Source organism: Phaenicophaeus curvirostris, chromosome 21, assembly GCF_032191515.1.
Source record: "Phaenicophaeus curvirostris isolate KB17595 chromosome 21, BPBGC_Pcur_1.0, whole genome shotgun sequence".
Lineage (NCBI taxonomy): Eukaryota > Metazoa > Chordata > Aves > Cuculiformes > Cuculidae > Phaenicophaeus > Phaenicophaeus curvirostris.
In genome coordinates, this window is record NC_091412.1 from 977,548 (window position 1) to 1,112,790 (window position 135,243).

At 56.5% G+C, this 135,243-nt stretch overlaps 7 protein-coding genes across 15 annotated transcripts in view; 4 read left to right on the top strand and 3 right to left on the bottom strand.

Moving 5' to 3' along the window:
* Positions 1-1,156: 1,156 nt before the first annotated feature.
* Positions 1,157-2,801, top strand: LOC138729626 (C-C motif chemokine 4 homolog). 2 transcript variants are annotated; one of them, XM_069874018.1, is made up of 3 exons: positions 1,157-1,334; positions 1,686-1,800; positions 2,419-2,801. In XM_069874018.1, the coding sequence occupies exons 1-3, from the start codon at positions 1,265-1,267 to the stop codon at positions 2,504-2,506; spliced, it is 273 nt and encodes a 90-aa protein (XP_069730119.1). In that variant the 5' UTR covers positions 1,157-1,264; the 3' UTR covers positions 2,507-2,801. The 2 variants fall into 2 exon arrangements, with proteins under 2 accessions (XP_069730119.1, XP_069730118.1); XM_069874017.1 differs by lacking the exon at positions 1,157-1,334 and having other exon boundaries at positions 1,356-1,800.
* Positions 2,802-9,260: 6,459 nt separating this feature from the next.
* Positions 9,261-16,211, bottom strand: LOC138729603 (E3 ubiquitin-protein ligase TRIM39-like). Of its 2 annotated transcripts, XM_069873978.1 has the most exons (7): positions 15,851-16,211; positions 15,491-15,751; positions 14,808-14,903; positions 12,079-12,309; positions 11,919-11,941; positions 11,315-11,427; positions 9,261-10,843 (listed from the first exon to the last, which is right to left on the bottom strand). In XM_069873978.1, the coding sequence occupies exons 1-7, from the start codon at positions 15,926-15,928 to the stop codon at positions 10,272-10,274; spliced, it is 1,374 nt and encodes a 457-aa protein (XP_069730079.1). In that variant the 5' UTR covers positions 15,929-16,211; the 3' UTR covers positions 9,261-10,271. The 2 variants fall into 2 exon arrangements, with proteins under 2 accessions (XP_069730079.1, XP_069730078.1); XM_069873977.1 differs by having other exon boundaries at positions 15,491-16,211.
* An 11,910-nt stretch (positions 16,212-28,121) lies between these two features.
* Positions 28,122-80,903, top strand: HIP1 (huntingtin interacting protein 1). Of its 7 annotated transcripts, XM_069873929.1 has the most exons (32): positions 52,815-52,852; positions 60,821-60,867; positions 61,773-61,836; positions 62,407-62,549; positions 63,285-63,341; positions 63,791-63,871; positions 66,953-67,029; positions 67,260-67,321; positions 68,413-68,553; positions 69,056-69,113; positions 70,802-70,877; positions 71,251-71,382; positions 72,000-72,097; positions 72,213-72,285; positions 73,132-73,315; positions 73,409-73,497; positions 73,589-73,705; positions 73,795-73,896; positions 75,124-75,318; positions 75,461-75,608; positions 75,713-75,799; positions 75,911-76,018; positions 76,280-76,416; positions 77,107-77,217; positions 77,324-77,382; positions 77,493-77,586; positions 78,099-78,199; positions 78,782-78,887; positions 79,057-79,180; positions 79,378-79,439; positions 79,941-80,052; positions 80,723-80,903. In XM_069873929.1, coding segments are annotated over exons 1-32 (3,057 nt in total). In that variant the 5' UTR covers positions 52,815-52,851; the 3' UTR covers positions 80,734-80,903. The 7 variants fall into 7 exon arrangements, with proteins under 7 accessions (XP_069730028.1, XP_069730029.1, XP_069730027.1 ...); XM_069873927.1 differs by lacking the exons at positions 52,815-52,852; positions 60,821-60,867 and adding an exon at positions 28,122-28,266; XM_069873926.1 differs by lacking the exons at positions 52,815-52,852; positions 60,821-60,867 and adding an exon at positions 38,337-38,393.
* Positions 80,904-85,642: 4,739 nt separating this feature from the next.
* On the top strand, positions 85,643-101,342 carry LOC138729585 (nuclear envelope pore membrane protein POM 121-like). The gene is made up of 13 exons (XM_069873925.1): positions 85,643-85,918; positions 86,851-87,033; positions 87,756-87,923; positions 90,865-90,945; positions 91,258-91,429; positions 92,632-92,723; positions 93,502-93,572; positions 94,302-94,426; positions 94,829-94,931; positions 95,493-95,660; positions 96,029-97,729; positions 98,805-98,933; positions 99,168-101,342. Exons 1-13 carry the CDS (start codon positions 85,671-85,673, stop codon positions 99,260-99,262), a joined length of 3,336 nt encoding a protein of 1,111 aa, XP_069730026.1. The 5' UTR covers positions 85,643-85,670; the 3' UTR covers positions 99,263-101,342.
* Positions 101,343-101,549: 207 nt separating this feature from the next.
* NSUN5 (NOP2/Sun RNA methyltransferase 5) lies at positions 101,550-108,060 on the bottom strand. The gene is made up of 10 exons (XM_069873973.1): positions 107,967-108,060; positions 106,777-106,899; positions 105,833-106,001; positions 104,863-104,971; positions 104,484-104,622; positions 103,716-103,831; positions 103,077-103,255; positions 102,793-102,997; positions 102,554-102,706; positions 101,550-101,970 (listed from the first exon to the last, which is right to left on the bottom strand). Exons 1-10 carry the CDS (start codon positions 108,057-108,059, stop codon positions 101,703-101,705), a joined length of 1,554 nt encoding a protein of 517 aa, XP_069730074.1. The 5' UTR covers position 108,060; the 3' UTR covers positions 101,550-101,702.
* Positions 108,061-109,264: 1,204 nt separating this feature from the next.
* On the bottom strand, positions 109,265-114,228 carry TRIM50 (tripartite motif containing 50). The gene is made up of 6 exons (XM_069873976.1): positions 113,774-114,228; positions 112,815-112,910; positions 111,129-111,359; positions 110,816-110,838; positions 110,415-110,539; positions 109,265-110,176 (listed from the first exon to the last, which is right to left on the bottom strand). The coding sequence occupies exons 1-6, from the start codon at positions 114,176-114,178 to the stop codon at positions 109,572-109,574; spliced, it is 1,485 nt and encodes a 494-aa protein (XP_069730077.1). The 5' UTR covers positions 114,179-114,228; the 3' UTR covers positions 109,265-109,571.
* A 4,447-nt stretch (positions 114,229-118,675) lies between these two features.
* Positions 118,676-135,243, top strand: part of FKBP6 (FKBP prolyl isomerase family member 6 (inactive)) — a 26,423-nt gene continuing 9,855 nt past the window's right edge. The window contains exons 1-7 of the mRNA XM_069874356.1: positions 118,676-118,808; positions 120,614-120,703; positions 121,255-121,457; positions 122,660-122,779; positions 125,246-125,440; positions 125,724-125,833; positions 131,525-131,615. Coding sequence (XP_069730457.1) covers positions 118,676-118,808; positions 120,614-120,703; positions 121,255-121,457; positions 122,660-122,779; positions 125,246-125,440; positions 125,724-125,833; positions 131,525-131,603 — 930 coding nt within the window. The 3' untranslated portion in view covers positions 131,604-131,615. The remainder of the gene's footprint in view (positions 118,809-120,613; positions 120,704-121,254; positions 121,458-122,659; positions 122,780-125,245; positions 125,441-125,723; positions 125,834-131,524; positions 131,616-135,243) is intronic.

Consider the following 135,243-nt stretch of genomic DNA (forward strand, 5'->3'; position numbering starts at 1 on the left):
CCCACCAAGGCTCCAGCTGGTTTCAGTATCCATGCCCTGGGCTGTTGTCTACCTTTGCCCCCACCATCAGTGGTTGGAGCCAGCAGGACAGGCTGATCGTCTGGCTGATGTTGCACTCATTTACATTGAGGGATAGGATAGAAGTCTTCTGCAAACCCCTAAAAAATCCCAGGAGAAAGTGCTAAGTAAAGCAAATGCCCAAAATAAATGTGGGGATGGCAGAAATAGGGAAATTCTTGGTCTTGAAAGGGAAGTCTCGAAAAAAAATGGTGAAGCTGGATGATGTAAGTTGCTATTTATAGTAGGGTTGGATGTTGAGGAGTTAGAACTAGCTCAGAAAAGGAATCATAGAGTCATGGAAGGGTTTGGGTCATAAAGGATGTCAAAGCCGATCCAGTTCCATCCCCTGCCATGGGCAGGGACACCTCCCACTGGATCAAGGGCTCCAAGCCCCATCCAACCTGGCCTTGAACCCCTCCAGGGATGAGGCAGCCACCACTGCTCTGGGCAACCTGAGCCAGCGAATCATTTCTCCCTAAGTTCTCATCATAATCTCCCCTCTTGCAGCTCAAACCCATTTCCCTTGTCCTATCCCTGCACTCCCTGATCAAGAGCTCCTCCCCAGCTTTCCTGGAGCCTCTTTCAGTCCTGGAAGGACATGTGTAGAGTCCCCTCAAACTCTCTGAAGCCTGTAGAGGATGCGGAGCCCACTGGTGATGGCTCCCGTCTCCTGCTACTGGGGCAGCATGGGCTGTGCAAGTGTGCGAGGGTGTGCGAGGGAACGAGATCTCAGCCCCTCTTTCCCCATTCAGCCTCATCTCATCCATGCTTTTCAGCCCACTTGCACAGCTCTTGGAAGGATGCAACTCTACCTCCAAGCTGCTTTGGCCAGTTGGGTAATAGTGGCCTGTTGACAAATGCAGGAACGTCCACAGGGGAACTTCTTACTGAGGGATGTGCATGAAAGAAACAGAAATAGCAATGGTGATTGTTTCATATCCTGTGTCTCTGGGGATGCTCTGAATTGAGCACAGAGCTTCTCCCTTCCGGGGCTGGGCTTGCTGCTCTGTTCCACCACGAGACTGTTCCACAAGCAGCCTCCCCTCTGGGGGAAATTCCACCATGCCTACGCAAGCCGCTGCACAGACCACCTTTCCCCATAAATTGGGGACTCGATGGCCATCTCAGCACCAGACAGAAAAGAGGCTTTCAAGCTCCACTTGCCTGCTTCAGCTTCAGCTTCAGCCATCACATCTCCGCTGCCATGAAGGTCTTTGTGGCCGCCCTCACCGTTCTCATTGCCGCCTTCTGCTACCAGACCTCTGCCGCTCCACGTAAGTCTGGGCTCTTCCCCTTCTCTCTAAATGGGGACAGGAGAGATGTGGCTGTGGGGACAGGTCCCTTCTGCCAACCCTTCCACCCCTGGGTCAGACCATCCTCAGGGAGGTGCTCCAGGTCCAGCGGGGCTCTCCTGCCACGGGAAATGCAGCGCTCGAAGCATGGCGAGGGCTGTGTCAGCACCAGCTCAGGGTGAACCTAAAAAGAACCAAAGGAAGAAGAAAGAAGTCTTTTCCTTTTCTATTCCACCTCCATGTCCTCCTCACTCCCCAGACCTGGGGGCCCCCATCTCCCCATCCTGGCTCCCCATCCCTTGGCACTGCTAATGATTGTCTTTCCCTTCACAGTTGGCTCCGACCCACCAACCTCCTGCTGCTTCACCTACACATCCCGGCAGCTGCCCCGCAGCTTCGTGGTGGAGTATTATGAGACCAACAGCCAGTGCTCCCAGCCGGCCGTCGTGTAAGTTCTCTTCTTCAGGGCAGTGTGGGCTCTGCCTTTGTGGGGAGAGAGGGGAAGACCCTTTTCCAAAAGACAGGGAATGGAAGCTGAAGACAGGGAATAGGGGACAGAAGGTTCAAGGTGGGCTAAGCATGCAGGGGGCTGGTGCTGGTCCTGTTCCATCCACACAGAGTCATAGAATGGTTTGGATTGGAAGGGACCATGAAGATCATCCAGTCCAACCCCGCTGCAGAAAGCAGGGACGTCTTCAACTAGATCATATTACTCAGAGCCCCATCCAACCTGACCTTGAATGTTTCATGGTGTTTCATGAGCGTTCACCTGATGGGCATGATGTGCTGAGCTTTGGGAGAAGCTGGGGCAGGGTCTCCTTCCTTGCGATGCTCTCCCACCTCTCTCCCACCACTCCCTCCACCTGGACACAGGGGATGGGAGGGATCGGATGGGAAGAGGTGTAAGCTGATGCTCCGTGGTGAGCACAGGATGCTCACTCCATCCACATGATGAGCATGATGTGCCACATGTCCAAATCCTGCGGATCCTCTGGAGAGGTTGGGGCTGGGTTCCTGGCTGGGTTCCTTCACACTCATCAAGATCTCACCTCTCTGCACCCCACAGGTTTGTCACGAGGAAGGGCCGTGAAGTCTGCGCCAACCCCGAGCAGGAGTGGGTCCAGAAGTACATGAGTGAGCTGGAGCTGAACTGAGCTCCCGGGACAGACCCTGCTGCCAGCATGGGCTCCATCGGGAATGCCTCAATGCCATTTCAAACTAATTATTTCAAACTAGTCTGAACTTTGTGTTTTGCTATTTAATTTTTATATAGGAGAGGGATCAGGTGCAATAACTCCACTCTAGATAAATAAGGATGTTATTTAATAGACGTATTTAATAGACTTTTTTAAATGAAGACTTACGCTCAGGTTCTATTTTCTGTACTTAATTGTATATTTTTACATCATATTTAATTCAAAATTTAAAAAATAAATATTTTTGTAAGAACTTTCTGTCTTTGCCTCTATTTGCGATGACAAAAGCTGAAATCACACTGGTGGTAAAGTGCTCTTTATTCTCTTTTTTGTGCCATCAAAACCCCCACAAGTTTTCCCTATCTGAACATGTTGCTTTGCACCTGGAGAGAGAAAAAACATGAAGGAGGAGGCGTGAGAAGGGCTGAGGTTGCATTCAGGTAGTTTGACTCACTCTTTTTACAAGGTATTTAATCACCACCTCTGATGACTTCTGGCAGCTGATTAAATTCCACCACTGGCCCCATTCGAGTCAATTAAAGTGTAACCTGTAGGGGCTGGAATTTCACATGGTGGTTGTTTCAGGGGCTGCTTTCTTCAAGCTGGAGCTAAAATGGATCAGCTGTTCCCGAGCTGAGGAAATGTTTCACTGCAAGATTGTCAGAACTATTTCATCAAACTCTCCTTCAGCTTCAGGGCCGTGAGGCTTGGCAGATGTGGCCTGATGGGAAAAGGCGCTTTTCCTCCTGCCCATCTCTGGAGATGCAGTGTCCAGGGATGCAGTGTCCAGTGATCTCCCCGCCTTGCAGCTCAAAACTGTTCCCCCTCATCCTCTCCCTGCCCTCCCTGATCCAGAGCCCCTCCCCAGCTTTCCTGGAGCCCCTTCCAGCACTGGAAGCTGCTCTAAGGTCTCCCCACAGCCTTCTCATCCCCAGGCTGAACAACCCCATCTCTCCCAGCCTCTCTCTACCTCACAGGGGAGGTGTTTGGGGGAGGAAGGAGAGTGTCAGTTATACCAGGAGACTCATTGCTTTAGGAACTGCAGCCCCCCAGCTCCTTCATTCCTGAGGCAGCGTGCACTCCATCAGTCATCCTGCCCCAGCGCTGACTGCACCCAGTTTAAAACAGCATCTGAAGAGGAGGGGCTGAATGGGAGGGCAGTGCCAGGGAGCAGGACCAGACTCTTCACCAAGGAGCTGCCCGGAGGGATCCCATGACTTGTGGTTCGGGTGGGCATCACCATGAAGGTGGCTGTGCCTTGGTGACAAGCAGCTGCTCCTGCATGCAAGGGCCTGGCTTGGGTCACAGTGTGGAGTCCCAATGCACTGCACACCCCAGGACCAGCGCCAGGAACAGGGGTCATCGCTGCCGCTCTGGAGGTGAGGACACCTTGTCTGCTGGGCACCAGCCAGCCTGACTGCCAGAGACCGGTAGCTTCACCATGAGGGCTGAGATTGGTGCAAAGCAGGGTGCTCAGTCCTGCCCTCACTTCAGGGAACAGCAGGAAGAGGGGACAAGAATCAAAGAATCACGGAACAGTTTGGGATGGAAGGGACCTCATAGCCCATCCAGTCCCAACCTCCTGCCATGGGCAGGGACACCTCCCACTGGATCAGATTGCTCATAGCCACATCCAAGCTGGCCTTGAACCCCACCAGGGGTGGGGCAGACACCATTTCCCTGGGCAACCTGGGCCAGGGCCTCCCCACCCTTACAGCAAATGATTTCTCCCTAAGATCTCATCTCAATCTCCCCTCTTGCAACTGAAAACCGTTCCTTTTCATCCTATCCCTGCACTCCCTGATCAAGAGCTTGACAGCGAATGGAGGAGACCTACAGTGGGGTCATCCCCAAACAGCTTGAACTTCTCCAGTCCCTCAAGGGTACAAGCCCCATCTTCCTATGGCACTGGAAGAAGTTTCACAACACTGGTGTTCCTTGTTGAAGGACACAGAGTGCAGAGTCACTCGGGGAGCACCATCCCACCCCCACACTGTTTGAGCTTGTCACAAACAACCCCATGAGCCAACGTCCTTAACAACCCGGGTCACATTCAAGCCACCCACAGCAGACACCCACCCTGGGCACCTCAGCTCACTCCTCACCACTATTCTGGGAGCCTGCAGGGAGTCCTGAATTGCTCATGTCTTTCTTGATATTACACCCACCTACGCGTGACAGCTCAGAGGAGCCCTCAAAGTGCTTGTGAAGAACACGGCGCACTCGTTACTCCACACCCACAGGCAAAGAGGTGTGAATGAAGCCTGCACGAGCAAGGCAAAGGCTTCCAGCAAGCTGCTGTGTACCTCCAAGGCCCTCAAGAAGTCGTGCGTGCATGGAGAAAGCATCCTTGGTGATCTTCAGAGCCACCACATTTTGCAAAGGACAAGGAGGAGGAGTGCAGGAAGGTGGCCTGGGGCAGGGACAGGCAGGCAGGGGCTGCAGAACCCATGTTGCCGTTAGCTCAAATCTGCGCCCGCAGCAGGAGGTAGATCTGCCATATGGGCTGATGCAGATGTTTGAGGCTGATCTAGCTGCGAGAGCTCAGTGGTGCAAGAAAAGCCTCACACTGTGCTGCCCTTGGAGGGGTCCCAGGATGTGCCAGTGCTTATGCATGGGTTTCAGGAGCCGATCACGATGCTCATCCCTTCCAGCAGGTTGAGGAAGGCAATTCTTCCCCTCTACTCTGGTCTCCTGAGATCTCACCTGGACTCCTGTGTCCAGTTCTGGAGTCCTCAGCATAGGAATGACATGGAGCTGTTGGAGCGAGGCCAGAGGAGGCCACAGAGATGATGTGAGGGCTGGAGAACCTCCTGTATGAGGACAGGCTGAGAGAGTTGGGATTGCTCAGCCTGGAGAAGAGAAGGTTGCAGGGAGACCTTAGAGCAGCTTCCAGTGCTGAAAGGGGCTCCAGGAAAGCTGGGGAGGGGCTCTGGATCAGGGAGGGCAGGGATAGGATGAGGAGAAATGGCTTTAAATTGGAAGGGGGAAGATTTAGATTGGACATGAGGAAGAAACAATTCACAGTGAGGGTGGGGAGGCCCTGGCCCAGGTTGCCCAGAGCAGTGGTGGCTGCCCCATCCCTGGAGGGGTTCAAGGCCAGGTTGGATGGGGCTTGGAGCCCCTGATCCAGTGGGAGGTGTCCCTGCCCACAGCCGGGTTTGGGGACTGGATGGCTTTGAGTTCCCTTTCCAACCCAAACCTTTCCATGATTCTAAGATGGGTTTGCAGGCGCCATACAAAAGCAATGTTTTCTGAAAGCAGCAACAATCCTAGACTTCCAGGGTTGTGGAAGGCACAGAAAGATTACGTTAGAGATGGTGCCTGGCTACCACTTTCCCCTAATGGCCAGCAGAAGGCAGAAGTGGCAATGAGGACCCAAAAGAACATTTCTGCTCAGTTCTTAGAAAGACACGGACCACTACTCACATCCCCTTAAGATGACAAAGCTTTTTCCACAGATCTAAAAGAGAAAGATGCTCATAGTTGTTCAGAAAACACATTTCTAAAATTGCAGGTCAAGAATTTTCGCTGTAGTGAATCTTAACAGGAAGCTCAGTCAGCGTCTCTGGGTGATCACACTGTCCCTGGAGTTAATGCCTAAGATTGTGACATTAATTTACTGACTGCTCAGAAAAACAGCTCTCTGATCACCGTGCCCCAACCCGTCTGTCAGACATGGCATCCTGAGGGATCACTGCCTTCAGTAAAACCACACACCTTGAGTAGATCAGCCCTGGGACCCACCACATCACACGAGTGCCTCAACCCAAAATGGCCCTGCAAGATACAGGTATATACAGATGGTAGAATCATGGAATGGTTTGGGTCAGTAGGGACCTCAAAGCCAGTTCCACTCCCTGCCGTGGGCAAGGACACGTCCCTCTGGATCAGGGGCTCCAAGCCCCATTGAACCCAACCTTCAACACCTCCAGGGATGGGGCAGCCACCACTTCTCCTGGGCTACAGCAGAGGGGCAGAATCCCCTCCCTCCCTGCTGGTCCCTCTGCTTTGGATGCAGCCCAGGACACAGTTGGTTTCTGGGCTGGGAGCTCACATTGTTGGCTCACGTTGAGCTTCTCCTTCCCCAGCACTCCAAGTCCTTCTCCTCAGGGCTGCTCCAAATCCATTCTCTGCCCGGCCTGTAGTTGTGCGCGGGACAGCCCAGACACAGCTGCAGGACCTTGCACGTGGCCTGGTTGAACTCCATGAGGTTTGCACATGTGCCCATCTTCCCTCAGCACGTGGAAATCAAATGGAAATGGTGTGACTGTGATTGACCTGGCACAAATGTCAGTCCTTTGGGTAATAAAGAACCTGATGATGCCATTTGGGGGTCACCATCTTCTTGGAGCTGGGGGGCAGGGAAGACCCTCATGCTCAGATCAGACCATACTATGCCGTGCAGACATCCCTCAAAACCGGGGCGAGTGCTCCGAACAGAATCAAAGAATCTTTGAATCACTAAGGTTGGAAATGACCTCTAAACTCATCCAGTCCAACTGTCAGACCAACCCCAGTGTGCCTGCAAATCCATGTCCTGAAGCACCACAGACACGTAATTTTTGAACCCCTTTAGGGATGGAGACCCCACCACTGCCCTGGGCAGCCTCTGCCGAGGCTTCTCCACTCTGTCAGTGAAGATATTTTCCCTGATATCCACTCTAAACCTCCCTGGTGCAACTTGAGGCCATTTCCTCTCATCCTGTCTCTTGTTACATGGGAGAAGAGACCAGGTCCTCGCTGGGCAGGATCTGTGTGGAGGTCAGAGCCAGGCAATAACTGCATTTCCACCAAGGACAGGAGCAAGCTCCACTTGTCGTGACTTGAACAAACAACCTGCTTGCCAATAGCTTTAGGAACAGCTTTAACTTTAACTCAGCACGGACTCTAAAAGCTGGGTCCCAGTACTCCCAGCTTTTCTTTAGCTGCCTATTCCAACTGGGCATCTCAGGGCAGGTGGTATCTGCCGCAAGCACTTCCTTAGTAGCAGTGATGCAAAGAGACCACCAGCTGGAAAATTTTACAGCATCTTTAGCGTTATCTCATGCCTTCAACCTTTGCTCTCCTTCTGGGGAAAGGCAGATTCATGGTTTCTAGAAATGCTTTGGATGCTGCACTGGGGTGAGTTCACATCCTTTTTGCTCGTTCATTTCTTCTGACTCTGCAATATCTCTGAACTGTTGCACTTCCTCCTGTCTCGTCTGTAAGCACCCTTTTTCCCTCCAGTGCCACAGCGTGAGCCGCTTCTCTGTCACCCTGCCATGGTCAGATTGTTCTGGCTTCCTGGGCAGGTTCCATCCCACCAGCTTTTCCCACTCCTGTGACATTCAGTGTGGTCTTTTCCCAGCTGGCACCCTGCTCAACAGGTTTCCCTGGCTGCCCTCACTGCTCCCCCACCACCACAACCACCTCTGCTGTCAGCCCTCAGGCAGCATCTCGATGTCCATGTCCTTTCTCATCTCCTCAGGCTCCATAAAATCCCTCTGCAAGATCTCCGTGGAGGTCGATGAGCTGAAGGGCCATTGCCAAGACCTGTTTCCCTTCTCCTTCCTGGGACATGGCCAAGCAGGGCTAGTGATTCACTAGCTGGTCTCTTCTCTCTGCTGTGCAGCCTCCAAAAGGAAGAGCCTGCAGCTGAAGGGAGCAGGTGGGACTCCCCAAAACACAACCAAACTCAGCTGAGAGGGACTGTTTTCTCGCGTCCAGCATCATTTCTCACCAGGAGGCTCCCAAAGCACCACTCAGAACATCTCTAGAGGAATCGTGCTGAGCATTTAAGAGTGTGGTTTATCAAATCTCATTTTATTTTAATTGAATTGGTCTTTAATTAAGCAACTTCATTATTTTTGTCCAAGGGCAGGCTCCGCAGCCTCTCCAGCTGGCAGTCCATGGCAGCTGGCCTCATCTCCATCCCATCTGTCCCCTCCTGCCTCCTGGCCCTGCAGACCCCAGGCACTTTGGTTTAGGTGACTGGGACTGGCTGATGTCACAGATGGGCTTAAGGACCTGAGAACTTTTCCTCCAGCAACACGGTGGCAGACTGCTTGATTAGTATAGGCTGGAGCAGAAGGAATGTTCCAGGGCGTGGAGAGGGCAAAGCTGGCCTTTAAAGACATCAACAGAGGCTGGGTTATTTTTCTTTCCCCAGGTTTTGCAGCCCATCCTGGTGTGTGTATCGCACAGCTTCCCATGCTTGAAGATTTCCTACCCACAGGGCTTGGGAGGGGCTGGACCGAGCAACCTGGAGGTGATCTGCCTGCCAGGGGACATGAGCAGCCCAGGAGCCAGCAGGCAGCACAGCACCCACATGCACACAGATGTCCCCTTGCCCTCACCCCAGATCCCAGCACCATGAGGATGAAGTGTGGCCAACTGCACAGGCAGCTGCCACTATCACATCCCTGCTTGGCAGGTGCCCAGCTTGCTGCCATGTCCCACTGATGCCACAGCAGCATCTCCTGAGGACTCTCTGAGACAGAGAGGAACAGGTCGTCTTTGCCCTCTGAGATGGCTTTGAGCACCCTGATCCAGTGGGAGGTGCCCCTGCCCATGGCCGGGGGCTGGAACTGGATGGGCTTTAAGGTCCCCTTCAACCCAAACCATTCCATGATTCTGTGATTCAATGAGACATTGTGGATTACATGGGGCTAATAAGCAAGGATGGATGCACCACAAAACCACACTGCCAACCACACAAGGCTCCCCCAAATCAACCCTTTATTGCCTTGTTGCAGTACAATCCACACCAATCTGCACCACGCAGCAGGCTGGGTGTGAACTCTTCTCCCATGAGACGAGCGGCAGGGCAGCAGCAGGCAGCAGGCTCCCCTGTCCCCACTGGCACCACAGCGGGTGGTGGCACATCCCCACCATGAAGCATCCTTCTCTGCACGGGGGAGGCACACGGTGGGTGTCACACTTGCCAGGTCACCTCCAGCAGCCAGGAGCAGGTAGGGAACCCACCACGATGCTCACCAAGGCAGAGATCTGGGGTGCTGGGTGACAACAAGCTGACCATGAGCCAGCAGCACCCGGGCAGCCAAGAGGGAAACCATGTCCCGGGTGCATCCAGCACGGCAGCGCCAGCCGGGACAGGGAGGGGATTGTCCCGCTCTGGGGCAGCCCCACCTTGAGCACTGGGGGCAGTTCTGGGCGACACGGGATAAAAAGGATCTAAAGCTGCTGGAGAGTGTCCTGAGGAGGGCATGGAGCTGGGGAAGGTTTGGAGGGGAAGAGTGTGAGGAGCAGCTGAAGTCCCTGGGTCTGTTCAGCCTGGAGGAGACTGAGGGGAGACCTCATTGCGCTCTGCAGCTTCCTCACACGGGGAGGAGGAGGAGCAGGCGCTGAGCTTTTCTCTCTGGGAACCAAGGACAGGAGCCGAGGGAATGGCAGGGAGCTGTGCCAGGGGAGGGTTAGGTTGGACATGAGGAGAAGGTTCTTCCCCCAGAGGGTGGTGGAGCCCTGGAACAGCTCCCAGGGAAGCAGTCACGGAGCCAAGGCTGACAATATTTCAGAAGCGTTTGGCCAAGGCCCTCAGCCCCACGGTGTGAATGTTGGGGTGTCCTGTGCAGGGACAGGAGCTGGACTCGATGACCCTTGTGGATCCCCTCCAACTCTGGACATTCTATGATTCCAATTCCCCCATGCTGCCCCACTCATACGAGGAGCGGGTCAAGGTCTCAGGTCTCTTCCAACTGGTGAGAAGCCAGGACAGCCACTGTCACAGGATGATGCACCCAGTCCCCTGTGTGTCCCTGACCCAGGAGATCACCAAAGGCTCTGCATTTCTGCCCCCTAAAAAGGCACCCAGGAAGAAGAGAGGCCGCAGATTCCCAAAAAACTTGTCAGTGAAGGTGTAAATGTGGGAGCGGTCGGTCACATTGTAAAAGGAGATTTCTCCCGCCTCGTAGTCCAGGAAGATCCCGATGCGCCGGGGTCTCACACTTAGGGTCAGAGGGGAGACAGGTGAGGTAAGGGCCTCGTAGTTGCCCCCATTTTGCAGCCGCAGCACCCAGTAGCCATTGTTTGGGGAGAAGAAGACGTTGCCTTTCCGGCTGGCAGACTCCCGGCACAGCCCCAAGCCCCACTCAGGTTTGTCTCCCACTTGCACCTCCCAGTAGCAGCGTCCCGAGAAGAAGACCTGGCTCCCCAGCACTGCTGGGGCGGTGCCGAACCTCTTGGGGTTTTCAAAGAGGGACAGGAGCAGCTTCTTGCTCCCGCGCCGCACGCTTTTGCGGTCCTCGGACAGGGAGAGCTCAGGGTGTGCTGTGTCAGGGTCCAGAGTCACATCCACTGGAGGGAGAGAAGGGTGGAAGGGCAAATGGGGCGTCAGGGTTCTGCAGACTGAGACATGAGCAGGTGCCTGTGACCTGGATGCTAGTTTCCTCCCTCCCACATCGTGCCGGCGGTTTTGCAGAGCTCCCAGCACTGCCCGACCGCGAGGAAGTGCAACACAGAGAATCGCGCTAACCAGAAACCACATCAAAACACACGGCACCTGGCGGCAGAGCAGGAACAGAATGAGGGCAGCTCCACCACCCCGGCACAGCTCAAGCTGACACTGAGCCAAGGAGTTCATGGGCAACATGGAGCCTGAAACTCCAGAGAAACCCCTTCAGGGTCACCTCACAACCCATCCAAGCCCAGAACAAGGAAGGTCTCTCCACCACAAAACCAGCCTGAACTCAACAGTCCACAAACTGGGAGCAGCTGGACAAAGCTTGGTAAAAAACCTCGCCTGGGGCACAAAAGCAGATCCCTCACCTTTGAACTTCTTCAGCATGTCCCTCAGGCCCAGACAGCGCTCAGGGATGCTGTAGTTTTCCTTCAAGGTCACAGACACAACCCTGGGGGACTGGAACTTGACTCCCTCACACCTGGAAGGAGAGCAATATCCATGGGCTGCATCAGAGCGCCCAGCACAGCCGGTCTCCTGCTGGGGCTCCAGTTTAATGCCTTCCTGTTGGCTGCACAGATGCATCTCCTCCCTCAAGTTCTTCAGCTGTGAAGAGCATTAGGGGTAACTGCTTGCTTATCAACAAGCTCGATGGGACCAGAGCGAAATGACGTGAGGAGCAGCAATGCCAGCCCCTGGGATGAAGGAGAAAGCCCATCCAGGGTGCATGGCCCTTAGTAGGGAGCACAGCCCACAGGACAGAAGGCCAGGCAAGACCTTAGCTCTGGGGGCCTGGAAGAAAAACACAGAGTCTCTTCTCCAGCCCCTGCTGGTCTCAGTCCCAGGGAGGACCAAACCAGATGCCGGGCAAGGAGGAGATGGGGTGGAGGGCATGGAGCAGACATGAACATCTCACAGAGCCTGGAGGCAGCCAGGACGGTGGGAGGAACAAGCCAGGTGGGAGGTACCTACCTGCTCAGGATGCTTTTCATGTCCTAGAAGGAGAAGAGAAAAACCATTCTGTGTGTGGGGCTCCCAGAGCCTTGCACTCAGCAGCCAACCTGTCCTGGCCACCCATCTAGATGGCAAAGGCACCAGGGATGAGTTAGTGGGGCCGGTGGCAGAGCCTGACCTTGAGCTGCCCGTCATCTGCCTGCTGAGTCTTCTCCTCTATCTCCAGGATGAGCTCTTCCAGCAAGGACTTCTGCTCCACCAGCCTGGCCAGATTTTCATTGATCAGCAGCAGAATCCGCTTCTCCTCCTCCTCCAGCTTTTGGAGCAGCAACTTCTCCTCGTCAGCCAGCAGCCGATGCAGCTTCCCGAACTCACTCACAATCCTCTCCCGTTTTTTCTTCACTGTCTCCTTGTGATAAGAAAACACACGTTAGCCCGACTGCCAAGATCAAGCTGGATTCTCCAGTGTCCGTGCCTGGCACCAGGCCCTGGGAAACCACAGCATTTTTTGATAAGCACATTTATTTCCAAAAACAGTCCGAGGCTGCTCACTGGGCTACCACCTCGCCTGAATTCCCGCTTGTCATCCTCTGGTTACCAGCAGCAGGATGCTGCCTGGGGCATTTCTGCCCAGCTGGACCTCAGATGTTTGATGATGCCTGAGTGCAGCACGGGGTGACTGTAGGGTAAGGAGGTGCCACCAGGTGTTGGGGTAGGTTTTAAGTGAATCGTAGAATCACAGAATGTCTTGAGTTGGAAGGGATCCAGAAGGATCATCAGGTCCCATTCCTGTCCCTGCACAGGACACCCCAACATTCACACTGTGGGGCTGAGGGCCTTGGCCAAAAGCTTCTGGAATATTGTCAGCCCTGATGCTGTGACTGCTTCCCTGGGAGCTGTTCCAGGGCTCCACCACCCTCTGGGGGAAGAACCTTTTCCTCATGTCCAACCTAACCCTCCCCTGGCACAGCTCCCTGCCATTCCCTCGGCTCCTCTCCTTGGTCCCCAGAGAGAAGAGCTCAGTGCCTGCTCCTCCTCCTCCCCATGTGAGGAACCTGCAGAGCACAATGAGGTCTCCTCTCAGTCTCCTCTTCTCCAGGCTGAACAGACCCAGTAACTTCAGCCACTCCTCACACTCTTCCCCTCCAAACCTTCCCCAGCTCCATGCCCTCCTCTGGACACTCTCCAGTGGCTTTAGATCCTTTTTATCCCGTGTCGCCCAGAACTGCCCCCAGTGCTCAAGGTGGGGCTGCCCCAGAGCAGGACAGAGCAGAGCTGCCCCAGAGCAGAGCTGCCCTCCCTGTCCTGGCTGGTGCTGCTGTGCTGGATGCACCCAGGACACAGTGTAGATGTAGTCCAACTCATACCCTGGCTGGGTTCAGGTTGACCCACAGCTCAGGCAGCGTGGAGGAAATGCTCCCTGCCTGGAAAAAACCCACAGCAATGGGAAAGAGGTGGAAGAAGCCCCACGGCTGGGGAGAGATGGGATGGGGGAGTCAAGAGGATTCCCTGGGTGTCTGAGACCTCTCCCTACAGCCAGGGTCTCTGAGTTGTTTTAGACTTTTTCACCTGAGCCCTAGAAATCAGCGCTTTGCTGGAAACCTGAAGCCCCAGGTAAAGACACTGCGGTCAGCTAAAACCATGAAACCTCAAAATGCCAATGATAAACAAAAGGAAAGTGAACTGCATTTATTTTTCCACCCAACCACATGATTTCTTGGTTCTAGGTGAAGAAAGCTGGATGAGCCAGGATGCTCGCAGCAACTTCCCCACCACCACACGCAAGGGACATTTGTTCCTGTTTAATAAAATGCACAACCAGCTGGGAGGAAGCCAGGGGCATCTGAGCCACAGCCCGAGAGGTCTGACTTGAGTGGGAAGAGTGACATGGGCTTTCACTGCCCCCAAACCACAAGGGGGACAGCAGGCACAGAGGGGCACCCCAAAACCCAGCCACCCGCGTGGTTGGGCTGCAGTGGGCAGGGGACTTGACAAATAACTGGGGGAATGCACAGAGACCTTCTTTCCCTTGCAAAGGTGATTAATCAACTCCAGATCTGGGAGGGACAACTTGGTTCAGTAGTTTCGTTTCTTTGCTGCAGTTACTTTTCCTTTCCAGCTTTGACCCCAGAGGGAAGTGAAATGCACTCATTCAGCTTTTCTTTTTCCTAATGAAAACACTTCTCATTCCCATTGCTGCAAAGCGGAGTTCACCGTATGCCTCATGAGGGGGTTGTAACTCAAGAACATGTTGTAAACCAAAAGGCAATTAAAAAATAGCCAGTGCCTATTTGTTTCACCAGCAATGAGTCCCCACGGTTTCGTGGAAGCTAGCGCACGGCTCTTTGCAAAGCATTTCTTTGCAAACCTGTTAAATTTTCTGCACAGCTGCACACTGAGCCTGGGATCCAGCTCTGGTCCTGCACGACAGCAGGGCATGGGGACGGGTCCCATTCGGAAAATCATGCCAAGTTCATCACCCTAGATGGGGAAACCTGAGAGCAACTTCCAGTCCTGAAAGGGGCTCCAGGAAAGCTCGGGAGGGGCTCTGGATCAAGGAGGGCAGGGATAGGATATGTGGGAATGGTTTGAGCTGCAAGAGCGGAGATTGAGGTGAGATCTTAGGGAGAAATGTTTTGCTGTGGGGGTGAGGAGGCCCTGGCCCAGGTTGCCCAGAGCAGGGGTGGCTGCCCCATCCCTGGAGGGGTTCAAGGCCAGGTTGGGTGGGGCTTGGAGCCCCTGATCCAGTGGGAGGGGTCCCTGCCCATGGCAGGGGTGGGACTGGATGGACTTCGAGGTCCCTGCCCACCCAAACCATTCCATGATTCTATGATTCAGGGTTGGGTTTTTTCTTTAATTGCTGATACCTCTGATGCTCATTCAGTAAGAACTAAGCCAGGCACCTGCCTTGCACTCCTGGGTTTTCAACCTTTCCGCTGACTCACGCTTCTTCACATCCTCCACTTCCTTCAAAAGATTCTCTAGGCATCTGTGGAGTTTGACCTGAAAAGAGAAGAAAGGGGCTCAGCACTCGGTTGTTTGGCTCCAGGACCCTCAGTGCCAGCTGGGGTGGTGACCCAGCACCAGGCACTGCCAGCCCTGGCACTTAACCCAGCAGCTGTGCCCTTCGCTCCACTCGCAGCGTTAACCCTCTCCGCATTCCTCAGCTTTTCCCCATATTTTCCTCACTATTGAAGTTTTTGGAGAGCAAAGCGACTGCTGCCTGCAACTCTGGGACACAAGACTGCTGCTGGCACACTGCTGGGGACACGGGGTTTGGGTGTCAGCAGCTCCACACCGCTCCACCAAGACGACAGATCCCCAGGGCAGCACCCACCACCCCAACTTCTCCAGGGGTGTCCAGGCTGCCTCCCTGGACCTGGACAGGCAGGGGTAAACCTGGGCACCTCCACAATCTGGGAGCCAGCAGGTTCAGTGGCAACAAGAGCGGCTGAGTGGGTGCCACTGCCTCTGCCACCCCATCCTCTGTTTCCCTGGCGGAGGCACCAGGGATGTTGGGAGGGGGGCAGTGGGGTCCTGGCGGGTTCCAGGGTGCATCAGGCAGGATGGAGACCCCCAGCCTCCCTTACCTTATACACCTGCACAGCCTCCTCGATGGGGTAGACGGTGTGCGGGCGGTGGTGCAGGGACTCCCGGCACACCACGCAGATGGGCTCCTCATCCTCCTCGCAGAAGAGCTTGAGGCGCTCCTCGTGCTGGGCACAGAGCAGGGTCCCTGGCCCCAGCTCCAGCCCCGGGTCGCCCCTCAGCCCCAGCTGCCGGATGCTCTCCACGATGCTGGCCAGCTGCCGGTTGGGTCGGAAGCCGCTGCGGTGGCACGAGGCCCGGCACTGCGGGCAGGAGAAGGGACCATCGGCACGGACACCCTTCTCCTGGCAGTGTTTGGCGATGCAGCCCCGGCAGAAGTTGTGCCCGCAGTCGATGCTGACTGGCTCGCTCATGTACTCCAGGCAGATGGGGCAGACGGCCTCCTCCTGTAGCCGCTCCAGGGCACCTGCCAGTGCCATGGTGGCCACCGCTGCCCGGTGGCCTCGTCACAAGCTGCCTTACCCCGTGTCAACCAGCCAAGGCAGGCTGGTGGCTGCGGTAGCACCACGAGAGCCCAGAGGAGATGGTGGCCTCGCCACCGTCCGGCACCGGCCACAGGATCCTCCAGCTGGGGGAGGAGCGTGGCACTGGCCGGGCCAGCCGCAGCCAGCATGAACAGCTGGGGCTCCTTCCACGCCCGGCAGCTTGAAGAGAAAGAAAAACCTTGGCGGGAGAGCAGGACAAAGTGCCAGAAATAATCAATGCCTGTAGATGAAGCTGTATGCGGAGCAGCTGGAATCACTTGGTCCGCACCACCTGGAGAAGAGGAGACTGAGGGGAGACCTCATCACGCTCTGTGTTTTCCTCGCAAGGGGAAGAGGAGAAGCAGGTGCTGAGCTTTTTTCTCTCTGGATCCAAGGGAATGGCAGGAAGATGTGCCAGAGCACATTTAGGTTGGATGTTATTTGACCAGCATCCTCAGCCCCACGGCGTGATTATTGGGGTTGTCCTGTGCAGGGACAGGAGCTGGACTTGAAGAGCCTTATAGGTCCCTTCCAGCTAAGGACATTCCATGGTTCTAAAGCAGAGGAGACAAGATGGTCTCAGTGTTCGCTGAGCTGAGCAGCCCCAGGTTGCAGCAGGAGCCCCAGCATTGCCCACCCTGCTCACAGGCTGCCTGAAGGCACCAGCCAAGCTTGGTGACTCCCACACCCACCACTCCACCCACTCATGCTGAAACCTCCCCTGCAACTTCCACCTGCTGCACAGAGTCTCAAGCCTGGGTCTCAGCCACAACGGGGCACAGGGAAGGAGGCACAGGAGGCTGCCCAGAGCCCTGCCAGGAGCGCACAGGATGCTCCATGGTGCTGGAGGCTGCGCAGCACCCAGGGGCTGGAGGACAGCCAGGAGCCACCCCACCATCCCACAGACACACCCAGGGTCAGCTTGGACCCCCTCCCAGCTCCTGCTGCCCACTACTGCCTCCATGTAGCATCCCAAGAGCCAGCAGAAGTCACTGCAGGTTTTGCTCCTTTTTATTATACAAAAATAAATTCAACACGACCAGTATAAATTACAACGAAAAGTTGCATGAAAAATGCCAAATACATTTTAAATGCCTTCGGATAAATTTAAATAAAAGAGCTCAATACTATTAAATAATCTGCCAAATTCACAGGCAGTAGGAAAATAGGGATGTGTCTTGGAGGTGCCCATGAGAGGTCCTTGCAGAGATGATGCTTGGAGGGAGCACGGTGTTGCTTATCCTCTGCTTGCCTTGATATCTGGGTTCTTCACAATGTCCTGGACCCACTTGTCCTCAGGTTTACCACAAACCATCTTGCCTGCGATGGTGGTGAATCTGGAAAAGAAATCCAGTTGGAGGGACCTCACCACCAGTGAACCCCACCAAACCAGACACTTCCATAGATGCCAAACAGCCCCAGGGAAATATGGAGTGGAAGCTTGACTTGATGTCGTTATAGGCATCCTGCTATGTCCTGCCTGGGTCCTGCTCTCTGGGGATGAGGGAGTGACAAGCAGAAGCTCTTTCGGTTCAAATCTAATTGGGATGTTTGGGATGTAGGATTGGCCTCTGGGGTGTTTCCAGGCTGTTCTCCTAACACAGGAGAGCCCAGCCTAGTGTTTTTGCCTGCCAGGATGGGGTGAGATGTGGGGTTTCCTGGTACTGCCTCCCTTCAGTGGAGCAGGGCCCCCCAGGATTTGGGCAGGAGATCTACTCACATCACAGCTGGCTGGAAGCAGTGGCTGCCCGTGTACTCATACATCACCACACGGCTCAGGGGAAACGGTTTGGTGCTGTATTGGACACAGCAGGGACCAGAAAAGTTCACAGAATCTGGAAAAGAAGTTAAGTTTTCTGATTAAACCAGAGCAGGAAAAGTGCCAGTGGGGAGAAGCATGGCTAGAAGACCAGAAGATGCCCATTAAAAGAGCTGCTGCTTCCACTGTGGGCTCCCATCCGTCTTGCCCTCAGGATTCCAAAGAGTAGCAGCAAGACACAATTCTCCTTTCTCACAGCAAATGTTCAGGAGAAAGAGCTGCCACGCATTACTACAGCACAAAGAAAGAGGAGAGAGCTCCTCAGAAAAGAGAGTTTGGACTCACTTGGAGAAGAGGAGACCTGGTAGCAGAGGACAGCCACAAAAAGGATAGGAAGGGCAGCTGTGGAGGTCTTCATGGTCCTGCTGGGTGGAGATAAATTGCAGGAGTGAGGCTGAGCTGCTGCAGTGGCCCACACCTTGCTGTGCTTGACACAAGATCCCGGAGTTCATCCTGCTTTATAGAGACAGTGAGTGAGGATGGAAACACACCGGAAACATTGCCACACAGCGCGGCATGATGGAAAAAGTGCAGTGCCAAGGGTGCCGTGCAGTTCCGTGGAGGGAAGTGGCCAGAGCCACGTGGAGAGTAGTGCCCTGACGTGACATATTATATAATGATATGGCATGAAATGACAGAGGACAGGATATGACTTCTCTTTTCCTTTCCCCTGAACAAAGGAAACCTAGAAGTAACAACTCAGATGATTACTAAAAGGATCTCTTGCCTAGAGTCACATAGAATCATAGAATGGCTTGAGTAGGAAGGGACGTCAAAGCCCATCCCATTCCACCTGCTGCCATGGGCAGGGACACCCAGCCCATCAAGGTCCTTCTTGGAGAGAGGAGCCCAAAGCTAAACCCAGGATTCAAGACGCCGCCTCACCAGCGCTGAGTGCAGGGGGACAATCCCTATCCTGCTCCTGCTGCCACGGCTGATCCAAGCCAGGTCAAGCAGGGTGACAGTGTCAGGGATGAGCAGAGGGACAATGCCGCATACTCCCATCCACAAGTTTTGGCAGTGAAACTGGATCAAAAAAAACAGGGAAATGTGAGGCTGCCTTGAAGAAAAGCTTAGGCCTCTTTGTCTGGAGAGGGTTTTTGACCCCAGCTGGGCTGTGCTGATCCCAGCACCCCTGGCACCCCCAGCTGATGCCATTTTAATGCGAGTTTCATTATGAGCTTCTCCTCCAGAGCTATTTCCCACCTGTCAGACCACAAGCAATTCCTTGGCAGAACCTGGCTCTGGTTTCTCGCTGATGATGGGATGTGAGGCCCTGATCCCTGTACCCACCTGGGCACCCAAAGGGCTCCTGTCCTGCTGCTCCCCATGCCGGGATTGGGACGCGGTGGAAGCAAGGAGCCTGCCCGGGGCAGCTAGTGCCCTGCACCCCTCCCCACAGCTGGGAACACAAACCCCGCTGCCTCCTCCTGTGCAGCCGCCCCAGGGCCACCGGAGAGGAGAGAGGAGAGGGGACCTTGGCATGAGGGAGCAGGGAGGGGACAGCAGTAAGGTGGGTTGGGAGCACTGGGAACACTGCACCACCAGCTCTGCTGGGAGCACTGGGAACGCAGCTGGGAGCACTGGGAACTCTGCATCACCAGCACTGCTGGGAGCACTGGGAATGCTGCATCACCGTGAGCGTTTCAAGTGCCTCTTGAGTGACACGAGGAAATCCCACCACCAGCAGCATCAAAAGGCTCCGGTCACTTAGAAAGGCAGAGCCAGGGAATACAGACCATGGACTCTCCTGGCCCAGAGCACTGGGACCTGCCTGAGCGCCTTTTCCTCCCTCCACAGCACCCAGGGGTCCCCAGGAACCCATGCGAGGTCTGTCACCCATGGCCTCATACGCCAACACAGCCCTGCCCTGCACCGTTACCGTGGGATTCCAGGAATCCCGCTGGCAAAGAGCGTTGCTGGCCCTCAGGATGGGTTGGACCTCACAGATGCAAGAGGGGACACTGAGATGAGATCTTATGGAGAAATGTTTTGCTGTGAGGGTGGGGAGGCCCTGGCCCAGGTTGCCCAGAGCAGTGGTGGCTGCCCCATCCCTGGAGGGGTTCAAGGCCAGGTTGGATGGGGCTTGGAGCCCCTGATCCAGTGAGAGGTGTTCCTGCCCATGGCAGGGATGGGACTGGATGGGCTTTGATGTCCCTTCCAACCCAAACCATTGTGTGATTCTATGGTTCCTCATTCTGACCGATGTTAACATTCCTATTACACATCACTCAGGGACTAGAATAAAACTGAGAGGAGGAAAACAGGCTGGGGAATGAGCTGGAGCCATCCTCGCTGATGCAGTTCACACCAACACAGTCCAGCCTGGAGCTGCTTTTGAGCTGAATGTTCTGGATGTTCTTGCAATATTTAAATATGGCTTTGAGAGAAATGTCAAGCCTTATTCTGAAAAATCAATGTTTTCTCTCAGGAATATAAGCATGCCTAGACATTTTCAGTGAATTCTCCCTCCTTTCAGACACACCAGGTTGTGTTTCCTGCTTCCATTCATTGCAAAAGGAATTCTTGGACGTTTTGATACCTCTGTTGCTCCCCCTATTCACTGTTTTTCTTAATTCCTTGAACAAAGATTTTGTATTTCAGTCTTGGCTGCTGTTTCCTGCCAAGACAAATAATGCAAATCTCTAAATATTTTGATTTCTAAAGCCTCCTCCATATCATCCATCCTAAACAGAAGCTATTTATGGCATCTGTAAAGCCTCTGCCTTATGGTGCATTTCAGCTTTTGATTGAAACCACACATCTTTGGATTCACCACCAGAACAAATTTGGGATGCAGGAGGAGGTCTTTTCTTAGCCCTGAAGGCAGCCTGCTCCACCACACACAATCTTAGGTTGGAGTCACATCTAGGGGACTGCATTATCACAGTGTCGCTGGGAGCTGCCACATCGCTAATATGGGAAACTCTGGTTTTAACTGGGAGAAAACGAGCTGGAAACAGAGAATGACTGGGAGAGTGACTGGGCTCAACATGAGCTGGCAACATGTGCTCACAGCCCAGAAACCAACCGTGTCCTGGGCTGCATCCAAAGCAGAGGGACCAGCAGGGAGGGAGGGGATTCTGCCCCTCTGCTCTGCTCTGTGAGACCCACCTGGAGCCCGGTGCCCAGTTCTGGAGTCCTCAGCACAGGGAGGACATGGAGCTGTTGGAGCGAGGCCAGAGAAGGGCCATGGAGATGATCTGAGGGCTGGAGAACCTCTTGTACGAGGCCAGGCTGAGAGAGTCAGAATTGTTCAGCCTGGAGAAGAGAAGGCTGTGGGAAGACCTTAGAGCAGCTTCCAGGGCTGAAAGGGGCTCCAGGAAAGCTGGGGAGGGGCTCTGGATCAAGGAGGGCAGGGAGAGGACAAGGAGACCAGTTTTGAGCTGCAAGAGAGGAGATTGAGATGAGATCTTAGGCAGAAATGTTTTTCTGTGAGGGTGGGGAGGCCCTGGCCCAGGTTGCCCAGAGCAGGGGTGGCTGCCCCATCCCTGGAGGGGTTCAAGGCCATGAGGTCAGTGATCACAGGGTAGTGCAGTTGCAAGACAAACAAGCAAGTTCTCAGATGTGAAGAGGTGTTTTCAGAGGGACAGAGATTTTCCAGCATGGGAACTGAAGTCTACAAAATTATGATTGGCCGACAAAGAGGGTCAAATAGTTATTATTTAATGTCTCTCGGAGAGCAAGAATCATGGACCATCAAATGCAAAGCTGCCAAGGGCCAGGTTCAAAATGAACAGAAGATGGGAACTTTTCACGTGATAGAGTAGGTTGGGTTGGAAGGGGTCTCAAAGCCCATTCAGTTCCACTCCCCTGCCATGGGCAGGGACACCTCCCACTGGATCAGGAGCTCCAAGCCCCATCCAACCTGGCCTTGAACCCCTCCAGGAATGGGGCAGCCACCACTGCTCTGGGCAACCCGGGCCAGGGCCTCCCCACCCTCACAGCAAAGCATTTCTCCATAAGATCTCATCTCAATCTCCCCATTTGTAGCTGAAAACCATACAAGGAGCTCCTTGCCAGGGGACACAGAGATCACAAGGAAGTGTCTGAGCCAGGGCTTGGATTCCTAAGAGATAAGTTCAAGGAGATTTGTAGACTGGGAATGGTTGGAGGCTGGGAATGCACTCGAGGGAGGCACCACAAATAGTTGTCTTTCTCTTCAAGGGGTTTGTTGAGGCCACATCATTGAGCGAGATGGACCCTTAGTCTACATCCTCTGAGACTGCTCAAATTTGATTCCCCAGAAAAGCTGGTCCTACAGGACGGCAAGATCTATACTGTAGCTTGTGAAACTGTATTGAAATCTCTGGACTGACATTTATATCCTAGGATGTGCCTCCACAAAAATATTTTTGGTAAATGCCAGCAGGAAGACACCAGCCGTTTCTACGCACGGCGAGGCAGAAGGACATTGCTGCAGCTGGTGCAATATTCCCAGACAAATTTGGGACCCCTAGACAAGCCCCACTTTTGGACCAAGAGCCCAAGGAGTGGGAGGTGGCCAAGTGTCGTGTCAGGATGGACTTCCCAGAAATTAGGTGGTCCTTCCAAGGACAGGCACAGGCTGCCTTTGCCAAATTGCAGCCACACACACTCTTGTTTCCCTGAAGATGCCCTCAGCACTGAGCACCAACCTGCCTGGAGCAGAGCAGGGTCTGCTCAGCAGCTTCAGCACGGTGTGACTGCTTCAGCTACAGCCACGAAGGTTCAGAGAAACTAAGAGCAAAACCATTTGAGTGGCAGCTTTGACACACCACGGATGTGGCATTTCCCAGCACTTGCACAACAGGGCACTTTGTACTTGCAAAGGCTGCCTCCTGTTGTCTTCAGACGGCAGTACCTCTGACATCTGTGAGTCATAGAACCACAAAATGGTTTGGGTCAGAAAGGACCTTAAAGGCCATTCAGTCCCACCCCACTGGATCAGGGGCTCCAAGCCCCATCCAACCTGGCCTTGAACCTCTCCAGGGATGGGGCAGCCACCCCTGCTCTGGGCAACCTGGGCCAGGGCCTCCCCACCCTCACAGCAAAACATTTCTCCATAAGATCTCATCTCAGTGTCCCCTCTTGCATCTTTCCCGGCAGGCAGGCGGAGCCTGGTCCTCTACTACATTTCCTGCCTGTGATCCTACATTAGGATCACCTGAGCCATTATCTTCCATACCTTTTGTCCAAGAAAACACTAGCCTGCCTTAAGTCATTTTGTCTTTAGCGTTGGTTCCCCTGAGATCACACACTGCAGATCCCCAAGTTTATTAGAAGTTTTGCTCTTGAAATTCCTTGAGTTTCTGTTCTTCCTCCTTCTCCTCTAAAGAACAATGAGCTCTACCACTCTCTGGTCACAGAAATTGCCTTCTACACTCCCACTGAAATGAGGCAAAAGCTTCCTCTTAAGTTGCTCATATGTCTCCAAAACTTGCTGGAGAACCCATACTCGTCACTCAGCACATGAACCAGTGAACAGATAAATCCCTTATTGCCATCAAGTCTTGCCCTGGAGAATCTTACCAGCTCCCAACAAAAAAACCTAATCCAAATCTTCTTGAGAGGGTGTAACTGGCAAATTATTTCTTCCTCCTGCAGACCTGCGAGTGCTCCTGGCACAGCAGCCAGGTGGTCACCCTAGGGCTCTGTGCTGGACTTCAGCTGGACCTGCAGCCCATGCAGTGGGGAAGCTCTCCAGCAGATGGCAAACACTTCGCAGCTCCAGGGAAAGAGAAACTGCTCTGGAGCAAGTTTCTCACCCCGGCAGCAATGCAGCCCACGGCTGGGCTCAGGTCCTGTCCTGTAGCTCCAGCTGGGAACTATGCTCAGCTTTGCTTTTGAATTTCTCGACAAGCGGAGACAGTTGCTGAGGCTTTGGTGCAGAGAACACACCAGGACAGAAGCAAGGGCCCCATGGAGCCCTCACACTCCTTAGCTAAGCCTTCCTCTCCAAAACCCTCTCCCTGGGCCCTTCCAATCAGCTGCTCTGCCTCTCGTGGTCTCCTTGGTTGGAACCGGCCCTCCTGCACCAGGACTGTCCCTTCCCTTGGCCACTGATCACTCCATGTAGCAGGCCAGGGGCTCTTTGGCAGCAGAGGCAGACAAGGACTCAGCATCAGCTGGTTTGATCAAAGCAGTCAATACACAAGACCAAAAGATGAAACACACACCCCCTACAAGCTTCTCTTGGTGCACTGTGTTCCCCAAAGCGTTCTTTGCTCTACCAAGGACCCTCCTGCCGTGGCTGGACCAGCACTCTGCACCCGAGAGCCTGTCCTCTCCCTGCACCAGGTGGGCACTTTAGAATCATAGAATGGTTCAGGTCGGAAGGGACCTCAAATCCCATCCAGTTCCACCCCCTGCCACGGGTAGGCACACCTGCCACTGAATCAGGGGCTCCAAGCCCCATCCAACCTGGCCTTGAACCCCTCCAGGGATGGGGCAGCCACCACTGCTCTGGGCAACCTGGGCCAGGGTCTCCCCACCCTCACAGCAAAACATTCCTCCCTAAAATCTCATCTCAATCTCCCCTCTTGCAGCTCAAAATCCTTCCCCCTCATCCTATCCCTGCACTCCCTGGTCAAGAGCCCCTCCCCAGCTTTCCTTTAAGTCCCCTTTAAGTATTTGCCCCCAGGGTGTGAGCAAACAGCCCTGACATCAGGACAGGGTTGAATTTGTGGTTGCAGGGTTGAATTTGTGGAAGGCTCATCACAGCCACCGCCCTGCTGCAGCATGGCTTTCCAGGAGCTGTGCCCTCGAGGCACGGATTGTCCTCTGCTGGGATCAGGAGATTGTGTCTTGGGGTGTCTAAAGGGGTGACTGAAAAGGATCCATTTTGGAGCTCACCCCCAGTGAGGAAAAAGAGAGCCCTGTGCCCGCCTGCGCTGGCACAGCCAGCAGGGTAACAGAGGAAGGACTGTGGTGCTCTCTGTGCTTCTATGTTCTTGCAGAAACAAGGGGCATCTGTGCTCTCCCTGAGCCTGGGTGAGGCCATGGGAGGGTGAGGAGCATTGCTGCAGCACCCTAGGACTCCCCAGCCCTGGCTGGGAAGAGGAGGTGGAAAGGGAGCTTTCAGCTCCCAGCCCCTGGGAGAAGAGCATCCCTCACCCCAGCCAGGGCCCACAGCCTCTGCAGTCCCTTCTGGCTCCTCTCCTGCCATTCCTCCTTCCCCTTTGCTTGCAGGTCCTTTGGGTTGAGATCAACCTGAGAAGCAATGTCCTGGCAGAGAGGGAGCAGCAGGAGCCTTGGAGCACAGGAGGAGCAAGGGGAGGCTGCCCTGTGGGACTCTGCAGTGGGGAGAAGGACCAGCTCCGGTCCCTACTGCCCCACCTGAGCCACCGCTTGATGGGTGTCACATGCTGCTGAGCACTAGGCTGCTGAAGGGAAGCACAGAGGGAACACGCCATCCTCTCCATGTCCTAGGAGACACCAGACCCATAGTCTCCATCCTGCAGAAGATATTTGGGTGCAGACAACCCAGCTACTGAAAGCAAGAAAGGTGACCATGCTGCACAGTCCAAGCCCAAGGTCTCTTGTCCAGAAATATGAAAGCAGCTCCACCAGGGTGGGTGGCATCGGGGAAGCCAGTTTCTGTCCCCACACAGGTCAGACATCCCTGTGCCAAGTTCTCCCCTCACTCTGCCTCCAGGCTACAGTTCAGCCTCTTGGACAGGAGCGAGAAGAGCACAGAGCAACCAAGCAGCTGAAACCCAGCCATGGCTTTCAGTAAGGATCTGCTGGGTAAGAGGAGTGCCCAACCCACCTTTCCTCTGTCCTTCTCCATCACCTCCCCATGGAACCTGAGGCAGGAGAACAGCTCACACACAGGAACAGCCCTGTGCCTTCCCCACTTCCAGAGCAGCTCTCAACCTGCCTAAAAGCCAGGCACCCTCTCCCACCAGAAAGCAGCCTCCCAAATCCCTGCAGAGCAGCCAAGCCTAGGCCAGAGCCCCAGAGCACAATCGAGCAGAGCCACTGGGTGGACTGGGCCAGCCCAGAGTGGTCTGAGCAGCTCCCCATGGACTGGCTCCTGGCTCCATCGTGGACAGCCCAGCTTGGAGGCGGCAGGAACAGCAGGTAGATGCCGTCTGTTCCATCTACCTGCTTCTGCTCCTGCCCTGGCTGCAGCCTCCCAGTTGGCCAGATCAGGTCCCAGAACGGGCACTCAGCCCTGGTCATGGAAGGATGTGACTCTGCTCTTCCGTAAGAAGGAGCCAATAACACATGCCTCGTGGTCCCTCGCTTGGGGTTGAAGACCAGCCCTCCCAGATCCAGGCCCTCACACTGGAGAGGTCACACAGGACCAGGAGGCTTTTAGCCAGGCAATGGGTGGGAGAGTTAGGTAGATCACAAGGACCTTGCTATCCTTTGTCAAATGCCTTCCTCTGTTCTTGGTTTCCTTCATCTCTATTCGGCAATGACTTCATTTCTTCAATTATTAATCACCTCACCACAACAGCAGCTGAATTAAACCCATTAAACCTCCTCTGGGACCAGCCCCAAGGAAGGAGGCAGCTTTCCAGAAAGCACATTAGAGAGAAGGCAGACAGGGAGGCGAGACAAGCCAGGGTGGGAGGAGATGGCCTTGCTGCACAGTGTAGACCATTTCCCATCAGCTGGGAATCCGATACCCAAGGTGCAGAGGTGACTGAGGTCCATCATGCAAAGAGCCTGGTCACACATCCTGCTGGGCAGCTACCGGAGGGTCCTTGTGTGGCAATCGTTGCAGCTGCAAACTAAGGCACACAAGTGAGTTATACAGGGAGGATTGCTTACACAAGAGCTCCTGACAACCCACATCCTAAAGAGATGTTTCCAGATTGCCCCATCACCCCTGGCAGCAGCAGGCGTGCGATGGTTTTTCATTGATATTCCCTACCTGAAGCAAAGACCCTGACTGCGTGTGAGCTGCTTTCAAGGATGGAGGAGTCCTGCTGGCACAGCCACAGCCCAGCCCCCTGGGCCATCGCTGGGGATTAAGCAGGGAGCAGGCAGAGCTCGCAGTCTCTGCTAAAATCCTGATTTGTCCACGTTTTGCAGCAATGTTCCAGTTCTGGCAAAGATCCCAGTGGGGAATTCACACCCAGAGGGTGATGGGATTCCAGGTCAAAACCACAGGAGCCAGACACAGCCCAGCAATTCACCAAGGTGAGAGAAGGCACAAATCAGGTTCAAATATCTGATGAGTGAAATATCTCTCTGACAAGAGACATGAGCCTGGATCCCGTTGTGCAGAACAGGATCTTGGCCATCAATCCCCTAGGTCCTCAGGGGAGCAAAAACCTGCATCCCCCTGCCCGCTCCTCCGTAGCCCCAAGGGGCATGGAGAAGCCCTGAATCCCCCTGCCTGCTCCTCCCTGGCCCCAAAAAGCACAGGGAAGTCCTGAATCCGGCTGCTTGCTGCTCCCTGGTCCCGGGCAGGACAGGGAGGCTCTGAATCCCCCTCCCTGCTCCTCCCTGACCCAAGCCAGACTGGGAAGACCTGAACACCCCTGGCCTCTTCCTGGCCCCGAAGAGCGTGGGGAAGCTCTGAATCCCCCCCACAGGCCTCTGCACGGCGGGATGCTGGGTGTGCAGCTCATCCCGGCCGCGGACGTGCTGGAGGGAGAGGATGTGTTGGGCCCCACAGGGTCCAGAGAGAGCTGGGGGTGTTTAGCCTGGAGAAGAGGAGGCTGAGGGGAGACCTCATTGCTCTCTCCAACTACCTGAAAGGAGGTTGTGGAGAGGAGGGAGCTGGGCTCTTCTCCTGAGTGACAGGATGAGAGGGAATGGCCTCAAGCTCCACCAGGGGAGGTTTAGGCTGGACATCAGGAAAAAAATTTTCACGGAAAGGGTCACTGGGTACTGGCAGAGGCTGCCCAGGGAGGGGGTTGAGTCACCTTCCCTGGAGGGGTTTGAGGGACGGGTGGATGTGGTGCTGAGGGACATGGGTTAGTGATTGATGGGAATGGTTGGACTTGATGATCCGATGGGTCTTTTCCAACCTAGAAACTCTGTGATTCTATGGTTCGGCCCGGGCCCCGGGCTCGCTCGGCCCCGCCAGGGGGCGCCAGGGGCGGGGCAGCCGGCGCGGAGCGGCGCGACCCGCGGCCAATCAGCGCCGAGCAGCGGCCCGGGGGCGGGGCTGCGCGTGCTGGGGGCGGGTCTAAGGGCGAGGGGCGTCCCCGCGGACCAATGAGAGCGCGGCTCGGGCGAATGGCGGCCAATGGGAGCGAGAGCGGGGCGGGGGCGGGGTCGCCGCGGAGGGGGCGGGGCCTGGTGGGGGCGGGGACGGGCCAATGGCGCGCGGCCCGGCCGGCGGCGCCGAGCGGAGCGCCGGCCGAGGGAGCGGCGGGGCCGGAGCGGCGACCGGAGCGGGGGCGGCAGGACCATGGACCGAGTGAGCAGCTCCATGAAGCAGGTGGCCAACCCGCTGCCCAAGGTGCTCGGGCGGCGGGCGGGCGGCGGCGGCCTCGAGGCGGAGCGGGAAGGCTTCGAGCGAGCCCAGGTAGCGCACGGCAGCGGAGGGGGGGGGGGGGCGGAGCTACGAGGTACATTGAGCTGTTCTCATTGGAGGAAGCCGCCGCCGGGGGCGGGGCTATTGCCGGGGGCGGGGCTTGTTCAGGTGGGCGGGGCCTCCGAGGAGGCGGAGCCCGATGGGTACTTGGAGCCGTTTTCATTGGGTGGAGTTGGCCTGGTGGGCGGGGCTATGGCACGTGGGCGGGGCCCAGCAGTACCTGGGGGCGTTTTTATTGGATGGAGCTGTTTCTGTGGGCGGGGCTGAGTTCGAGTGGGCGGGGCTGAGCCGAGCTGACCCTAAGTCGTGCTGGCACAAGTGGGCGGGGCTTTTGTGTGGGTGGGCGTGGCCTCATTTGCATGAGCAGGGCTGATTGGGCAGGGTGGCCCTGGGGGGCGGGGCCTCGCATCTTTGTGGTTGGTTGTGGGCGGGGCTTGGCGGGTGGGTGGGGCCGTCCCAGCCCCGCCCAGGAGTACAGAGGTCGAGGCGCCCCCCGGGCTCCCCCTCACTGCCCTCTGTGCCCCTAGCTGTGTCCGGGCCATTCCTCAGCCACTGGATCCCCATGGAGGGCAGGGGATGGGACATCTCCAGGCGCCTCAATGCTGCCCTGGGTCTTCCAGGCCCTGGCCGGCTCGTTCCTCCACCCAGGAGGGCATGAATACTAAGCTGGATGGCAGTGTGGATCTGCTGGAGGGTCGGGAAGCTCCAAAGGGATCTGAACAGGCTGGACCGCTGGGCTGAGACCAACGCCATGAGGTTTAACAAGGCCAAATGCCGGGTCCCACACTTGGGGCACAACAACCCTGAGCAGCTCCAGACTAGGAGAAGTCTGGCTGGAAACTGCCTGGAGGAGAGGGACCTGGGGGTGTTGGTTGACAGCGACTGACCATGAGCCAGCAGTGGCCCAGGGGGCCAAGAAGGCCAATGGCATCTTGGCTTGGATCAGAAACGGCGTGGCCAGCAGGTCCAGGGAGGTTCTTCTCCCTCTGGACTCGGCACTGGTGAGACCGCTCCTCAAATCCTGTGTTCAGTTCTGGCCCCTCACCACAAGAAGGATGTTGAGGCTCTGGAGCGAGTCCAGAGAAGAGCAATGAACCTGGTGAGGGGGCTGGAGAACAAGTCTTGTGAGGAACTGCTGAGAGAGCTGGGGGTGTTTAGCCTGGAGAAGAAGAGGCTGAGGGGAGACCTTATTGCTCTCTACAACTCCCTGAAAGGAGGTCGTGGAGAGGAGGGAGCTGGGCTCTTCTCCCAAGTGACGGGGGACAGGACAAGAGGGAATGGCCTCAAGATCCACCAGGGGAGGTTCAGACTGGACATTAGGAAAAACTTTTTCACGGAAAGGGTCATTGGGCACTGGCAGAGGCTGCCCAGGGAGGAGGTTGTGTCACCTTCCCTGGAGGGGTGTAAGGGACGGGTGGATGAGGTGGTGAGGGACGTGGTTTAGTGATTGATGGGAATGGTTGGGCTCAGTGACCCAGTGGGTCTTTTCCAGCCTAGTGATTCTATGATTCTATGGGGCCCATGGAGAGGAGGGGATTCCCCCCTCCAGTCTCCTCCTGCTGCCTTGGGTCTTCCAGGCTGTGGGTGAGCCATTCCCCAGCCCAGGAGCACAGTGGGTCCCCATGGAGGGGAGAGGTGGGACATCTACAGGCTCCCACTCGCTGCTCTCGGTCTCTCAGGATGCAGCTGAGCCATTCTCTTGCAATGTGAGGCTGAAGGAGCTGTGCCTGGGGCAGGGGCTCCCCTCTGGCCTTGGCCGTGGGGCTTCTCCGGGCTGGCTGTGGTTACTGGCAGGGTTTGTCCTCCAAGTGTGGCCAGAGCCAAGCGTCATGCCAAGACTAGTGCCCTCTCCACCCTTGCTCCACTTGCTCCAGGCATGCTTTGGGGTGAAAAGGTGACAATTTGCGGAAAGGGCATGTTTGGAAGCAGCTTGGACAACGCCTGGACAAGCCGTGGGGAGGGTGGCAGCAGGAGGAGCTGCAGAGAGCTTGATCCATCTCCATGCCCAGTGATGGAAAATCAAGGCAGAGCGGTGCCATCCTGCCCTCCTGTGGGAGAGGAAGGGAAACCGAGGCAGGAGAGGGGCAGAGGAGCTGGACAGTGGGATCGGCTTCTCCAGAAGGATGGCAGGGCAGAGCAGGACCTGTGTGAGACCGGATTGGGAATGGCACAAGGGTGATGGCTGTGTGATGCAATTAAGGATTGACTTTAAGGGTTGTTTGGGTTTTTTTCAGAAAGAGAAACCTGAGGATCCAAGGTTGGATGTGAGATTGGATGTGAGATTCTGCCCAGGGAGTCTTCTTACGTTCCTTGCTCAAATTACCTTAAAATCAATTATTTACTGCACTAGAGGTGGAACTGGGACTGGCTTATGCGTGCAATTGCCTGTCAGGTCCTGTGTGTCAGCAAAGGACTCCAGAGCATCTGCAAGGTCCCATGGCATCCCCAAAGGTCCCATGGCATCCCCAAAGGTCCCATGCTATCCCCAAAAGTCCCATGGGATCCCCAAAGATCCAAGGGATCCCAAAGGTCCCTCATGCTCCCCAAGAGCTGCTGCTCCCTTGGGAAGGGCAGACCCGGAGCGAGCGGCCAACTGGGCTACAGGAGCGGCACACGCGGCACCCAGCACCACACTGGCAGCATCATGAGCCCTCATACCACCTGCCACATTCCTGCTCCCTGGATTTAACCATTCTTGCCTGATGTGCAAACGACACCACATGTGTTCTTAGGAGTTCAGTCCCCACCTGTCTTCTTGTCCTTCTGTGGGTTCAACTCTGTGTAATTTCCTTTCTTACTCTTTTATTCCCCACCCCCCTTATTTTGCATCATTCTTTCTCTCTCTCTGTGATTTCGGGAACTTGCCAGCCACCCCTCAGATCTGCCACGCGTTGGTCATTCACAGTTTCTGTCAAACTTCTTCTTTCTGAGTTTTTTTTATAGAAATGTTGTGGGGTTTGGGGATTTTGGAGTTTTCTTTTTTTGAAAGTGACTCTTCTTAAGAAAAGTTGAATCTGTTAAATTGCCTTTAAAATGCAGGGATTCATAGAATCATGGAATGGTTTGGGTCAGAAGAGACCATAAGGCCCAGCCAGTTCCACCCCTGCCATGGGCAGGGACACCTCCCACTGGATCAGGGGCTCCAAGCCCCATCCAACCTGGCCTTGAACCCCTCCAGGGATGGGGCAGCCACCCCTGCTCTGGGCAACCAGGGTAGTGGGGTGTTCTGGTGGTTGGGTGCTTTTGTGGTGGTGGGCAGCTGGTGGTGGGATGCTTTCATAGTGGTCATCTCATTACACAATCTGTCCATCTGTTGATGTGGAAGCAAATGGGGATACATTTCCCTGTGGCCTCTTTTCTTCTCCCACGGTTGGCTGAGTGTCTCAGTTTTCCTGGTGATGCAAATGTGTGAAACCTGAGGAGATGCTGCAACATGGTGTCCCTGCCGCTGTGCTCCTGCACGTGTCCTTGCTGCCTGCTGGGCAAGAGCTGCTCAGGGAGAACCACAAGCATCGGGCCATCTGGTTTGGGCACACACCCACGGGCTTCCCTTTTCCTTTGCCATCAGTGCTGATAGTTTTCGTGGGAAGTTGAGCAAGAAGGACACTAAATCCTGCAGTTCTGCTGTCCTTACCGAGTGCATCATCACTGCCATGGAAGGGACGAGTGTTTCAACAACTCTCTCCCTTTCGCTGGTGTTTCACTTGATGTGATTCACAGCTACATGTTGCCTCAGTAGAATAAATCATTGGACAGAGCAAAGGGAGAAGGAAAACCACCAAAACTGAAAATTTTGTCATATATTGAGATAAATCTTTGTATCTCACGTGGTATCTGAGTTTGACATTTGCATCCCCTGCAAGTTCTCCTCGTTGTATTGAGGAGCATGTTCAGGTATCAGAGCTCCACAAGGAAGGTCTGAAGACCTTGCTCAGGTTGGTGCATTAGGATCTTCCATGCTTGGGTCTCCCTCCCCTTCTCCTCTCTGCAGTTGTCCTCAGTGGACATCATGTCATGGTGGTGCCAAGCCGTGAGCCTTGTTCTGCACCAACTCACTTGGCTGGTTTGGCAAAGACCAACAACAGCTGGATGAGCCAAGATCTTGAGGGTGAAAATGGAGTCAGCAGGATGGAGGACTTCTGCAGGGTACAGAGAATGCATGATGGCTTGTGATGAAGCATGGCCAGGGCATTGGAGCAGGGGGACATATAGGAGAGTCTTTGAAGCCTAGAAGACAACAGTCATACTGCTTTCCTTCCACCCAGCAGCCACAGGGGCAGGAACAAGGACTGGAGCTCACCACACATCCTGCTAGGACTCTGAGGACACTTCCCCTTCACCAGCACCCACCTCACCACAACCTCCTTTCCAGGAGCTGCAGAGAGTGATGAGGTCTCCTGCTCAGCCTCCTCTTCTCCAGACTGAACAACCCCAGTTCCCTCAGCCACTCTTCATAAGACTTGTTATCCAGACCTTTCCCAGCCTCGTTGCCCTTCTCTGGACACACTCCAGCAGCTCGATATTATTCAATATCTTTTTTTCCTTCCCCGAGCTGGTTAACAAAACCTTTTGATGTGGGAACCAACATTTTTCACAGCCAAGTGCAGGTCCAAAGCAGCTCTGTGCCCATCCTGGTCCCTGCCGTGGGCTGTGCCATCTGAAAGGAGGTTGTGCTGAGGTGGGTGTTGCTCTCTTCTCCCAAGTAACAAGGGATAGGACAAGAGGGAATGACCTCAAGTTGTGCCAGGGGAGGGTTAGACTGGATATCAGTAAAAATTTCTTTATCTAAAGAGGCACTGGCAAAGTCTCCATCCCTGGAGGGGTTAAAAAAACAGGTGGATGAGGTGCTCAGAGATGCTTTAGTAGTGGACAGGTACAGTTGGGCTCAAGGATCTCAAAGGACTTTTCCAACTAAACGTTTCTGTGATCTTTGGGCACCATTGCAGCCCGACTGCTGCTGCTCCTGCAGTTAACCCCTTCCCCTCTCACTTATATAACTGGAAATACAGCATTGGGTCTCCTATCTCCAGCAGCCCCGCTGGGTTCAGAGCAGCCCCGGCTCGCAGCCGTGAAGGAAATACCATTTGCCTACTGAAAAAAACAATTTTTGTGGTTCGGATGCTGCAGCCGCCGGCAGCTTTGCCAAGAACTTCAGTTCTTACACAGGAAATGAGTCTCCTTTCAAAGCACCCGAGTGGGGCTGTATATATATAGCCTCTCTGAAAAGATATTTAAAGAAACATATTGACACTAGCAAGAACAGGAAAAAATAGCTCCTGGCTGCAGGGAGCGAGGGCTGAAGGCAACTGAGCCCATCCTAGGGGAGTAGGTGGTACTGAGAATTGATTCTTGGCTCTTTCATCTCCAGGAAAATGAGCTCCTGTGCTTTGTGCTGCGTGAACCCCCATGCTTTCAGTCTCCTGTCTTTTAATCGGAATTAGAGGTGCTTGGGATTGAATACAGCTTCCACAACGATGAAATGAGTCATCTCGTCTTTTTTCAATGTGTCCCTCTCAGAAACTTATTTCCATCCCTGGGGAGAAGCAAATAGTTTCTCTTTTCCCAGATTAGGGGCTGCTTTTCTCATTGGTGCAATTTGAGCTGGAGGGGAGGATCTGGTTTAAGTATATACAGCAATAATGCCGTGTTTTAATGTGGTGATGGACTCCAGAAGTGGCTGAGCCTCAGGGGGGTGAATAGATTTGGGGCTGAAAGTGGGGAGCATCTGCCTCCAAGTCCAGGGGGCTGCTCTGGATTGGAATGTGGTGGCTTTGGACCACCAAGTGATGAGTGGGGGCTTTGTCCCAGGTCACACCAGAGGCTGAGTGGGACGGCAGGGATACTGGAGGATGTTGCTGCCCCAAATCCCTTCACCCTTGCTCAGCCCTTGCTGCCCTGGTGGCTTCAAGAAGCATTTTAAACACAGATCAGCATAAACTATGTGAGCTGAGGTGGTCGGAATTCAGTGGCTCTGCTGCCATGGGTGTCCTGTACTAAGGAGTATGGGGGCTCTTTCCCTCTGAAATCCATCCCATTTAACTCCATCCTTCTGCAAAGCTGGGGAAAAGCAGCCAGCCAGGTAAATTGATTTTACCACATTCCCGCTTGGAGGACTCCGGCCAGAGCGTGGTCCCTGTGCCAGCAGCAGGTCCAGAGCTCGGGGACAGTGGTGGGGAAGGTCATGAGGAGGGGGTGGTTCATCCCAGCATTGCTCTTCCAGGTGCAAAACCCATGGACAGACCAAAGTGAAGGGGCTGCAGCTGCAGGAGGGACAATTTTAGTTGAAGATTGAAAAACTGAAGATCATAGGAGCATTAAAGTTGGAAAAGCTCTCTAAGCTCATCCAGTCCAACCATAAGCCCAACACCCGTGCCTGCTAAACCATGTCCCCAGGTGCTACAGCCACACACTTTTTGAACCCCTTCAGGGATGGAGACTGCACTACTGCCCTGGGCAGCCTCTGCCAGGGCTTCACCATTCTTTCCATAAAGAAATTGTTCCTGATGTCCACTCTAAACCTCCCCTGGTGCAACTTGAGGCCACTTTCCTCTTGTCTGATCATTTTTTACTTGGGAGAAGAGCCCAGCACTCTCCTCACCACAACCTCCTTTCCAGGAGCTGCAGAGAGCGATGAGGTCTCCCCTCAGCCTCCTCTTCTCCAAGCTAAAGAGCCCCAGGTCCTTCAGCTGCCTCTCATAAGATTTGTTTTCCAGACCCTTCCCCAGCCTTATTGCCCTCCTCTGGACACACTGAGGTGAGAAAGCTGCAGGGAGACCTTAGAGCAGCTTCCAGTGCTGAAAGGGGCTCCAGAAGAGCTGGGGAGGGGCTCTGGATCAGGGAGGGCAGGGAGAGGAAAAGGGGAATGGTTTTGAGCTGCAAGAGGGGAGATTGAGATGAGATCTTAGGGAGAAATGTTTTTGTTTGGAGCGAGGGGAGGCCCTGGCCCAGGTTGCCCAGAGCAGTGGTGGCTGCCCCATCCCTGGAGGGGTTCAAGGCCAGGTTGGATGGGGCTTGGAGCCCCTGGTCCAGTGGGAGGTGTCCCTGCCCATGGGATGGGCTTTGAGATCCCTGGAACTGGATGGGCTTTGAGATCCCTTCCAACCCAAACCATTCCATGATTCTATGAATATTGATAATTATGTTTAAAAGACGTAATTGGCTCAGAGCGAGCAGGGCTGGGAAGGGCTGCCCCAGGGACCCCCGGTGCAAGCAGGAGAAGAGGCTCGTTGGGCAGTGCTGTTGCTCAGCCCCAGTGGACTGAGCGCTTCGACATAGTGTAGAGAATCCACTTAGAATGCCTTTCTCCTAAAAGAATCTGGTCCCTCCCTGCTTCCCCCCAGAGGTGACCCACACAGGGACAGCTGGGACACAGGGGCAGCCAGGGGGGTCACAGAGCAGCACAAGGGCTGGGGGAAGGGCTGGAGCCCGGCCCTAATCTCTGCCACCAGCTTGGCTGATTTATTTTGCACAGTCGCCGAACAAGAAAACTTCCTGGGGACAGGCTGTTCCCCGGGTGACAGCAGAACCCAGCCACGCAGCCAGGATTTTAGCCCGGATGTGCAAGTCCCAGCCCACGGCTCGGCTAATTATACATCATGTGCTGTTCTGGGCTAATCACTTTGGAAGGTAAATGATCCCTGGTCTACATGTGAAAGGTGAAGTTGCTTGCTCAAAGGCTTGTAGAGACATTTCATCTTTTATTGTGGATCCAAAGAGTGGTTTGGGTTGGAAGGGACCTCAAAGCCCATCCAGTTCCACGCCTCTGCCATGGACAGGGACACCTCCCACTGGATCAGGGGCTCCAAGCCCCATCCAGCCTGGCCTTGAACACCTCTGCTCCCAATCTTTCTGTGCTCTACGTGAATCCACTTCTGTCTTTGGGTTATTTTTTTCCTCTCCTGGAGGAAGAAGGGCTCGTGATGGTGACCTGTAATGCCTGAAGATAAGGCATGACTTGCTGTGACACCTTGGTTTGGAGCATGACCTGCTGAGAGTGCATGTTCTCTGCTAGTTGTACATGTCCATGTTGTGTCCCTTCCTGGTCATGTGGATTCAGTCATAAAATCATGGAATGGTTTGTGTCAGAAGGGACTTTAAAGACCATCCAATTCCACCCCTATGCTGTGGCCAGGGACACCTCCCACAGGATCAGGTTGCTCAAAGCTCCATCCAACCTGTCCTTGAACCCTCTCCAGGAATGGGGCAGCCCCCACTGCTCTGGGCAACCTGGGCCAGGGCCTCCCCACCCTCAGCATGAAACATTTCCTCCCTAAGTCCAATCTTACCTCATCCCTGTACAGTTTCAAACCATGTCTTAGCACATGGAGCTTCCTTTTGTAACCACAGAATTTTGGTTCCTTCTCTGGTAGGACGTTTTGGCAAGTCTGCCACATGGTGTAGGTTGGTTGTGGTGCTGATCGGTGTTGCACCACGAGGACAGGCTCAGCCGTGCCGCTGCAGCAGGCTGTGCTCCAACTCCATCTTCCATGCAGCACTGAGGTGCTTCCAGATGGTCCCAGTCCCCAGCACAGGCCTGTCCATTCGCTGTGTCTTAGACCCCGTGGGCTCCCGTGGGACTTGACACACTTATCCCCTCTGGCCCTGCCTTTAGCCGGTTGTCCCAGTTTGGTGCTCAGACAAGCGGACACGTGCAAATGGTGTCCTCACCAATGCAAAAAGCCTCAGCGCGGTCACTGCAAAAGCTGTGTCACCAAGAGTTCAGAGAGCTCTAGAGCTTGTTCAGCTTTCTTCAGGTCACAGCGAGGTTACTAGGCTTTCCTTATGGCTTGGTCATGAAATTCATGTTGCCTTGAGTTGTCCAGATCTGCCATCCTTTGAGTCTTGAGGTGGAGAAAGCTCTGTTTCTTGGCTGTTGAGCAAACACAACTCTGTTAAGTGTGCTTGCAGATGAGGTTGCTGAAGCTGTGGTCACCTTATTCCAGGTCTTTCATAGTTTCATGTGCTCTTTCTCCGCAGTCTGACTGTGGCCAGCTTGATGGGATTGCAATAAATCCCAATCTGACAGCATCAGCCTGGACCCTTCCTGGTGGGATTTTAGTCCAGGTGCCCCAGGCGCTGCAGCAAAGGCTGCTGGTGTCTGGGTTTCTCTTCCCTTGAGTCTCCTGAAGTCTGGTGGTCATTGTCCAACTTTCCACCACCCTCCCTGCTTTGCCAAGTGCCCCAATTCCTGCATGGATTCTGCTGCCAGAGGTGAGCGGCAGGTGAGGCGCTGCTGCTGAGGAGAGCACGTTAAATATTTACCATGGAGAAAAGAGATGAGTTGGAGCAAACCCAGGGACCCTTTGGGAGAGGAGGCTTCTCTCAGCAGGGCCAGGCTGCGACTTGCTCTTTATTGGAACCATTTGTCTCTTTTATTCCACACCAGCAGCTTGGTCCTCTCTAGAGAGTGCGTGGCATTGCTTTTTATTCCGATGAGCAGATCTGGCTGGGAAGCAGTGGTTTCCAGTCATTGTGTTCTCATGGAAGTGAACAAGAAAACAGGGTTTCGTAAGCACAAATGGTGATGCAAGGCACTTGTGCCAGAACAGCGGGGACACCCAGGAATTGTCCCTCCTCCTCAAGAGCCCAGAAAAAAGGTGATGGCATCAGTGCTGAGACCTCACCAGCAGACCTCACTGTCCTAGTGATGCACATCCTGAGATACAGCTCCCACCAGGCAGTGTTCATCCAGGATCAGCAGTCATAGAATCATAGAGTCATGGAATGGCTTGGGTTGGAAGGGACGTCAAAGCCCATCCAGTTCCAATCCCTTCCCACTGGATCCATTTGCTCCAAGCCCCATCCAGCCTGGTTTTGAATCCCTCCAGGGATGGGGCAGCCACCACTGCTCTGGGCAACCTGGGCCAGGGCCTCCCCACTCTCACAGCAAAACATTTATTCCTGAGATCTCATCTCAATCTCCCCTCTTGCAGCTCAAAACTGTTCCCTTTCTGCATTGAATGAAGCCATTGAAGAAGTCATCTCTTCTGGTGGAGCCATTCCCAGGCTGTGACCTGGTGGAGACCTTGTGTTTTCCCAGTCAGAAAGGTTTTGTGCACTTAACAAGTGAGAATGCAATGTTCCAGCACAGTCATCAAGGTTTGGCTGCTTCTGTGGAGGTAAATACTTGTCCGGAGAGGGCAAAGGTTCCTGGGTTTGCTGGTTTTGTGGTCTCATTCTGTTACCTGGAGCTTTCGTGGACCAGACTGTCCTGCTGGGATGCGTGGAGCGGGTTTCAGGTGAGGTTGTTAACCCCTTCAGCAGGAACCTGGGGAGCAGGGAGCTCAGCTTGGCTCATTCTTCCCTGTGATACCAGGGAACACCTCCTGTCCTGTCTCTGCTCCGTGTGGTACCTGTTGCAGATGTTGGTGGATGTACCTGTGCCTCTCCACAAGCCCAGAACATCTTGTTGCTGCGAGGACCCAGGCTTGTGTTGGGGTGAGAGTTGGAGAGGGTCACATGCAGGATGGTGTGAAGCTGAATCTTCACCTCTTCTTCTCAGGCAGCGGGGGTGAGAGGTGGTGGGATGACCTGGGACATGGCACAGCCAAAGTTTCAGTGAGTGGGATCCAGCCTAGAGTTTCTACTGTGCCCCACAGACCTCTTTCCTTGGCGACACCTCAGAAGGTGACGTTAGCTGAGGAGCTGAGTTGAGCAAGACCATCTCCTGGCTTCATTCATCTCCTGATGCTCCTGGCCTCAACAGGAGGACACGCTCCTCTCTTGTTTGTCTTCCCAGCCTTTGCAGTCCTGCTCCAAGTCTTTTTATAGCTCAGAAAGAAGTGCCTTGAGTTTCTGAGTCGTCTGGGAGGCCAAGCATGCAGGGAGGAGTCGCAGCTAGAAATAGGGCTGCTCTCTGCTCCTGCATTCCACTTTTATTGTTTTTATAGCCACGATGTCCAAGTTTGAACAGTCCCACTGCTGCAGGGGCTGAGCTGGGAACCAGCGCCTGCATTATTTTTCACTCACTTTGGGTCTTCTTTCTCCTTCGCCTCATTCCCAGTGCCCTCCCACCAGCTCTTCAGCTTCTGAGAGATGCTTTCCCAGGGAATGTGGTCTCAGTCCTGCTTGCATTTTCTGTACCCCCTGGCTTTCACACCCGGGCAGGGCTGTGTTGGCAGAAGAGCTCCCTGTGTGCTGGTGGCGTTGGCCAAAGCTACACAAAGTCATCACGTCTGGGAGATGAGTGATCAGGTGTTTGTTAAACCCACTGGGTGGGGAGCAAAGAGCTCAGACCAAAGGATCAAGATTTCTGCCCACTGGGAGGGAAGTGAAGCTTCATCTGCTGCATGGATGCAAATAAACCCAAAGAAAAAGGAGAAGACAATTTGTTTGACAAAACTTGTGGTTTTCAGCCCCTTAAATTAGCTGGGATTTGGGTTTCACTGCAAAGCCAGGGCAGGGGCACAGGCAGAGCTGCTCTGTTGCTCCCCGAGAGTTGGCACAGGCTCCGTGTCCATCAAAGAATCATGGAATCATAAAGATTGGAAGACTTGTGCCAGGGGAGGTTTAGATTTGATACTGGGAAAAAATTCTCTACTGACAGAGTGGTGAAGGCAGAGGCTGCCCAGGGCAGTGGTGCAGTCTCCATCCCGGGAGGGGTTCAAAAAACATGTGGCTGTGGCACTTCAGGACAGGGTTTAGCAGGCACTGCGTGGTTGGGCTGATGGTTGGACTGGATGAGCTGAGAGGGCTTTTCAAGCCCTAGTGATTCCATGATTCTATTGTATCCCTTGCAGGAAGATGCCCTGGGGGTGCTGAGGACCACGGTCCCTTGTGCTGGGCTGGCCTGGCAGCGTCTGACACTGCTGAATTGCTGAAAAAGAATGAAATTGGTTGTGCTTAGTAGGATGTTTGATTTTAAGTACTTTGAAAACTTCAGGGCTTTGCTGCCCAGAAGGACTCCTTGTTGCCATCTCTGGGAGAGTGGATTGAGTTGCTCCATGTGGCTCATTTGTTGTTGTGAGTGCTGGGTCACAGATGGGGGTGATGCTGGTTTGGGAAGAGGTGCCTGCTCGCACGTTAGTCCCAACTCAGCTGTCAGTACCAAGGCAGGCGCACACATTCTGTCTCTCGCAGCCGATACCTCATCCTTTTGGTGTCCTGCGTGCCCCGCTGCCAACAATGCACGCCCAGCACTGGGTGGGCAGGAGGTGGTTGGCAGCGATAGCAGCGTGCACACTCCGGATCCTGTGATTTGCTTTTAAGAGCAGATATTTTCCTCTCAGATTGTACCCTCTGGTTTCCTGACCATGTGGAGATGCTGGAGCTGCCCTTCCCTCTGCTCTGTTTAACTCAGCATCAGAGAATCATAGAATGTCCTGAGTTGGAAGGGACCCATAAGTATCCTCAAGTCCAGCTCCTGTCCCTGCACAGGACAAGCCCAACATTCACACCGTGGGGCTGAGGGCACTGACCAAACACTTCTGGAATACTGTCAGGGTAGGGCATCCTCAGGGTGCAGAGCCCTTGGAGAGCCCTGCCTCCTTCTCCAGCCCTGCGCTGGGGCTGTGCTGCTGCCTGCGGGCTGCATCCAGGGCTCCCCTGCTCCTCGTACCCATAGGGACAAGCCGTGCAGCCCCCCTAACTCCATCCTAGTGTGGAGCAGGCATCGTCCCGCTGGCGGGGCCAGAGGATGCAGGGAGTGGGGTGGTGGATGCAGCCCTCCAAGCGCAGCCTGTGTCCCTGTGGGATCACAAATGTGTGAGACCTGGGGCACCAGTGGCTTCCAGCACAGGGGCATCTCCTACTGACACCAGAGATGGTTTCCTCCCACTGTCTGTCCCAGTCCAAGTGCCTTGCATCCATTTTCTCCATCTTACCAGGAGGCACAGGCATGTTTGCCACACCCAGACCTGGATTTTATGCTCTCAGTTCCTCTCCAGCTGTGGTGCTGGGGCTGGCAGGAACAGGACAGTGCAACCCTTTTTTCTTGGGATGGCTAAGCTGAAGGGCATGCTGGCCCACACCCCAGCCAGCAGTGGTTGTTTTTGTACAAGGAAAATGAGTAAAAACTAATATTTAGATCTTGGGAAGGGATTTCGCAGCCTTTTGCGTGGAATCATGCTTGCGATTCCAGCAGCAATAACACATGAAACACGGTTTCCTTTATATGCTGGGGTTTTTTTCCACCTTGAGCTCCACCCTGTGTCCCAGCAGAGATCCCTGCTCCGGCTCCGCGTGCTCCCCAGGCACTTTCCACACCCAGTGAGCAGGCAGCACGCCAGATGCTGACAGCCCAGCAGAGTCACAGAGCTCCTAGCTGGGAGCATCACCTGCAGTGGGGAGCATCCGCAAGCACATTCAGAGGAGTTGAAGATGGGGACCTTGGCACAGTGCTCTTAAAAGAGCACAGCGAGAGCTGTACCAGGACAGAACTGTTGGAGCGAGTCCAGAGGAGGCCATGGAGATGAACTGTGGGCTGGAGAACCTCCCATATGAGGACAGGCTGACAGTGTTGGGGTTGCTCAGCCTGAAGAAGAGAAGGAGACCTTAGAGCAGCTTCCAGAGCTGAAAAGGGCTCCAGGAAAGCTGGGGAGGGGCTCTGGATCAGGGAAGGCAGGGAGAGGATGAGGGGAAATGGGTTTGAGCTGCAAGAGGGGAGATTGAGATGAGATCTTAGAAGAAATGTTTTGCTGTGAGGGTGGGGAGGCCCTGGCCCAGGTTGCCCAGAGCAGAGGTGGCTGCCCCATCCCTGGAGGGGTTCAAGGCCAGGTTGGATGGGGCTTGGAGCTCTTGATCCAGTGGGAGGTGTTCCTGCCAGTGGCAGGGGTGGAACTGGATGGGCTCTAAGGTCCCTTCCAACCCAAACCATCCCATGTTTTTATGAGGTATCTGTGCTGTGACATTTTTATTTGTCGTGTGGAAATGAGTTCTCTTCCTCCACTGTTTTAACCCTGAACCAAAATAGGTTCCTCGATTTCACTGGGTCTGGTGGGAGGGACAGGAGCTCGCAGCCCCTTTGCAAGACCGCAGGCTGCAAAGCCACAGCTCCCAGTGTGGTGGCACTTCTGGGAAGCAGCTTTCCACGAGATGGGGAAGCGCACAGAGATCTCAGGCGCCAGGCTGGGGGATGATAGAGCTGCAAAGTGAGCTGCGACTCTGCAGAGAGCAAAACCCTCTGGGAGCACTGGGAGGAGGAGGTGGCATTGCTGTGAGCTGGCATCACCCGCTTTGCTCCAACCTCTCCCTGCGAAGCGCTTAAATAGGAGCATCCTCCAAGCTGGAAACTTTCCCGGGGCTGTAAATACGTTGCCTATTTCCTATAAATACTGTGGTCGCTGCTGGTTAGGCAGAGGCCGGCTCGGCGTAAGCCTGGCGCTGTTGGCAGCCCGCAGGCAGCGCCCAGCTGGAGGATGGGGTCCTGCCACGGAGAGAACATTTGCGGTGGTGTTTCCCAACCCATTGCATCAGGTGGTTGCATTTCAGATGAGTTTGTTCTTCGTTTCTTATCCGGATGTGCTGAAGCTGTTCACATTTAGGGTTTGTTGTAGGTGCTAAAGGCTGCATTGCAAATCTGCTAGGGGCATCCGCTCAGCCCCTTTCTCATCCCTCTTTTGGGTTTGCATGGAAATAAAGCTCAGGAGAAGGTGTGAGAAGGTCCTAGGTGGTGGGTGGGCAAGTCCAATTTCTTTGCTAAAAGAGCAGTGAAGCATTGGAAGAGGTTGCACAGGGCAGTGAGGGAGACTCGATCCCTGGAGGGGTTCAGAAAACATGTAGATGTGGTGCTTTGAGACATGGTTTAGCAGGCACGGTGGGGTTTGGCTGACAGTTGGACTGGATGAGCTTAGAGGGCTTTTCTAATCATAATGATTTTAAGATTCTATGATTCTAAGTCCTGGCTGATTGTTGAGCTGAAGCGCCACACACGTGGCCTTGCCACTGGGTCTCAATTCAAGGAACAAACAAAAGTGGATTTTTAAAACTATTCCTCTTATGGGGCAATTTGAAGGTCACTTAAGGCAGAGGTTTGGAGACAACCGAGGTGAGCGGGCTCTGTGCACTTTAGGAGAGGGAGGAAGGGCAGATGGTGAAGGTATTTCGGAATGGCTTCATCTCCAACCCCATGGGCACCAGCCATGCTCCACGTGAAGCTTCCAGCTTCCCATAGATGAAGCCTCTAGAGAAGAACCTAGGGATTTCAAAAGGAGACTGGAGGAAACTGTGTTTTATTGACCACCCTCCGAGTCCTTGATGGCACTGATGCAGGGCTGCAAAGTGGAGCTGGGGGTCGTTGCGGGAGGTAAATTGCCCTGTTGATAGGAACAGAGGCTGGGGGCATTTATCCATGTAGGCACTGGGGACTTGCAAGGAGGTGGAGGACAGAGGAGCTCTGTAGCCCAGGGAGCAGCGAGGTGGCAAACATGGGAGTGGTGAACACAGTGCTGACAGCTCAGTAGCGCAGTGGTGGCCTTGGCAAACCCCGTTTCCTTCCTCTGGGCATTTTGCTTATCTCAGTGGTTCTGGACTTACGAGAAGGAAGCGAGTAACTACAGAGGCGCGTTGAGAGTGTGGAGAGGAAGACCGAGCCGCGGCTGGAGTCAAGAAGGGTTTCAAGATAATCTGCACATACAGATGGGGCTGCTGGGGACACAGAAGAGATCTGCAAGTCATGAGCAAGTGATCATGGACATACTAGCTGAGGTTAAGCGTGCAGGTTTCCATCCCACTGCCACAAATTACATACGTGTGGTTGTTATTGCGGCTGCTAAAGTCTGTCCTTTGGACTGAGGACTTCAGGTGGTGCCTTCCTCATGGGATCATGGACTTACAGAGTAGTTCGGGTGAGAAGGGACCTAAAAGTTCATCCAGTCCAAACCCCTGCCATGGGCAGGGACACTTCCCACTGGACCAGGGGCTCCAAGCGCCATCCAACCTGGCCTTGAACCCCTCCAGGGATGGGGCAGCCACCACTGCTCTGGGCAACCTGGGCCAGGGCCTCCCTACCCTTACAGTGAAACATTTCCTCCCTGTGTCCATCCTAACCCCACCCTCATTCAGTTTAAAGCCATTGCCTGTGTCCTGTCCCTGCAGACCATGGTCACAAGCCTCTCTCCCTCTTCCCTGTCACCCCTCTTTAAGCACTAAGCGGCTGCAGTGAGGTGTCCTCACAGCCTCCTCTTCTCGAGGCTGCACAACCCCAACTCTCGCAGCCGTTCTCCCCAGCAGAGGGGTTCCAGCCCCTGGACCATTTTGGTGGCCTCCTCTGGAGCTGCTCTGCCAGGTCTGTGTCTCGTTCTGAGGACCCCTGAGCTGGCACCAGACTGGGGGTGTGAGGAGAGTGGGGCGGAGGGGGAGCATCCCCTCCCTCGAGCTGCTGGCCACGCTGCTGGGGCTGCTGACTGAGAGACGCTTGGCTTTCTGGGATGGAAGCACCCATTGCAGGCTGATGTCCCATTTGTCACCCGCCAGTATCCCCCATGTCCTTCTCTGCAGGGCTGTTATCCATCCATCCATCCATCCACCCATCACCCCAACCCTTGCCCTTGGCATGATTAAACTTCATGAGGTACACATGGGCCACTCCTCCAGGCTGTCCAGGTCCCTCTGGATGCCTCCCCTTCCCTCCAGCCATGTTGACTGCACCACCTAGCTCGGTGTCATCCTTTCTGTGGCTTCCTAGATCTCCACACCACATGGGGAATGAGAGTTTCTTCTGCTCTTGGTTGGAATGGGAGGATCTACCTTGCCCCTTGCAGCATCAGCAGGAGGGTGAAGCAGCAAGCAGGAAGGATGATGTTCATCCTGTGTCTCTCTTTCCCTCTTGCATTTTTAATCCCGGAGGCTTTGCAGAGCCACTAACCTTGGACCAGCCCCGGCCACAGGCGCTGTCTGAGCGATGTTCCACCAGACTCGTGCATTTGCTGTAACACCGACAGCAATAGATTGAACAAGGAGCTAAAAATAACGAACGATCAATAACGGCAGCCTGAACCCTGCCTTTTTTTTAAGAAAATCTGTATATTGATAATACAACAAAGCACCTTCCTGTAAAGGCAGGACGGATAATGGAGCTGGACTCCCTGCCTGTGCCCTGGCTGGGGTCTGGCAGCCGTGCCTGGCTGACCCCTGGGATTGTACAGTTCTGCACCCCGGGAATGCTTCATTTGTCATAGAATCATGGAATGCTTTGGGTTGGAAGTGTGCTCAAAGCCCATCCAGTCCCACCCCCTGCCATGGGCAGGAACACCTCCCGCTGGATCAGGGGCTCCAAGCCCCATCCAACCTGGCCTTGAACCCCTCCAGGGATGGGGCAGCCACCACTGCTCTGGGCAACCTGGGCCAGGGCCTCCCCACCCTCACAGCAAAGCATTTCTCCCTAAGATCTCATCTCAATCTCCCCTCTTTCAGTTCAAAACCATTCCCCTTCATCCTCTCCCTGCTCTCCCTGATCCAGAGCCCCTCCCCAGCTCTTCTGGAGCCCCTTTCAGCACTGGAAGCTGCTCTAAGGTCTCCCCGCAATCTTCTCTTCTCCAGGCTGAACAACCCCAACTCTTTCAGCCTGGCCTCAGATGGGAGATGTTCTGTTTATCTTTTGCCTGGAGTGATGTGGAAGAGTTCCTCTCCTTCCCAACTCAAAACTGCTCCAGCCTCTGTAAAGGAGCTGGGGAGGCTCAGTACTCACAGAAATGGACCCCTCCTCCTCCTCCAAGTGCTGCTCGAGATTTTTGCTTTCTTGGGAGTCATAGCTCACTTCCCAGCTCTCTCCCCACCACCACCCCACCCCTCAGTCTGTCCCCCAGGAACTTGGTCCACTTCCCTATCTCCTGGAAAGCCACTTCCCAGAAGGTGATCTTCCAGATGTCACCTCAGAGGAATTGTTTTAATTTATTGACAGCTTATGTTTGTCCCTTGAATTGAGACCCAGCACCAAGGGCACGTGTGTGATAATTCAGCTCCATGCCCAGCCAGGACTTGCCCACCGACCACCCAGCACCTCCTCACACCTTCTCCCAAACTTTATTTCCGCGCTAACCCAAAAGAAGGGTGAGAAGGGGGCTGGGTGGATGCCCCTGCTCCTGCCTGAGCTGCCTGCCCTGCGCCAACGCGAGTCCTCAGGGCGGCCGCCAGCCCTGGACCCGTGCCCGCTTCAGCCTGATCTGCTTTTTCCTCTCGCTTTCACATGCCGAGGAAACTCTGGCATTACAAGGATTTGAAACTGGCCTTGAGCTTTTTAAGCACTGCTCCAGAGCGGATAATTTTCCTAAATCAAGATTTGCAAAGGTATTTGGGCATTAATCGGCATGGGGGGGATTTCCAGAAGTATTGGAGCTCCCAAACACCCTCTAACTCTGCCTCCTGTGTGAGAGCAGATTCTGTGCTGGTTCAACAGGACCAGGACTATTCGGGGGATGTTTTTTACATCACCAGTGTTAGCATCAGGGATTTCTGAAGGTTGTTCATTCCTGGATCCCTTCTGAACGTCGTGGTGGTGTGGGATCACACACCTGGCTTGGATCAGCCATGGGGTGGCCAGCAGGAGTAAAGCAGGGATTGTGCCCCTGTATTGGCGCTGATGAGGCCACACCTCGAGTCCTGGGTTCAGTTTGGGGACTCTCACTACAAGAAGGACATTGAGGGGCTGGAGTGTGTCTGGAGAAAGGAATGGAGCTGGGGAAGGGTCTGGAGCCCATGGGTTCTGGGAGCAGCTGAGGAACCTGGGGCTGTTTAGGCTGGAGAAGAGGAGGCTGAGGAGAGACCTTATTGCTCTCTGCAGCTTCTGGAAAAGGAGGTTGTGGTAAGGTGGGTGCTGGGCTCTTCTCCCAAGTAACAAGGGACAGGATGAGAGGAAATGGCCTCAAGCTGCACTGGGAGAGGTTTAGATTGGATATTAGAGAAAACTTCTTCACTGCCAGAGTGGTGAATCCCTGTCAGAGGCTGCCCAGGGCAGTGGGGGAGTCTCCATCCCTGGCGGGGTTCAAAAACCGTGTAGACGTGGCACTTCAGGACACGGTTTAGCAGGCACGGTGGGGTTGGGCTGACAGTTGGACTGGATGAGCTTAGAGGGATTTTCCAGCCTTAATGATTCCATGATTCTATGATCATCTCAGAGGGGTTTGGCTGTATCGCACTCTCTGAGTCCAGAGAAACTCATTACACCCTCATCTTCTGCTGATACAGCTGAGTCCCAGATAAGCTGTGGTGTGATGCTGGCTGTGGGGAGAATGCCCAGGGCAGGTCTTGGCTCTGATTCTGTAGGACATGGAGCAGCACGGAGGGTCAGTGAAGAAAGCTGTTCTGTGTTGCAGTGCTGTAACCTCCCAGCTCAGGGGAAAAGATGTTGCCACAAATGGCAAGGTGGGTTTTCCCTCTAAATCACATTGTTACAAATACGCCTCAGTGTCCAGCAATGGCTCCCTCCTCCTAAAAAGCAAACCTTCTTGGACAGGCAGCGATGCTCATACAGCTCCATGAACCAGAAACTAAACTGAACCTTACGAGACCTTGAAGACACAAGCCCTAAGCCAGTGCTCCAGATCTGGAGAGATGCTGAAGAGCTGAACCCTGCAAAATAGAAAATCACAGAATCATAGAATTGGGTGGTTGGAAAAGTCCTTTGAGATCATCAAGTCCAGCTGGACCTGTCCACTACTAAACCAGATCCCTGAGCACCTCATCCACCCCATGGCTGATCCAAGCCAGGATGCTGTTGGTCTTCTTGGCCACTGCTGGCTCATGTTTACCCACTGTTGACCAGCACCCCCAGGTCCTTTTCAGCTGGGCAGCTTTCCAGCCATTCATCCCCAAATAAACGGTTTTCTGAGCACTCATTGATTTTCCCAAGGAACCTGCTTTTCTGCTTTATACCTACAGCTCTGAAAACCCCAGGATCCTGGAGATCTTGTGCTGGAAAGATGCTCCAGCAGCATCTTGCACAGCTGAGCCACAGGTCAGGACTGATTTATCACAAGCTAAGAGAACTGCTCTAAGGACGTGGGCTTAAACTGCTCCTACGCTGCAGCAGCTGGGGAAAAAAAAAAAGGCATTCCCTGAGGAAAACAAATTCAAGAGACTGTGAATCCGAAGGGTGGGTTGAAAGCATGACTCCCATTTGGTTCCTTCCCGCAGGGAAGACCTGGGAAATACAGAGAGCTCAAGAGGGAGCAACAGCTATTCTTAGTCATCAAGGAGGGAGGCGGCTGCAGGGGAAGAGGGTTGAAAAGGCTTCGGAGTATTTTTAGACCCAGTAAAATGAACAGTGGTGGGGGGAAAGAGGCAGGAGACTTTTGAGAGAGACGTGAAGCCCAGGCTTTTCTGCTCCATCCTGCCTCAAGCGTCAGCCCAGGCGGAGATTTGCTCAAATAGAAGTGAGGAATGTGAAGCCAATAAAAGCAAATGCCTTCTAGATCTTTACCTCATCAAGCTGGCTGTGATGACAAAAGGCCACATTTGCGGAGAGTTTTAGCCCTAATTCCCTTCATTTTAGCAGGAGTTGGTTGCCAAAATAGAGTTTTAAAGATGCTCACAGAGCCTCTGGTGGGCTCAAGGAAGATGCTGAACGTCTCTCCTCCTTCTTTGTCCATCATAGTCCACACTACACGTCCCATTCTGGCAGCTCACAGGAGAATAACGGAGCTGCAGGGGCATGGAGGGTGCTTCAGGGTGGTGTGAAGGGTCTCAGAGGGAAGCACCAGAAGAGATTAAAGCTCGGGGGGAAGAGGGGACTGTCTGCCTCTCTAGATCAGCTGGGAGGATGGTCATTGAATCACAGAATCGGAGAATTGTTAAAGTTGGAAGACACCTCTAAGATCAAGACCAACCATCAACACAACCCCACCGTACCTACTAAGCCGTGTCCCAGAGCACCACATCTACACATTTTTTCAACGCCTCTGGGGATGGAGGCTCCACTGCTTGATGAAGGCACTTGAGGACAGAGTAAAGCGAGGGGTGGCCTCCCCGCTGGTTCTCCAGAGAAGCAGCCCTTGCTTTCCCTTTGGTATTCCCTGCTGGGAAAGGCCCCTTCCTACCCTCCAAGCTTGGTAGAGGCAGCGCCTTTGATGCCCTGCAGTTTTTCAGCAGCACGTTCAGCGTATCCCAAGCATCCACCACCCCCACAGCCTTCATTCACTGGGTAATTCCGCCATCCCAACTGGAGCACATCTGTTCCAGAGAAGCTTGCTAGGGCCAGTCCTCCACAAGCTCATCACAAATTGCTGGGATGGGACACAGCCCTGGAGAAGGTTGCTGGAGCCTGGGATGAAGCATACCTGGCTGGGTTGCTCTATATCCACCCAGCTCCTGCTGCAGGGGCAGAAGAGGATTGCAGGAGGCTCACTTTTTGCACAATCTTTGGTGGATTTTGTGGGTGGGTTAAGAACAGTCCTGTGCTCTGGTGGGACCTTACCTGGAGCCCTGCGTCCAGTTCTGGAGTCCTCAGCACAGGGAGGACATGGAGCTGTTGGAGCGAGGCCAGAGGAGGCCACAGAGATGATCCAATGGCTGGAGAACCTCCTGTACGAGGCCAGGCTGAGAGAGTTGGGGTTGTTCAGCCTGGAGAAGAGAAGGCTGTGGGGAGACCCAGAGCAGCTTCTGGTGCTGAAAGGGGCTCCAGGAAAGCTGGGGAGGGGCTCTGGATCAGGGAGGACAGGGACAGGATGAGGGGGAAATGGGTTTTGAGCTGCAAGAGGGGAGATTGAGATGAGATCTTAGGCGGAGATGTTTTTCTGTGAGGGTGGGGAGGCCCTGGCCCAGGTTGCCCAGAGCAGGGGTGGCTGCCCCATCCCTAGAGGGGTCCAAGGCCAGGTTGGATGGGGCTTGGAGCCCCTGATCCAGTGGGAGGTGTCCCTGCCCATGGCACAGGGGTGGAACTGGATGGGCACGGAGATCCCTTCCAACCCAAACTATTCCATGACTCCATGGTATCTGTATATCTTTGGCAGTTGAAGGAAGTGAAGCAGAGCTGATTCTCCTGCACCTGCAAAGACTAGCAGGTCAGCACCTCAGCAGCTTTACAGGAGCCCCTGGGAGCACTCTGTGAGGTAGCAGTGGCACTCATGTGCTGGCACCAGTGTTTCAAAGAATAGAATCACAGCATCATGGAATGGTTTGGGTTGGAAGGGATCTCCGTGCCCATCCAGTTCCACCTCCTCATCTTCATTGCCTCCCCTGGAGCTGCTCCAACAGCTCCATGTCCTTCCTGTGCTGAAGAGGCTTTAACAGCCACCCAAGAGAAAAACAACCAGGGTCTTGGCCCCAAACGCTGCCCCTCAGGCTGGGATTAGGCGGGTGGGTGTGGAGGCGGCTCCAGCCCTGCATGTTCCCGCAGGGATGTAGGATCTCATTAACTTATTAAGAGCGGCCAAGTCACCATCGCGGAGTCGGTGGCTGAGCTGCGACTAGACTGTAGTAATCCCAGGGGATTAGCGCATGCGGCCAGGGCCTGAACCTCAGGAGTGTTTGGTTCTTAAGACTGAGCTTCTCCACCTTCAGCCCAGGGGCAGCTGCAAGGCTTTTCCTCCTCCCTGCTTCGGGGCTGGTTTTATGGGACCCACCTGGCAGTAGGAGAAGGGTTTCGGTGTTTTTTTTGATTCCTGTTGGATGCTAAAGTGCTCCTTGAGAACTGGTGGGAGCTGGGATGCTCCCACCCAGGATGCTCCAGCATCCCAGGATGCTCCTGGCGGGGTGTTTGCCTGTCCTGCAGCGGGGGTGGCAACTCCCTGGTGCTGCGGCTGCCCGAGGAGGGGGCACTGAGGTCAGGAGACTCCGTTAACCACGCCAGTTTAATTGCTTTTGGTGTTGGAACCCAGGCTGCAACAGCCAAGGGGAACCCTGCGCAGCCACTGGCATCATGCAGCTTCCCCCCAGCACAGGGATGGGGCAGGGGGGCAGGAGATGAGGGACTGTGCAGGGGGTTGGGCAGTGGGGCAGGGATGGGGTGGGAGGTGTGGCAGGAGGGCAGGCAGGGGGACAGGAGATGAGGCAGGGGATGAATCTGGGAGTTAGGCAGTGGGGCTTAGACTGGGATGGAGCAGGGGGGCAGGCAGCGGGACAGATGATGGGGTGGGTGGTCAGGCAGTGGGGCAGGGGGTCAGGCAGGGGATGAAACAGAGGGTCAGGCAGCGGGGCAGGGGATGGAGCAAGTGGCCTGGCAGTGGGGCAGGGGATGGGGCAGGAGGCCTGGCAGTGGGGCAGGGGATGGGGCAGGAGGCCTGGCAGTGGGGCAGGGAGAGGGTAGGAGATCAGGTACAGTGCAGTGGGGCAGGAGATGAGGCAGGGGGTGAACCTGGGAGTCTGGCAGTGGGGCTTACAATGGGATGGAGCAGGGGGGCAGACACTGGGGCAGGGGATGGGGCAGGGGGGCAGACACTGGGGCAGGGGATGGAGCAGAAGGTCAGGCAGCGGGGCAGGGGATGGAGCAGGAGGTCAGGCAGTGGGTCAGGGGATGGGGCAGGAGGTCAGGCAGCGGGGCAGGGGATGGAGCAGGAGGTCAGGCAGTGGGTCAGGGGATGGAGCAGGAGGTCAGGCAGCGGGGCAGGGGGGCAGCTCGGGCATGGGGCAGGGGGGCAGGAGGTTGGGGCCGGGGCTGAGCCGGGGGGGCAGGCGGCGGGGCGGGGTGTTGGTGAGGGGATGGAGCCGGGGGGGTCACGCAGCGGGCTGGGGGGGGGGGGGGGCAAAGCCTCGGTGTCCCCGGTTCGGGGCGGGATTCAGCGGGCGGTTGGCGCCGCCCCCCGGGCCCCTTTGTTTCCGCGCCCCCCGCCCAGCCCGGCGGGGCCGCCCCTCGCGGGGCCGCGCATCCCCCCGCGCCGCCGCCGCCGCCCGGCAGAAGCTTCCAGCGCCGCCGCCGCCGCCCCCGGGGCCGCCATGGGCCACGGCTGAGCCCGCACCGAGCCCCGCACCGGAGCCGAGCCCCCTACCCGAGCCCGCACCGGCGCTGAGCTCCGCACCGGAGCCCCTACGGGAGCTGGTTCCCCCGCTGAGCCCTCCCCGAGCCCGTACCGGCGCTGAGCTCTGCACCGAGCCCCCCACCGGGCCCCCCATCCTCTGCCATGGAGCTGGGCAAGGTGGTAAGTGGGGCGGCGGGACCCCCGGCTCGGTCCCGGGCTCGTCCCCGGGGACGCTCCTTCCCGGGACGCTTCGTGGATGGAGGGGGGGGGGGGCGAGTCCCCGGCTACCGGCGGCTCCGGGTTGGGGGGGTGGCGGATCGGACCCCCCACCCCCCCGCCCCGGTCTCTGCCCCCCGGGTCCCGCTCGCCCCCCCCCGTCGCAGCCCCTCGCGCGGGCGTCAGCGGTGGAAACAGGTTTGGGTTAAAAATAGGGTGTTTAGGGTCTGTTCCTCCAGGGAGGTTCGTGCCCGGCGCTCCTTACCTGGCAGGAGCGATTCTGCTCGCCGTGGGGGGCTGAGCGGGGAGGGGGAAGGTCCCCCGGGCGCTTTCCCGGCTGGATAACGGGTGAGGAGCCCCCCCCCCCCCCCCCCCCCGCTGGAGCTGCCGCTGGGAACGAGCAGGGACGGTCACCGAAGCGGCCCTGGCACGAAGAGGCTCCCCAGCCCGGCGCCCCGAACTTTGGGAACGTCCCACTCAGGTGGTTACGGGTGTTCCCGACGAGCTTCCGAAGCAAGGTCGGGTCTGGTCATGAAGTAAGTGTTGTAGAATCATGGAATGGGTTGGGTTGGAAGGGACCTCAAAGCCCAGCCAGTTCCAATCTCCTGCCATGGATCAGGGGCTCCAAGCCCCATCCAACCTGGCCTTGAACCCCTCCAGGGATGGGGCAGCCACCACTGCTCTGGGCAGCCTGGGCCAGGGCCTCCCCACCCTCACAACAAAACATTTCTGCCTAAGATCTCACCTCAATCTCCCCTCTTGCAGCTCAAAATCCTTCCCCTTTGCTCTCTCCCTGCCCTCCCTGATCCAGAGCCCCTCCCCAGCTTTCCTGGAGCCCCTTTCAGCACTGGAAGCTGCTCTAAGGTCTCCTCGCAGCCTTCTCCAGGCTAGACAACCTCAGCTCTCTCGGCCTGTCTTTGTACAGGAGGTTCTCCAGCCCTCGCATCATCTCCGTGTCTAGAGGCAAGCTCCCGCATCAGCTCCCCACATCTTCCAGCCTTTCTCCTTTATTTCCTCCCATCCCCAAAAATGCCCCAATATTTGCATTTGCCGGGAGCAGAAGACTCCGGGTGGGACCATTCGGAACATATCAGGAGTATCTGAAGGTGGTGGAACACCTTTCCAAGCCACCAACAGCAGGAAAGACGGCCATCCTCCCTCCACAGATGGAAATCCCTACTGCTGGAAGAGATTATCCCTGCAAAAAATCCCTGCTTAATTAAAAGCCTGGCTAATGGGGCAGTTCCTGGGAAGGGTTCCGGCCGTGCTGAGCCAGCTGATCAACCAGGGGCACAAGTGGTGGAGGGTCTGTATTGGTAGCGAAGCAAGAAGTAATGTGGTTTTGGGGGTGCAGGGGTCATAGAATCATAGAATAGTTTGGGTTGGAAGAGACCTCAAAGATCATCCAGTTCCACCCCCTGCCATGGGCAGGGACATCCCACTAGGTCAGGTTACCCAAGGCCCCATCCAGCCTGGCCTTGAACACCTCCAGGGATGGGGCAGCCACAACTTCCCTGGACAACCTGTTCCAGTGTCTCACCACTCTTACGGTAAAGAAATTCTTCCTAATGTCTATCCTAAATCTGCCCTTCTCCAGTTCAAGTCCGTATTCCTTAAAATTGGATTTTAAAAACACATTTCCAAGTGATTAATATGCAGGAATTGTTCTTGGCAATGGAGAAACCCAGTGGCCTAACTCTTTGGGTGCTGGTCTGCTGGTGGTGGGCAGTGATATGTTGAACATAGCAAGCTCTCATCTTTTGGCACTGGTGGAACCAAGCCGTTCCAGCCACTGGTGACCACCCCAGCTCTCTCCTCCTGGAACTGGATGTCTCACTCGTGTCCTGGGGACCCACCACAAATCTGCTGGATGATTGTCTTCCTTCTTTCCCTTTGCTTGCCTTCAAGGTGGAGGAGTGATTGGCTCGTGTTGTCTCATCCTGCCCCAGCTCTTGTGATATTGTTGAACTCGTTGTTTTTGCTGGAGACTCCGGAAGGCCAGGAGGAGCAGTGGGTTAAGTCTTGGCACATGCAGCTTATGAGCACATCACCCTGTGGATCCAGTCTCTGCACCCTGGTGCCCTCAGGACAAGCTGGGAGCTGGTGGGGTGGTCTGGTCAGACACACTCGGAATGTGGATCCTTCAACTTCTTGTAATTTTTCTACAATGATATTGGTACCAAAGCTCACGAGGCAAAGGCTCAAACAGCAGCTGCCGTGCTCCTGTGTCTCCTCGTGAAGCAGAGGCCTCTGAAGATTGCAGCACCGTGGACTTTTCTCCCCTGCAAGCAGCACGTATGCTGGAGGAGCTTCTCCATAATGTTCATCATGCCCTGGAGAGCGCTGACGGTGGGTAGACCAAACATGACGTTGATCTGAAGTCATCATCCTCCCAGCCTCAGGAGAGCACACCCAGAGACAGCGATGCTACAGGGTGCAGCAGCCAGGGCAGCTCTCTACCAAGGAGAATCTCGTGGCGATGCTGTTGGCTTCCAGTGTGGCTCACAGAGATCATGGATGTCTCCCTGTTGCCTGGGTGTCACAGGGCAGTGGGGCAAGGTGTCCTAAAACAACCCTGCAAGGCCCCCATCCTGTTGTCCCTCAGGATTCAGGACTGTCTCTGGGACACCTCGCTCCTCTCCTACTGGCCCCCAAGCCGGTGTCATAGAGCCATAGAATAACCAGGTTGGAAGAGACCCACCGGGTCATTGAGTCCAACCATTCCTGTCAAACACTAAACCATGTCCCTCAGCACCTCATCCACCCGTCCCTTACACCCCTCCAGGGAAGGTGACTCAACCCCCTCCCTGGGCAGCCTGTTCCAGTGTCCAATGACCCTTTCTGTGAAAATTTTTTTCCTAATGTCATTGGCATCTCCTCCTAGAGGGACATCTCAAGCCACCACCGCTGGGAGTGTACCCCAGAAGATGCAGCGAGGTTTTGGGGTCTCTGACACCACAGGCCAACGTTCCTTTGGGGAAAATGTGGTTGCTTTTATGGCCCAAGAGAAGAGCAGTCTGGGACTTTGGCCGTTGTGGAGCTGATTTCCCTTCTGGTAAGAGCAGGAGGCGAGAAGAGCGGCAGCACCTTCAGGGAGATGTTCGCACAGCCCTGGTGCAGGTTCTTCATCCCTGGAGTGACTCTGGAGCGGCAGCACCTTCAGGAAGATGCTCACGTGGCCCTAGTGGAGGTTCTTCATCCCTGGAGTGACTCTGGAGTGTAGCCAGGCAGGAGAGAAGTGCTTTTTTCCTAAACTCATGAATCCAGAAGCCAAATAGCCCAGATCAAATGATGGGAAGGTATTTTCCAAGTCTCCTCTCACTCCCTGTTCAGGTGGAACATTCAGGACTGCATGGGAAGGCTACAGGTTACCCCGTTTGTGCTGAGCATCTTCTTATCGTGGACACAGGGATTTATCCGTGCATGTCCAAGGCACCTGGCCCTGCGGGCGCTGCCTTTCCAGCTTCCTTTCCCACAGGCTGCTGGCGGGCACAAAGCCAGGCTTGTTCCCTGCCCCTGCTGCTGGCAGAGGGGACCACAGCCTCCAGGAGCTCTTGCTGGTCCTCAGTGGGCGTTGAGCCCTCCTGGCGTTCTCCAGCCTGCTTTGCTTTGGGATTTTGCTGGAGGAAAACACTTCCCTGAATCCCGGTGAGGCTGGAATTTGCTTTTAGTGATGCTTAAAGAGAGATGTTGGACTCGATGATCTGGTGGGTCTTTTCCAACCTGGTGTTTCTATGATTCTATGGTGTTTCTATGTGAGCCCTCTGAAAAGCTTTGCCTGCACCCCAACATCCCACACGCCTCCTGGGCCCGACAGGACCTTCGCAGTGCTGGGATTTGACATCAATCAAGCTCATGGATTTTTCTTTCCAAGCTTTTTGTCAGGTATCCCTGCTCCCTTGCTACCCCTGCGTCAAGAGGGCTTGGTTGCAAGCAGTTTTCCGGAGGTACGGTCCATCCTGGCGCTCCATTTATAGAAAGGAATTAAGGAGAAATGAGGAAGCATCGCTAAGAGGATTTGTACTGCGACTTACTCAGTTTCTCCAAATAATTTGCAGTAGCTCAGGATTCTTTAATCACCACTCATTTCCTCTTGGAAATGAAAGGAGAGGCGGGAAGGTGGAGCCCTCTGTTCACTTCTGGATTCCTCAGCACAGGAAGGACACGGAGCTGTTGAAGCAAGGCCAGAGGAGGCCACGGAGATGATCTGAGGGCTGGAGCACCTCCTGTATGAGGACAGGCTGAGAGAGTTGGGGTTGTTCAGCCTGGAGAAGAGAAGGCTGCAGGGAGACCTTAGAGCAGCTTCCAGGGCTGAAAGGGGCTCCAGGAAAGCTGGGGAGGGGCTCTGGATCAGAGAGTGCAGGGAGAGGATGAGAGGAATGGTTTTGAGCTGCAAGAGGGAAGACTGAGATGAGATCTTGGGTGGAAATGTTTTGCTGTGAGGGTGGGGAGGCCCTGGCCCAGGTTGCCCAGAGCAGTGGTGGCTGCCCCATCCCTGGAGGGGTTCAAGGCCAGGTTGGATGGGGCTTGGAGCCCCTGATCCAGTGGGAGGTGTCCCTGCCCATGGCAGGGGTTGGAACTGGATGGGCTTTGAGATCCCTTCCAACCCAAACCGTGCCATGATCCTGTGAAGGTGCTGGAGCAGAGCTCGGCGTTTTGCCAATTTCCAATTCAGAAGAGACCAGGAGGAATTTGGGGAGATCTGGCAGGGGGATGAGGGGTGGGGGTGTGCATGCGTGTGGAAGAGAGAAGTGTTTCTAGGTGAATAGAAAGCTTCTGTCGCTCTGTCCCATGCCGTTTTGGGCTCCTCTGTCCCTGTGGCCAAACACCTGGAGATGTGAGCCACGGTCAGGAAGGTCACCCTGGTGTGGAGCTGCCTGGTGTGGCTCTGGTGTGACATCTCGTGTGAGCAGCAGGGCTGAGCCAGGGGCTGTGGGGGTCCCACAGGATGGGGTCCAACCCATCCTGAGGGCCAGCAGCGCTCTTTGCCAGCGGGATTCCTGGACTCCCACGGTAACGGTGCAGGGCAGGGCTGTGTTGGCGTATGAGGCCACGGGTGACAGACCTCGCATGGGTTCCTGGGGACCCCTGGGTGCTGTGGAGGGAGGAAAAGGCGCTCAGGCAGGTCCCAGTGCTCTGGGCCAGGAGAGTCCATGGTCTGTATTCCCTGGCTCTGCCTTTCTAAGTGACCGGAGCCTTTTGATGCTGCTGGTGGTGGGATTTCCTCGTGCCACTCAAGAGGCACTTGAAACGCTCCTGGTGATGCAGCATTCCCAGTGCTCCCAGCAGCGCTGGTGATGCAGCATTCCCAGTGCTCCCAGCAGCGCTGGTGATGCAGCATTCCCAGTGCTCCCAGCTGCGTTCCCAGTGCTCCCAGCAGAGCTGGTGGTGCAGTGTTCCCAGTGCTCCCAGCCCACCTTGCTGCTGTCCCCTCCCTGCTCCCTCATGCCAAGGTCCCCTCTCCTCTCTCCTCTCCGGTGGCCCTGGGGCGGCTGCACAGGAGGAGGCAGCGGGGTTTGTGTTCCCAGCTGTGGGGAGGGGTGCAGGGCACTAGCTGCCCCGGGCAGGCTCCTTGCTTCCACCGCGTCCCAATCCCGGCATGGGGAGCAGCAGGACAGGAGCCCTTTGGGTGCCCAGGTGGGTACAGGGATCAGGGCCTCACATCCCATCATCAGCGAGAAACCAGAGCCAGGTTCTGCCAAGGAATTGCTTGTGGTCTGACAGGTGGGAAATAGCTCTGGAGGAGAAGCTCATAATGAAACTCGCATTAAAATGGCATCAGCTGGGGGTGCCAGGGGTGCTGGGATCAGCACAGCCCAGCTGGGGTCAAAAACCCTCTCCAGACAAAGAGGCCTAAGCTTTTCTTCAAGGCAGCCTCACATTTCCTTGGTTTTTTGATCCAGTTTCACTGCCAAAACTTGTGGATGGGAGTATGCGGCATTGTCCCTCTGCTCATCCCTGACACTGTCACCCTGCTTGACCTGGCTTGGATCAGCCGTGGCAGCAGGAGCAGGATAGGGATCGTCCCCCTGCACTCAGCGCTGGTGAGGCGGCATCTTGAATCCTGGGTTTAGCTTTGGGCTCCTCTCTCCAAGAAGGACCTTGATGGGCTGGAGCACGTCTAGAGAAGGGAACGGAGCTGGGGAAGGGTCTGGGACCAGGGATTCTGGGAGCGGCTGAGAGACCTGGGGCTGTTTAGGCTGGAGAAGAGGAAGCTGAGGGGGAGACCTCATCGCTCCCTGTAGCTCCTGGAAAGAAGATTTTGGTGAGGTGGGTGCTGGGCACTTCTCCCAAGTAACAAGGGACAGGATGAGAGGAGATGGCCTCAAGTTGTGCCCGGGGAGGTTTAGATTAGATATTAGGAAAAATGTCTTTGCTGCCAGAGTGGTGAAGCCCTGGCAGAGGTTGCCAAGGGCGGTGGTGGAGTCTCCATCCCTGAAAGGGTTCAAAAACCATGTGGCCATGGCACTTGAAGACATGGTTTAGCAGGCACGGTGGGGTTGGTCTGACAGTTGGACTACATGAGCTTAGAGGGGTTTTCCAACTTTAATGATTCCATGATTCTATGACCCTGCTCATCCCTTAGAGGTGATGCTTGCTGCCCTGTGCCCCTCAGAAAAGCTTTCCACTGCCCGTCACGTCTGCAGAGCTCAGGATGGAGGCCGTCACCCGGACGTGAGGGCTGCCAGACCCGGGTGTCTCTGGGCGGTCACAGGGGTCTCTTCAGCTGGAAAACTTGTCCTTGCCTTATCAGGAATTGAATGGTTTGGGTTGGAAAGGGCCTTAAAGATCATCCAGTTCCCAAAGAGGATATAGGAAAGGGAAAACCAGCCGGAAGCAGCAGTTAAACTGGGAGCTATTTCCAGCTTTCCCAGTGAAGAAGCAGCCATGGGCACTGCTTCTCCAGCCCCATCTGGTCTTTCAAGAATGGAGGAGCGGGCACAGTGCTGCAGGGAAGCTGCTGGCTTCAGGAGGGCAGTGCCCCCATCCTGCTCTGGCTACGTGCTTCCACTTGCCATCTCCAGCATTGTACTTGGCTTGTTACTCATGGTCCAGGACACCCATTTCTAGGTGGGACGTGTGTTTAAATGCTGTCTGGTGCTTCTCGCTGTGCCTGGTGGTTGTTATGACCATCCTGCCTGCCTGCACCTCTGTGGCTGTGGAGTAGATGAGCTTCTTCAGGAGCTGGGTCCATGGTGCATGTCACCAGTGGCTACTGGGATGTGGGCATCGCACTCCAGGCAGCTGGCACTGGCAGAGGCGTCTCCTGAGGATTTTGTTGGGATTGACAGGCTGGAGTGGTTGGGCTGTGCAAACCTCATGGAGGTCAACAAGACCAAGTGCAAGGTTGTGCACCTGGGTTGGGGCAATCCCAAGCACAACTACTGGCTGGGTGAAGAATGAATTGGGAGCAGCCCTGAGGACAAGGACTTGGGGTGCTGGGGGAGGAGAAGCTCAGCATGAGCCGGTAACATGAGCTCACAGCCCAGAAACCAACCATGTCCTGGGCTGCATCCAGAGCAGAGGGACCAGCAGGGAGGGAGGGGATTCTGCCCCTCTGCTCCACTCTGTGAGACCCACCTGGAGCCCTGCGTCCAGTTCTGGAGTCCTCAGCACAGGGAGGACATGGAGCTGTTGGAGCGAGGCCAGAGGAGGTCACGGAGATGATCCAAGGGCTGGAGAACCTCCTGTACAAAGACAGGCTGAGAGAGCTGGAGTTGTTGAGCCTGGAGAAGAGAAGGCTGTGGGGAGACCTTAGAGCAGCTTCCAGGGCTGAAAGGGGCTCCAGGAAAGCTGGGGAGGGGCTCTTGATCAGGGAGGGCAGGGAGAGGGCAAAGGGGAAGGATTTTGAGCTGCAAGAGGGGAGATTGAGGTGAGATCTTAGGCAGAAATGTTTTTCTGTGAGGGTGGGGAGGCCCTGGCCCAGGTTGCCCAGAGCAGTGGTGGCTGCCCCATCCCTGGAGGGGTTCAAGGCCAGGTTGGATGGGGCTGGGAGCCCCTGATCCAGCGGGAGGTGTCCCTGCCCATGGCAGGTGGTGGGACTGGATGGGCTTTCTGATCCAAACCAGGCTATGATTTTGATTCCAATGCAGACGTCAGGGACCTCCTGAAGCCCCTACTGAGGAGCCTGGGCAGGGCCAGTGCAAAGCCCGTGTTCCATTTAGACTCCAGAGAGGCATCAGCCACTCCTGGAAGCATTTGCCTGGCAGGATTTTTAACCTTACCCCATTCCTGCCCCTCTGGGAGCTGATCCCACGCAGGGGCAGGAGCGCAGTGATGCCGGTGCAGGGCCAACCTCTCCCCAGGCTCCTGTATGGCTGAGCACCTGGCACCTGCTCCAGGAGGGTCCCAGAAACGTCTGGCTCAGGGCTGCCAAAACTACCAGTTACTGATATAAACTAGTTAAAGCTGTGGGATTAATCCCAGCGCCTTCCTTACTGCAATCCTGCTTCAGTCCGCACTCGTTCGCCCTCTCGGCTCTGCTACGGGTTCATCATGGTCAGTGCCAGGGACAACTGTCAACAGCTGCCTGAAAGGAGGTTGTGGTGAGGTGGGTGCTGGGCTCTCCTTCCAAGTGGCAGGGATGAGAGGAAATGGCCTCAAATTGCATCAGGACAGGTTCAGATTGGACATTAGGAAATATTTCTTCACCAAAAGTGTTCTCAGGCACTGGCAGAGGCTGCCCAGGGAGGTGGTGGCGTCGCCATCCCTGGAGGGGTGTAAGAGACAGGTGGATGAGGTGCTCAGGGATGGGTTAGTAGTGGACGGGTGCGGTTGGGGTTGATGATCTCACTAGGTTTCCATTCTGTGATTCTATGTATGGGTCAATGGGGGGGAGGTGGGTGCCTGCCAGGGGCAGCAGGGCCGTATCCTGCCCCTCTGGTCCCACAGCTGCAGGTGAGTGGGCTGGGGCAGGACATCAGCCAGCGCGGAGCCGCTCTTCTTCAGTGCCTGTTAAGCTGGGATCTGGCCTTTGTTGCCAGACAGCGCTGGCAGCCCAGGTCCTGCTCCGCTCTGCAGTGTGTGGTGGTCTCACCACCCCACTGCCCCCCAAAATGCCCTTTCTGCTCAGCTCCCCCTCCAAAAAGCAGAGCTGGAGCTGCTGGCTGCTCCCATGATCCAGGGGCAGGAGCGAGATTTGCCTCCCCTGTGCCTGTCCCACCACCCCAAGGGCAGCAGAGGGTCCTTTGTGGTCACGGCTTTAATTGCATCGTTATTGTGCAGAGTAAATGAATCCTGGCAGCAGCTGAACCTGGCGGATGCCAACCACATCCCAGAAAGGCATCCGGCACCGGGCAGCATCCAGCTGGCACCAGTGGGGGCCGGGGGCCTGGATGGGTCCCAGGCAGCGCCAGGTGCCGGCAGAGCCAGGGGTTCCAGCGGGAAGGGCGGGGGGACCGGAGGGGGAGCCCGAGCCCTTCTCATCTCCCCCCCTCCACCTCTTCTCTTTTGCAGACCGTCAGCATCAATAAGGCCATTAATGCGCAGGAAGTGGCTGTCAAGGAGAAACACGCCAGAAATATCCTTCCCAAAGTTGGCCACGGAACAAGCAAGCGTGGGAGCGGGGCTGGGGCTGCCCGGAACAGGGGCAGAAGCGAGGCAGTGCGCGGGGAGCAGGGCTGGCACACAAGTTGGGTGCTGAGGGGGGCAGGATGGGACCCTGGGGGGCGCTGGATGAGGGTTGGGGCTTCCCTGGCGTGGCACGGGGTCCCTACTCCCACTGCTGACACCTTTGCTTGTCGGTGGATGGCCAGCCTAGTGCGCCCGGCACTGCCATCCCATGGGACGGGGACGGACGCCCACAGCAGGTTGTCTACGCTGGGGCGAGGATCCTTCAGCCTCAGAGGCACTTGTCACTAAAAGTTGGTGCCCTGCATCCCAGCAGGGCAGCCAGGGAGGCTCAGTGAATGCGCAGTCCCCGCCCCAGGCGTGATATGGTGCTCCCACAGTGGTGGTGTGGGGCTGGAGGAGAGGGGATGGAGTGTGTCCAAGCTTGGAGCTCCCTGCGGTGGCCTGGATGTCTTGGCTCTGCAGGTACCAGCTGATCTCCATCACCTCCGAAGGGGAGTGTTCCTTGACCAGCCACCACCATGCATCCTGGGCACGCACCATGAGAAGGGGGCGCAGACCTTCTGGTCGGTGGTGAACCGGCTGCCGCTGTCAGGCAACGCCGTGCTCTGCTGGAAGTTCTGCCATGTCTTCCACAAACTCCTCCGGGACGGACACTCCAACGTGAGTGCCACCAGCTCGAGGCCACATCCTTTCCCTTGCGGGGCTCCTAGGTGGGGATCGGCACAAGGAGCTTTGCCGGAGCTCCTACAGTGCTGCTCTGCTCACATTCCCCCTCCACTACAACCCCCGGTGCTGGTGATGGTGCAGGAGCCATCAGCACAGACCCCCAGGGTCTGGGGAAACTGAGGCACGCTGGGGCTGCGTGTAATGAGGAGCGGCTGAGAGAACTGGGGGTGTTTAGCCTGGAGAAGAGGACGCTGAGGGGAGACCTCATTGCTCTCTACAACTCCCTGAAAGGAGGTTGTGGAGAGGAGGGAGCTGGGCTCTTCTCCCAAGTGACAGGGGACAGGACGAGAGGGAAAGGCCTCAAGCTCCTCCAGGGGAGGTTCAGGCTGGACATTAGGAAAAAAATTTTCACGGAAAGGGTCATTGGGCACTGGCAGAGGCTGCCCAGGAAGATGGTTGAGTCACCTTCCCTGGAGGGGTTTAAGGGACAGGTGGACGAGGTGCTGAGGGACATGGTTTAGTGATTGATGGGAATGGTTGGACTCGATGATCCTGTGGTTCTTTTCCAACCTGTTGATTCTGTGATTCTGTTTCTAATGAGGCAGCCAGTGGGCTGCAGGGCTGGGAGCACATCCCAACCTCCCACTCCTCATCCCAGTTGCCAGCTGTGATTGTGGCAACACTTTGCCCTGGTGCTCTGCGTGCTCATTATTGTCATTGTTCCTCCAGGTCCTGAAAGACTCCGTGAGATACAAGAACGAGCTGAGCGACATGAGCAGGATGTGGGTGAGCAGCTGACCCTGCTGGCCACTGCGATGGGAACACTCTGGGGGTCCCTGGGCAGCACCTGGTGCCATGCTGGAGGTTGCAGGTGGACTCAGGCTTTGAGGAGTGACCTCAGCCGTGGCTGCCCTGACCTCCCCGAGTGGGCTTGCTGCTCACATTGAGTATCCCTTTCCGCCAAAATCAAATGCCTGCTTCCTATTTTCTGGTCAAACCCAGTAAAATTTGGCTCTGGTCGTCAATACCAGCACTGAAATCCATGGAGAAGGTGATAAGAAGGTCCTGTTCAGTCCCTGCTGCATGTTTGCTGCAAACCAGCCTGCAGCCAGGGTGGGCGAGGGAGGCTTTGCCTGTGGTTTTGAGGGAGGAAAGGGAGGAGTCATTCCTGCTGCAAGGGGAGGAGGGTTTTTCACAGCCTGGCCCAGGTCTCAACAGCTTTTTGATGTCCCCAGGGCCACCTGAGCGAGGGCTATGGGCAGCTCTGCAGCATCTACCTCAAACTGCTGAGAACCAAGATGGAATTCCACACCAAGGTGAGCGTCCCCATTTCTGTGGCCACAGCGAGTGGTGAGTGATGGGGCGCTGGCATGAAAGCGGTGGCAACGTTCTGCGGGACAGGACAAGGGTGGCAGAGCCATCTCGATGCTCTCTACCCTTGTGGGTCCTCTCCTCTGTCGTGGCCATCCCGCTCCGTGAAACGTGTCCCACGCTGCCAGGATCCACCATCCTTAGTTGGGATAAAAAGTGGCCCAAGGACCATCGCCTCAGAGGTGGATGGGTTTGTGGTGGATCAGGGCTCCTTGAAGGCTCCTGTGCTGGGAGTTAGGCAGGGCTACACGAAGCAGTGAGAGCCCCAGCGTTGGGTTGCACGTCCCCTCCCAACTACCATAGGTGGGCAGAGGTGGGAGAGGCCATGGGGTGTTGGAGTGGAGAGGGCTCGTGGGGGCCAAGCCACACTGCAGGAGGAGCTCCTGCCCCAGCACTGCCCTGGCAGGATCTGCAAGAGCTTTTAAAGCAAACCCAGGCAGGGCAGGGGCCAGCACCGAGGCGTAAATCCCCTGGGAAACCCTGCAGTGGAGCCTGGCTTTACTGCATCACCGCAGATGTGGGAAGTGGATGCCAGGGGTTTGAGCTGGTGGGATGTCCCTGTTGGTGAGTGAGGGATTCTGTCTGGTGCCACAGAGTTCAGGCGAGGTGTCACCCATCCAGGTGTTCCCACTGCTGGCCTGATAACCAGCTCCCTGTCCTCATCCTCGCCCGACATGTGGAAGGGTTTAGCCATCGCACCATCAAGTGTGATGCTCTTGGGTGCAGGCGTGTGCAGAGCAGCAGCCTCCAGCAGCGGGGATTGCTGAGCAAAATCCCTGCAAGAGCGAGGTCAAGCAGGGCAGCTCTGCCCGCTGTAAAATCAAAAAGACGCGGAAAGGACGTAGCACGTCTGGAGAAGGGAATGGAGCTGGGGAAGGGTCTGGAACCAGGGGTTCTGGGAGCGGCTGAGGAACCTGGGGCTGTTTAGGCTGGAGAAGAGGAGGCTGAGGGGAGACCTTATTGCTCTCTACAGCTTCTGGAGAGGAGGTTGTAGTGAGGTGGGTGCTGGGTTCTGCTCCCAAGTGACAAGGGATGGGATGAGAGGAAATGGCCTCAAGTTGCATTGGGGGAGGTTTAGATTGGATATTAGAGAAAACTTCTTTATTGCCAGTGTGGTGAAGCCCTGGCAGAGGCTGCCCAGGGCAGTGCGGGGAGTCTCCACCTCTGGAGGCGTTCAAAAGCTGTGTGACTGTGGTACTTGAGGACATGGTTTAGCAGGCACGGTGGGGTTGGGCTGGCAGTTGGACTGGGTGAGCTTGGAGCACTTTTCCAATCTTAACGATTCTCTGATTCTAGGGTGAGCAGCAGTGCCTTCTCCAGACAGCATGCAAGCACAGGTCAGCAAAGGAGAAATGAAACAGATAGAAATGATGAAATGAATGGAAACCAGCCTTTGGATGGGACTGAAATTTGGGTTAAGACACTAGTTCTTTCTAAAATAAGAGTTTTTTATAGACAGGAAAAGTGGAGTGGAAGCCTGGAAATGTAAGAATGATGGGGAGTAGTGATTAAATGAATCTAAGCACTGCCCAGCACACACAGCCTGAGGTCTTTTTAGCAGAATTTTAACAGTCACAGCTTTGAGGTTTCTTTATGAACACCCAGCTCGTTGCAGACCATAAATACCACCTTGGGTTCCTCAGGAAAAATGGGATGAGGTAGCACAGAAGAAACCCCTCTGCCTCCAGCTGCCTCGGTGCTCCAAGGGCTTCTGCTCTCACCCTGATGGAAAGCAGCTCATGGGACGCTGCAGGATCGGTCCTGGGCAGAGTTAGCGTGGTCCCATCCTGCCCTACGCAGTGCTGTCCCCAGCTTGAAATAACCAGTGCTGGTCACCAAAAGCTGTATTTTCTCTCTCGCCTTTCGGCTCTTAGATCATGGGTGCTCCTGGGCATGGGAGCATCCCAGAGGATTGTGTAGATGGGGTTGTTCTCCATCATCAGGAGCTTGTTTCCAGCCTCCAGTGCAGCGCTGCTGGGCAGGTGCTTTCTTTGGGCTGGGTTTCTGAGAGGATGCACTGGCTCCACGCTGTGCCAGCAGCCGGGGGTGATGGGGAGCGTGGTTGGAGAAAGGCAGGAGTGCCCTCTGGTGCCTCAGGAAGCTGCACTCGCGTTGATGGAGCTTATCCCGTAGGAACAGGAATAGAGTATGGTTGTGGCATTAAGGTGACAGCAGCAGGGAGACCTTAAAGCAGCTTCCAGTGCTTGAAAGGGGCTCCAGGAAGGCTGGGGAGGGGCTCTTGATCAGGGAGGGCAGGGATAGGACGAGAGGGAACGATTTTAAAGTAAGGGAGGGGTGATTTAGACTGGATATAGGAAGAATTTATTTACAATGAGAGTGGGGAGGCCCTGGCCCAGGTTGTCCAGAGAGATGGTGGAGCCCTCATCCCTGGAAACGTTCAAGGCCAGGTTGGATGGGGCTTTGAGCAACCCGATGTTGTTAAAGATGTCCCTGCTCCTACAGGGGGGTTGGGCTGGATGACCTGTAAAGGTCTCTCCCAACCCAAAGCATTCTGTGATTCTGTGCTGCTACGAGGACAACGGGAAGTCCTGGAGGGCTTGGAAGCCGTGCATGGCTTTGAGCTCCCTCATCCTTACAGGAACAGGCAGGTGTGGTACCCGTGGTGTTCCTTTCCTTTCCAAGCTCTGCTGGAGAGAGATGTTCTCTGAATCCAGGCTGTACCCATCACCCTGATATAGTTTGGAGCTGTGATGTGACCTTCCCCAAAATTTCTGGGCAGGAAGAGGCTTTGCCCTCTGGAGCAGGTATCGGCTCCTTCCCCTCCAGTTGTCAGGGATGCCGCGCACAGGCTGTAGCCCCAGCTCCTCCATGCTTGGCAGGGATCTAAACTCAGGGACAACTGGCTTTTCTTGCTGGGAAGAATACGGCCCCATGGAATAGATCGCAGCCCCCGTGGATCAGGGACGCTGTGGACCCCATGGATCGGCAGCCCTGGTGTTGCCAGAGCTGTGACCAGAGCGGGACATCCTCCAAACCCCTTTCCCACCTCCTGTTTCCCCACACAGAATCCTCGCTTCCCTGGCAACCTCCAGATGTCCGACCGGCAGCTTGATGAGGCAGGGGAGAACGATGTCAATAATTTGTGAGTACAGGGCAGGGGCAGGAGGTGAGGGAGGGAGGCAGATGCAGGCAGGGTGGTGCCCAGCGTTACCAGCAGCCACGGGGGATCCTCACACCTTTCCCCAGCCCATGCAGAGCACCAGTCAAAGCTGCTGCATCCAGGCTGGAGCTCCCCATCACCCCTCTAGGGTGGTTCTTGGCCCATGGGTGGCCGTGGGAAGCTCCCGAACTGTCCTCATTGCTTCTTCCTAGCTTTCAGCTGACTGTGGAGATGTTTGACTACCTGGAGTGTGAGCTGAACCTCTTCCAGACAGGTAACCCCCACACTACACTGCCTGAGGTTGGGATGGAGGGTCAGTCAGAGGGGCTGAGCTGCCATGGGGGAAGGCTCTGGGAAGGACAATGTCTGCATCACAGCTCATCTCTTCTCTGGGCACTTCAAATCATAGAATGTCCCAAGTGGGAAGGGACCCACAAGGATCAACTCCTGTCCCTGCACAGGACACCCCCAACATTCACACCGTGGGGCTGAGGGACTTAACCTGGAATATTGTCAGCCTTGGCTCCGTGACTGCTTGCCTGGGAGCTGTTCCAGGGCTCCACCACCCTCTGGGGGAAGAACCTTTTCCTCAGGTCCACCCTAACCCTCCCCTGGCACAGCTTCCTGCCATTCCCTTGGCTCCTCTCCTTGGTCCCCAGAGAGAAAAGCTCAGCGCCTGCTCCTCCTCCTCCCCATGTGAGGAACCTGCAGAGCGGGATGAGGTCTCCCCTCAGTTTCCTCTGCTCCAGCCTGAGCAGACCCAGGGATTCCAGCCGCTCCTCATGCACTTCTCCTCCAAACCCTTCCCCAGACCTCCTCTGGACACTTTCCAGCAGCTTCAGATCCTTTTTATCCCGTGTCGCCCAGAACTGCCCCCAGTGCTCAAGGTGGGGCTGCCCCAGAGCGGGACAATCCCCTCCCTGTCCCGGCTGGCGCTGCCGTGCTGGATGCAGCCGGGACACGGTTTCCCTCTTGGCTTCCCCGGGCGCTGCTGGCTCAGGGTCAGCTTGTTGTCACCCCAGGTCCCTTTGTGCAGGGCTGCTCTCCAGCCTCGCGCTGCCCAGTCTGTGTGGACACCTCACCTGAATAGTTGCTGTCCCTGCTGCCTTGTGGCTGCGCTCCAGCAGCACTGGGGCTTGGGACCAAGCACCTCCAGCCCACGGTGCCAGCCTGAAGCATTCCCAGGTCTGTCTGGGAAACCTGACCAGGAATTTCCCCTCCCACTGATCTTGCATGCTGCTGCAGGGCAGTGGGGATCTTGCTCGGGGGAAGGTCTCTCCTCTGGGTGGTGTTTCTGGATGTGGCCGGCACGGCATGGCATGTGCTGATGCTGCCAGAGCCTGAGCTCGTGCTCCTTCCCTGCAGTGTTCAGCTCCCTGGACATGTCCCGCTCGGTGTCGGTGACGGCCGCGGGGCAGTGCCGCCTGGCCCCGCTTATCCAGGTGATCCTGGACTGCAGCCACCTCTACGACTACACTGTCAAGCTGCTCTTCAAGCTCCACTCCTGTGAGTGTCACCAGTGCCACAGAGGGGGGCACCGGGGCTCATCCCCCTGCTCCAGCTGGGCTGTTTACCCCCCATTTCCTTCCCAGCCTTTTTGTTGGGGTGAAGGGAGTCACCAGGACAATGGACGAGGAGGTGGAAGCACTGGCAGACCGAGGTGTCCCAGGAGCTGCCCCACTGAACACCCCTTGGTCACAGGGACAGCGCCATCAGGAGCTCCCCTGGCTTTGGGCAGCAAAACCTACATCCCCAAGATCTCAAATTGTGGTGGCAGCTGCCTCAACACCAGCTTGCAGCCTTTCCCTGCCCCAGGGCTATCTGGGGAAGCGTGGGTTTCCCCCTAGCAGCAGGATCCTGACCAGGAGCATTCAGAACCTGGGAGGAGGGTGGCCATTTCTGGGAAAGACCCATCCCCACATGGCTCTGCTGATAGCTTGTCCCCTGATCCGTGTTCCTTCCTGGCGTGGAGACACCCAGTGATGTTTGTACTCACTTCTCCTCCTAGGTCTGCCAGCAGATACCCTGCAGGGCCACCGGGATCGCTTCCTGGAGCAGTTCAGAAAGTAAGTGCCCAGCCGTGAGGCACTGGCTCACCCCGCTGCCATGGGGTGCTGCTGGCGTGGAGGGAGCACGGGGGACACTGGAGCACCTGCGTGGGCTCAGCAGCCGAGTGACGGAGATGGAGGAAGTGCGGGAATCAGTCTTGCCTGGGGCTCTGAAATCCAACCTTGACCTCTTAGCTTTCCCTGGAGCTTCCTCCAGGACAGTTGCTCCGCCTGGCTAATCCACAGCTATTGAATTACCAGATAATGGCATTGTTATTATTTGAGGGACACGGAGCTGTTGGAGCAAGGCCAGAGGAGGCCACGGAGATGATCCAAGGGCTGGAGCACCTCCTGTACGAGGCCAGACTGGGAGAGTTGGGGTTGTTCAGCCTGGAGAAGAGAAGGCTGTGGGGAGACCTTAGAGCAGCTTCTAGTGCTGAAAGGGGCTCTAGGAAAGCTGGGGAGGGGCTCTGGATCAGGGAGGGCAGGGATACAACAGGGATTTCAGCTGCGAGAGGGGAGACTGAGGTGAGATCATAGGCAGAAGTGTTTTTCTGTGAGGGCAGTGAGGCCCTGGCCCAGGTTGCCCAGAGCAGTGGTGGCTGCCCCATCCCTGGAGGGGTTCAAGGCCAGGTTGGATGGGGCTTGGAGCCCCTGATCCAGTGGGAGGTGTCCCTGCCCATGACAGGGTTGGAACTGGAGGGGCTTTGTGGTCTATTCCAACCCAAAGCAGTCTGAGTCCTTGGTCCTATGAGATGTGAGGACAGGGCTGCCCTGGTCGGTAACTGCCCAAGCTGAGAGCAAGGGTGAGATTTTGTACAAGCAGGTGTTGAGGTGATCAGCAGCATCGGTGCTGGAACTGGTCCTCTCACCATATTTCAGATGAGATTGAAACAGCAAGCCATGAAGTGCCCTGGCCTCGGGTATGGGATTATTTAGGGTATTCAAAACAAAAACTGGCTGCTGAGAGCAGGGGCGGATCTCATGGCACAGGGGGACGGCTCGATTCAAGGTCACAAGCTGCAGACCAGTGCATGTGGCAAAAATGCCAGGTGTGGATGTCAGCAGAGTGGGGTTGTCCATGGGCTCTGATCGCCCAGGGCACCAACATACCCACTGGGAGTGGCTGGAAGGGGAGAGACAAGTGGTGTGGTCAGGCACCGCTGCTCCTCCCCAAAGCTGGAAATCCTGAAGGGAGGGAGCCCTGCTCCTGAGGGAGGTGCTCCAGCAGCGAGCTGAAGGTGATGGTGGCCTCCAGTGCGCGGATGGCTGGGGCTGTAGCAGCGCTGATGGTTCTCAGCTGTTCCTTCAAGCTTTGGCCATGGGGAGGACAGCAGAGAGGTGGCAGCCACTCTGCTGCGTTTTGTGGTTTCGTAAGCTCACAGAGTGGTTTGGGTTGGAAAGAACCTTTGAAGACCATCTAGTCCAACTCCTCTGCCATGGGCAGGGACGTCTCCCTCTTCAGGTCCTTGTCTCTGCTCATCAGGTTTATGGGAGAAAGACTCCAACAGGCAGGTTTTGCCAGAGGTGGGGGGCCGGCGATGGGGTCTTCCCAGGCCCCACGGTGGGTTCAGTGGCGGTGGGCACAGCACGGGGGCATGGTGACACCCTCCTGGAGCCAAGCATGGGGCTGGAGCTCCTCACATTTGGGATGGGGTGTCTGTGTTGGGCAGGAGCCTGCTCTGATGGTTCCCTTCCCTTCGCAGACTGAAAGATCTCTTTTACCGCTCCAGCAACCTGCAGTACTTCAAGCGCCTGATCCAGATCCCGCAGCTGCCAGAGGTGAGACCCCACGGTCCCCGTTCCCCACGCTCGCTGTCCCCAGTGCCAGGAGCAGTGACAGGGCTGGTGGCACTGGGAGGCCATGGGGGGCTGAAGCTCATCCTTGCAGCCCTCCCTGTGTGGGATCCTGCAGGATGGAGCTGCCCCTCCAGGTGGGATCCCTTCTTGCACCGACCCTCAGCCCTTGCCAGGATGCATCCCTGTGGGTCCTGGCTCTGTCCCTGTAGGTCCTGGCTCCATCCCTATGGATACTGGCTCTGTTCCCACCAGGCCGGGCATGGCCAGCTCAGCACCAGGGCAGGATTTGGATGGCACATGAAGCCCTGTAGCAGTGCCAGTCCTCCCACCCAGCCACGCTCCCTTCCTTCCCCAGAACCCTCCCAATTTCCTGCGTGCCTCGGCACTCTCAGAACACATCAGCCCCGTGGTGGTCATCCCCGCCGAGGCGTCTTCACCTGACAGTGAGCCCATCACCGACCTGGTGGAGATGGACACGGCCTCGCAGGTGAGCTCCGCAGCACGGCCCGTGCCCCTTGGGCTGCCAAGAGGACAGCGGTTGCCCTTCGGCTCCGAGACCGTAGCTGTTGCTCCAAAACCGTGTCGTGGCGGGGGCTGAGATGGTGGAGATGTGCTTGGGTGCTGGGGAGCATCACCACAGGGTCCGCGTGGATGCTGGGGGTCACATGTGGGTGCTGCTAGGTCTGAGCCAGGCTGACTTCATCTCATGGGGCTTCTTTTAGTGGTTTGGTGCCCTCCAGTGTTGACTGGCTGGAGGTGTTTGGCTTCCCAGCATCCCTTCTCAGCTCTCTGTGCTTCCATGAGATCTTCACACCCTTCTCCACCAAGGGTTGTCCCCAGGCGCTGAGCGTTTTGAGAGGGGAAGGGGTGTGCAGTGACATGGCTTCGGAGATCTCCCTGGTCCCAGGAATTGGGTGGGAATGGACCAGAGATGCTCCATGTTCAACGCTTTCGATGCCCAGGGTGTAGTGAGGGGCATCCAACCCTGGAGACCAGGCAGCAGAAGCACAGCACGTGGGCTGGCTCTGTGGTGCCGCGAGGGTCTTAGAAGGGCCAAGGGCTCCCGTGGTGGGCTCACCCAGGTCCTCGTTGCTTTCCCTGCAGAGCCTGTTTGACAATAAGTTCGATGACATCTTTGGCAGCTCCTTCAGCAGCGACCCCTTCAACTTCAACAGCCAGAACGGGATGAACAAAGATGACAAGTGAGCAGTCCCGGTGATGCCACTGAGGCAGCCGGGAGCAGAACGGGAGCTCCATCCCACACACCGGCCGCCGCGGCTGGTGGCACTGAGGATGTCCCTGATGTCTCCTTCCCAGGGACCGGTTAATTGAGCAGCTTTACGGAGAGATTGCAGCCCTGAAGGAGGAGCTGGGGAACTTCAAGGCTGAGGTGGGTGACAACCACCTGGTGGTGTCACATGGTGAGGAATCAGACCCACAGGATCATCGAGTCCAACCATTCTCATCAATCACTAAACCATGTCCCTCAGCACCTCGTCCACCCATCCCTTAAACCCCTCCAGGGAAGGGGACTCAACCCCCTCCCTGGGCAGCCTCTGCCAGGGACCGATGACCCTTTCCGCGAATAATTTTTTCCTGATGTCAAGCCTGAACCTCCCCTGGCGAAGCTTGAGGCCATTCCCTCTCGTCCTGTCCCCTGTCACTTGGGAGAAGAGCCCAGCTCCCTCCTCTCCACAACCTCCTTTCAGGGAGTTGTAGAGAGCAATGAGGTCTCCCCTCAGCCTCCTCTTCTCCAGGCTAAACACCCCCAGCTCTCTCAGCTGCTCCTCGTAAGGCCCCTCACCAGCCTCGTTTCTCTTCTTTGGACTCGCTCCAGAGCTTCAACAGAGGGAGAATAACCTCCCTGGACCTGCTGGTCATGCTGTTTCTGATCCAAGCCAAGATGCCATTTGCCTTCTTGGCCACCTGGGAAGAGACCTAGCAGCTCGTGCTGGCAGTGGGGCTGGTGTGTCAGGGGCCGTGTCCCTGCGAGGGCAAGGCAGTGCCCCTGTCTGTCTGTCCTGCCCTGTCCCCAATGGCTTCCGCATCCCTGGCCATATGGACAGTCCCCAGTTGTGCCGGGGTGGGGACCAGGCTCAGCCGCATGGCCCAGCATCCTCAATGCTCAGCCCTGCTGGGTTCGGGGCGCTGTGGGTACTGGATGGTACCGGCAGGCATCAGGCGGTGCTGGCACCAGCGACCGGTGCCGGGAGCCACTCTCCCGCTGTCCCCGCAGAGCGCTCGGGGTGCGGTGCAGCTGCGTGGCCGCGCCAGCGAGCTGGAGGCCGAGCTGGCCGAGCAGCGGCACCTGAAGCAGCAGGCGCAGGATGAGAGCGAGTTCCTGCGGGCCGAGCTGGAGGAGCTGAAGAAGCAGCGGGAGGACACCGAGAAGGCCCAGAGGAGCCTGACAGAGATCGAAAGTGAGCGGGGAGAGCTGACATCTGGCTCGGGATGGGGGTGAGCCCCAGAGTTGGGGTCCTGGGTGCTCAGCTCGGTGTCCCTGCGTGTCCCAGGGCGAGCGCAGGCCAACGAGCAGCGCTACAGCAAGCTGAAGGAGAAATACAGCGAGCTGGTGCAGAACCACGCGGACCTACTGCGCAAGGTGGGCTCCAGAACCCTCCCCTCTTCACCCCAGTTCTCATCCCTGCCCGGCAAGGCCAGCGGCTGCTGAGCTCCTTCTCTGCCGCTCCCAGAACGCAGAGGTGACCAAGCAGGTGACGGTGGCCAGGCAGGCGCAGGGGGACGTGGAGCGGGAGAAGAAGGAGCTGGAGGACTCCTTCCAGCGGGTGAGCGAGCAGGCTCAGAGGAAGGTGAGTGGGGACGGGAGGGAACGTGGGAGGGTTGGTGGGGGACAGCCCCAGAGGGCACTGATGCCAGCGACCTCTCTTCTTGCCTGCAGTCACAGGAGCAGGCAGAGGTGCTGGAGACGCTGAAGCGGGAGCTGGCAGCCAGTAGGCAGGAGCTGCAGGTCCTGCAGGGCACACTGGAGTCCAGCACGCAGGTAAGAGCCCAGGGGTGTCCCCATCACCGCCGGAGGACAAGCACCCTGGGCAAAGCAGGAGGTTTATCTGGTGCCACAGAGTTCCGGCGAGGTGTCACCCATCCAGGTGTTCCCACTGCTGGCCTGATAACCAGCTCCCTGTCCTCATCCTCGCCCGACATGTGGAAGGGTTTAGCCATCGCACCGTGAGGTGTGATGCCCTTGGGTGCAGGCGTGTGCAGAGCAGCAGCCTCCAGCAGCGGGGATTGCTGAGCAAAATCCCTGCAAGAGCAAGGTCAAGCAGGGCAGCTCTGCCCGCTGTAAAATCAAAAAGACGCGGAAAGGACGTAGCACGTCTGGAGAAGGGAATGGAGCTGGGGAAGGGTCTGGAACCAGGGGTTCTGGGAGCGGCTGAGGAACCTGGGGCTGTTTAGGCTGGAGAAGAGGAGGCTGAGGGGAGACCTTATTGCTCTCTACAGCTTTTGGAAAAGGAGGTTGTAGTGAGGTGGGTGCTGGGTTCTGCTCCCAAGTGACAAGGGATGGGATGAGAGGAAATGGCCTCAAGTTACGCTGGAGGAGGTTTAGATTGGATATTAGAGAAAACTTCTTCACTGCCAGAGCGGTGAAGCCCTGGCAGAGGCTGCCTGGGGCAGGGGGGGAATCTCCATCTTTGGAGGGGTTAAAAAACTGTGGCCATGGCACTTCAGGACATGGTTTAGCAGGCACAGTGGGGTTGGGCTGGCGGTTGGACTGGATGAGCTTGGAGGGCTTTTCCAGTCCTAATGATTCAATGAAAACGCAGCAGGTAGCACTCCAGCACATCACTTTGCACGGGCTTGCTGCCATGCCAGAGGGCATTTTGTGCTTGTAGAGCTGCGGAGAACAGCAGGGCTTTCCAGGTTGTTAGAGAAGGCAAAAGCTGGCAGGGAAATGGAGCTACTCATCCCCGTGCAGACACGCAGCAGGACAGGGATGGGGCAGAGCTGCCTCCAAGGCATCTGCTGCTCCATCAGGATGCTGACAGTTGTAAAAGTAAATTTTCACTTCCAAATGACAAAAGGGCTCCCTATGAGGCCGTCGGTGCAAGGACGCTCCCAGGCAGCGGGTGATGCAGAGCTGCAACCTATGCAGACTGTGAGGCAGAGAGCAGGGACAGCTGGAGTGGCCTGAGCCTGGACCGTGAACAGGTCTCCAGACTGGAGAGTTTGCTCTCAGCACAACCCCAACCACTGTTTTGTGTCCCCGCAGGCAGGAGTGGAGCAGAGCACCCGGATCGCTGGCCTGGAGCAGGAGCGGGACAGCCTGAGCCGGGCAGCGGAGCGGCATGGGGAGGAGATGGCTGCTCTGCGGGCTGAGCTGCAGCAGCTGCGGGACACGCTCAAACGCGAGCAGGAGAGCAGCAAGGTGGAACTGGAGACCTTGCAGACCCAGCTGAGAGACAAGGTACCCCAGGGGCCCTGCGGGATGTCCCAGCATCCCCCTCCCTGCCAGGTTGCGAGGGTTTGGGAGAGCTGGAGGCAGCAAAGGGGCGCGGAGGGGTCCAGCTGGCACGGATGGGGCTGTGACAACCACGCCGGCTCGGCAGGAGAGCGGGGAGCAGGCGCTGCAGCAACGCCTGGCTGAGGAGCAGTTTGCCCTGCTGCGGGGCACGGCGCAGGAAGCAGAACGGATGGTGCAGGATGCCCTCAGTCGCCTGGAGGATCCCGCTCACATCAGCTGCACCGGCTCGGCAGGTGAGTTCTGAGCCACCAGCATCCCAACCCCCATCCAGCTGCCCTGCGCTGGTGGCAGAGAGCGGCTGTGCCGTGTTTGAGTCCTGCCTGCTGTCTGCCTGCAGATTGCCTCCTCTCCAGGACGCTGGCAGCCTCCGAGTGCGTAGAGCGGCTGCAGGATGCGCACAGCAAATACCTTTCCAGTCGCACAGGTGGGAGCAGGCAGGGGCTGGGCTGGGGGACGGGGGGCATCTCTGACCCTCCCAAGCCAGGTGAGAAGCACCTGCTGGCGCTGAGACAACTGCTCCCCTCTCCCACCACAGCCGTGGGCTCCCTCCTGCCCTGCCTCGCCCTCTTCGCCCACCTCGTGAGCGACACCCTCGTGCAGGGCAGCGCTACCTCCCACGTGGCCCCCATGGAGCCTGCCGACCGTGAGTGCCGCCCCGCGGGCGGGCAGGGCAGCCGGGGGGATGCTGAGAGCGGGCAGGATGGTGAGGAGGGTGCTGGGTGGGCGGGATGCGGAGGTGAGGACGATGCTGGAGTGGGCAGGAGAGCGGGTGAGCAAGATGCTGGGGCGAGGAGGGTCCTGGGGCAAGGAGGGTGCTGGAGCGAGGATGGTGCTGGAGCAGGCGGAGGCTGGGCGTCTCTGTCCCCATGTGCTGCATCCCCAGCGTCTCCTGCTGCCCGCGCAGGTCTGCTGGAGATGTGCAAGCAGTGTGGCAGCGAGGCAGTGAGCTACCTCGGCGCCCTGCAAGACCCAGGGACGGTGGAAAGCGCCGACTGCAGCCTGGTGACAACCTGCCTGGGCCGGATCAGTGCGATTGGGGAGGTGAGTGCCCCAGGATGGGGTTGGGCTGTGCCACCCCAGGACAGTCCCCTTCATCACCATTGCAGTGGCCCAGGTGGCCAAGAAGGCCAATGGCATCTTGGCTTGGATCAGAAACGCCATGGCCAGCAGGTCCAGGGAGGTTCTTCTCCCTCTGGACTTGGCACTGGTGAGACCGTTCCTCAAATCCTGTGTTCAGTTCTGGGCCCCTCACCACAAGAAGGATGTTGAGGCTCTGGAGCAAGTCCAGAGAAGAGCAACAAAGCCAGTGAGGGGGCTGGAGAACAAGTCATATGAGGAACGTCTGAGAGAGCTGGGGTTGTTTAGCCTGGAGAAGAGAAGGCTGAGGGGCGACCTCATTGCTCTCTCCAACTCCCTGAAAGGAGATTGTGGAGAGGAGGGAGCTGGGCTCTTCTCCCAAGTGACAGGAGACAGGATGAGAGGGAATGGCCTCAAGCTCCGCCAGGGAGGTTCAGGCTGGACATCAGGAAAAAGTTTTTCACGGAAAGGGTCCTTGGGCACTGGCAGAGGCTGCCCAGGGAGGGGGTTGAGTCACCTTCCCTGGAAGGGTTTAAGGGACAGGTGGATGAGGTGGTGAGGGACATGGTTTAGTGATTGATGGGAATGGTTGGATTCGATGATCCGGTGGGTCTTTTCCAATCTGGTGATTCTATGATTTCCTCCCATCCGCAGGAGCTGCGGCCCAGAGGACTAGACATCAAACAGGAGGAGCTGGGTGACCTGGTGGACAAGGAGATGGCGGCAACGGCAGCGGCCATTGAAACGGCAGCCACGCGGATCGAGGTGAGGGTCACCACAAGGCACCTGTGGGCAACGTGCCTGCCCACAATGCCAGCCTGAGGCCCGGGCTGCGCACAGGACTCAGCACAGCCTCTCCTCCCTCTTCCAGGAGATGCTGAGCAAGGCACGGGCTGGTGACACTGGGGTCAAACTGGAAGTGAACGAGAGGTGAGCAGTGCCTGGTGTGCTGGGCAGAGTGGAGCCAGGCAGAGCGGCTGCCCCGCAGCGCTGGGGTTGCCCTGCCCCTCACACGGGGCTCAGTGAGGTTTCTCTCACAGGATCCTGGGCTCCTGCACGGGCCTCATGCAGGCCATCCACATCCTGGTCCTGGCCTCCAAGGACCTCCAGAGGGAGATCGTGGAGAGCGGACGGGTGAGGGGAAGGCAGGGGTGCGGGCAGGGCATGGGCAGCGGGGGCCTGGCCAGTTGGGGGTCACTGCTTGTTTGCTGGGAGTGTGTTCTGAGCCTTGACCCCGTGGGGCATCAGTGCTGGCTGCCAAAGCTCCTGCCCCAGTCCCAGGGTCTCACCTGGTTCTGGTACTGGGGTGTCACAGGGGTCCCTGCTGCCCCATCCCATGTAGGGGACCCTGTGACCCCTGAGGGTTCGGTGTCTCCCCAGCTCCCACACTTATCCTAAATCATAGAATCATGGAATGGTTTGAGTTGGAAGGGACCTTAAAGATCATATAGTTCCAACACCCCTGCCATGGGCAGGGACATCCCCCCCTGGATCAGGCTCCCCAGGGCCCATCCAAACTGGCCTTGAACATCCCCAGGGATGGGGCATCAATGCCTCGCGCTATTGCCCCATGAGCCGGGGTTTGGGGTCCCAGGCCCTGCCGCCCGGCTGTCCCCAGTGCATGTCTTTGCCTTTCCTGCTGGCAGGGTGCCGCGTCCCCCAAGGAGTTTTACGCCAAGAATTCCCGCTGGACTGAGGGTCTCATCTCTGCCTCCAAGGCCGTGGGCTGGGGAGCCACCGTCATGGTGTAAGTGTCACTGTCGTCGGAGGAGCAGGGCAAGGATGGCAGAGTCCTCCCTGGGGAGGAGAGGGTGAAAGGATCACAGAGTCATGGAATGGTTTGCATCAGAAGAGACCATAAAGCCCACCCACTCCCACCCCCTGCCATGGGCAGGGACACCCCGCACTGGATCAGGGGCTCCAAGCCCCATCCAACCTGGCCTTGAACCCCTCCAGGGATGGGGCAGCCACCACTGCTCTGGGCAACCTGGGCCAGGGCCTCCCCACCCTCACAGCAAAACATTTCTCCCCAAGATCTCATCTCGATCTCCCCTCTTGCAGCTCAAAACCGTTCCCCTTGTCCTGCACATGCCCTCCCTGATCAAGAGCCCCTCCCCAGCTTTCCTGGAGCCCCTTTCAGCACTGGAAGCTGCTCTAAGGTCTCCCTGCAGCCTCCTCTTCTTCAAGCTGAACAACCCCAACACTCCGAGCCTGTCCTCATGTGGGAGGTGTTCCAGTCCTTGAATCATTTTCATGGCAGGACCCTGCTGTCCCCGTGGGGAGGGGATGGGGGTAGGATGCTCCATCCCCTCTCTCTGCCCTCCCGCAGTGACGCTGCCGACCTGGTGGTGCAAGGCAAGGGGACGTTTGAGGAGCTGATGGTTTGTTCCCGGGAGATCGCGGCCAGCACTGCCCAGCTAGTGGCGGCCTCTAAGGTAGGAGCCCGGCGCCCAACTTGGGAGCTGCTGCAGCCCCGAGCAGACAGCAGCAAGGCTGCTCCGCCGGCCGGGGTTTGGCATGACCCTGGGGCACCATGTGGTCACCCCAGACCAAGGGGTTGGTCGTCTACTTGTGGAAGCGCGCCCACCCTCACTGTCCTGGCAGGTGAAGGCAGACAAAGACAGCGCCAACCTTTGTAAGCTCCAGCAAGCCTCTCGGGGTGTCACCCAGGCCACAGCCGGCGTAGTGGCCTCCACCAAGGCTGGGAGGTCACAGGTGGAGGAGAAAGGTAAGAACAGGGCTGCAAAAGCAGGGATGTGCCCTGACACCTCTGCTCTCGGTGCTCACTGTCTCCAGTTGGCCTTGCCCTGGAGGTCTCTGCCTGCGTCTCCGGTGGTGACAGCCCCTGCCTGCAGCGTGGGAGCTGCTGAGGTGTCTGAGCTGAGGAGCGGAGCTCGAGGGGGCTGGTGGTGTCTTTCTTCACAGACAGCATGGACTTCTCCAGCATGACGCTCACCCAGATCAAGCGCCAGGAGATGGACTCCCAGGTAGGAGGTTCCCCTCTGCTTTGGGAAACGCACCCACTGGTGCCTCGTTTGAGCTAATGAGAGGCTGAGGGAGAGCTAGCAGGGGGCATTGTGCCCTCCTGCCAGGCAGCAGCAGCCCGCAGGGAAAGCCCAGGGTGTGAAGGCAACAGAAGTATTTGCCCAGAAGCTGCATGCAGTTGTTCTCCGAGCCTTCCCCGACGTTGTCGGTGTTGTGGTGCTGCCACCCCTACTCCTGTGTGCCCACTGCGCGTCCCCACGGCACCCGCGGAAGCATCACCAGGGAATTCCCTTTCCCTGGGTTCCTCTGTGAGTCTCTCTGCCTTCACCTGCGCCCACCAGAGCTCAGTCACCTCCCCGGGGCCACTGCCCCTCGCAGCACCCCTGGGATAAACCTCGACGGTCTCCGGGCTTCATACTGGGGAGACAAGGGGTGGGGGAGGGGGAGCACCTTGGTGCTGTGCCAGGGTGCAGGATGACCAGGGTGTGCGTGACGTCCTGCAGGTGCGGGTGCTTGAGCTGGAAAACCAGCTGCAGAAGGAGCGGCAGAAGCTGGGGGAGCTGCGCAAGAAGCACTACGAGCTGGCAGGAGTGGCTGAGGGCTGGGAGGAGGATGGTGAGTGGATCCCAGTGCTGCTCTGGGAAGGAACTGGGCAGGGTGGGAAGTCCTTGGGGAGTCAGGGCTGGCAGGAGCAGAGCCTGAGGGGGTTGGGATGTGCGGACAAAGCTTCAGGGATTTGTGCCAGAACCTGTAGGACCTCAATAAGGCACGGGTGGACGAGGTACTAAGGGGCATGGTGTAGTGTTTGATAGGAATGGTTGGACTCAGTGATCCAGTGGGTTTCTTCCAACCTGGTTATTCTATGATTCTATGATTCGATGGTCTTAAGCTCCGCCAGGGGAGGTTCAGGCTGGACATTAGGAAAAAATATTTCACGGAAAGGGTCACTGGGCACTGGCAGAGGCTGCCCAGGGAGGGGGTTGAGTCACCTTCCCTGGAGGGGTTTAAGGGACGGGTGGATGAGGTGCTGAGGAACATGGTTTAGTGATTGATGGGAATGGTTGGACTCGATGATCCGGCGGGTCCTTTCCGACCTGGCGATTCTGTGACTCTAGGACCCACAGCACCTCTGGGCAGTGTGCTGGGGCGCTGCCACTCTGCAGAGCCCTGGTGTCCTAATGGAATAGCGGGGAGGGAGCCTAGGGGACATTGCATCACCTCAAGGTGACATCACATCACATCACGGGGACGTTCTGCACCCCCTGACAATCTCTCCTCCCTCCAGCTGCAGATTAGCACCCGTGGTGGGAGCAGCCCGCGGAGTCACCCCCGCGGTGGGCTGGGACACAGCTCGGTGCAGCCTGTTGGGAAGATCCACGATAAGCTGGTGTGAGAGCTACCCCGAAGCACACATCCTCCGCGTCCCCCTGCCAAGAGCCGCCTCCGGAGCACCGAGAGCCCAGGGCTGGGAGCGAGGGCTCGCTGGGCTAACACCGGCCACAAACCGCACGTGTATTTATTAGAGCTGCTTGGGTTTGGGGGAGTCTCGGGGGGGCGGGGGGGGGGTGTCTTTAACCCTTTATTTTTGGTTTTGCACAGATTTTTGGAACTTTTTGAGCCGGCTCCGGCTGAGCGAGAGCAGTTGGGTTTCTTTCACCTCTCGCTGCTTCTTCAGCCTTAACCCAGTCCCTGGCTTGGTGCAAACATCTCCCCCCGCTGTAGAGAAGCCTCTGCGGCGCCCAGGGGTGCTGCTGGGGTGGGAGCCAGCTTTTGGGGTGCTGCTAGGCTTGGTGCTAGGTGTGCCCCCTCCTCCCGTGGGGGCACCGAGTGCCTTTGGCCGCTGCAGGGTGCATTCCCCTGGGAAATCCCAGCTGGTGAGACTGGGAGCAGCCAGTGCTGAGGAGGGAGCAGGGCAGGCGGCAGGAGTCCTGCTGCTGTGACCTCCTCTCCCCACTCTGCGCCGCCCCAGGAGCTGGGCTGCCCTGCCCCAACAGATCACTGTGTTCATGCCAGCAATAAACCCTCCGCAAGGTGCTGGGTGTGGGTTTGGGCAACCACGGTGCCACCGCACAAGCCACCAGCTCCTGGGAGCAGGGGGGGCGCTCCAGGGCAGCAGCGCCAAGGGTTCAGGGACAGCCAGGGTGCCCCAAAACCACAGCACCCCAAAGCCAGAGCGCCGCAGGGCTGGTACCAGCCAGGGAACTTTTGTGCCTTGGAGCAGAGGGTCATAGGGCAGGGGGCTGTGTGCCAGCTCCAGCTCCTCTCGCTGCAGCAGAGACAGTGGCATCATCCCGTGCAGCACTGTCCCTGTCCCCCATGGACCTGCCGGTGCCCTTGGCAGGGCCAGGGTGTCCTTCTCAGCCTGGCAGCATCGCTGCCTGCACCCCCCTGCCAGGCAGCGACCCCCACCAGCCACCTCAGGGCTCAGAGGTGCAGGATTTGGCCTTTTGCTCTTTAGGAAGTGGTGGCATCACCCAGAAGGGATGGGCTGTCACCATGTGCTCTCCCAGTAACATCCTTCAGCCTGGCAGTGGGACCCGCCTGCGTGTCCCCCTGACTGGCAATCACCACGGCCTCAGGGCTGCCCCCTCCTAGGCGGTGTCCCCATGTCCCCTGCCCATCCCTGGTGCCAGCACGGCCGCTCTGCGGCTTCTCAGACCCCGCTGCAGCCATACCCGAACCGTGCCGGCTCCCCTCCGGCTGCAATACCAGCCATCCTGTTCCCGCAGGACCCGGGGAGCCTCAAAACCCTCCCTGCTCTTTTTCGGGGTGAGGGGGGGATCTTGCCTGCACGTGGAACCCCCAACTACCTCAGGCCTCCAGGCCAGGTTGGGACTGGGGATGAGGGGGTCGCAGTGGTGCCAGGGGCTCAACAACAGCAGCACCACTCGTGGCTGCAACTTTTCCTCCTTTTTATATCTCAGCCAGGTGCTGGCAGGGGGGCAGCGTCCCCCCAGGGTCCCTGGTAACAGGGATGTCAGTGGTGACCCTCCAACTGCAGGTTGGGGTTGATTTTTTTTTTTTTTGTTCATTGTATAATAATAACAATTCCTGTGTTGTGTGGTTTCAATTTTTCAATAAAGCCTTCAGCCCAGCCCTAAGGCTTCAGGGGACCTGTGTTATGAGGGATCTGTGTCACCAAGCGGGGGCCCAAGGCTCAGCCCCCAAATAAATAACCTGGAGGATAATAAAAATATCCTGGAAGATAAATCCAAAGGCTGAGCACCTCCCTTCCAGGAGCTGCAGAGAGCAATGAGGTCTCCCATCAGCCCCCTCCAGGCTGAACAGCCCCAGGTCCCTCTTGATCAGGGAGGGCAGGGATAGGACAAGGAGAACGGTTTTGAGCTGCAAGAGAGGAGATTGAGTTGAGATTTTAGGGAGAAATGTTTTGCTGTGAGGGTGATAAGGCCCTGGCCCAGGCTGCCCAGAGCAGTGGTGGCTGCCCCATCCCTGGAGGGGTTCAAGGCCAGGTTGGATGGGGCTTGGAGCCCCTGATCCAGTGGGAGGTGTCCTTGCCCATGGCAGGGGTGGGACTGGATGGGATTTGAGGTCCCTTCTGACCCAAACCATAGAATGATAGAATCATAGAATAACCAGGTTGGAAGAGACCCACTGGATCATCGAGTCCAACCATTCCCATCAATCACTAAACCATGTCCCTCAGCACCTCATCCACCCGTCCCTTAAACCCCTCCAGGGAAGGGGACTCAACCCCCTCCCTGGGCAGCCTCTGCCAGTGCCCAATGACCCTTTCTGTGAAAAAGTTTTTCCTTATGTCCAGCCTGAACCTCCCCTGGCGGAGCTTGAGGCCATTCCCTCTCGTCCTGTCCCCGGTCCCTTGGGAGAAGAGCCCAGCTCCCTCCTCTCCACAACCTCCTTTCAGGGAGTTGGAGAGAGCAATGAGGTCGCCCCTCAGCCTTCTCTTCTCCAGGCTAAACACCCCCAGCTCTCTCAGCCGTTCCTCATAAGGCCTGTTCTCCAGCCCCCTCACCAGCTTTGTTGCTCTTCTCTGGACTCTCTCCAGAGCCTCAACATCCTTCTTGTGGTGAGGGGCCCAGAACTGAACACAGGATTCGAGGAGCGGTCTCCCCCAGTGCCGAGTCCAGAGGGAGAAGAACCTCCCTGGACCTGCTGGCCATGGCGTTTCTGATCCAAGCCAAGATGCCATTGGCCTTCTTGGCCCCCTGGGCCACTGCTGGCTCATGGTCAGTCGCTGTCGACCAACACCCCCAGGTCCCTCTCCTCCAGGCAGTTTCCAGCCAGACTTCTAGTCTGGAGCTGCTCAGGGTTGTTGTGCCCCAAGTGCAGGACCCGGCATTTGGCCTTGTTAAACCTCATCCCATTGGTCTCAGCCCAGCGGTCCAGCCTGTTCAGATCCCTTTGGAGCCTCCCGACCCTCCAGCAGATCGACACTTCCACCCAGCTTAGTGTCGTCCGCAAACTTGCTAAGGGTGCACTCAATGCCTTCATCCAGGTCATTGATAAAGACATTGAACAGGTCTGGGCCCAGCACTGAGCCCTGGGGAACCCCACTTGTCACTGGCCTCCAGCTGGATTTAACTCCATTTCCCACCACCCTCTGGCCCCTCCATCCAACCAGTTTTCCACCCAGGAGAGTGTGCGCCTGTCCAGGCCAGAGGCTGACAGTTTCTCAAGCAGAACGCTGTGAGAAACTGTGTCAAAGGCTTTACTGAAGTCCAGGAAGATACATCCACAGCCTTTCCCTCATCCAGCAGCCGAGTCACTTTGTCATAGAAGGCGATCAGGTTAGTCTGGCAAGACCTGCCTTTTGTGAACCCGTGTTGACTGGGCCTGATCACCCAGTTCTCTCGCATGTGCCTCATGATCGCACTCAAGATCACCTGCTCCATGACTTTCCCTGGCACTGAGGTCAGACTGACAGGCCTGTAGTTCCCTGGGTCCTCCCTGCGACCCTTCACTCCCATGATTTATGATTCTGTGCTGAGGGAGCACCCACTGGAGTCAGGGCAGGTGAACACAAGGAGCAGAAGGCACTAAACCAGAGGTAGCAGGTGAAGAGAACGGGAAAGCTGGGACACAAGAGGAGGGTGGTTTGCAGGCCATTGCCTCTGGATTCAGACAAAGACAAGAGCAATGATGTCAAGGGTTTCCGAATTTGTAGACGACTTAAAGGAAGACTCATCCTGAAAACAGTGTGGCGAAACACTAGATTCTGATTCTGTGCTGCTGAGGGGAGCTGAGTGATGTCCTGGCAATAGTGTCCCCCTCTGTCCTCCCAGCTCTGGCCCAGGGCCACCTTCACATCATTTCTATTCCTTCGCAGGGGACCAGGACACGGTCCCTGCTCAGCCCTAAGGAGCAGGGGTGGCTTGGTCTCCCTACTGCCCTGATTCCTCCGAGGCCCTGCAGACCACCCTGTCCTCCCGCCGGTGTTGCTGGCTCCCCGCGGCAGGGCTGTGCAGTGTGAAACTGCAGCAGGACATCACCCTCCCACAGCGGAGCACCCGTACTCCGCTCTGGGAGCCCTACAGGGGCCCGCTCTGCCCCCTCAGCCCTTCTCTGCCCCCCCCCGGCCCCGCTCTGTCCCGGGCTCTGCAGGACACGAAGCGCCGCAGAAGCTGGAGGCCGCGCTGCCCCGCACACCCGTGTCCCCTTCCCCAAGCGGTGTCCCCAGCCCCATGCCGGGGGCGCTGCTGCCGGTGGGACCTTCACCCGGGGCGGGGGACAGGGGGCGGCAGGGCCGGGGGTGGGGGTGGAGGCCGGGATGGGGGGTGACGGGGGCGTCATGGAGGGGAGGGACAGAGGGGAGCGGGATGAGGACGGCAAGGAGGGCACCGGGCACGGGGGAACAGGAACACGGGGATCAAGGGGAGGGACAGGGGGGAACTAGGGGCCGCGAGAAGGACCCCGCCATGGCCCGGCGCCGCGGTGCATGCCGGGATAGCTCCCCCCGCAGTGCCCCCCTCCCCCCTCCCCCCGCAGTGCATGCCGGGACAGCCCCCCCCGCAGTGCGCGCGCCCCCCCCCCCCCGCAGTGCATGCCGGGACAGCCCCCCGCCGTGCCCCCCGGGATAGGCCCCGCCCCGGCCCCGCCTCCTTCGTTGGCCGCCCTGCCGCGGTGTACACTGGGCCTCTCCCCCCGCAGTGCATGCCGGGCCGGCGGAGGCCCCGTGGCCCCGCAGTGCAGTGTGGGACTCGCTCCTCCTGCCGCGGTGCATGCCGGGCCGGCGGCGGGCCGGGCGCGGGGAGGCGATGGCGGGGCCCGGGCGCGGCCGGGCCGCAGCGGCGGCGGCGGCGGTGGCGGCGGCCGCCGTGGCTCTGGCGGTGTCGCTGCCGTGGCTGGTGCTGCGGGGCGCGCTGCTGGGCGCGGCGGCGCTGGGCGCGGCGCGGCTCTGGGGCGCTATGCGGACCGCCCCCCCCGCGCCGCTCCGTAAGGCCGCGGCCAATGGAGGCCCCGCCGGCCTCGCGCGGGCCCAGCGCGGGGAGCCGCGGGCCGCGGGGTGAGAAACGGGGGGACCCGCGGGGAGCCGGGGAGTGGGAGCGAGGGGGACAATGGAGAGAGATGGGGGGGGGGGGGGGGGGGGGTCAGCGGGGAAGACCGCGTTGAGGAATGGGGGGTGGCTGCGACCGGGGGGGAGCAGTGGGGACTGCGGAGAGGAGGTGCAAGGGGGATAGCGGGGAGACCCGTGAGGGGAGGCAGTGGGGGTGCCGTGGGGTAAACCAGGGGGTCCGGAGGGACTAGTGGGGGAACAGGGGCATAGTGGAGGGACGCGGAGGGGCGCCGGAGGGAGCTGGGGGGGCTGCGGATAAATGGGGGGAACTAGGGGGCAGTGGGTAAGCCAGGAGTGGGAGCCAGGGGGGAGTCACAGGAGCAGTGGGTAAGTGGAGGGGGGTGAGCCAAGAGGCAGCAGGGAGTCCCTGGAGGCACCCAAGGGGCTGGGGGTAAACTGGAGGGGAAGTGGGGGAGCAGAGTGGCTGTGGGTAAGTCACGGGGGGAGCAGGGGATGGTGGGGGGAACTAGGGGAGCAGCAAAGGGAGCTGGGGAGCTGTGGGTAAGCAGGGGGGAGCTGGGACTGCAATGGGGAGACTAAGGGTTGGAGGTAAGAGGGGTAGGGGGTGGATAAGGGGGAGGCCAGAGCAGCTGTTGGGGGGAACTAGGGAGCTGTATGTAAGAAGGGGAGTTAGAAAAGTGGGGAGGGGAGAGGGGGCAGAGATGAGGGAAGGTGGGGGTGTCAATGAGATAAGCAGGCGAGTGTGGATAAATGGGGAGGAAGGCAACAAGAGGGGATTGGGGATTGTGGGTGAAGGGTAGCCTGGGGGGAGCTGGCAGCTGCATGGCACCAGAGCCGGGAGCCGGCGCAGGGAGCCTGGAGAGGTGCAGCAGGATGAGTCAGGGGAGCCCCATGGCACTGAGCGCTCTGTCTCCTCGCAGGGTCCTACGCCGCCGCTACCCGCTGCCAACAGCCCGAAGCCCCGTGGCACTCAGCCTCCCAGCCACTTGCTGGTCTGTCCGCTCCCCCAGCAGCACACCCTGGGCTCGCCGGGCCGCCCCCCTCCGCAGCCCCGTCACCGTCAGGATCGCCCGGCCAAACGCCAGCCTGACCCGCTCCCCAGCGTAAGTGTGGGAATGGGGATTGGGAGGAACCCAAGAAGGACAACCGTGTCCTGGGTGTATCCGGCACGGCATTGCCAGCTGGGCCAGGGAGGGGATTGTCCCGCTCTGCTCCGCACTGCGGCAGCCCCACCTTGAGCACTGGGGGTAGTTCTGGGCAACACAGGATAAAAAGAGTCTGGGGAATGTCCAGAGGAGGACACAGAGCTGGGGAAGGGTTTAGAGGCAAAGAGTGTGAGGAGCAGCTGGAATCCCTGGGTCTGCTCAGCCTGGAGCAGAGGAAACTGAGGGGAGACCTCATCGCGCTCTGCAGCTTCCTCACACGGGGAGGAGGAGGAGCAGGCGCTGAGCTTTTCTCTCTGGGGACCAAGGAGAGGAGCCGAGGGAATGGCAGGGAGCTGTGCCAGGGGAGGGTTAGGTTGGACATGAGGAGAAGGTTCTTCCCCCAGAGGGTGGTGGAGCCCTGGAACAGCTCCCAGGGAAGCAGTCACGGCACCAAGGCTGACAATATTCCAGAAGCGTTTGGCCGAGGCCTCAGCCTCACGGTGTGAATGTTGGGGTGTCCTGTGCAGGGACAGGAGCTGGACTCAATGAACCTTTTGGGTCCCTTCTGACTCAGGAGATTCTATGATGATTCTCTGCCCGCTTCCCTGTGGCAGCCAGGTGGGGGATCCCGTTCTGCAGGTCCCAGCTTGTCTAATGCCTCGCTTCGCTTTGTCTCGCAGCCTGGAGCATCTCACCTCACCCCTGGCCTTCCCGGCCACCAGCAGCCCAGATCCATGTGCAAAAGAGACTGTGCTGAACGCCATCAAGGAGAGCAGGAAGAGGGCTGTGGAGCAGGAGGAGGAGGAGGACGACCAGGCTTTTGGGAGCGAGCAGGACAGCAAGAGGAGGTAATTAACCAGCAATCCAGATTACTGTCAGAGTGTTGGGAAGATTGTAAACGGAGTTAAGTGCTTCAGTGGTGATAAATGAGAGGTGACCAGGAGTCTGGATTGGAGAAGCGCTGCTGTGGGAATTGAACCACAGAGAGGAAACACAGCCCATCACCCAGCCCTCTGGGCTGTTTGAAAGTTCTCCAGGAGTTCTTTTACCCCTGAGATCAAAGTGGTGTGGTTTAGGTTTTGTCTGGGCAAGCTTGTGGGTCAGGCATGTTCCCCTGCATTGCTGGGGTTGTGAGAGACTGGGAGATGGATCAGGGAAGCAGCTGCTGTTGTCGCAGTGATTTGCAGATGAGGGAGACATGTGAAACACTGGTTTCTACCATAAGCTCATCGCCCCTATCAGCCAGCCCCAGACTTCCAGGGGAGATGGGATCCCCATGTCTCAAAGCCCTGGATGGAAGCATCATGATTTAGAAGATCTGTGCGCTTCCTTTGTGCACTGTAGCAAGGTAAAGGAGATAAAAACACAAATGTGAATAAGAGAGACTTATCTTCTGGTTTTGTTCGTCAAGGTCAGGAATTTCCAGTTCCAAGAAACGAGTGTGGTGTATTTACCAGCACTCTGGGAAGGACAAGGTGTGAATCCTGAGTGCTAAGGCCTTCCAGAGCCTTTCCACCTGCTAGGCACAGCACTACTTTGCTGTTTTTCTGTCTCCTTCTCTTGTGTGTCGGGGGGTTGTTCGCATCTTGCCCCTCTGCCCATCCTGTGCCAGGGCTGCCTGCCCAGCACAGGGTATAAATCCTGGGTGCCACGGCCTTCCAGAGCCTTTCTAACTGCCCAGGCACAGCACAGCCTCACCGTCCTTAATTCTCTTCCTCTTTTTCATCCTTCCATTTGTGTACGTGGGTGCCTCTCCGTTCATTGTGTGCTGGGACTGCCTGCCCATTGGGTGCCAGGGAGCTGAGAGACCATGGAAGAGGCTTGGCCAGTGCCAGGCGCGTTGTCCTGCCGCTGTGCTGGGGCTGCTGCTGGAGGTGCCGCCGAGAGGAGAAGTCTGGCTGGAAAGCTGCCTGGAGGAGAGGGACCTGGGGGTGTTGGTTGACAGCGACTGACCATGAGCCAGCAGTGGCCCAGGGGGCCAAGAAGGCCAATGGCATCTTGGCATGGATCAGAAATGGCGTGACCAGCAGGTCCAGGGAGGTTCTTCTCCCTCTGGACTCGGCACTGGTGAGACCGCTCCTCGAATCCTGTGTTCAGTTCTGGGCCCCTCACCACAAGAAGGATGTTGAGGCTCTGGAGCGAGTACAGAGAAGAGCAACAAAGCTGGGGAAGGGGCTGGAGAACAAGAGGAGCGGCTGAGAGAGCTGGGGGTGTTTAGCCTGGAGAAGAGGAGGCTGAGGGGAGACCTCATTGCTCTCTCCAACTCCCTGAAAGGAGGTTGTGGAGAGGAGGGAGCTGGGCTCTTCTCCCGAGTGACAGGGGACAGGACGAGAGGGAATTGCCTCAAGCCCCATCGAGGCAGGTTCAGGCTGAACATTAGGAAAAACTTTTTCACGGAAAGGGTGATTGGTCACTGGCAGAGGCTGCCCAGGGAGGGGGTTGAGTCCCCTTCCCTGGAGGGGTTTAAGGGACAGGTGGACGAGGTGCTGAGGGACATGGTTTAGTGATTGATGGGAATAGTTGGACTCAATGATCTGGTGGGTCTTTTCCAACCTGGTGATTCTATGAGAGCCTGGTGGATGAGTGGCCCTTCTCGGGGAGCGACTGCTGCCTTCCTGCCGCAGCAGGGCATGCCATCCGTCGCTGAATTTCCCTCTGCCTTTGAACCCTTGCCTCAGCTTGGTGAGTACGAGCCCCGCGGGAGATGAGCGGGGTGACAACAGGATGGGTGCACAGCAGGGCTGCCTTTTTTGTGTCACTTTGTTCTATTTGCTCTGTATTGCTCTCTGCAGCTCCCTGAGAGGAGGTTGCGGTGAGGTGGGTCTGTTCTCCCAAGAAACAAGGAACAGGACTAGAGAGAATGATCTCAGGTTTCACCAGGAGAGGTTTAGATTGGATATTAGGGACAGTTTCTTTATTGACAGAGTGGTGAAGCCCTGGCAGAGGCTGCCCAGGGCAGTGGGGGAGTCTCCATCCTTGGAGGGGTTCAAAAAGTGTGTGGCTGTGGGACTTGGTGACATGGTTTAGCAGGCAGAGTGGTGATGGTTTGAAAGTTGGACTGGATGACCTGAGAGGGCTTTTCCAAACTTAAAGATTCTGTGATTCTGGTTTTCTAATGTGCCAGAGAGCAGCTCTGCCATGAAGGTGTTAATGTCAGGCAAGAGTGAAGAATGCTTGTAGGCAGAAAATCCTGTGGTGTTTGAGGGCAGGAAGGAGCCTGTGTCAGCAGGAGAGTGCAGGATCGCTTGTGCGATGGCATCGGCCTGCTTGGAGCTGGTGAAGTGCTGGGGCTAAGCGACAGGGCTGATCGCACTCTCCAGGGTTGGCTTTAAGACTTTCAGATTCAGGTCTTCACTGAATCATTGTGAGAAGAGGTGTTTGGTTCTTGACTGGAACAGTCCAGGCTGCTGGTTGGGAAGAGGTCGGAGATAGGACCATCAGAGCTCAGAAATGAGCTGCTGAGACTGGCTGGAATGGTTTCAGTGTGGAATAATGGATTTGAGCAAAGACTACTCTGCGCAGAAGGCAGCTGGGGGAGCTGCTGCTGCTTGGGTGGAGGCAGCTTGGTGCGAGAAGCCCTGAGGACAGGACCAGGGAGAGAGAAAATCCACAGCAGGATGTGGATGGGAAAAGCTGTTCTGGGTATTGAGGGGCAGGAAAAAAGCACAGTTTTTCACTTCTTCCCCGTGCTGAGCTCCCCTGGAAGGAGTCCTCTCCCCAAGCTGGGAGGGCAGCTCCTGTCTCTGCTGCCTCCTCACTAACTGCCGGCTTCTGACCTCTGTCCCGCAGGCGCCACGACAGCAACGGAAGCGGGCAGTCAGCCTTTGAGCCGCTGGTAGCCAATGGTGCCCCAGCCTCTCTCATACCCAAGTAAGTGTCCGTCAGGCCAGAAGCTACTGCTGTGAATTGGGAGGGGATGTTCCAAAAGCCTGTGGGCTCTGGAAGAGGTGCTTGGTTTTTGCTTGCGGAGCCCAGCTTCAGGGCAGAGCAAGAGAGGCTGTGGCCATGCCCTTGGTCTGTCACCCTGAGTGCAGTGTGGTGGCTGCAAGGGCAGTCCTGAGGCTTATTTCCAAGCCCTGTGCTGTGGGAAACTGTGGTTGCTTTCCTCCACCCACCCTGCACTGTGAGGAGCTGTGGGCAGAGTGGTGAGTAGCTCATAAAATCTTCCGTAATCCCTTCTAGGCCTGGCTCCCTGAAGAGGGGCCTCATCTCACACTGCCCGGATGAATGCTCCAACAAGAGGTCACGCACCTCTTCCATGAGTTCCCTCAACAATACGTATGCTAGCGGGATCCCCAGCTCCATCCGCAATGCCATTGCCAGCTCCTACAGCTCCAGCCGGGGCCTCTCACAGGTAGGAAAGACACTGCCAAAGGTAGCAGTGGAGCTTGGCGCAGCGCGGAGTGGCTCAGCCCTTCTCTGGGATTGTAACTGGAATGCTGGGATAATGGGAAGAGCGAGCTGGCACTGCTGGGAGTCTCCAGTGCAGCTCAGCCATGCTCATCTCCTCAGGCTCAGGCAGGGTGCCGGCGAGCAGCAGGCAGGGATGTTACTCGTCCTTCGGTGCACGCTGCTGGGCAAGTCCCCAGGCTGAGCTGGCCTATTGCAGTGCTTGTTTATATCAGAGGAAAAAGCTTTTCCCCTCCCTGCTCAGCCTTGGTGGACAGATCCAGGTGAAAGGATAAAAACAATCACTTTGCACTGCCACCTTTTCAGCTGAATAGGCAATAATTGGAGCCGTGTGTTCCCACCGTGATCCAGGTCTCCTCTGCAGCTGCTGAGCTACAATAAAACGCTGCTCACATCCTGGGTGAAGCTTGCGGATGTGACATTGGGCTAATGGAACTTTGCATCTGTCTAAGGAAAGGTTTCTGCCAAGATATGGCTATAAATTGGAGAGGGGAAGGTTTAGACTAGATACAAGGGGGAAATTCTTATCAATGAGGGTGATGAGGAGCAAGCTGCCCAGGGAGGTGGTGTCTGCCCCATCCTTGGAGGTGTTAAAGGCCAGGTTGGATGGGGCTTGGAGCCCCTGATCCAGTGGGAGGTGTCCCTGCCCATGGCAGGGGTTGGAACTGGACGATCTTTAAGGTCCCTTCCAACTCAAACCATTCTATGATTCTATATATGGGTGGAGAAAGTTTTCCTCTGGCTGGGATGGGGGTCTATAATCCTTGAGGTACGATTCATCTGCTCTGAGCTTCTGGTGAGAAGGTCACTGGCTCCTGCCGGGCTGTCTGAGGCAGCGGGGCAGCCCCTGCCTGTGCTGCACGACAGGAACTGACATCGGACCAGCAGCGTCCTCATCCCCATCCAGGCCGGGCTGTAATGAGCCTGCAGCCTGCTTGCTCCCAGAGCAGCTTGTTTGGGGTGGCCAGACTTTGTGCTCCATGGAATGCGGAGGGAAGATAAACAGTGGTGAAGTGAGAGGGGCGCTGGGCTAGTCACCCACAGCCCTGGGAGGTGATGTTTTAACCTGTGGCTGAGCAGGATGGGAGGTTTTGTTCCCTGCCAGCCCCCGTACAGAGTTACTGCCGGTCTCTCTCTGCGTTCCAGCTGCAGAGGAAAAGTGGTGTGAGCATTTCCCCACTGTCCAGCCCAACATCCTCTCGCCCTCAGACACCAGAGTGGCCCGTCAAGAAAGCCAGGTAACTACTCACTCAACCAGCAAGCGCCTGCGTGGTGCCAGCCAGCAGGAGAGCTGCCGCCTTCTCAGCTGTCCCGGTACCTGGGTCCCACTCTCACTGGAGCTGGGTCATCTCCCAGTGTGGAAATTTCCTTTTCGCGGGTTGATTCATGTCCCTGCTGCTTTGTTTCTTGGCAGCAGCGCTGCACGGCACCGTCCCTGCTCTGCTCCCAGGCCAGGTTAGGGATTTAAGGGCTCAGGTTGCCACCGAGGTGGTGTTGCCTTGTGCCATCGGTGTGGGTTGCTGGAACGCTGGGAAGGGACAGCCCTTGGTTTTTTTTCTATCTCCTCAAAATCCATACATGGGAGCTGCAGTAGAGTTGTATTTAACACCTGCCTTGCAGCACAGGCCCTTGTTCTCCTCTGTCCTGGCTCAAAGAAGGTCCTGAGCTTGTTGGAACTAAAACTGACCCAACTGCCCCGCCCTGGTGACAGTGTGGGTCCAAGCCAGGGTCTGCAAGGGGCAGTGGCTGCCCACGACTCCCAGCTGCAGTCCCAAAGCCGACTGCGTAGTGCCAGAGGGTGCACAGGCTCGGCCAAGCTGAGGTCCTGGGGAGTGGAGCACTTTTCTGCCTGGAGCTGCTCTCAGGCTGGTGTGGTGAGGGCAAGGCTCTTGTCCTGAGGTAGAGGAACGCACCGGGGGTGCAGGTGGGAGCTCTTGGCGTGTTCGGCATCGTCTTGCTCTCTGTGATGGGGCCATGCCTGGTGTTGACCCTAATTGCTCTCTCCCACTCCTCCAGGGAAGAGGAGTTGCATCGCTCCAATGCTTCCACTCCAGTGAAATCAGACAAGGAGCTGCAGACAGAGAAAGGTGAGCGTAGCTGGGCCACAGCTCTGTGCCCGGCTTGTTTGGGTCACCGGTGCGAGCAAGCAGTGGGACAGGAGGTGACTGAGGCCTGCAGGTGGGATTGGCTTGAGATGTCACCTGGAAACTAGGAATGTGCTGCTCCCAAGGCATGATGCTTCTGCTGGGCTCAGTGCCGGCTCTGAAGAGATTTCCAGGTGACGTGCACGGGCTGCTGGCAGCGTTGCTGTGCTTGTGGCCAGGCAGGAGCTGGCCTGCACACGGGGAGCACCAGCCCTGAGGCCAGCAGGGCTACAAATGTCAGCCCTGGGGCAATATCTGCTGTACAAGTAGCACCCCAACCAAATTCCAGGCTGAGCTTATTCCAGTGCTTCCTCAGGTGAATTGGAGAGGATTTCCTTCATACCTCTCATAGACAGAGTCCTGTGGCGCAGCACTAGATGTGGCCCACGCAGCTTTTGTGGTTTCTGCTTTGTGCAAGGACCATTTGTGGAGGTGGGAAGGGGCTGCTCCCCTGAGGAGCCCCAGCAGGCTCTTGGAGCAAACTCCCCTGGGATGTATTGCAACCAGCTACTTTTCCAGGGCATCGCAGCCTTGTCCTCAGCTTAAGGCTGTGCTCCTGGCTCTGCCCTCCGAGATGGGTCACCTGGAGAGGAGGCAGAAGGGACAGCCCCATTGGTACCAGGCAAATGCCTCTTCTGCCCAGAGCTGGTCCTGACTTGTCTCCTTCTGTAGTGGTGGAGACACCGGTGCGAAAGAAGCGGAATTCCCTGAGCCCACCGTCCGTGTCGGGGAGCAGTGGGAAGCGCAGGCGGAAGATCCAGTTGCTGTCGTCTCGCCGGGGGGACCAGCTGGCGCTGGTACGTCGCTGTCTCGCAGCCCCTTCTGCCCTCCTCTGGCAATAGAATGTGCTCACTGCAATTTCTGCAGGGCTGGGGGGAGACTGACCTGCCTGCCCTCAGGAAGGAGGCCCCGTCCTTGGCCGAGTGGGAAGTGACGCTCTCCCCAGCCCCAGTGTCTGGTGGGCTGTGCGTGATTGTGCCGCCTGCTGCCGCACCAGGTAATGGCCTGGGGAAGGCCTGCCGAGCCCTCAGTGCCAAGCCGGGGGGCCAAAAGGAACGGGGATTGGAGCTCCGCGGTAGCGTGCTGTGGCTGCACCACCTGCTTCACGGGTCTTGCGACGGCCAGCCCTTCACCACAAGTTCAGAGAGGCTCTGCCGGCTTCCCTGAGAAGGAGCTGAACTGCTGCTCTCTCTTGGCAGCCCCCGCCACCTCAGCTGGGCTACTCGGTTACGTCAGAGGACCTGGATGCGGAGAAGAAGGCGGCGTTGCAGTGGTTCAACAAAGTCTTGGAGGATAAGGCTGGTAAGGGCACACTGGGAAAGTGGATGGGGAAGCAAGGAATGGAAACCTGAGGTTGGCAGGGCAGTGGGGTGTCTGCGTAGCGCAGGCTAGCGAGGCTCCTGGGAAAATCCTGCTTGGTCCTCGGGTCTGGGGATGCTCTTGGTGCCTTCATGCTCAGGAGAGCTCGTGCTTCAGAGTCCCCAGGGTGAATCATTTAAGGTTGGAAAAGACCTCTTATCCAGTCCAGCCACCAGCCCAACCACCATGCCTGCTAAACCATGTCACCAAGTGCCATGACCACATGCTGTTTGAACCCCTCCAGGGGTGGAGACTCCACCACTGCCCTGGGCAGCCTCAGCCAGGGCTTCACCGCTCTGGCAGTGAAGAAATTTTTCCTAATGTCCAGTCTAAACCTCCATGGTACAATTTGAGACAATTTCCTTTTGCCCTGTGGGTGAGGTTCACCAGGCCGGAGCTGTGGGATGTTTATGCGGTTTTTCTACTTCTTGGAGAGGCTTTGCTAGGAAGTGACTCCCAGAGTGAGCTGCACATCCTTCCTGATTCCTTGCTCCTTCCCAACAGATGTGGTTCCCAGCACCACTGCAGAGACTGTGCCTGTGTCCAGGCCGCTGGCCTTCCCGGTGACCTCCCCAGCACCTGCCTCAACAGCTGCTGCTCCAGCCAGCACCAACTTGCTCCTGGACAGCCTGAAGAAGATGCAGAGCAGCCAGGCTGCGCCTGTGCCCACAGGTGAGGAAGAGGAGGATGGTTGGCAGAGCCGGGCAGGCGCAGAGGGAGCTCTGTGTTGCCTTTCTGGGAGGCAAGTGGCAAAACTCCCTGTTGAAATGCTCTGCTGGCAGCTCCTGGGGGGGTGAGTTTGGGGACACAGAGTCTGTGGCACTACTGGGAGCTGCGGTAAGCTGGGAGGGCTGGGTCATAGAATCACAGAATGGTTTGGGTTGGAAGGGACCTTCAGGCTTACCCAGTTCAAACCCCCCCGCCATGTTCTGTCTGGTCTGGGTGGGTGCTGCTCCAGGGGCCTTTGCAGCAGTGGGGTGGGTGCCTGGCACCCCGTAGGTGACTCCCTGTCCCTGTACAAGCTCTCTCCCCACTTCCAGACTCCAATGGAGCTGCGGCAGCATCCCAGCCGCTTTCGTCAGCTGCGCAGCTGCCTGTTCCTGCTGCGTCACTGGAGTCAAGTTCTCTGCCCGCAACTGCTGCCGACACCAAGCCCGTGCTGAGCGCGCCCGCCCCTGCTGCCCCCCCTGCCCCCCCTGCCCCGGGGGCACAGCCCCCAAGCAGCACCGCACCTCCTGCCTTCACAGAGCTGGACCAGACCCCCAGCAAGCCTCCCTCCTTCGCAAAGCCGAGCAACCTCTTCGGGGTGCTGAACACCCCTCCTGCCAGCCAGCCGGCAGCAACAGCAGCCCCCACGGTGCCCACCACGACTGCTGCTGTGCCCACCACGGCCCCTGTCTTCAAACCCATCTTTGGCATTTTACCGAAAAGCGAGAGCACAGCGCCCTGCGCGGCTGCGGTCACTGCCGCTGTCACCGTGTCTGCGAGCTCAGGGCCACCCTCGACATCTTCCTCCACCACCATGTTCAAGCCCATCTTCAGCAGTGTCACCACAGCTTCATCTCCAGCGACGGCCTCTCCTTTCACCTTCAAACCAGCGCCACAGCCAGCCTCGGCCCCTGATCTGCCAGCAGCCACCACGACAGCCCTGGCAGGATTCACAGGTCTCCCTAGTGTCATCTTCACCACCGCAGCTACAACTGCTGCCACACAGAGTTCCTCCACAGACGCAACCATCAAACCCGTCTTCAGCTTTGAACTCGACCCACCCACATCCTCCAGCCCCGCTGCCGGCCTGGCTGTCACCGCTGCCACCTCCACCAGCACGGCGCAGCCCTTCCTGTTCAGCGGCCTGGCCAGCTCAACTCCCAACACCGAAAACAGCTTTGCCACCCCCGCGCCCGTGTTCCAGTTTGTAAAGACAGTTCCAGCCACGGTCACTGCCACCACCAGTGTCACAGGAGGCCCTGCTTTTGGCCAGACACCTTCAAACTCAACAGCTCCTACCACCACTGTGGGCTTCAACTTATTTGGGAACACCACACTGACCTCTTCTACCCCAGCCACTACAGGCCAAGTGGCGTTTGCCTCCTCCATTTCAGCGTTCAGCAGTTCCTTCAGCGCGAGCACGAAGCCACCACCACCGTATCCCGGTGCAACAAATCAGTCCAGCTTCAGCGCTGGTGCTGCAGAGAGCCAGCCACCCACCACCAAGCCCTCTGCCGGCCCCGTCAGCTTTGGCCCCCCGTTCAGTTTTGGAGTCACCGCGGCGCAGCCCGTGGCGCAGCCGGCGTTCGGCAGCAGCGCTCAGCCAGCCTTTGGCACAACCAGCGCGCAGGGCTCCTTCGGCACCAGCAGCACGCAGGCGGCCTTTGGGACCACCGCCTCGATCTTCGCCTTCGGGACGACCACCTCCACCACGGCCAGCTTCGGTTCCACCACCCAAACCACGGCCAGCGGCGGCGGCACCTCTCTCTTCGGCAACACCCCTGCTCCTTTCGCCTTTGGGGTAACTGCGCAGCCGGGCCCCTCCACCAACGCCTTTGGGATCAGCGCGCCCGCCCTGAGCAGTGGCTCCCCGGCCGTGGCCTTCAACTTCGGCCCCGGGCAGAGCGGGGCAGCCCCGGCGGCAGCGCCGTTCGGCTCCTCCCTGACGCAGAGTGCACTGGGTGCGCAGAACCAGAGCACGCCCTTTGCCTTCACCGTGCCCAGCACCCCCGACAACAAGCCCGCGTTCGGAGGTGAGTTGGGGCGGATACGGCTTCCTGGGAGGGTGGATTAGGCCACGGCTTTCCTGCCAGCCCTTGCTGAGCGTGCCAGTCGTAGGGAGGTTGGTGCTCATGCTGAGCCTTGCTGTGAGTTGAGAAGGCGCTTCTGTCTGTCTCAATCTCCTCTGTGGTGGAGAGGAATCCTTAAACCCTTTAGTCTGCTGCTCCTTGGCCCCTCTGGACGTGCCAGCTCGCTCACTCCACGTGAGTGCTAACCCCAGCCTAGTGCCTGGCAGAAACCAACTGCTTAAAATCAACCTGGAGCTTCATGGTGAGCAGACCTGCTGCCAGCCACTGCGGTCACTTCTTGCTCTCTCTGTGAGGTTTTCAGAGGGCAGTGAAGCTGGTGAATGGGCTGAAGCACAAGTCTTACTGGGAGCAGCTGAGGGAACTGTTGTTGATAGTCTGGAGAAAAAGAGGCTGAGGGGAGACCTCATCACTCTTTACAGCTCCCTGAAAGGAGGTTGTGGTGCTGGTTTCTTCTCCTTGCTAACAAGGGATAGAATGAGAGGATATGGCCTCAAATAGCACCTGGGGAGGGTTAGATTGGATATTGGGAAATATTCCTTCATGGAAAGGGTTCTCAGGCCCTGGCAGAGGCTGTCCAGGGAGGTGGTGGATTCTCCATCCCTGGAGGTGTTTAAAAGCCGGGTACACAAGGTGCTCAGATCTGGTTCAGTGGTGTGCAGGTATATTTGGACTCAGTGTCCAAGGTCTTTTCCATCTGAAGGATTCTGTGATTCCCTGTTGCTTCGCAACCACACTGGGCCAGCTTGCCTCGTGCAGTGCTGAAACCCGTGCACTGGCTGAGGAGCTGCTTGATCTGGAAAGACTGAGGCTTTTGTTCCTCCCTGGCCTGCAAATCCTCCTGTGCCGCCGTGCTGGCAGGAGAGTCCAGGGATTACAATGAGAGCACAACTTGGAGCATTAAAAAGGCTTCTTGGGTGAAGAGGCTGGGACTCGGGGAGGGAGTTCTGTGCCTTCTGCGGGCACTGCTGGCTCTTCCTCCTTTGCCCACACCGGCTCACAACAGCTCATTGCTTTCCAGCGACTCCTGCACCCACCTTTGGGCAGAGCACGCCTGTCCCGGGAGCAGTGGGGAGCGGCAGCAGCAACCTTTCCTTTGTGACACCCAGCACTCCTGCCGCAGGCTTCGCAGGAGTTGGCGCTCCCTTTGGTAAGGAAGGGGTCGGTGCTTGGCCCTGGGGACCTGAGGGGTCGTGTTGTCCCCTCGGATAGTGTCGTCCCCTCAAGCCTGGGGTGGTGGAAGGGGGTGGGCTGTGCTCAGGGCTGGAGCAGTGGTACGTGCTGGGCTCTGGGGGAGGCAGATATTTCCTTTCCATCCCAGCACTGCCCCCTGCGCCAGCTCTGAGTGAGGCTACAGAGGCCTGAGCAACCTTTCTGCTTCCAGGTTCGTCCACCCCCACCTTTTCCATCGGGGCAGGATCCAAGACAGGCAGTCGGCAGCGGCTGCAGGCACGGAGGCAGCACCCCCGCAAAAAGTGACCTCCTGCGTGCCGGCCTGCGCCCAGAGCCGACCCTCTGCCTGGGCAGCAGTGACCCAGTGGGACAGGATAAACCAAACTCTTCTTACTTGAACAGTTCCCCAGCCAAGGCTGGATGAGCCTCTGTACATAGCGCCATGTTTCCCTCTCTTCTATATTTTGCCATGTTTCATAACGTGTAAATCTTTCCCCTAGCTGTCCTCGTGCCCTCCTCCACCCCTGCCCCGCAGCACGGCGCCCGGCAGAGCTGCCGTTCCTGCTGGCCACGCTTCTAGGTTGCTGAGGGATGTTGTCTTCACCAGGTCCTGCGATCTTTCCCCGTTGTCTCATCCCGTGGCCTGGTGAACGCGCTTCCCCGGAGGGAGGGCTCTGCTTCGCTGCCGGCCCTGCGGAACGTGAGCCAGGGCCGGTTGGCCTCAGCCTGGCGTGGGCGCGAGTGTCTCGGTGCCGTGGCTGCCCTGGGTGCCGGCCCCTCACTGGGAATTGATCTCAACTGGAGGCGTGGGGATGGAGCCCCTCCGGCCCTCACTGCTCCTCCAGCCCCTCTGTGTTGCTTTGTTCGTGCTCCCCTTTCCATGCGCTCGCTGAATCGAGTTTGGAGGAAGAACTGAACGGTGTGCGTGGCGGCATGTTGGTTATGCCGGATTTTGCTGTTTGGAGTTTCTTTTTCCAGGAGCGCCCGTCCCTTTTTGGGGGCCGCGCCCTGGCCAATTGGGTGTTGACAGCAGCGTCGCCGCGGGGCTGCTCGGGCTGGGGGACTCGTCCCTTCGTCGTCTTGACTTTCAGGCAGGCAGCTGGTGGGGGACGGGGCCTGGACCCCGGCTGGGGGGCTCTGACCCCGGCAGTCTCTCCCCTCCCTCTCTCCTGGAGCCCCTTCCCCACCTCCGGCTGCTCTGGAGGGGGATCGGAGGAGTCCAGAGCGAATGGGTTCCTCCCACCCTCCCCAGATCGAAATTGGTGTTGGGGTCATCCCTGCCCTTTGGGGTTTTACCAGCTCCCCGGCGCTGCCTCTCCTCTTCCCACCCTGCCTGGAGCTTCCAAAGGGAAGGAACTGCCGGAGCTGGGGTCCCCCGAGAGCTGCCCCCACGCTGCTGCGGGCGAGGGCCGGGCACCCCTGCCCCTGGGCTCCCCACCACTTCCAGGAGTGCTTTGCTGCTGGGTGTTTTTACTCTGGGAGCCGTGTGAGTGTGTGTGTCTGCCGGAGTCGAAATTAAAAAAAAAAAAAAGCAAAAAAAAAAAAAATTCACAAATATTTAAACGTTTTTTAACAAAAGAAACATTTATTTTTATATTTAAGCTAAATTGCCTTCGAATTCCTTCAAGCTTGGTTCAGTGAGGTCCCCCGACCCTGCAGCGCTGTCGTAGCGTCAGCTGTGCCGCCGCAGCCCTGGAGGAGCCGGATCCTGTCCCGGCTCTGCCCGGGGAAGGGGCTGTGATGGGAAAGGCAGCTCCGTCCCGCAGGCTCTGCCGCCACCTGCTCCTCCCGGCCTGCAACCCTCTTCTCCCTTTTACCGTGCGATGTCTGTGGATGTGACTTAAACCCCATGGTTGTGGTTTTTATTCGTTCTTCAAGGATGAGGAGCAGGAGCTTTTGCACATTCCGGTGCTCCCGGCCTGCCTGGAGCGGGGCGGTTCTCCCAGGAGGTGCCCGGGCTCTGCACCGGGGGCTTCCCCGGCCTTTCCTACTGCTGAGGGCTGCAGCAGCACAGGACCCAGGGATAACGGGGCCTTGGTGCTTGCCAAAGGTGTTGGTTCTGACCAGGTTTCTCTGCTAGGAGCTTCCCTGCTTCCCAGCCCTCCAGGGTGCAGGCTGGGGCTTCCCACGCCAGCTCCTGCAGGACCAGGGGCTGGGGAGACGGCGCCAAGGCCAGGGCCCCCCAGGAAGGAGCACTGGGTGCAGGGGCCGCGTCCCCTCCCTACCCTGCTGGGAGAGCCGCGCCGGGGCCCAGGCAGGCTGGGTTTTAGCTCAGACTGCAGTCTTGGACCATTCCCGGTGTGGCTGATGATTTCCATGTGAATGTGCAGTTTTTGTTTTCCTTGCTTCCTCTGTCCCCGGTTTAAAATAAAACAACTTGTGTTCACACCTGCCTCACTGTGTGTGATTGTCGGGCAGGTGCTGCTTTCCAGCACCCTCTGAAATGTGTGTCCTTGCTCTGGCTCAGAGGCAGGAGCCAGGACAGGACCATTACTGTGATTTATTACTATCATTCCACTTTCTTCCTCCATTTCACCTCCACCACACACAGTGGCTGCTGTTTCTGCGCAAGACTGCACAAGCACACGCAAAAGACAGTGAAAAGAGAGGCTTTAATCTATTCCAGCCTTGCAAAGGCTGAGATACTGAGTCTTAGGGGATAGGATAGTAAAATATCCCCCTCAATCCAGCGGAAGCGCTCCCTGTCAGCCCCTGCTGGGCGCAGCCAAGACCTAAAAACGTTGTTTCACTCCTTCACACGTGGCTTTTTCCTCCTCCTCTTCTTCTTCTTGGGAGCTGCTTCTGGTTCAGTTCCCTCACTGTGCGGCAGGTTCTCCTCAGCAACTGCCTGCTGCTTTTTCCTCTTCTTGGGAGCTGCTCCTGGTTCTGTTCCGTCTCTGCGCTGAGGGGGGTTCTCAGCTGCCACCTCCTGGTTTTTCCTCTTCCTGCGAGCTGCTCCCAGCTCCGTTCCCTCTCCATGCTGTGGGTTCTCCTCAGCTGCCACTGGCAGGGAGCTGCAGACAGGAGTGAAGAGCCTGAGCCAGCAGCTCCTGGCGTGATTGTGTCCCTGGACCTGGGGAGGCTGCACCTCCAACCCTGGGGTTGGTTTTGGGCTCTTCACTATAAGCCACTGAGGGCTTGGTGCGTGTCCGGGGAAGGGAAGGGGCTGGGGAACCTGTGGGTGTTTAGCCTTGAGAAAAGGATGCTGGGGGGTAACCTCATCGCTGTCTACAACTGCCCAAAAGGAGGCTGGGGAGAGGCAGGTGTTGGTCTCCTCTGTGACAGGAAAAGAGGGAACAGCCTCAGACTGTGTCAGGGGAAGTTCAGCTTGGACATTAGAAAAATCTGTCACCAAAAGGGTTCTCAGGCACTGGCAGCAGCTGCCTGGGGAGGTGGTGGCATCACCATCCCTGGAGGCGTTTAGCAGACGGGCAGATGAAGTGCTTGGGGATCTAATTTACTAGTGGGCAGGTACAGTTGCACTCAATGATCTCAAAGCTCTTTTCCAACCTAACAATTCTATGATTCCCACTGCAGCCAGACCCCTCCGTATTCCTTGCTCTGCGCTGGCCAGCAGAGCCCTGAGGTTCCTCTCACCTGGGGGCTGCAGCCCCTTCCTCGTGCCGCTCCAGGACAGCCACGAAGAAGCCATGGGTGAGCGTGGCGGCAGGAGAGGCGCGGAGGCAGCACTCGGCCCCAGGGAAGGCGGCGAGTCCTCGGCACGGCCAGGAAGGGAAGGCATCCACCAGCCTGTGGCATGAGACGTGGGTCAGTGCCGAGCCCGGCACCCCCCTGCGCTGTGTCCCCACGCGCCACGTCCCCCCGTGGTGCCGCACCTGAAGGCCGAGCCCGACTCCTGCAGCACGGAGCGCACCACGTCCTCGTTCTCCTCCCGGTGCAACGAGCACGTAGAGTAGACCAGGCGCCGGAGAGCCGGGAAGCACAGGGCATGGCTCAAAACCTTGCGCTGGAAGGTGGCCAGCGCCTGCAGCCGCTGGGCGCTCGGGGCAGCCTCCTCCTGCGGCGCCCGGTTCACCATCCCTGCGGAACAGCAGCCGTTGTCCAGGCTCCACCTGCACAGAGCCCGGCTGCGGGCAGGGGCTGCAGCCCCGCGCGTTACCTGAGCCGCTGCAGGACGGGTCGAGGAGGATGTAGGTCACCCTGCGGTACTGGGGGTCTCTGGGATCCACAGTCAGGAAGTCCTGCTGGGCAAGCCGGAAGGCGGTGACACCAGCTCGTGTCAGCAGGGTGTTCATGGTGGCCAGGCGCTTGGGGTCCACATCGAAGGCAAAGATCTGGCTGAAGGCAGAGCCCGGCACCCAAGAGAGGAGTGAACATTCCAGGAACCGTGGCTCTGGATCACAGGCAGAGCTCACGTGGGGGCTGTTCCCCAGCAGCACCAAGCAGGGCTGGGCCTGGGCAGGGTCAGGCACTGGGAAGTTGCCCAGAGCAGTGGTGGCTGCTCCATCCCTGGAGGGGTTCAAGGCCAGGTTGGACGGGGCTTGGAGCCCCTGATCCAGTGGGAAGCGTCCCTGCCTGTGACAGGGGGTGGAACTGAGTGGGCTTTGAGTTCCCTTCCAAGCCAAACAACTCCGTGATTCTATGAAGTGAACCCTGAAGTGACTTCATGTCCTCTCAGACGCACAGCCTGAGGCAGGGGAGAGGCTGCAGCGTTTCCTGCCACCCTCTCCTCCTCTCTCGGGGAGACTAGGCCCCCCTGCACCCCTGTCCCTCCCCCCGGCACATAAAGCTCCCTCACCCCTTGTTCTTCAGGATGGCAGCCAGGTGGCTGGTCTTATTCCCAGGGGCAGCGCAGGCATCGATAACGTGGGAGCCAGCAGGGGGGTCGAGGAGGAAGGCAGGGAGGCAGCTGGCCTGTGAGAAGGCAAAGCCGTGTCAAAGGAGCAGCCTCTGATCCTCCCCTGGGGCAGCCCACGGCCCCGCACGCTGCCCAGCTGGGCTCCCCACATCCCACATTTTTACAGCTCAGTTCACAGCAATCCACCCCGTCCCCACGGCAGCAAAGCCATGGGAGAGCCCTGCGCACACGGCTTCTGAAAGGCTGAGGGTTGTTCAGCCTGGAGAAGAGAAGGCTGCGGGGAGACCTCAAAGCAGCTTCCAGTCCTGAAAGGGGCTCCAGGAAAGCTGGGGAGGGGCTCTGGATCAGGGAGGGCAGGGAGAGAACTAGGGGAAATGATTTTGAGCTGTAAGAAGGGAGATCGAGATGAGATCTTAGAGAGAAATGCTTTTCTGTGAGAATGGGGAGGCCCTGGCCCAAGTTGCCCAGAGCAGTGGTGGCTGCCCCAGCCCTGGAGGGGTTCAAGGCCAGGTCGGATGGGGCTCGGAGCCCCTGATCCAGTGGGAGGTGTCCCTGCCCATGGCAGGGGTGGGACTGGATGGGCTTTGAGGTCCCTTCCAACCCAAACCATTCCAGGATTCCACTGCAGCAAAGCAGTCCCAGCTCAGCGCTCAGTAGGGAGGATGGGACCCCCCCCCAGTTTGTGATTTTCCCTTCCCAGCTCCACACCTTGTCCTGCAGAATTATGTGTCCTGAAGTGTACAGCAGGTTGTCATGGAAGTCCGTCTGCGGAGGAAAAACCAGCAGCTCCGGGAGATGAAGATCCAACAGGAATTTCTTCCCAGAAAGGGCTCTCAGATCCTCCACGCTGCCCAGGAGGCACAGGGAGGATCACCACCCAGTCCTGCTTCCATGCGCCCACACCAGAGCCCAGGCTGAGGAACCTCACGCTCCCCAGCACCCACAGAGGCACAAAGAGTGGGGAGGACCCCAACCTGGACACCCCAAACACCAAGACCAACAACTCCCACGGCCCACAGGACCCCGTGCCAAGCCCCTGATGCTTGCTGACACCCCAGACAAGGTGAGGTGGTGATGCAACGCTTACCTGGCTGCCTTGCCCAGGTAGGAGTAGCCCTGGCGCTTGAAGAAGTCAATCACATCGTCCACGCACGTCTTGAGGGTGTTGACTCGCACATAGCGCGGGACCTGGGGGGCTGAGGGGCCGGGGGGTCAGGCAGAGCCAGTGGGGTGAGGAAGAGACACCCCCACCCCAGTATGAGATTGTGGCTACTTGTATTTTTACAAAATTCAAGTTTTAGAACTTCTTCATGATGAGGGTGGGGAGGCTCTGGCCCAGGTTGCCCAGAGCAGTGGTGGCTGCCCCATCCCTGGAGGGGTTCAAGGCCAGGTTGGATGGGGCTTGGAGCCCCTGATCCACTGGGAGGTGTCACTGCCTGTGGCAGAGGGGGTGGAACTGAGGGGGTGGCTTTGAGGTCCCTTCCAACCCAAACCACACCATGATTCTAAGATGAACGGCTTTGCTAAACAGAACTTACAGTCCTCTTGTAAAATACGTTTCCATAAATTGTTTTTCACTAGGAAATTGCTGAACATATAGTTTGGAGAATGAAATAATAAGATAATGTAAGAGATCTTACTTTCCAGTATAGAACAAGATATGCTTAGGAATCTAAGTACTTACAATCAACAGGTTGGGCCAAGAAATCTGATATGGACAATTTAACCTGATAACAGGCTTGGGATAGGCTGTGAATTCGAGGAGCTGGGGTGGTCTTGCCTCAAAAGAAATGGTATAAAAACCCACGGTTTTTTTGACCCAATGAGCACTTTCCTTCTTGTCAGAAGGAGGCGCTCCCATGATCGCAATAAATCACGCTGCTTCACCAGCTGCGTGCCTCAGTTTACCTATTTGGAGCATTTCTCACAACGGCTGCGGGCGAGCACCCAGCACCTCACAGAACCACAGAATCACTAGGTTGGAAAAGACCTTTGAGATCAAGCCCAACCGCTCCCGTCCACCACTAAACCATAAATCCTATCCCTAGGCAACTCACCGTCGGGGCTTGCTGATGGCACCAGCAGGTCCTCGTTGCGGCTCACCTTCTGCTGCACCTTCATGCGGGCCAACTCGGCCTCCAGGCGGGCCCGGTGCCGCCGCACCAGCGCCTTCCAGCGTCCCCCGCACCGCAGCCCCTTCCCGAAGAGCAGGTCATACACCAGCACCTGTGAGAGCCGGTGGGATACAAGGAGTTACCATTACAAAAAAAATGGAATATTTTGATTTAACCTAAAGCAGAGTCCAGTTTCATCTAAGTAATTGTACTGCTTGAAAGTCAGACAGGATGTCCCTCCGACAACATGTTTTTTACAGCATATTTTCTTGTTCTTTTGGAAATGATTACGTCTGGTGCTCGGTGTGATCTGTGCTGACCAGAGGTGTCTCTTACTGGTTCAGGAAGTTGCTACTATTACAAAAAGTGGAATATTTTTGATTTAAGCTAGAGTTCGGTTTCATCTCCGTAACTATTTTTTAAACAGCGTGTTTTCTTTCAAGCAATGTCTTCCCAGCCACTGTTCATTCTTTGGAGATGGTAACACCTTGTGTTCGGTGGGATCTATGCTGAGCAATCCTGTAACCACCTGTTTGGGGTCTTTCCCCATCTCAAATGCAAGGTCAGGCAGAGCTGGCTCCAAAGTTCCAAATTAGCGAGAGCTTTGACTGTCGTGAAGTTCACAACAAACATTAAAATTAGACCTTGGAAAGTAATAGAATGGGTGCAAGATTTCTGGGAAAATGTATCCGTGTGCATGTAAGCAGAGATCTCTTCTGTGCCAGCTCTTGTCTGGCTGCACACGACCAATGGAGATCACTGCCTGGTGCTGCCCGGCCCTGATAAAGGATGCTCGCTTTCTAAAACTCAAAAATGAGTCTTGGAGAGTCAATTCACTGGCATTTTGGTATCAGGGGCCGCTGCTCAGCCCCCTAGCCCCCCCTTACCTTGGCGAGCTGCGGGGACAGCTTCTTCTCGGCCTGCAGCAGCGCGGAGCCCACCAGCAGCTTCTCGAGCACCGGGGTGAAGCGCAGCGTCTCACACACCAGCGCGTACAGTGGGCGGATGCGCTGTGGGCACGGGGCGAGACGTCACCCCTGGGGCTGAGACCCCAGCCCTGTCCCTGACCCCCTCACCTGGAGCCTGACCTCCCCTCCTCCTCCCTGACGCCCCTCCTCTTCCCTGACCCCCTACCTGTCTCTGACCCCCCTCCCCTTGAGCTTGACACCTCCTCCTCCCTGACCCCCTTCCTCCTCCCTGACCCCCTCCTCCTCTTCCCCAATCCCCCTGTCCTCTCCCTGACTTCTCTCTTCTCCTCCCTGACTCCCCTCCTCCTCCCTGACCCCCCTCCTCCTCCTCCTCCCTGACCCTTCCTCCTCCCTGACCCTTCCTCCTCCTCCCTCCCCGCCTTCCTTCCTGACCCTCCTCCTCCTCCCTGACCTCCCCTCCTCCTCCCTGACCCCCTTACCTGTCCCTGACCCCCCTCCCCTTGAGCTTGACATCTCTCCTCCCTGACCCTCCTCCTCCTCCCTGACCCCCTTCCTCCTCCCTGACCCCCTCCTCCTCTTCCCCAATCCCCCTGTCCTCTCCCTGACTTCTCTCTCCTCCTCCCTGACCCTCCTCCTCCTCCTCCCTGACCCCCTCCTCCTCTTCCCCGATCCCCCGTCCTCTCCAACCCCCTCCTACTCCCTGACTTCTCTCTCCTCCTCCCTGACCCCCCTTCTCCTCCCTGACCCCCTCCTCCTCTTCCCCGATCCCCCTGTCCTCTCCAACCCCCTCCTACTCCCTGACCCCCCCCTCCTCCCTGACCCTTCCTCCTCCTCTTCGATCCCCCTCCTCCTCCCTGACCCCCTCCTCCTCTTCCTGATCCCCCTGTCCTCTCCCTGATCCCCTCCTACTCCCTGACACCCCTCTCCTCCTCCCTCCCCCCTTCCTTCCTGACCCAACTCCTCCTCCCTGACCCCCCTCCTCCTCCCTGACCCCCTCCCCTCCTCCCCAAACCCCCTCCTCCCCCTCGACCCTCCTTCTTCCCTGACCCCCTTCCTCCTCCTCCCTCACCCCCCTCCTCTCCCTCACCCCCTCCTCCTCCTCCGAGACCCCCCTCCCGTCACCCCTGTCCCCCCCCGCCCCGCCTCACCGGGAAGCCGCTGTTGTACACGAGGCTCTTGACGCTCCCCTGTCCCCGCTCCAGGCCCTGCAGGACGGCGGCGGCCGCGCTGTGCAGCGCCATCTTGGGCCTCGTGCGCGAGGGGGCGGGGCCTCGAGGGGGCGGGGGCCTCGAGGTGGGGGGCGGGGCTTAAGAGGAAAAGGGGCGTGGTCTCGCATACAGCGCGCTCCCCGCTCCGTCCCCTCCAGGCCCCGCCCCCTCGCGTGCGCGAGGGGGCGGGGCCTGGAGGGGACAGAGCGGGAAGTTTTCCCGCCCAGCAGGAGGCGCGCGAGGGCTGGGGAGGCGGGAAATGGGGGTAGGGGTGGGGAGTGGAGAAGGGGAATGGGGATGGGGAATGGGAATAGGTAGTAGGGGATGGGGAAGGGGAATGGAGAGTGGGGAAGGGGAAAAGGGAAGAGAAATGGGGAACAGAGAATGGGGAACAGGGCTCCAGGAAAGCTGGGGAAGGGCTATGGATCAGGGAGGGCAGGGAGCATACAAGGGGGAACAGTTTTGAGCTGTAAGAGGGGAGATTGAGATGAGATCTTAGGGAGAAATGTTTTTCTGTGAGGGTGATGAGGCCCTGGCCCAGGTTGCCCAGAGCAGGGGTGGCTGCCCCATCCCTGGAGGGGTTCAAGGCCAGGTTGGATGGAGCTTGGAGTCCCTGATCCAGTGGGAGGTGTCCCTGCTCATGACAGCGGTTGGAACTGGATGGGTTTTGAGGTCCCTTCCGACCCAAACCTCACCATGATTCTATGATCAGCAGCTGAGCAGCAGGAATGCTGCAGAACCCAGGTTCTGCCGAGTTTGACTGACTGGTAAGGGATGGTGTGGGTGCTGTTGCTCCTTCCCGTACCTGATGGCTGGAAGGGTGCAAGAACCCCATGTGAAGCCACATTTGGGTGCCTCAGTTTGGCCGGGACACCTCATGTGCAAGAATAAATATTTACCCCGGGAATGGTGTATTTTTTGTCGAAGGCTCTCTTCATTTGGCACAGCCCGGCTGCGGGTCTTGGTGCCGAGCCCAGAAGGGGTCCTGGTGGCTCTCCGCGGTCAGCAGGGCAGACGATGTGCTGTCTGGTGTCCCACCTGGCTCCCGGTTCCCAGGGCTCCCAGTGCCCATCCCTGCGCAGCTGAAATTGCTGCCCAGACAGGCTGGTGTCCTCGTGGTTCCCACTGCCCAGTTGATGGATCTCTGCAGCTCCATGCTTTGTCAGCCCCGCGGCCTGGAGCCCTGCAGCTGCAGGCAGCTCCTCAGTGACTGTACCAGTATCAGCCAGCTCGCCCAACACAAACTCTGTTTATTCAGAACAAAGATGCCAACAAAGACCCCTGGACGCTCACGGCTCATGTGTTTCAGCTCCTTTCCATAGGGAGATCTTCACAGGGTGGCTTTTGGGTCAGCCTCCCAGGCTGGGGAATGGGGATTCCAAGGTTAAGGCTTTTATGCTCTTAAAGGAGAGGGGAAGGAGCCTCCTGTGCTGCTGAGCCTTCCTCTGCCACACCACAGCCTCCACTGCAGGACAAACCTGCACACAGCAGGACTTGGCTTCGGGCACAGCCCTCCCCGGCCACAGCCTCACCCCACTGGCCAGGCTACAGCTTCGTGGGCTCCTCGGGAGCACGGCTGGTCGGCACCCGGGGGTGCCGGCTGGCAGCGGGTGTGGGAAGGATGATGGGGGGTGAGTAAGGCCCTCGCTCGGGCCAGCACAGGTCCACGATGGGGTAGAGTTGACCCTGGAACTCCGCCTGGAAGGTGTAGATGGGGCTGAGCTCATCAGGGTTGTCAGCGTTGTAGAAGGTCAGCTCACCCTTCTCGTAGTGCAGGTAGATGCCGATGCGCTGGGGCCGGATGGTCAGCGGCAGAGTGGCCCGCGGGGTGCTGAAGGCCTCGTAGACCTTCCCTTCCTTCAAGCCAATGAGCCACACGCCGTTCTCGGGAGACTTGCTGAGCTTCCCTTTGCGGCTGACCGTGCCCTTGATGATGCCCACGCGCCAGTGATTCCTGGTGCCCACGATCACCTCCCAGTAGTGCTGCCCGCAGGAGAAGCCCTTGCAGGTGAGGATGCAGTTGCTGGAGTCAAAACGCTTGGGGTTGCTGTCCCGACGCTGGAAGAGCCCACACTGCACAACCGTGTCGCCCTTGAAGAGCTCCAGGAGGGGATGCGCTGTCACCGGATCCAGCTTCAGCGTCTCCGGAGCTAAAAGGAAAACATGCAGGCCCCAGGCACGTAAGTGGGCAGGGGTCTGGCACAGCCGGACAGGCTGGCACTGCCTCAGCGGCTGGAACAGAGCGTTATGCCGGAGAAGGCTGCTGCTGCTGTGAGACACAGCTGGCCACTGCCCCAGGAGCTCTGCTTGGGACAAGGAGCGTACAAGCGAAGAGCAAGACAGAGGCTGGGGCGGCACGACGCTGGCTGAGCCAGGGCAGGTCAGTACCTGGCAGGACCCGGCGGTGCAGGCGCTTCCACACAGTTATCTTGATGTCATCTTGGTGGAAGCACGGCTTAAAGGACACTGGGCTGAAGATGCCATCGCTGGGGTGCAAGCTGGGGAGCTCTGACCTGGAAAGAAACAGCAGCCGTGACACGGGGAACGGAGGTGGTGGGACCTCACCTGGCTGCTGTGTGTGATGGAGCCAGAGGTGCCTCACCAGCTGCTCTTGCCCTCTCCTGGGGCTGAGCACACGGCTGTGGCCCTGGCTCTCCATCACAACACCAGTGCCCATGCGAGGCTGCCCCAGCATCGCCGGGATGCCCACTGGCCTGGGACCTCCAGCCCTGGTGTGGAGGCACTGCCGGCTCCAGTGATGCTCTTTGCTGCTGGGTTCCACCACGCACCTGAACTGGGAGGAGCCGTATTTCTGGAAAACACAAGAGAAAGAGAGAGTTGGTGGTGGGAGACTGACAGAACACATCTCCTCTGCATGGTGACAGCAGCACATGTCCGTGCCCTGGGCTGGAGATGTCAGGGCTCTCCTTTCCTGGGACAGCTAAGGGTGTTGCCTCTCGTGGAGGTCAGGTCTCTCCCATCAGGTGAAGGCCTGGCTGGGCAGAGGGCACCTACATCATCTTTCTCATGGTTCTTGGTGAGGGCCCTCCTGCCCAGGGCAGCAGGCTGACTGCCCCTGCCTTCGCTAGAGAGTGTGCTCACCCGGACAAAATCAAGCTGACTTTCGTTGCTGAGTGCCTCCAGAGAGCTCTGCATCTCCTTAAGCCTCTGCAGGGCATCTGACGTCTGCCTGACCTGGGACTCAATGGAGGCGATGAGCTGGGATGCCTTCCCCTCGATACTCTCCAGGAAGGTGGCCTTCTCCTCATCGATGTACCTGTGCAGCTCCTGGAACTCCTTCCGGATCACCCACTTGAAGACATCCGCCTCATTCTGCCAGGAGACAGTGAGCAGCTGTGAGGGGCTCCCTTGCTCCATCCCCTTCACCCACTTTTTGGTTCCACAGATGCCACCAGCAATGTCAATGTGTCCCACCAAGCCACCCTCTTCTGGCTTTTCAAATAAAGAGCAGCTCTCCGCAGCAGGATAGTTTCATCCTGCTGTCCTCAGCAGCTCACAACCACGGCATCCCTGCCCTACCCCTCTCCTCCATCAGAATTTGGGTTCCTGATGTCCCAAGCAGCTTCATCACAGCCTTGAAAGAGCTATTGGATCCTCTGCTCCCAAGGGACATCCTGTGAACTGGGCTAAGGTGGGGGAAGAGTAGAGCTCCACTTTCGTTTGGGTTGAGCTGTTCTGAGGAGCTCCACTGGGAAGCTTTGGCCTCAGACGGGATGCCAGGAGGTCCCTTGAGGACATCTAGTGGGTGGGAAGTGGACACACAGCTAAACCAGGCATAAACTTGACATGGAACCAGTGGCGTTGCTCTGACTGTGAAGCCTGCTCTGAGTGGGATCCCTTCCACCTCTTATCTCCCCATTTCTGAGGACATTTGATCTTCATGTCTGACTGCTGCTCTTGCCAGGGTGCTCCGCCAGGGCTACATCACCCTTCCTGAAAATAGGTCTGTGTTTAATCCCTGAGCTTTGTGGAGAAAACAAGCCTCAGGGAACAGAGTGGAAGATAAGGGCTTTAAATTGGAAGGGGGAAGGTTTAGATTAGACATTAGGAAGAAATTCTCCGTGATGAGGGTGGGGAGGCCCTGGCACAGGTCGCCCAGGGAAGTTGTGAAGAAGACCGGGCATCTGGAGTATTGTGTCCAGTTCTGGAATCCCCAACATAAGAAGGACATGGAACTGTTGGAATGGGTCCAGAGGAGGCCATGAAGATATTCCAAGAGCTGGAGCACCTCTGCTGTGAGGACAGGCTGAGGGAGTTGGGGTTGTTCAGCTTGGAGAAGAGAAGGCTGCGGGGAGACCTTAGAGCAGCTTCCAGTGCTGAAGGGGGCTCCAGGAAAGCTGGGAAGGGACTTTTTACAAGGGCCTGGAGTGATTGGATGAATAGGGGGAATGGCTTTAAATCAGAAGGGGGAAGATATAGACTAGACATTAGGAAGAAATTCTTGATGATGAGGGTGGGGAGGCCCTGGCCCAGGTTGCCCAGAGTAGTGGTGGCTGCCCCATCCCTGGAGGTGTTCGAGGCCAGGTTGGATGGAGCTTGGAGCCCTTGATCCAGTGGGAGGTGTCCCTGCCCATGGAAGGGGGTTGGAGCTGGCTGGGCTTTGAGGTCCCTTCCATTCCAAACCATTCTATGATTCTACAAGCCCTGTCTGATATCCCATGGATGAGGGAAGTGAAGGAGAGGAGTAGTGGAGGCAAACTGTGGAGACCCAGGAGCAGGAGTTGCTTCAGGGGCTGTGTGGGATGCACAGGCTCCCTTTGCACTCACTGCGATACGGCTTTTGTTGTTGATGAGCTTGTTGAAGTGTTCGTCCAAGTTCCTCTTGTAGCGGTGGACATCAGTCAGCAGCACAGACAGCTCCTCCTGAAAAGACACCACCTCTGTGGCAGCCTCCTCAATCACAGGCAGTGCTTGCCAGCCCCCCCGAGGGCTTCTCACCCTGAGAAGCCACATTCTCCTGAGCTTTCTCTAAGCCTTCTGGGGATCTGCACATCCTTATGACCTTTGCCCTCTTGATCTGGAGGATTTAGGGTTGCCAGAGGCAGGAGAGAAATTCTGGACACTGCTGACCAAGTCCTCTTGCCATGTTTGCTTGCCCATCCCCAACCGTCCATATCTCACACCCCGTGGTTGTTCTGCACCAGGCAAAGTGGGTGGCAAGCAGCTGCAGACCAGCACCAGACTGCTGGCACCCTCGTAGCACTGGTGCCGCGAGCCTGGCCAGGGCAGCAGTGTTTCCTGCTGCTCTTATCTCCGCCGTGTCAGGAGTGGAGGGGACGGGTGGCCCTTTGCTTTTCCATTCCTGGGGCTTTCACGTGATGCTGGGCAGACGCCGCCGCTGTTTACTCTGCCTGGCCAGAGCTTCTGTTTCCCCACCTCCCAGCTCTCGTGTGGCACCTCGCCTCAGCTCTTATCTCTACGCTCTTTGATGGTGATTACAAACAGTCTTGAAAGGCCCTGCCGACACTCCCTGACCCCCTGCTCTCCCCACCACGCTTCAGCCATCAAAACCATGAGCCCTCTCAGCAGGGGGACGTGCTCAGCCTGAGAAAGAGCTGCTCCCCAGCCCACGAGCTCTACCCCAGGTCTGGCTGCGCTGTGGGACTGTGCTCCCCACTCTGGCATCATTTCTGGCGTGTCCTTTGAAGAAGGGACATTTGGCCAGCAAAGCACTGCAGGTGCCACAACCCCCAGCCCAGGAGCCCTGGCTGGCTCTGCCTGCTCACCTTCATCCGGCAATACGCGGTGGAGATGGGGGTGATCTTGTGCTGGCGGTGGTTGCCGATGGTGCCACACAACCCACAGATCACCTCTTGGTCAGCCTCGCAGAAGAGGCTGAGGGGGTTGTGGTGTGTCGGGCAGGACTCTGGGGTGGCCTCTGCCTCTCCTCGGCTCTGCAGCGCCTCGATGACGCGGGCCAGTGTGACGTTGGGTGGCGAGGCGCTGCAGTCCACCGTTTGGCGGCACACGGGGCACAGGAATTGCCTGTCCAGCTCTTCAGAGAGTGACACCACACACGACTTGCAGTACGAATGCCCACACTGCAGCATCAGGGGCTCCTTGAAGACCTCCAAGCAGATAGGACAGAGGAGCTGGTCCTCCAAGTCGTCGATGCTCATCTTGCGAGCCATCCCACCCCCTTCCCATGCAGACGTGGCCGGGGAAACACGGGTGGGAGATCAGTCCTGTTTCAAGAGCAAAATAAGCAGAGATGAGTAAAGACAGAGCTCAGCACTTGGGGAAGGTGAAACAGAGAGACCTCCACCCCCTAGCAGCAACATAAACTCATTGTTAGGCTCCAGGTGAAGTCTGAGTTGCTTCTTCTAACCTAGGCTGGGTTTGGGCTCTGGAGATTTGAGCTCACACCCTGCCATGCCTGCTGGATCTGCCTATGGTGTCAAAAGCCACCACCAAGCTGCTCCCACCTGGAGCCTTTGCCTGGCAGGACTGTTGGCTGCAGCCTGCCTGAGGACAGCTCTGCCTGTCTGGAAGGGCTGGAGGCAGAGCTGTGAGGGAGCTTCTGCTCAAAAATTCCAATATTAACCCTGGCTTGTATGAAAAGAACACCTCCCCTACAAGGAGAGGCTGAGAGAGTTGGGATTGTTCAGCCTGGAGAAGAGAAGGCTACGGGGAGACCTTAGAGCAGCTTCCAGTGCTGAAAGAGGCTCCAGGAAAGCTGGGGAGGGGCTCTGGATCAGGGAGGGCAGGGATAGGATGAGGGCAACGGTTTTGAGCTGCAACAAGGGAGATTTAGGTGAGATCTTAGGGAGAAATGTTTTGCTGTGAGGGTGGGGAGGCCCTGGCCCAGGTTGCCCAGAGCAGTGGTAGCTGCCCCATCCCTGGAGGGGTTGAAGGCCAGGTTGGATGGTGCTTGGAGCCCCTGATCCAGTGGGAGGTGTCCCTGCCCATGGCAGGAGTTGGAAATGGATGGGTTTTGAGGTCCATTCCAATCCAAACCATTCCACGATTCTATAATTCCTACAGACCCCTTTGGCTTGTTGTCTTAGCCACCCTCAGGACTGGCATTAGCTACAGCGATGTGTCTATGCAAAAGCAGAAGGAAATAACGAAGAGCATGTTTACCTCAGAGGCAGGGACAACCACCACACAATAAATACCTATGAAGATGGACTCAACTGATATGAGGTTTGGGAAACTGAGGCACAGCACGCAGGGCTGCGGCTGCACCTCAACTCCCTGCAACACCCTGCGGTCTCAACACTCGGGGCCAGAACCCCCAAAAGACAGAGCCTAAATCCCTGCCTCTCCAGCCAGACCTGAGGGTTCACATCAGCAGCCTGTGGAGCTCTAAGGTCTGTGCAGCATTGCCCTCCTCTCCCAGCACCGTGGGACAGAACCGCCAAGGTCCCAGGGAAGTCAAAATCATGACCCAAAGGTGAAGAAAATAAATATCAAGTCACAGATTGTCCCTGGCGAAACGGGAGGCTGTGACCTGAGCTCAGCCTCTATAGTGAATTTCTATAGGAGCTTGGTGAACCAAGGGGAAGTTCACCATCAGCCTGTGACCCATCAGACAGTGCAGGACCCTGCACAGGGAACCACAGAATCATGGAATCATTAAGGTTGGAAAAGCTCTCTAAGCTCATCCAGTCCAACCATCAGCCCAACCCCACTGTGCCTGCTAAACCCTGTCCCCAAGTGCCATGGCCACATGTTTTTTAACCCCTGCAGGGATGGAGACTCCACCACTGCCCTCTGCCAGGGCTTCACCACTCTCTCAGTGAGGACATTTTCCCTAAGATCCAACCTAAGCCTCTCCGGGCACAACTTGAGGCCCTTTCCTCTCACCCTATCACTTGTTACTTGAGAGAAGTAACTTCAGCCCAGTAATGTCAGTGAGCTGCTCCCTCTGCTCACACAGTAACACCTCCCAGAGACCCCATTAACAGCCTCCCGCTTGCCACACCACTCACGTGCCTTGTGCTGCTTTGTCCCAGCCCGGGCTTGGGCTCTGCTCATCCCAGTGCACTGGCTCCGATGGGCATCACTCAGCTTCTCCTGATGAAGCTGAAGACTTCAACCCCACTGGAGGGGTGGATGGGGCAGGTGGTGGGACTGGTGGCCCCTCCACAGGACGAGGAGCCAAGCTGACCTCCTCCAGCAGCCTCAGCCCTGCCAGGGATCTCCCTTCTCACCAAGGAGAGACCAGGCAACCTCTTGTCCCCCTCTCCTGCTCCGAGGAGGGTGACACACCCTCGCCAAGGGCTGCCCACCACCGCGCAGGTACGGGCACACACGTCTTATGACTGCGTGGAGCTGTGATAAGAGCCAGCCGTGTTTGCCTCCCGGAGCAGCCAGTCTCCGAGCCCGCTGGGTTTCCACTCTTCCATGCTGCCTGGGGCAGCAGAAACGTTCTGACCAAGACACAGCTTTATCAACTGAAGCTCTTTCACAGAATCACGGAATGGTTTGGGTCGAACGGGACCTTAAAGCCCATCCCAGAGGGCAGTTTTGGGCACCACAGGATGAAAAGGACCTAAAGCTGCTGGAGAGCATCCAGAGGAGGGCATGGGGCTGGGGAAGGGTTTGGAGGGAAGAGTGTGAGGAGCGGCTGAAGTCTCTGGGTCTGTTCAGCCTGGAGGAGAGGAGACTGAGGGGAGACCTCATTGCGCTCTGCAGGTTCCTCACATGGGGAGGAGGAGGAGCAGGCGCTGAGCTCTTCTCTCTGGGGACCAAGGAGAGGAGCCGAGGGAATGGCAGGAAGCTGTGCCAGGGGAGGGTTAGGTTGGACATGAGGAGAAGGTTCTTCCCCCAGAGGGTGGTGGAGCCCTGGAACAGCTCCCAGGGAAGCAGTCACGGCACCAGGGCTGACAATATTCCAGAAGTGTTTGGCCAAGGCCCTCAGCCCCACGGTGTGAATGTTGGGGTTGCCCTGAGCTGGACTCAATGAGCCTTGTGGTCTCCTTAGCCGGCAGGGCCCAGCCTCAGCCAACCCTGCAGAGCACGGGCTCAGGGCCAGAGGACGAGGCCATGCCTCCTACTCAGCCTGGGGGTCTCTCAGGTGCAATGAACCTGGGGTCACAGCACCCAGAGCCCTGGGGCATTGGTGGGTGAGGACAGAGTCAGGCAGGCCCAGCCTGGATCTCCCGGAGGGACACGGCGCCCAGAGAGGCTGCTGTGCAAGGAGGGGCTGATGTGCAAGTAACACGTGGAAGCAAGACTCCATAACTTATAAAGTTATAAAGTAGGTATGTTTATTCAGTGCTGAGACGCACGGGAGAATTATTTCTCCAAAACAACGTGCATGCCCATCGTGGCAGTTTGTCTTGGCTTTATACAGTAAACTGTTACATATTCCAAAAACCCCTATACATATTCATAACCTTTCCCCAATTCTTATTATAATGTGTTTGAGAAGAGTCTTCTTCCTGTTTTGTGCCTGTGCAGTGTCTTCTCAAGGATGAAGTTGATTGTCTTAACTTCCTTTAAGTTCAATCTGTGCGCGTGTTCTCCGGATCCGTGCCATCCTTGTCAGTTTTCTGCTCTTATCACAGGTCCAGATGACTTGTCCTGCTTACAAGAAATCTTCTAGCAACAGACCCCCTTCCTACATAAAGGCTTATAGAAATATGTTGCTTTAGCTAAACAACTATCATCCTGTGTATTCTTTAAGTGTGAGCAGCTTCTATTCTGCTATTGTAAGTGTCAGTTGCTTCTGCTCAATTATTACTATTCCATTTACCCTTAAGTGTTAGTCATAGAGTCATAGAATAACCAGGTTGGAAGAGACCCACCGGATCATCAAGTCCAACCATTCCCATCAATCACTAAACCGTGTCCCTCAGCACCTCATCCACCCGTCCCTTAAACCCCTCCAGGGAAGGTGACTCAACCCCCTCCCTGGGCAGCCTCTGCCAGTGCCCAATGACCCTTTCTGTGAAGAATTTTTTCCTAATGTCCAGCCTAAACTTCCCCTGGTGGAGCTTGAGGCCATTCCCTCTCGTCCTGTCCCCTGTCCCTTGGGAGAAGAGCCCAGCTCCCTCTTCTCCTTTCAGGCAGTTGGAGAGAGCAATGAGGTCTCCCCTCAGCCTCCTCTTCTCCAGGATAAACACCCCCAGCTCTCTCAGCCGTTCCTCATAAGGCCTGTTCTCCAGCCCCTTCACCAGCTTTGTTGCTCTTCTCTGGACTCGCTCCAGAGCCTCAACATCCTCCTTGTGGTGAGGGGCCCAGAACTGAACACAGGATTCGAGGAGTGGTCTCACCAGTGCTGAGTCCAGAGGGAGAAGAACCTGCCTGGACCTGCTGGCCACGCTGTTTCTGATACAAGCCAAGATGCCCTTCCTTTGTGCTTATCTCGAGCTGACTAATTGCTAAAAGGCTAAACAATTGTTATCCTGTTCATCAGTTTTTAATTCATCTAGCCCCATATCACAAGGAGAGGCTGCTGCTCCCACGGAGGCTGCTGCTGGGGCAGGCGGACTACATCCCCCAGGGTGCACTGGGCGGGCACGTGACACGTCCCAGCGCCCTCCCATTGGCTGACAGCCGCGCAGGGGGCGTGTCCTCCCCTGGCGGCCGGCGCGTGGCTCCGCTTCTCGGGGCGCGATTGGCGGGAAAGGCGCGGCGTTTGGCGGGAAAGGCGCGGCGCGCGGCGCGGGTGGCGGGTGATGGCGGCGGCCGCTCCGACCCCGTTCCCGGCTCCGTCCCGGGCCTGCGACCTGACCGGCGACGGCGGGGTGCGCAAGGCGGAGCTGCGCCCCGGCAGCGGGCCGGCCGTGCCGCCGGGAGCCTCCGTGGCAGGTACAGTCGGGGCAGCACTCGGCATCGCCGCCCCGGCTGCTGCCCTGGAGCCGCGGAGCGGGGCCCGTGCGGCGCCCGCAGGGTCGGACATCAGCGGGTCCCTTGGGACCTGGCGGTGATCGACCCGCTGGGAACATCAAACCTGTGGGAGCACAGGGTGCAGCGCACAGCCCAGAGACAACCAGTGTCCTGGGAGTGGGACCAACAGGCAGGGAGGGGGTTCTGGCCTGCTCTGTTCTGTGGGACCCACCTGGAGCCCTGCGTCCAGTTCTGGAGTCCTCAGCACAGGGAGGACATGGAGCTGTTGGAGCGAGGCCAGAGGAGGCCACGGAGATGATGTGAGGGCTGGAGAATCTCCTGTACAAGACCTGGCTGAGAGAGTTGGGGTTGTTCAGCCTGGAGAAGAGAAGGCTGTGGGGAGACCTTAGAGCAGCTTCCAGTGCTGAAAGGGGCTCCAGGAAAGCTGGGGAGGAGCTCTGGATCAGGGAGGGCAGGGATGAGGGGAAACGTTTTTGAGCTGCAGGGAGGGGAGATTGAGATGAGATTTTAGGGAGAAATGTTTTGCTGTGAGCGTGGGGAGGCCCTGGCTCAGGTTGCCCAGAGCAGTGGTGGCTGCCCCATCCCTGGAGGGGTTCAAGGCCAGGCTGGATGGTGCTTGGAGCCCCTGATGCAGTGGGAGGTGTCCCTGTCCATGGCAGGAGTGGAACTGGATGACCTGTAAAGGTCCCTTCCAACCTCAGCCATTCTGTGATTTTATTCTCTGATTCTAAGTCAGGGTCTGGTGTTCGGCTGTGCTGCACCTCAGTGCAAGACTCTTGCTTTGGGTCTCTATCCTTTGCTCTGTATCTCATCTCTTTCCGTGCTGGGGAAACAAGTGAGGACAGAGCGTGTTGTAAAATGCACCCTGAGCTTCTGACCCAGAGGTGTTCACGGGATGGCACAGCTGTGTGCTTCGGGCTTCAGCATGAGAGCAGGACAGGAACTGAAACAGCAATCATGCTCTTTAGTCTTTCTGTTTCAGAGACCGCTCTCCCTTATCAGTCTAGTAGCACTTGGAATACTGTGTTTGACTTCTTGTGGCTGACAGATTAAGCGAAAGGGCATCTTGACCTTGAGAAAAGCTGGATTTCCAGCTGTGTTCATGGTACAGAGAAGAAGTTTGAAGCTGAACGTGGTTTCTGAAATGCAGGGGCCTGGTGCTGTGTCAAGGGGAGCCTGTTACTGTAGATTTTTGAACTAAGAATGGAAGTTACCCGTGCAGCACTGAAGGGGGCTGAAAAGCTCAGAGGAGTGCACTTTCCCCTTTGTTTCTCAGGGTGCATTTTCCCCATTGTTTCTCATCCCAGACCTCCAGCTTTGATTAGGAAAGGGTTGGATGGGGCTTTGAGCCCCTGATCCAGTGGGAGGTGTCCCTGCCCATGGCAGGGGGTCGGAACTAGTTGGGCTTTAAGGTCCCTTCTGACCTGAACCATTCTATGATTCTGTAATTGAGGCATTTTAATTTCTACAGCTGACATTTCCAGTTATTAAAAACACAAAATCGCATCCCGATTAGGTGGGAATGGAGACTGTGAAGCAGCTGGGTTGTTTGGTGATGGTGTGAAAGCACAGCCACTCAGCTGCTGGCTGTGCCCAGATTTTTGGTGTAAAACACAAGGTCATTTGTGCTGCCTCTGCTGTTCTGCAGCGGAAGGGAAGAAGAAAAGCAGGGTAAAAGGGTGGTGTTGCAAAACCAGCTGCCAGTGTGAAATGAAATCAAACTCTTGCTTTTCTCTTCTCCCTTCTTCTCGCTTTGGGCTGCGCAGTGAAGTATTCTGGGTACCTGGAGCACAGGGAGGAGCCTTTCTGCACAAACTGCAACAGGAGGTTTCCTGGACTGATGAAACTTGGGAAAGGTAGGTTTGAGCCTGGGGCTCGGAGCTGTGAAGACCAGATCATTAAGACCCGTCAGTTTAAATTCTGTTTGGAATCTCTGGATTATTTGGAGCCTTTAAAGCTTATTAATGGAGTCCAGATGCAGAGGTGATGGAGCTGATCACCCTCTGCCCCTCTCGCTGGCAGTGGGAGGTGCCACATAAGCTCTTCGTGGCCACAGCTCTTCATGGCTGTGGTGCCCATGCTGTACTCTTCATGGCTGTGGTGCCCACGTCCTTCATGGCTGTGGCATCCATGCTCTTTGTGGCTGTGTTTGCCACCTGCCTTGAAGCAGCTGCTTCTCTTGGTGTTTTTAAATCACCTGAGAGCAGACGTCAGTGTTTCCTGCGTGCTTGGTCTTGCAGCAGACTGCCCCGATAATCCATAACACAGACAGCTGACCGCTGTAGTCACCGAGATATGAGCTACTCAGGGTTTTTCCCTCCAGGCTTTAGGAGAAGTTGTTGTTTGGAGTCTGAGGGGCTTTTCCCAGCTTGAGATTCTTCTGACCTTCTGTTTCTCATTGCGACAGACGTCACACTGCAGGGGCTGGAAATTGGCTTGCTGACAATGAAGAAAGGAGAGGTGGCAAAGTTCGTCTTCACACCCGACTACGCCTATGGGCAGCGGGGCTGCCCTCCTCTCATCCCCCCCAGCGCCACGGTCATGTTTGAAGTGGAGCTGCTGGACTTCCTGGACACAGCTGAATCGGACACATTCTTTGAGTTGACTGCTGTGAGTTGCCTTAATAAGGGTTTGAGACCTAAGTCTGGAGGCTGAACCTTTGTTCTCTTCTCTTCCCATTGCCGTGGTTCCTGTGTTCTGTGTGTTTAGCTCAGTACAGGTGCAGTTACACAGCCCCTGGGCCCTGGTGCTGCTCGGGCACCAGCAGATGCCCTCTGACACCGCCCCGTGCACCTCCCTCTGTGCAGAGGGAGAAGCTGGGAGCTGCCCTTATTTGCTCCCTCAGACTGGAGGCAGTGGAACATTTATTTTCAGCTTTCCAGAAACTTCATGCTTTCGCTAGAGGGCACTGGCTTCCCTGAGTTTCTCTGCAGGTGCAGGAATGAGCTCTCTGTAAAAATCCTCTTCAGTCTGGAGCCTCTGAGTGCCCCCAGCCTGCTTTGACCCTGTTCCTCGTCTGCTGTCCCACGTGCTCACTCTGCTCCCCAGGCAGTGCTGGTGTTATTGTTCATTCCCCCTTTCCAGGTAAAGGGCTCTGGGCTGGAGGTCAGCGCATGGGGTGCACGCAGCAGCCAGTAGGACTCGATGATCCTGTGGGTCTTTTCCAACCTAGTGATTCTGTGGTGGGACAGGGCCTCGTTCCCTCCTGCTGCTGCCACTCGTCCTTGCCCCAAGAGGGATCGCTCCCCTTCTTTGCCACTTGCCCGCTCTTCCTGGCTAGCTGACCCTCTCTCTGTGAGCTTGTTCAAACTTTCAAACCCAGAAGGAAACCTGTGCCTCGATTTTTATCTGTTTTTGTTGGACTGGGTTGGTTTGTTTCACTGGTTGATGTCTCGTGCGGGTGTCAGGCTGGTCGTGCAGCCGCTGTGGGTGATGCTGAGTGGTTAGAGTAACAGAGCCTTCCAAACCACTTCACCTTTAGTGCCAACGGTAGCATTGGCATTAACTGCTCTGTGCTAAGCAGGTGGGAGAGTTTGGCAGGATTTAAGAACAAAGTCCTGCTTTTTCCCCTCTCCCGGAGTCCCTTTGGTCCCGGTGAGCATTCAGGAGTTACCAGCACAAGAGCAGTGGTGTGTTTCATCCTGGCAAAGGGAAATGCTGTGGGGTGGTGGCCCAGCTGGACGCTGCTGGGGCCTTGGCAGCAGCCTGCTTCCAGCTCTGTGAACAGAAGGGGGCTGTGCAGGATCATCCTGTCCGAGCTCTCTGCTTGTTTTTGGTTATTTGAGCTGAAATTCAGGTATTTCTTTCTACAGGAGCAGCAGGATGCGTGTCCACTACAAAAGGTGTTGAAAGTGGCAGGCACAGAGAGAGAGTTTGGTAACTATTTCTACCGTAAGCAGCTGTTCCAGGTTGCCAAGGACAGATACAAAAGGGTAGGACACCAGAAAATAAGTGTTTTCTTTGTGAAAAGCTGTGAAAGCAGTGATTATTAAGCACAAGCTCACCACAACAGGTGCAATATAGAGATCAAATAACTTCATTATATTCTCCAGGCATAGTTTGTTATTTAAGAACAGATCTTAAACACCTGCTTTTGTGTGAGCAGCAGTGGTAAATGAAGGAGGGGAAAAGGCTGGGGGCCTTCCAGAGCTGAAAGGGGCTCCAGGAAAGCTGGGGAGGGGCTCTGGATCAGGAAGGGCAGGGATAGGGTGAGGAGAACGACTTTGAGCTGTAAGAGGGGAGATTGAGATGAGATCTGAGGCAGAAATGTTTTGCTGTGAGGGTCGGAAGGCCCTGGCCCAGGCTGCACAGAGCAGTGGTGGCTGCCCCATCCCTGGAGGGGTTCAAGGCCAGGTTGGATGGGGCTTGGAGCCCCTGATCCAGTGGGAGGTGTCCCTGCCCATGGCAGGGTGGGGCTGGATGGGCTTTGAGGTCCCTTCCAACCTAAACCATTCCATGATTCTGTGATGATTCTATGAAATATGCAGAACCCTTTTCCTTCAGGCTCACTCCCAGTGGGCTCCAGATGAGGCAGGAGGGTACGGCTTGGAGGCTGTATGAGCCTTGAGTAATTTTTGTGGCTGCCTGCAGAACAGGAGCCTTCAGGTCACCTTCTGCTGGGAGATGTTCTACCACAGCCTGGCCTTGTAGCAGCATGTGTGTTAGTGCTTTGATAAGCACTCTGGAAACCCCTCAGTGTGGAAATGGGGAGAGGCTGAGAGAGCTGGGATTGTTCAGCCTGGAGAAGAGAGGACTTCGAGGAGACCTTTTGGCAGCCTTGCAGTACTGAAAGGAGGCTTATAAGAAAGATGGGGGAGAAGCTTTTTAGTAGGGCCTGTGGCAATAGAATCACAGAGTAGTGTGGGTTGGTATGGACCTTAAAGAGTAAAGGAGCATCTAGTTCCCACTTCCCTGCAATAGTCAAGGAGTAAGGGATTTAAACTAAAAGAGGACAAGTTTAGACTGGACCTCGTGAAGAAATGCTTTCCTGGGAGGGTGGTGAAGCACTGGCCCAGGTTGCCTGGGGATGTGTTGGAGGCCCCATCCCTAGAGGCGTTCAAGGTCAGGTTGTGGCTTTGAGCAACTTGATCTGGTTGAAGATGTCCATGTCAGGGGGTTGACTGGATGACCTTCATGATCCCTTCCAACCCAAAGCATTCTGTGATTCTATGATTCTATATCACTGGCATCCTAGGAACTTTGCTTCCAGCTGGGAATTGCCCAGTGCTTGAGGCTTCTAGGGACCTCGGGAGGTTGTGTGCTCCCAGCCCCTGCTGAGGTAAGGCCAGCCACAGCAGGAGGATTCCCAGGACTGTGTTCCTTCAGGTTCTGAACATCTCCGAGTATGGAGACTGCATAACCTCTCTGGGCAGGGAAGTGCACAGTTATTCCCAAGCTGGAATGCATCTACCTTTGCTTCAAAAGCAGTGAGGTTCTGTAAAACTTTTCTTCCTTCCATTTAAGGTTTCTTTTTCTTGGTATTTCCTTGTAGAGGAAATAAACTAAAATAATTTAAATTGCCTTTCTCCCTGTAGGATTTCACTTTTGTCTTTGGCTTTAAAATCTGGGTATGATGTTTTCATTCTCCTGCTTTCAAGTCCCTTGATTGGTTCCTAAACTGGTCACCTTACAGCTGAGCTGGCCAGTTGTGCTCGTTATGCCAAGCAGTGTCTGTAGAGTTTTGGATGGTGTTTTTCTGGCTTGGATCAGCCATGGGGTGGGCAGCAGGAGCAGGGAAGGGATCATCCTCCTGTATCGGTGCTGGTGAGGCCACACCTCGAGTCCTGGGTTCAGTTTTGAGCCCTGCACTCCAAGAAAGACACTGAGGGGCTGGAGCGTGTCTGGAGAAGGGAATGGAGCTGGGGAAGGGTCTGGAGCCCAGGAGTTCTGGGAGCAGCTGAGGGACATGGGGCTGTTCAGTCTGGAGAAGAGGAGGCTGAGGGGGAGACCTCATCGTTCTCTGCAGCTCCTGGAAAGGAGGTTGTGGTGAGGTGGGTGCTGGGCTCTTCTCCCAAGGAACAAGGGGTGAGTTGAGAGGAAATGGTCTCAAGTTGTACCAGGGAAGGTTTAGATTGGGTAATAGGAAAAACTTCTTTATTGCCAGAGTGGTGAAGCCCTGGCAGAGGCTGCCCAGGGAGTGGTGGAGTCTTCATCTCTGACAGAGTTCAAAAAACCTGTAGGCGTGGCACTTGGGGACATGGTTTAGCAGGCACTGTGGGGCTGGGCTGATGGTTGAACTGGATGAGCTTAGAGGTCGTCTCCAACCTTAACATTTTTATAATTCTGTGTTTAACTGACTTAGGAAAACAGAAACATGGGTGTAGTTGGAGGCTGAGGTGCATTTCTAATTTTCAGTAACTCTTTTGTTGTGCACTAATTCTTTTTTCCTGTCTGTTGAGGCGTTCTCCATCCTCAGTCGCAGCCCTTCCAGTGAGGTGGAGCAGCGTCAGATTGATGCTTCCAAGTTGCTGGTGCTCCTGAATCTCTCAGTAACTTACTTGAAACTGGAACGTCCTGCCCAGGCTTTGGCATATGGCAGGATGGCTTTGGATATCAACCAGAGCAACGCCAAAGCACTGTTCAGGTGTGGCCAGGTGGGCAAAAATAAATTCCACATCAAGGAATACTGTGGTCTGACTGTGTGTGGAGAGAGCCTGGAATGAACCGAGGAGAACCAATCGGTTCTGGGCCAAGCTTGCAGCGGTTGAGGTGGTTTGTCTGCGTCTGACCTTTTGGAAATCTGCCTCTTTGTCAGTCTTCCTGTCTCACAGATCTTTCCTTGGGGGAAAATATTTGTGGCTGCACATGTTTCAGTCCTGGGAAACAGAAGTGAGTCTGTATTTATCACGTGATGAGTTTGTCTCTTTTCAATGGCAGGCTTGTCTCTGCATGATGGAATATGGAAGAGCCCGGGATTTCCTGGTCAGAGCTCAGCACATTCAGCCGTTTAACCTCGATATTAACAGCGAGCTAAAAAAGCTGGCAAGGTGAGAGAGCTCCTTTCCACCCCTGTGGGAGAGAGGGTGCTTAGACAGCTTGTAACACCCACTCCAAAACATTGAACATGTTTTAAAACAAAAAAAAAAAAACAAAACACCAAACTATGGGGTCAGCACGCGGCTTGGGAAAATGCAGGTGGCTTCTCTTAGTGTGTGGACAGCTGATGGAAGTGTTTTTCAGCCACAGTGGTTACAGGTGGTGGGTGAGAAGCTGAGAACATCTGCTCTTTCTGGACGGTTTCTCTGGGGGCTTCGTGTGTTACACTGTGAGTGGGAGAGTCAGAATGATGGCAGGGAGGCAGGGGCTGCTGAAGTGCTTCAAAACCAATGAAATGCAGCAGCCTGGAGCTCAAGCTGATTGTGTTCTGGGTTATTAATCACAGAATCATAGAATTGTATGGTTGGAAAAGACCTTTGAGATCACATACCTGTCCACTAGTAAACCAGATCCCCAAGCACCTCATCTGCTCATCTTTAAAACCTCTCCAGGGATGGGGATTCCGCCACCTCCCTGGGCAGCCTCTGCCAGTACCAGAGAACCCTTTCCGTTAAGAAATTGTTCCTAATATCTGGTCTAACCCTCCCCTGGTGCAACTTGAGGCCGTTCCCTCTTGTCTTATCCCTTCTTACTGAGGAGAAGAGACCAGCACCCACCTCACCACAACCTCCTTTCAGGCAGTTGTAGACAGTGATGAGGTGTCCCCTCTGCCTCATTTTCTCAAGGCTAAACAACCACAGCTCCCTCAGCCGCTCCTTTTAAAACGTAAGTATGATTTACATTCTCTTTAAGATGCGGTAGTTAATTACAGCAGCTCTTCTGCACTGCAAGTGCTTCAGTGGACAATGCTGTGATACTGATGTTTGTTAAAACCAAATTTCTTGCTGTCTTGGAGGTAAAAATAAGCAGTCCTGAAGGCAAACTTTCCCTTCGCCTGCAGGCTGAGTCCAGCATGATCCTGCCAGCTTTAGTCATGCCCCAGCCCCACCAAGCCATGACTAACGCTGGGCTCTGCCCTCATTCTGCCTCCCAAAAGTGTTTGCACTCCTGGTGCTTTTCACAGAGGTGGAAGGCAATGCAGTCCCCAGCTTCAGAGATCCCAGAGTGGCTCTGGAATATGAGCCCTCTTTTGCGTGTTGCTGCTAGGCATTTGCAGAAAGGTTTGTAGGCAGCAGTAAGATCTTGAAGATGAGCTGGTGCAGCTGGAAAAGCCCGTGCTGAGTGCCCTCCCCAGGTGAGGTTTGGGTAGAGGCTTTCTTGCACACCCGTGTCCTACAGTTCCACGTTGTCTTTAATGGCTGTGAGAACACCGAGCTTCTGTTTCTTCTGAAGTGTAAAGAACGTGAAGGCAGTAAGAGCTGAAATCAGCCACTTCTGCTCATCCTGATCTACCTCTGGGTGCGCACTCGTGGCACAGGGCTAGGAGTCCTGATTCGAGAAGCCTTCTGTGTTCCCTTACACCCATTTGAAATATGTTGGCAGGTAAATCCTGCTAATAACGTTGAGTTTATGCTGCCAGGAAGCAGCAAGGCGTTCTGCCTGTGGGGAAGCAGCTTGTCAGCTCTGACTTTAGAGGCAGCAGCACGTACAGCTAACGTGTGTGTCAGCACACTAAAACGCTGCTGTCTTGGAGTTTCCACTTCAGTGCCAGTTAAAATTGGTGTATTTTTTGCTTTTACTATGACAAAGAGTGCATTTAGTATAAAAGAGATGAAGACAACGTTATTGGGTGGTGTTAATTGTGCCCCACCTTCATCTAGATGTGATGTTGCAAAACTGCCTTGCCTGAGAACACTTGTGTGATCTGGCAAATGCTTCAGAAATGGAATATGAATCAAAATCTGGTTCTTAGAGGCTCACTAAGCCTCTATGACCCCTGCACTGCACGAAGGACCTTGAGGGGCTGGAGCACATCCAGAGAAGGGCAGTGGAACTGGGAAAGGGCCTGGAAAATAAGTCCAAGAGGAGCCACTGAGTGGCCTGGGGTTGTTTAGCCTGGAGAAGAGGAGGCTGAGGGGAGACCTTATCACTGTCTACAACTGCCTGAAAAGAGGTTGTGGTGTGGTGGGTGTTGGTCTCCTCTCATCCTACCACCTATCACTTGGGAGAAGAAATGGCCTCACGCTGCACCAGGGAAGGTTCAGACTGGATGCTAGGAAAAACATATTCACCAAAAGAGTTCTCGGGCACTGGCAGAGGCTGCCCAGGGCAGTGGGGGAATCCCCATCCCTGGAGGCGCTTAAAGGACGGGTAGATGAGGTGTTCAGGGATGGCTTATTGGTGGACAGGCATGGTTGGACTTGATGATCTCTTTTTGGGTGGAAAACTGGTTGGATGGCCGGGCCCAGAGAGTGGTGGTAAATGGTGTTAAATCCAGCTGGAGGCTAATGACAAGTGGGGTTCCCCAGGGCTCAGTGCTGGGTCCAGCCCTGTTCAATGTCTTCATCAATGACCTGGATGAAGGCATCGAGTGCACCCTTAGCAAGTTTGCAGACGACACTAAGCTGGGTGGAAGTGTCAATCTGCTGGAGGGTAGAGAAGCTCTGCAAAGGGATCTGGACAGGCTGGACCGCTGGGCAGAGTCCAATGGGATGAGGTTTAACAAGGCCAAATGCCGGGTCCTGCACTTGGGGCACAACAACCCTATGCAGTGCTACAGACTAGAAGTCTGTCTAGAAAGCTGCCTGGAGGAGAGGGACCTGGGTGTGTTGGTTGACAACCGACTGAATATGAGCCAGCAGTGTGCCCAGGTGGCCAAGAAGGCCAATGACATCTTGGCTTGGATCAGAAACGGCGTGACCAGCAGGCCCAGGGAGGTTCTTCTCCCTCTGGACTCGGCACTGGTGAGACCGCTCCTCGAATCCTGTGTTCAGTTCTGGGCCCCTCACCACAAGAAGGATGTTGAGGCTCTGGAGAGAGTCCAGAGAAGAGCAATGAAGCTGGTGAAGGGGCTGGAGAACAAGAGGAGCGGCTGAGAGAGCTGGGGGTGTTTAGCCTGGAGAAGAGGAGTCTGAGGGGTGACCTCATTGCTCTCTTCAACTCCCTGAAAGGAGGTTGTGGAGAGGAGGGAGCTGACCTCTTCTTCCAAGTGACAGGGGACAGGACAAGAAGGAATGGCCTCAAGCTCCACCAGGGGAGGTTCAGGCTGGACGTTAGGAAAAAATTCTTTACAGAAAGGGTCATTGGGCACTGGAACAGGCTGCCCAGGGAGGTGGTTGAGTCACCTTCCCTGGAGGTGTTTAAGGCACGGGTGGACGAGGTGCTAAGGGACATGGTTTAGTGTTTGATAGGAACAGTTGGACTCGATGATCCGGTGGGTCTCTTCCAGCCTGGTTATTCTGTGATTCTGTGATTCAAAGGTCTTTTCCAAGCAAGTTATTCTATGGTTCTTTTCCTTAATGAGTCTGTTTCTGCTTTGCAAAAAGGCGTCTTGTGTGTTAGTCAGCAGCTATGTTTGCTGTCTAAAACAAAACTTTAGAAAGCTTCTGTTGTAACAGCTGAATCAGGTTCTTGGCAGCATTCACCTCACTGGAGAAACCCAGGCAGAGCCCAGAGTGAGGGAGTTGTGGAACATGTGTCTCGTACCAGCTGTAGTGGTCTTGTTGTTGTGAGGTCTGCTGGATCTAGCAGTTCTGTTGGAAGGCTTGGATTACATCAAACCCAGAACAAAATGGGGTTGTTCCAGGACCTAGCATGAATCTGCGCCCCAAGATGAGTGCCTCTTGGATTTCCCGCTGCGGTAGGCGTGCGCGTGTGCCATCCACGGTCTGGGTGGACTTTTTCCCTTACATGGTAGCAGATGCAGGAAAGCTGCCTGTGTGGCAGCCATTGATCCCTGGAATGGTGTCCAAACAGAGTCACCCTCTGGCCTGGGGATTCCTCACCTGTGAGAGCTCGTTGTTGGAGAGGCGAGAGCTCAGTGTGCAGAGGACACTGTGCTTGGAGGGGCAGGGATTAAAATGGAGCAGTCTGGGAAGCTTTTGCCATGTTAATGTGATGTTGGCCGGGAAGTGTGAGTGGAGGAGGAAGCACCTGCCTTGCACTTAGTCCATGCCAAAATCTGTGCCGTCTTCTAGTCTTCTACCCACCCTCTGCCCCGATTCAGACCATGGTAGAAATACTGAATAGTGCACTTGGATGTTGTCTCCTGCTGAAGGTGCTCACGCAAGAAAAGGCGCAAATGAGGTGTGAAACTGGACCACAGAGTATAGATGGGAGTTCCTCTGCATCATGACATACTGACAAATCTGGTGTAGAAAGCATCTGGCTACCAAAAGTCAAGTGATCTACATAGTTAACAGTCACCAGGGAAGCAGAGACCCGAGGTCTGGGGGTGAGGCTGTGTTTGCAGCTCTGCTCCCCTGACATGGCAGGAAGAGGGGCTGGGAGCTGCGTCTTTGCTACCAGCGCACTCGTACGTTGGGCTGATTTATTTACTAATGTCTGTTTTCTTGTGGTGGCGCTGCCACCTGACTGGGCAGCCCGTGATGTGTGTCGAGAAGGGCAACGGAGCCGGGGAAGGGGCTGGAGAACAAGTGTTATGAGAGGTGGCTGAGGGCCCTGGGGCTGTTCAGGCTGGAGAAGAGGAGGCTGAGGGGAGACCTCGTCGCTCTCTGCAGCTCCTGGAAAAGAGGTTGCGGTGAGGTGGGTGCTGGGCTCTTCTCCCAAGTGACAAGGGACAGAACAAGAGGAAATGGCCTCGTGTTACACCAGGGGAGGGTTAGAGTGGATATTTCACAGAATCACAGAATAACCAGGCTGGAAGAGACCCACCGGATCATCGAGTCCAACCATTCCTATCAAACACTAAACCATGTCCCTTAGCACCTCGTCCACCCGTGCCTTAAACACCTCCAGGGAAGGTGACTCAACCACCTCCCTGGGCAGCCTGTTCCAGTGCCCAATGACCCTTTCTGTAAAGAATTTTTTCCTAATGTCCAGCCTAAACCTCCCCTGGTGGAGCTTGAGGCCATTCCCTCTCATCCTGTCCCCTGTCACTTGGGAGAAGAGCCCAGCTCCCTCCTCTCCACAACCTCCTTTCAGGGAGTTGGAGAGAGCAATGAGGTCTCCCCTCAGCCTCCTCTTCTCCAGGCTAAACAACCCCAGCTCTCTCAGCCGTTCCTCTTGTTCTCCAGCCCCTTCACCAGCTTTGTTGCTCTTCTCTGGACTCGCTCCAGAGCCTCAACATCCTTCTTGTGGTGAGGGGCCCAGAACTGAACACAGGATTCGAGGAGCGGTCTCACCAGTGCCGAGTCCAGAGGGAGAAGGACCTCCCTGGACCTGCTGGTCACGCCGTTTCTGATCCAAGCCAAGATGCCATTGGCCTTCTTGGCCACCTGGGCCACTGCTGGCTCATATTCAGTTGGCTGTCAACCAACACCCCCAGGTCCCTCTCCTCCAGGCAGCTTTCTAGACAGACTTCTCCTAGTCTGTAGCACTGCATAGGGTTGTTGTGCCCCAGTTTGGAACAATTTCTTTACTGACAGAGTGGTGAAGCCCTGGCAGAGGCTGCCCAGGGCAGTGGTAGATTCTCCATCCCTGGAGGGGTTAAAAATACAAGTGGACTTGGTGCTCAGGGATGATTCAGTAGTGGACAGGTACGCCTAGATTCAATGATCTCGAAGCTCTTTTCCAACCAAATGATTCTAGGATTCTGTGCCATGCTGTGCTCTACATTGCAGCTGCTACAAGGACTACATGGACAAGGAGAAAGAAATGTGTTGCCGAATGTTTAGCTCTCTCAACAATTCTTCTGGCTGACCGGAAATAAAGGTAATCAAATGGTGAAAAAGGCTGAGAGCTCCCAAAGCCTCTATTACGTCTGAACTCGGGTGAGGAACATGCTGATCTGTGCGGGAGGATTTTGGAGGTAAAATGTGAGGTAATGGGAGTGTGTGGAGGGGAAGGGGCAGCATGGTGAAGTGGGGAATCTTTCCAGCAAGGCGTGGGAGAAGAACCCGAAACTGGCAACACTTGGGTAAGTTGGGTTTTGGTGCTTCTTGTGCTGCTCATCCCAGCTATTCCTTGTCAAAGCCAGGGGCAGAAATAGCTGTGTAGTCTTGTTTCGCTGCCAATTAAAAGAAACAGAAAAAATAGTTCCTGTCAAACTCAAGAGCTGGATTTCCTCCTCCCTCCAGCGCTCTTGTCTGGAGCTGTTGGAATGCCTCGTGTTGGAAAAATCTGAATATTTTATTTCTGGGTTTTTTTTTGAAATATTAAAAAAAAAACCCACCAAACCCTGTTTGTAGAGAAAATTTCAAATAGCTGGATTGGACTGTTTAAAGCCTTAAATCTTGCAGCAAAATTGACGGGCTTCAGAGTGCACAAAGGCTCTTTGATCATCTTTTTTTGTCAAAACCGTCGGGGCGTGCAAGGGGGAGCGGAAATCCTCGCTGGTCTCTTGCCTCGGGTAAACCCTGGGGAAAGAGTTGTGGGAAATGACAGCAGCTTTCTGTCAGAAAGCATCCCCAGCTCCGGGCTGTCAGGGTTTGCTACCGCTCTCTCCCCTGCTGTACAGGCACTGCCTCTTCTGCTGCGAGGAAATGAGTATTGGCAGCCTTGCTGCTGGGAGCAGCGTGAGTACGGGGTGCGGGGCTGGTGTTTTGAGGCTGCCTCTTTTGTCTGAGCTTGTGAAGAGGCTGAGGTAGGATTTGAGGAAGAGCTTTGACTGAACGGCCACTTCCTAACACAACACAACCCTCTCCTGGCTGGACGTGCCTCCCTGCTGGAGTTTTCACGCCTTCTGCTGCCTTTGTGCCCTGGTTGGAGCTGGGCTTGTTGCTCGGCTGCCTTGGAGCACAGTCTTCTGCCCTAGGCTCAGGATGAGATGGATCCCATCTGTTAGCAGGTACCAACCCCCTGGCGAGGAGCTGTGGAAGGGGATTTAAGACTGAGGAGTGATGTTGCCAGCACATGCAGGAAGTTCAGGGCTCTGGACTTGGCAGGGAGGCTTGGATTCTCCCCTTGTTGAACTCCAGAGACCTGTGGTTTGGAAGCCCATAGGACTTGGGTCTTGTGTCTGATGGTAGCACATCGTGGTACCTGGCAAACTTCTTGTGTCTCGGCTGTCCCTGCTTTGTGGTGGAAGCTCTGAATGTGGTGATCTGCTGGTTCACCAGGCAAATCCTCCATTGGTGATTTTGCATGGCCTTTTGAGTCCTGAAAAGTGGCTTGAGAAGATGCTGATCTCGATGTGGTTAGTGTAGCGACGTGTAATGAGGTGTAGTGGTTGTTGTGAGGACAATAGCATCCTCAGTTCATGGAGACCGAGAAGTGTGAAGGGAAAAGGAAAAAGAGAAACCTCTGCTGGAGCCAAGCTGAAAGGTTGGCCTGAGCTCTTCATCAGCCAGAGTCCTTTTTACTCTGACTCCTACCTATGAACATGTTAAGCGCTTTCCTAGAATTCTCTGATGGACATAAAGATTTCTAACCTTTTTGAAGATTATTTCAGTTACTGTATTAAAAATAACTTAAGTCTTCCAGACAGACGTGAGTCACTGAGACCCACAAAGGATCTGTTGCTCATTCATTGCAAGAGGATCCCTTGCTGGAGGAGGTTCTTGCAGGGCCTTATACTGGCTGAAAAGTACATTGCTGCTGCCTCTTGCTTAAAATCTTCATTCCGTATGCAGAGAGGAGCAAAGTAGTTCCAGCTGGAGCTCCTGCTCTCTATCAAAGGCACTGCTAATTAGTCAGGTCTGCTAATTGAGGCAGAGCATTCTTTGGGGTTGTCTGGCAGCTCGGTACCAGTTCACTGCAGGGCACAGGCTGTACCAGCTCCCCCTGTTCTGCCCCAGGCCTTGTCGGGGTGGGCGGCCTGCCGATGCTGCCCTGTAGCTCCTGTTTGAATGACCCAGGGGGGTCACAACAGAAAACTTTCCAATGTACCAGGAGGTACATTGAGGTCCTTTGAGGTCCCTTCCAACCTGAATCATTCGATGATTCTCTGATTTTTAATTTCCCTCTTGCTGTAGAGTCCAGTTCCTCCAATTGCCATGAACAGTGCCATTCTCAGAACACGCTTCCTTCTTTTTTAAACGAGTTTCAGGTCACAATAAATCTTCTCTTTGGTGAAATGCAAGGCCACTTCTAATGCTTCCTGGAGAAATACAGAAATGCTTGGGGGGAGTAATAGAAGCACAAACATGTTCTTAGCTCCAACCTGCAGCAGTTCCTTGCAGACGTGGTGGCTTGGGTGTCGCGCTGACCCCTCTTTGGGTTGGCTGTGTGCCTGCCTCAGGGCACTGTGTGTGCTGTAGATGTGTTGAGCCAGGTTACCTGGCACATGCGTAGCTGAAAGTTCTTCTCAGTGTCCCCTAAAGTGCAGGATGGGTGGGCTGGGGACCAGTGACTGAGTGAGGTTTTCTCTTCTTTGTCATTTGAAAGACCAGGCAGGAAAAAAGGGAATTTCATATTGTTGCATTGCTGTGATCCTTCATAGTCCTAGAATAGAATCAGAATGGTTTGGGACAGAAAGGACCTTAAAGATCATCTGGATTCTGGTGGAGGGTCCTCGGTGATAGTTTCGTCCTGGCAAGGTGAGTCTTGGAGCTTGCTTTGTTATACGTGAGCCAGAGTTGAGAGCTTTCCTCTGCTCAACACCCACGAGAAGGGGTTTCTGTTGTTGGGAGCGCACAGTGAAGAGTTCCAGTGAAAGCAGACAAGGCTGAAATCACGGCAGGAAACTCTGACTCTGGTGCCAAACCGGAGCTTGCTACAAACAGCAGGGCCCAGCAGTTCTGCAGCCGTTAACTGCTGAGAACTGGCTGTTGAGCTGGGGCTGTGTCACCAGGTAGCAGTGACTGTAATTAGGCTTAAAATCAGCAGCAGTCACCAGTTAAACTGACCTAATAAGCTGAAAGAGACTTGCAAATAAACTGAGAAGCATGTGCATAACCCAGTTAAAACCCGTGCCTTGGGAAAGCTCCAGACTGAGTAGAAGAGCAATGTTCTCCTTCCCCTCCTGTTCTCTCTTATTACTGAGCACATCTGAAAAGTGCCTCCTGCTGCTGCTGTCCCTCCCCGCTGCAGAAAACCGAACAACACAGCGTGGCAAGTTCCCTTCTCCTTTGGAATGTGCAAATAATTGTGCTGCGGAGATGTCCTGCGTGCGAAGGAAGCTGTGAAATCCCCGCTTTATGCCGAGCGTTGCTGGAGCGAGGGGAGGGCTGAAAGCACGGCTTAATTAAGCATTCTCCTTGCTAAGCGGAGGAAGGAGAAAAGCGTTAATAAGGTGGTCGAGTCAGTGGATTTTCCTGTGTTCCCTTCAGCTCTTCTCTAGCATCTCTCCTTTTTTTCAGTTCCTGACTGCAGCGGTACCGGTCGCACCTCTCTGGAAGACCAGGAGGCTCTGGGCTCTTCTAGAAATGAAGTGACGGCTCCACCTCTGCCTAGGGCTGTG

Bases quoted from the DNA above. Each gene is read 5' to 3' on its own strand.
- LOC138729585 (XM_069873925.1), top strand. From the start codon at position 85,671: ATGGCGGGGCCCGGGCGCGGCCGGGCCGCAGCGGCGGCGGCGGCGGTG. The intron at 97,730-98,804 runs GTGAGTTGGGGC...ATTGCTTTCCAG, and splicing joins CAACAAGCCCGCGTTCGGAG to CGACTCCTGCACCCACCTTT. The intron at 98,934-99,167 runs GTAAGGAAGGGG...TTCTGCTTCCAG, and splicing joins AGGAGTTGGCGCTCCCTTTG to GTTCGTCCACCCCCACCTTT.
- LOC138729603 (XM_069873977.1), bottom strand. From the start codon at position 15,928: ATGGCACTGGCAGGTGCCCTGGAGCGGCTACAGGAGGAGGCCGTCTGC. The intron at 11,942-12,078 runs GTCAGGCTCTGC...TTCTCCTTCTAG, and splicing joins CAGATGACGGGCAGCTCAAG to GACATGAAAAGCATCCTGAG. The intron at 10,844-11,314 runs GTGAGGGATCTG...CTCTCCCTCCAG, and splicing joins CATGCTGAAGAAGTTCAAAG to TGGATGTGACTCTGGACCCT.
- TRIM50 (XM_069873976.1), bottom strand. From the start codon at position 114,178: ATGGCTCGCAAGATGAGCATCGACGACTTGGAGGACCAGCTCCTCTGT. The intron at 111,360-112,814 runs GTGAGTGCAAAG...GTCTCCTGGCAG, and splicing joins ACAACAAAAGCCGTATCGCA to AATGAGGCGGATGTCTTCAA. The intron at 110,540-110,815 runs GTGCGTGGTGGA...GTTTCTTTCCAG, and splicing joins TACGGCTCCTCCCAGTTCAG to GTCAGAGCTCCCCAGCTTGC.
- HIP1 (XM_069873927.1), top strand. From the start codon at position 28,150: ATGGACCGAGTGAGCAGCTCCATGAAGCAGGTGGCCAACCCGCTGCCC. The intron at 69,114-70,801 runs GTAAGTGCCCAG...TTCCCTTCGCAG, and splicing joins TTCCTGGAGCAGTTCAGAAA to ACTGAAAGATCTCTTTTACC. The intron at 73,706-73,794 runs GTGAGTGGGGAC...TCTTGCCTGCAG, and splicing joins GCGAGCAGGCTCAGAGGAAG to TCACAGGAGCAGGCAGAGGT.
- LOC138729626 (XM_069874017.1), top strand. From the start codon at position 1,592: ATGTCCTCCTCACTCCCCAGACCTGGGGGCCCCCATCTCCCCATCCTG. The intron at 1,801-2,418 runs GTAAGTTCTCTT...TGCACCCCACAG, and splicing joins TGCTCCCAGCCGGCCGTCGT to GTTTGTCACGAGGAAGGGCC.
- NSUN5 (XM_069873973.1), bottom strand. From the start codon at position 108,059: ATGGCGCTGCACAGCGCGGCCGCCGCCGTCCTGCAGGGCCTGGAGCGG. The intron at 106,900-107,966 runs GTGAGGCGGGGC...CCGTGCCCACAG, and splicing joins TGTACAACAGCGGCTTCCCG to CGCATCCGCCCACTGTACGC. The intron at 102,998-103,076 runs GTAACGCGCGGG...GCTGTTCCGCAG, and splicing joins CCCGTCCTGCAGCGGCTCAG to GGATGGTGAACCGGGCGCCG.